This window comes from Bombyx mori, chromosome 18 (genome assembly GCF_030269925.1).
Source record: "Bombyx mori chromosome 18, ASM3026992v2".
Classification (NCBI taxonomy): Eukaryota; Metazoa; Arthropoda; class Insecta; order Lepidoptera; family Bombycidae; genus Bombyx; species Bombyx mori.
The window spans coordinates 2794249-2917106 of record NC_085124.1 but is presented as its reverse complement, the minus strand read 5'-3'; the positions used below and the strand labels follow the sequence as shown (position 1 = coordinate 2917106).

The following is a 122858-nucleotide window of genomic DNA, read 5'->3' as shown; positions in this document are numbered from 1 at the left end:
CGGTTACGTCATGCTTTTTTCAAAGTAAAATACGGATAATACAATTTCGCAAATCGACACAATATGACTTGTAAATTTTTACGTTCTTCATCAACGTACATACATGCATCGCGTATATTGGGATTTAGCCCGCAAGCGTGAGCATTAATTCGCATTAATTCGTTCCGGGTTGAAAATCGGTACTGTTTTTGTTATTATGCTTACGAATGGTCAATCAGTTAAAGTTGGCGGAATCTACTTTGTAATCAGAGTATTTTTTGTATAGCTGAGCGAACTTGGAGGAAAACTGTTGTAATATTATTACCAGAGCACAGAAGCACATTAGGAGGTTCAAGTTTCAAATGTATTGTATGACCATCTCCCTTCAAATAAATGACTGCTTCACGATTTTTCCGTGGTCGTATCGCCCGCAATGAAAACACTGGGCATCTTATTCCTTAGATCGCGACTAATTCATGTCTCTAAGCTCACTAATCATTTAACACTAGCACGAACGCGTCTGCCCACTAATGCAAAATATTCCCACTGAGTTTCTCGCTAGATCTTCTCAGTGGATCGCAATTGCGATCTGGTGGTAAGATTCTGCGAAGCACTGCCCTTACTAGGGCTAGTGTTAGCAAATTCTCTCAGATTGAGCCCGTGAGCTCACCTACCCACTCAGGCGTAGCTGGAATAGCCTCATAAGCTACCAGCGAATAGACAGGAAGATAACAAAAGCAAAATATCATTGCTCGGTTAATTTCACTCCATCGAACCATGGCACAGCTACATTTTACCGATCTTACAATATCTACAGCTCGATATAAATCTCCTAATGACACAAGATGATAGTGATGGGGTAAACACTGATTGCAGCAGCATTAGGGCTGCTATCAATTCGTTTAACATAGTTTTATTTGTTCATGTTGAACATTGATATCAAACGGCTAGTTACGATATCCATGTGTAACGCCTAAAATCGAAAAGTAGAGTTTGTAACCAAAATGTAATAAAGCATTTTCTTTTAAATAATAATAATTATAGTGTAAGCTTGATAATAATGTCCATTATTTCACACAATCGATAGTAGGTACGGAAATTATGCGTTACTGCCAATTATTGTACCCAAATTTTATGATTATCCATCTCTACCTCATCCATCCACCAATACCTCATTAGTTTAGGTCACTAATTCGTGGTACCTACGGCGTAGCTGATTGCTAACCTCGCAGTCTCCAATGGACCTGGAGTATTGTAGCTTAAAATATAGTTTTTCCCATTTAAGTGGAGTCATCTTAAAGCGATTGCCGATTGAGATCGTCACGAGTCCATCAACCATCCAGCCAAATATCCAATATATCCAAATATCTATTGGAAGTAGAAAATCTGACAAAGAATTCGCACTGACTTGTCGAATCTGTTATTATTTATCTCGCACGATACAGATCGCGGAGAGTTCTTTGAATTTAGACGTTTTTGTAATATTTCTTGGTAAACTCATTAAAAGCGGGTGGAAGGGGGTGTTAAATTGACTTCGTTATGGGAACCAATATACATAATATGTATAGTTCTCCTCCCTGTTATCAAAACATAAGCATTAGTCTTTTTGTATGTTCCATGGAAGAAATGTGGGAGTAAATGTCGGGCATATTTCCTGAGTTTCCTAACTATCTGTCGAGGATATTGTCATATTGTCATTTTCCTCGATTAGATAGTACGTTGCTGTTATTCAAGCAGATTAGATACTTCTACCTTTTTTTTTGGCCTGAGGTTTGAAGCTCTTTGGAAATTTCTACGCATAAGTGACGCGCGGTATGTGTTGGATTCGGTGGTTGAAGATATTAATCTTGACACTTTCACCGAATATTCTTTTTTTTACTGCTTAAGTGGGTGGACGTGCTCACGTCCCAACTGGTGTTAAGGGCTTACCGGAGCCCATAAATATCTACAACGTAAATGCCGCCACCTACCTTGAGATATGAGTTCTAAAGTCTCAGTATAGTTACGAAAGCTGCCCCAGTCTTCAAACCGAAACGCATTACTGCTTCACGGCAGAAATAGGCAGTCGAGGACTTCGGGAAACCTTGACGTAATTAAAACTATTTTTACGACTTAATCAGACGAACCGCCCTCACCGTCGTGCGCGACCACGAAAACTGTAAAAGAAATACTTAGCTACATCACGAATGATTTTCCCGATGGAGAAATAGCTTCGTGTAATGATAATTACGGTTTCATGTCAGAAATAGGCAGGGCGGTTGTACCTGCCCGTGCAGACTCACAAGACGTCCCACCACCAGTAATTACGAAAATTATAATTTTGAGAGTTTAATTTTTACTATACGATGTTAGTCCTTCACCCTGGTAGTCAATCGTGAGCATTTATTAAGTACGTATTTCATTAGAAAAATTTGGTACTTGCCAGCGGGATACGAACACCGGTGCATCGCTAGATACGAATGCACTTGATGTCTTATCCTTTAGGCCACGACGACTTCTAAAGTGACATCCACTTTACTGTCTCTACGAACATCAGTGGCGTTAATAAAAGAAAACAACAGTAATATTGTTTCACCGGCCCTAACGAATCCTCCGTGGGAAGTCAGACGTACCCAACTCCACAACATCAGAGTTTTCGTATTGTAACCGATTCACAAGGAACGAATTGCACAATATCTTGCGTTCCTCCATAACCATAAGTGTCGCACGATGCTGTCATTGTTTGGTATTTTAATAGATAATCTGAAGTATTTGAAAGTTTTGTTTGGATTACAGTGAAAGTTCAAGTTTGACTGACTCGGTGGTGCAGTAGACCACGGCCCTGACGAGAGGGTCGTGGATTCGATTCCCACATCGGGCAAACATTGTGTGATGAACAGGTTTGTTTGCTCTTTATCTGGGTGTTTATTAAGCTATAGCATAGCTTTTATCGCAGGCTTTGAACGCGGCGACCGAATCAAGAAATTCCGTAACGAAAATAAAACCTAACACCCCACTCCGCCTACCATGTAGTTCAACACATTCACACGTTGCGCTTGTGTAGCGTTTGTGAATAAGCGCGCTGCGTGACGTTACACTGCATCTGCATCATGAAAAGTCTGCCCATCTCTCTCTCTCGTGGTCTAGCTTATGAGTGTGAAGGGGACAGTTAATGTTTTGCTTTTGTTAATGTTTATAAATATAGCGTGGTCTTATTTTTTTATTGTTTTAATATTCTTGTTTAATTATAATTGCATTAGTTGATAAAAAATGCTATGCTATAGCCTTACCGCGGCAGTCCCCGAGTGCCACACGTGTTTTTTTTTATCTATAAGTATATGTTTAAACGTATATGAGTGTGTTTGTCAGTCACTGGTACCAATAACACAGGGAATCCTAAATTAGAGCTAGATGATCGTGCGTGATTTGTTCTCAGTTACTATTATTATTATTATTAGCAAGTCGCTGTTTGTTGGAAAGGTCTCCGTGGGATACTTAATGAGGCAGTTAAAATTACGAAATTCTTAAGTCATTACTGCTACTACTGGACAAGTGCCTCTACAAAAGTTCGCCTTAACGTTCGGTCCTATATCCATCGGATTTCCGCGGCCTTGAACAGATCTTACAGATATCATCATTTAAGGAGCAAGTTCACCATACCCGTCTAGAAGAATTTATCCTGCTTCTATATATTTATTAGATACGATTACATAATGTTGTGTTCCTTTGTTTGTTTGTCTTTTATGCGTTTGAAAATCTAATGGTGACAAGGCTTGGCACATTTATTTTTGGTGATTCAAGGAAGGTTTCTGTCATAATATCCTTAACTTACGATAGACGACGCGCGATTAGTCTCAACAATGACGAGTATTCAGATAATTACCAATAGTAAAATAAGAGAGAAATTTCAATATTAAGTAATGATTAACTACAAATTTTTCCAAGTCTTCTTAATTACTAGTGATTGAGTGATTACTGACAATGTGTAATTGCCAGTTCGTAGGGTAATTTTTATGTTACACGAGTATAAATTATTTGAGTTCCGATACACTAAGGTTTACGAAATTATCATAATACAAGTAAAAACTACGTGAATCGGAAGGTTAAATGAATTTATGAAGAGGCACGTTCGTTCGATAAAAAAAAAACCAATAGAACTAATGTTGTTTTGATAGTACTACAAAATAGTTTCGATAATTCTTTGTTTAATTTTTTTTTTATTGTTCAACAACATTCCATTGATTCGCCTATGATGCCGATAATATCGATCGCCTAGCTGGTCTAATCCTTTTTTTCTTTTTCTTTTTCGGGCTGGGGCCGAATTTCATACGAGGCGCCTAGTGGGCGCGCGAGGTATGTGGGACTTGACGATCTGCAGATGTTGGGAGCAGATCGCGGGCCCAAGAAATTTTAGGGCCCTATCGCACTAAACGACTCCCCTGCACTTTTACACCCGACGTCCGATCCCCGTCCGGGATCAGAACCCGGTCAGAGTAGGGGGGTTCCTGCGGTCAACACTACAACCAGACACGCGGCGCCATCCCGAGGACGCCCGACCGACGGGTCGTCGAGGCGATAGTCGTCGACCAGCGACGCCGGTCTCTGCGGTACGGTGGCCGCCCGGGCGATGCCGCTGGTGTTCCGGGATACCCTGCTGGGTCAGAACCAGCCTGCCGGGTCGGAACGCGATACACCGCCGCCCAGGTTGCTCTTCCACAGTATGCTTAGCGACGACAGCGACGACGATAATGCGGACTGCATCGTAGTTGATCGAGTTTTTTTTTTTTTTTTTATGATTGAAAGATTACTGGTGGCCCGGAGGCCTTTCCAGTTTCACCAGGACAGGTGGGCGAGCAAAGGCTCAGCCAAGAGGGGTGGGATTTGCTAACAACTGCCCGAGCGCCTCCGAAGGAGACCTAACAACTCAAGAGCAATTGTTTCGCGAATGAATCTACTACCGGATCGGAATCGCGACCCGCTGAGAAGATCCGGCGAGAAACTCAGCGGGCTGATTCATGGGTTAGGTTGCACGTCGACCTCTTTGTCGAGTTCGACGAGTACGGTTACCGGGGTCCCTAAGCCTGCCCCTAGTATTACAGCTGAAGGCATCTAATGCAAAGGTTATTGGATCCGATGGATCCGTAAGGACGTGTCTAGGGCGTCGACGGTGACTGGCTCCTGCATGATCAGGATTCGGGGAGTAGTCAGCGGCGGCAACGATAAGGCGATTATCATGACGCATAGCCTTATCGAAGTATCGTTCCGACGCTGACTTCATGTATTTCCGAATTGATTCGAGGCTCAGGTCGTCGTGTAGGTCAACGTTCCTCACGAACCACGGAGCCCCGACAGCTAACCTGCAAAAGCGGGATTGTAGGGATTGGAGGGTGTCTATGTGTGTGCGGGCCGCGTGAGCGAACACCACACTCGCGTAAGTCATGACGGGCCTTATGCAAGTTTTGTAAAGTGTCACCTTGTTCCGAAGGGACATTTTACTCCGCTTACAGATCATGGGGTAGAGTCTACCGAGAATAAACGCGGCACGGTCACGGACTGATTTTATATGCGGGCGGAATGTCATCGATGCATCCAGGGTAACGCCCAGGTACTTGACCTTCTTAGCCCAGGGTATGGGTTGTCTAAAGAGAGTAATCGGGGGTGTGAGATTCCTCCTCCTAATCCGGGAGGAAATCCGTGTGGAGCTTCCCCTCTGAAATAGCACCGCAGTACTTTTCGCTGGGTTGATGTCTATGCGCCATTTTCGGAACCACTGTCCTAGGGCTAGGGCTGCGCTCTGAAGCTTCTTCGCGATTAGGGACTTGTTTCTACTGGAATAGTAAACAGTCGTGTCGTCGGCGAATAAAGCTAAATGGGTCGGCGGCGACCGGGGAATATCGTTGACGAATAAGCTAAATAGGAGGGGTGAGAGGACAGAGCCTTGCGGGACTCCAGCTGTGAGAGGTCGTGGGGAGGAGCGGGTTCCCTCGACTCGATATCGAAAAGAGCGGTTCGACAAGAAGTCCCGTATGATGAGCACGAGACTATCCGGCACGCCCATGTTGAATAGTTTGAAAATCAAACCATTGTGCCAGACTTTGTCGAACGCTTTTGCGACGTCGAAGAAGAGAGCACCCGTGTATAACGGTTTTGGTCGATTAAGCCCCACAAGAATGTGCTCCGTGAGGCGGTGCACCTGTTGAACGCATGAGTGATTTGTACGGAATCCGAATTGTTCATCGATGAGAATGCCCTTGGATGAGACGAAGTCTCTGAGGCGTTTGTAGAGCAGACGCTCATACAGTTTGCCTAGAGACATGAGGAGGCTAATCGGGCGGTAGCTCGTCGGATGATTTTTTGGTTTACCGGGTTTATGTATGCCGATAACGTCCGCTTCTTTCCACACCGCAGGAAAGATACAGTTCGCCATAGCGGCATTGAAAATAGATGCCAACATCACGATGAGTTGGACGGGTAGAAGTTTAATAACGCGGTTAGATATACCGTCGGAACCGGGAGCCTTGCGAGGACGTAGGTCTTTGATCAAGTCTTTAACTTCCATCGGGGTGACGGGTGGTAACGCATCCGAGGGTGGCAAGGAGGCTCTGCGTTCTACCTCACTGTCTACTAATTCTACATGAACAGGGTCCACGGATTGAGTGCTGGGCGTGCACTGGGTTTGCAATGTATCGGCCAGCAGCTCTGCTTTTTCGTCATCATCGAACGCCGCGAGTCGGCCTGAGGGGCCTACGAGGGGGGGCATAGTTACTACCGTATCCGATTTGAGAGTACGAGCTAAGCGGTAGTAAGACCTTTGGGAGGGCGCGAGTCTTTCTAAGAAATCAGACCATCTGGCATCTCGGACTTCGGCGATGCGAGACTTTACGTCGCGTTGTAGGGCACGCATTCGAATACGATTATCCACGGTAGGATACCTATCGTAGGCGCGGATCGAGGTGTTCTTAGCTCTAAGGAGTTCCCTAATATCGTCGGGCAATTTGAAGCGGTGAAGGAAGTCCTCCGCTACAACTTGCTTCGATGACCTATCTAATGTCGAGGTGATGTGTGACGTTAAGATGTCTATGGCTTCAGCGGTATCCTGAGGAGACGGGGTAGAGTCCGGGCTCAACGGGAGCGATGGTAGATCAGATTCAGTCAAGCTGATGCCCAGCGTGTGCCAATCCACCACAGTCCTCGTGACGGGAACGGAATCGGGAGCGCGACCGAGCTTCATAACGACGGGACGATGGTCTGAATCTAACTCTGAAACTACTTCGATCGAGTGTAAGCGCAGAGTTACGTTTTTTAATAACGCTATGTCGAGTATATCCGGGCGATGCGCGATATTTAGCGGGTAGTGAGTCGGGGTTAGCGGAGCGACGATATCGAAGGCGAGATCATCGACTAACGCGTCAAGCCGCCTGCCATTCGGGGTTGTGGTGTGTGAGTTCCACCTGACGTGTTTACAATTTAGGTCGCCTGCCAGAATGACAGAGCTTCCCATGCCGAGCAGCGCCTCGATATCACTGCTTAGAACGATCTTATCCGGTGGAAGATAAACGGACGCGATAACGATCGGCGCGTGTCCAGTCAGTGAGATTCGGCATACTGATGCTTCGATGTTAGAAAGCGCGGGGGGGTCGAGTGGGACGCAGTGCAGGGCTCGTCTATAGTAAATGACGGTACCACCACCACGAGCAGTGAGCCTGTCGTTCCTAACCATGTTATAGTTCGCGATTTTAGGGTCGCGGCGCGCGGGCTTAAGCAGGGTCTCCTGCACCAAAAAGATGTCAATTTGATGGTCACGCAAAAAATCACAAACCTGATCACGTTGATTTGCGAGACCGTAAGCGTTAAAAAATCCTATCGTTACGGATAGGGGCTTTATTCTACTTATGTACGCCATTGATTACCGGCGGAGCGAGGGGAGGACGTACGTATTTAACGACGCGTATACGTCAGCGTATTCTTGCACAACGGCGATGAAGTGTTGTGCAGTGGAGGCGGCGCGAATGGCGTCACCCAAAGCATTAACACGCTCAAAGTTGATCGACTGAAAAAAGTCGATCGCTAGAGCGAGATTGTCGGACGCGGTCGGAGTGCTGGTCGCGGGGGAAGAACGAATCACGGGGGAGGGACGTATCGCGGGGACAGGACGAATCGCGGGGGAGGGAGCTACAGCCGTGTTCGTGTACGGCAACGGTTTAGCCCAGGCCGAGCCGCTGGGCACCGGCGCCGGCACGAAGGCAGGCTTAGCCTTCGGCACAGAGGGTGCCGTGGCTTTGATGTCAGGGCCGGAAGCTCGGAGGCGGTTTTGACGCGCGACGCGGCGATTTATTTTAGGGGCTCGAGGGCATCCACGGTAATTCGCGGGGTGACCCTGTGTTCGGCACAGGACGCAGCTAGGTGGTTCCGTCGCGGTTTTTTGATCGCGAGTGCAAAGAGTCGTGGCGTGATCGTCCAAACACTTGACGCATCGAGGGCGCGCGTGACAATTACGGGAAGAATGCCCGTACAACTGACAATTGTGGCACTGGCTCGGAGTGCCTTTTTTATGAGGGGTTTCCACGGTGATTCCGGAAAGCCTACAGACAGTTCGGACGTTAAAGATTTTCTTACCCTCGGGGGTAGACTGGAGGGCGACGAGAACCATATTGTATGGCTCCCTCCCGCGTCCTGTGTGCATGCGGTGCACGGAGTTTACGGGTAGGCCTTGTTCGAGTAGGTCGGCCTTTACGAGCTCGGCATCTAACTCCTTGGGGATGCCACGTATGACTGCACGGAGCTCACGCTCCTCCTGGAGCGTATACGTATGATAACTTATACACTCCTTTCGGAGGTAGCTTGAGAGGGCCCTATGGTCGTCGGGTGTTGCTACTTTTATCTGTATCCCGTTCGCGAGGTTACGGGCACTGACAAAATTTATGTTTTTGGCCTTAAGGGCCAGGGAGATACGGTCCCAAGCAGCCTTCTCTTGAAGAATCAACGGAGGAGGGGCCTGAATTCTCGTTTGTGCCACCGGGTGCGGCGACGGCGTGGCACGGGGACAGGGAGCGACGGGGGTCGGAGGGCGGGGGCGCGACGCGTTCGCGGCTTTGCTTATTTTAGCGGCCGCGGAAGCTCGGGACTCCGCGGCGCGCTTCTTACCCTTTTGCACGAGAGTGAATCCATCTGTTAATGAGGCGGGAACGAGGTCAACCTCCATATCCGAGTCAGAGTCGGAGGACGAGGAGGAAGGCGCGGGAGCGGCGGACGCGACGGAGGCCGCAGACGATCGCTGAGGTAAAACGGAAGCTGCCGCGGTAGACCCGGGAGTTTTTCGCGACAGTATGGGGGACACGGGTGTGCTGGGCGCGACGGAGGCTGCGGTGTACGGCGCGGGAGTTTTGCGCGCGCTTGCAGGGGACGCGGGAACGGCAGGCGTGACGGAAACGGCGGGCGCGGCGGGCACGGCAGAACAGTTCACGGCGCGTTTAGCTTTGTAAGCTAAAAATTCTGATTCGAGGGCCGGGTATTTCTCGCTTAAGAATTCCGCGAGCAGTGTGTTGGTTGGAGAAAACTCCATTTCTTCGGACTGCCCAGGGGGGGCTGCCCCGGGACTTAAACACGCGCTCGCCTTGCGGCGAGGCCCCTGCGTCGGTAACACTAAATTGGCCGAAGCGATTCTAGGAATTTTAGAAATTTTAGTGAATAGAATAAATAGAATAGAATTAGAGTGAATAGAACCACTGCACAGTTTCCGGGCGGCAATGCCTTGTAATTAGGCGCAGGTACAAATTCCGAGAAACACTTGGGCCACAGATGTGCCACGAACAATGATCTATTATCACCGGTAGTCACTTCCGACAAAACACTTGGACGCCAGATGTGCCACGAACCGAGGTCGGGCAATCGAACGAACAATGAGCACGTCCACGCGCGTCGGTAGCTCAAATCGCACTACCAGTTGATCGAGTGCTAGGTCAACCTCAACTACGGGATTCGAGTTCGATTCTGAATCAAGGCAATTTTTTTTTAAGGATATCTGATTTTATATCTTTGGATGCTCATGTTCTTATCACGTATGTGCTTACAGCACCCGTGACACAGGACAAAAGAGCCTCGTGAGTAGCTTAGATATTGAACGTGGAGATATTTATCCTGACTTTTTCACTAACCTAGAGAAGGTCGGCTAGGGAAGGCAAATAAACCGAATGTTCTTATTAAGCTCGACTCAACAAATGTTCACGATTGACTTCCACGGTGAAGGAATAACATCGTGTAATAAAAATCAAACCCGCAAAATTAAAATTTGTGTAATCACTGGTGGTAGGACCTCTTGGGAGTCCGCACGGGTAGGTACCACCACCCCGCCTATTTTCACCGTGAAGCAGTAATGGGTTTCGGTTCGAAGGGTGGGGTAGCCGTTGTAACTATTCTGAGACCTTAGAACTTATATCTCGAGGTGGGTGGCGCATTTACGTTGTAGATGTCTATGGGCTCCAGTAACCACTTAACATCAGGTGGGCTGTGAGCTCGTCCATCCATCTAAGCAATAAAAAAAAAATACTAATACTGAAGTGTTGAAGCTGGTTCCGAGACTCGTAATCACCCAATATCTCTCAGAGTGGGCGGTGGCTTTCATGATGGTGCGCCAGATCAATCCCTTAGCTTCAGGAGAACTTGAGCTCATCTATCGATGTCAGCAACGAACAACAGGTCAGTACTCTACGAGATTTCCTTCTCCTTGCATCGCTTTCCTCATTACCGAGAGACGCAACTTCCCCGCTGCATCATTTTCTCACGTACGATTTTCCTCCATCTGCTGCGACCCTTGGCTTCGTGAAGGGCATCGTGGAGTTTGAAGTTCAGATAACTAGTATTAATCACGCAAAATCAGCTTACGCCAAACTTCATTGCGTGATACAAAGCTTGGAGCACATGCAATTAAAAAATACACATGTTACATTAGGCATGTTCCACATTATCCGTATGCCCTCTGATCGTGCTTATTTAGGATAATGTACAAGTATAATGACGTTGGGTTTAAATAATTCGTGTAATTATCGAATAGAACTCATTACGCATTTTGTTCAGGAAAAAAATATCGGTACACAATAAACTGTATAAATCTATCTAATATATATATATAAAAATGAATTGCTGTTCGTTAGTCTCGCTAAAACTCGAGAACGGCTGGACCGATTTAGCTAATTTTGATCTTAAATTATTTGTGGAAGTCCAGAGAAGGTTTAAAAGGTAGATAAATATGAAAATGCTCGGAATGAAATACAAAAATAACAATTTTGTTTTTCCTTTGATGTGTCCCCCGTGGGACGGATTTCTTTTGTTTGTTTTATGTTTATGTTATACATTATCGATTGAGGCACTACCAATTCTGCCGGGTCAGCTAGTAAATAAATAAATAAATAATCTACGCATTTTACCTGTGAAATTTTATTTATGTACGGACACAAACAATTTTATTACAATACAAAATCTTAGGTTTCTTCGTTCTCGTAATCAAAGGTTCCCGTATTCAACCAGGAGACTTGCTTAAATCTTTCTGAGTAGGCCATACTATTTTCTTTGTTACGGCGAAAAAAAACTAAGCTTTTTTAACAATATTTATACTCGACATTTATACATTTCGCAGTCAACTTGGATTACCGTAAAATGAGGGGAATCGGGACGCGTTTTAAGTTCGACATTGATTTTTATCAAATTTTTTTGTAGTTAAAGTAATAAAACGGAGATCGTAATGGTTCCAGAGGCTTCAATTTTTATATACGATGCGTTATCATACATAGTTCATTACAAAATAAATATAAAAACTGAAAAAAACCAGCTTGACCCGATTCACCTTGGCTTTGGGGTAAATCAGGCTCCGTATGGGGACAATAGTTTTTCAATAGGGCTGGCACTATTTAGTTGTTAGATAGATATCTAACTTTAGTTAATTAACTTTGTAATATCCTCAATGAGTTACAAAACTTTGATGACTAAATTAAACTATTTAATATTCTTAAACACTAAATAAAAGTAATTTTCAGCTCAACAAAGTTAAATCTAACAACTCGACAAAAGTATTGTGACATCCCAGATTTGTCCCTATTCTAACTCTAGTCTCTGTTCCCCCAATCTACTGTATCCTATTGCCTATCTGCATCGATATCACGGGCTACTATTTCGAATCGCTGTCTGAGGATTAAAATAGTAAGGCTACAAAGGATTCTTGAAAAAACACTTCATTATGGATCCTCCTGACTCATTAGCGGTGCTTTTAGGTACCACAAGCACCGGTCACCGTCCTCGTTGAACCCGTCGCTTGCGACGAAGGGCTCGAGGAGAAGCTGAAATAGCCTCTCAAGGCTATCGACATAGGTGGGAAAATAATAATCTTGAAAGACGCCTCTGTTTAAAGATCGAAGCCACGGTTCCAGTCTCCCATATTCAGAACATATGAAGTTTTTTAAACTGTCGCCTTTAAGAAGGAGGACATTTTGCTTTTGCATTACTTCGCTTGCAGATTATGGGGTATTTGTTGTTTAAAAAAACGCTGTAGTTACATTACTTGAACTTAAATTAAATTAAACCTTAAATACAAATAGCCGAAGAGTTCGATTCCCGATGCTCAGACGACCTCGTGCCGATGCGCTACGTATTGCACTTCGGAATTTTGTTCTAACAACCTAACAACGCTATACACCAGGAACAGTAGATACACGTTTAAACCTGAAAACGATAATGAATTGCTGAATGTTGTTATAGACTATTCTAGAAATAATATGACAACGCAAACAAAATTCTTTAGTGACAAGACTCATAGACTCTTTTACTGGTGGCAGGACCTCTTGTGAGTCCGCGCGGGTACGTACCGCCGCCCTGCCTATTTCTGCCGTGAAGCAGTAATGCGTTTCGGTTTGAAGAGAGGGGCAGCCGTTGTAACTAAACTGAGATCTTAGAACTTATATCTCAAGGTAGGTGGCGAAATTTACGTTGTAGATGTCTATGGACTCCGGTAACCACTTAACATCAGGTGGACCGTGAGCTTGTCCACCCCGCAGAGCAATAAAAAAAATACCGAATAAAATATTTAACATTCTTAAAGACCACGCAACAATACGCTGCATCTGTTAATCCGCAAAGCTTACTCGATCCCTTACACTTTTTAAAAACCTCACACGCAAACATTGATTTTACTTTACCTAAAAAGAAGAAGTAAATCGTATTCTCGACGTATTCTCTGTAATCGAAGTACACCAGGTCCACCAGCAGCGTAACAAGCTGGAAAACTATCCCAAAATACAAGTACGCCTTTAATAAACTTTTCTTTTTCTGTGAACGAAAAAAATACAGACAAATAGATCACACACATATTAAAAGTGGCATTAAACACACACAAGTGAAAAATTCATAAGTCTTCGTGTCGTGTGAATATTAGATCTGTGGCCTGGAGTTACTATACCCCGTCTATTAACATTGGTTTCGTAAAAGGCGTTTAACGGATTATAAGGGAAAATTTGCAGCAGTGTTCTCTGAGTATTATGTCAGCATAAGACATACTGACATTTTCTTTTGGTTGGACGTGAGTACGAACGTATGTAAAAGACTGTTGGAAACTACCCGAAAACAAAAAGTAGGTACATGTTTGAAGTCAGTCCTTGTGTAGTGCATGCAGACTTTTGGCTCTGAATTGCGGTAGTCACTTGTTATTGGTTAGACTATCAATACTATATAAAAAAACGCAATTGTAAGTTAAAACATGTAAGTTATGGCACGCTTTCACGAATGTTATTTGATCCAGTGAGGATTCGACGTCAGGTACCAAAGAAGGCCACTCAGCGTGTGGACTATAGACTATCTAATAAAATGCTTTTCAGGATATTATCAAAATAACCCTTCTACTCATATCTGATCATAAAATATTTATAACTACTGATACCATGCACCCCACGGTTTTTTTACAATAAAATCATTTTTTCTTACACTATTTTTAATTCAAATTTATTATTTTTATTATTTATTATTATTATTTTTCTATTTTTTAGTTGGATTTTCTATAAAAGCGTATTTTGTTAGTTTTTTTTAAACTATTAATTATTTTTCATTTTCTAGTTGAATTTCAAGTTTTTCAATTTTTTAATACTGAATTGTTATCGGTCCTTTTTAAGTATACCGAATTTCTAGTTAATCCGACGTTTTGAAGGGGGTCAAAATCATGTTCAAAGATTCCGTTACATACTAACATACATATACGTCTGAAGCTAATAATAAAAAGCGTATTAAAAATATTTTATGTCAACAACAATAATCAGGTACCTTATGAGCTCCAATCAATAACAATACGGTCATTACAACATCTACAATTATGAAGGTGATGGTCAAAGGCAGGTGAACCAGGGGATCGATGTGGCTTGTATCCAACGTCTTGTCAACGCCGACCTGCTCCACCAAAAGGATCACCAGTAATGGCAGAGAGAGCAGAGACAGTGCCTGAAACACGGTTTTTCAAGGTAATTCCAATTGTTTTCATGTTATTTTAAATGAGAGTCATGTTTCTAATTGAGAAACCAATGCCATAGTGCCGCTAGGACGACAAATTCAAGGATTTTGACAGTAAGGTAGGCCTAATAGCTCAATGGCTCAGGAGCGCATTAATGAATAGAACCAAATCGGGATTACAACCCGACCGGAATTACAAGATCCAGCTTTTTTTTATTGCTTAGGTGGGTGGACGAGCTCACAGTCCACCTGGTGTTAAGTGGTACATAGACATCTACAACGTAAATGCGCCACCCACCTTGAGATATAAGCCCTAAAGTCTCAGTATAGTTACAACGGCTGCCCCACCCTTCAAACCGAAATGCATTACTGCTTCACGGCAGAAATAAGCGAGGTAGTGGTATCTACCCGCGCAGACTCACAAGAAGTCCTACCAGCAGTCAATTAATTAATTAATAACGTCCTTCGTGTAATATAAACCTTTTTAATACGAATATTTTAAAGCTACTATGGCAAACGAATACACACCGCACTTATTGGCGTGTGCCATGTCGTCATTGGCATGACTATCAAACAATGACAGGGAATAAGATATATCACTACATATCAATAATGTCACTTGATAACTGTTAGAAGATCTAATGATTATTTTAAGTTTGAGCATTGTAGAATGTGGACGAGCGCAAGGCTTATGTAGTCTTAAAGGATTATCAGAGTCTAATTGGTAATTTTATTGATATTTTATTTTTATCATAAAATTAACTTCAACCTGGAACGTATGAATCTTTTGAACATGTTTTTACAATTGAATCGGTTCGAACTGTGGTACAATATTGAAGATTTTAAAGAGATCGAGAAGTTGTGTCAAAATGAATGGCTTAAATATCGTTGTTGTCGCAAATCGTGAGGATTACCTCCCAAAATTATGTATATCACAATACTTTGTTAGAAAGCAATAAAAAATTAACAACTTTCATATAATTGAATCCTTAAGTAACTGATCTATTTAATACTGAAATTAGAACGTTGCTATGAAACAATACGAATGAAAGTATACACACCAAATTAACATATCCAAATATGGTTATTCCCCTGCGTATTGGCACGCAGAAACAGCACTTTCTAACTATCGGCACTCGACAATTTGTCTGTTGAAACTTCATTTTTCCACTTGTACTTTTTAACCTCGAGTTGTTATTGTATGCAAACAGTTGAAATCGTGTGAACGAAATGAGCCCACAATAAAAGTCTGAGGCGTTTATAGGATATTTCCTGTCCACACACAACGTTCATTAAGCCTAATAGAATACACGCAAGTGAAATGAGCAGACTTCTACGTTTGAGAATAATTTTAGCCGATTTCATAAAAGGGGAGCATTAAATAAGTTTTTTTTTTTTCTAAATAAAAAAAAAGTAACAAAACATTATTTGGTAACACTTTATTAAGGAAATGTACAATTTTAATTATCTTAAAATATTTCATTTCGATTACGGATTCGTATCTACCCAGGCCACAGGATGGAAAGTGACTTCCGATACGTGGTTGACGTAACTCATCCGCCCTTCCTGATAACGATTTTTGGATAGTTCATTATGTATCAGCAGCGTGAGATACAACTGCATGACTAGAAAGAGAAAAACGAAATTTTTTGCATTCCTTCGTTATTGAAATCTGCCTTTCATATCGATTTGTCTTTTTTTTTTTACCAAATAATCGTTAGCAGCCTACAAAGATATTCCAACCACGAACTAGGAAGAAGAGTTTTGACGCTGTCATTAGATAATTACATATCGAGTCTGAATGGAGGTCGTTGTGAACATCTACATTCCTCACATACCACGGTGCAGAAACGGGATGGGATTCTTATCGAACCCGTTAATTTACTCGGCGAGTAAATTAATCAACAGACACAGCCCACTAATTTTATGGCCAATCTTCTCAGTGAGTCGCGTTTCCGATCCGGTGGTAGATTTTGCTAAGCACATGCTCTTGCTAGGGTTAGTGTTAGTAACCACATCAGGCTTGAGCCCCGTGAGCCCATCTACTTGTTAAGGTTACACTGAAATGGTCTCTCACAACCTTTAGTTTAGGTAGGAAAAAAGAAAAGAAAAAAAAGGGAAAAAAAAAGAAAAAGAAAGAGTTTACATATATGCGGGCCGCTTGAGCGAACACTACACTTGCATAGGTCATGATGGAACGTATGCAAGTTTTGTAGAGTGTCAACTTGTTACGAAGGGACAATTTACTTCGCTTGGGGATTATAGAGTATTTGTTTTTTAAGGGTTGTTAAAGAGGACGCTTTGCGCTCTTATATATCATCGGAGAAACTGGTGATTCCAGTCCAGAGTGTGTCCAGAGTGAGTCGGAAAACCGAACACTTTTAACCTTCTCTGAGCGATTTCTCAGTAGCCTACAAAATCTTACAACTTAAGCTCAGTAGCCCGATAGGTCTCCGTCTAGGGTATTTTAGATTTAGTTGACAACACCTGTTGAAAACAACGGTATTATCGCCTTTAGTCTGTCGGGGCTCTTATCTTATAAATATCGTCTCTTTGGTTATGAAATACAAACATATTTAGAGTGTGGTTCGACTTCCAGATCGCCATAAAAATCCAGAGTAAATTACTTACCCAAGCCAATGAAAGCCAAGCACACATCAATGGGATCGAACCTGGTGTATTCGTAGTCTTGTCTCACAACCAATAGAACTACAAAAGCAGCTAAAGTTGTTGTTATACTATAATAATAGTAGATTCGCATTAAATACGGTCTCTTCTGCAATTAAAATACAAATTAAACTAGAATAAAAAATAATCGCCCAAGTCGATATCAAGATTTCAAACCCAGTTTAGAACAATTTATAAGTTTGAAGACAATATGAATTTGAATTTAAAACACATTAAACAATCAAAGATAATGGTGAATTCTGGTAATTATATCTATTGGGTTCGTTACTGTTGACTGACATACTGTTTTTTTTTATTTCAAAATCAGAGGGTTTGGTTAGACAGAATAACTTAGTAGCAAAATAGTTTGTTTTTGTAGCAAATAAAATAAACAGTTTACTATCAGAAAAAATATTCAATGTAGTAGAAGACAAAATAATCAGTTTAGTATCAGAAGAAGTAGTTAGTTTAATAGTTGATAAAATAATCAGTTTAGTATCAGAAGAACTAGTTAGTGTAATAGCTGATAAAGTAATCAGTTTGGTATTAGAATAAATAGTAAAGTAGCAGATAAAGTAATCAGTTAAGTATCAGAAGAACTAGTTAGTGTAATAGTTGATCCTATAATCAGTTTGGTATCAGAATAAATAGTTCGTCAAGTACCAGATAAAATAATCAGTTGTATCAAAGAAAAAAAACAGTGGAATAGCAGAAATAAATTTAGATAATCTTGTAATCTACTCTACAATACCACGAGATTGAGGATCGATTTCAGATCGGTCAGTTTCTTTGTTGAATATACATATTATTTGGTATTCGAGGTAAATTCTAGATAAATGGTCAAGCCAAAACAGTTAAGTGCGATTCTTTCTCTTTTTTAGTCAACAAATCTGTTTGTTTGGTAACTTTTAAGAAGTCATACATTTACTAAAGGAAAAAAATTGGACATAGTTTCTTTTCCAAAGTTTAAAAAACAATATAGATAATGCTATACAGAAAATAGATCTATTCAATGGATGATTACGGTCTAATTTCGATCATGCGAACGATAATTTATTTAAATTAACTTACCGCGTGGGCTCCTATCACTAATATGATATTAAAAACGACTTCTAGAGTGTAAATGACGATGGTGAACCATACGTGAGTATACATTCCAGTCCCCCTGAACATCATAGGAATATCAGTGAGAAGGTCCGAAATCTTATTAGTACGAACCAACCAATGCGATTCAACTCCTAGTATCAGTAAAGAAAACGTCTGGAAATAATAGTGCTTGTGTTACGATAAGGCGCTTGTTGTATTTTACGTTTAGCTACATTAGTCAAGCTCAAGAAAGTTCAATGAAAGATTTTGTTTGTGATCAGCAATCGATATAATCTTAAAGATTTGAAATTTCGATTAATAAATATATTGTTAATCCACTACTCGAGGTAAATATATTATTATTGTTAATCCACTCCCAATCGATAACTAAAGCTTCTAGTTTTAAGACTAAAGTTTGTTTTTAATCATGGTGATCCAGAGCAGACATTAGGCCAAAGTATTAAAAATCTAAAAGCGTTGTTGGTCGTTTACACACTTTCTTTTTTTTTATTGCCTAGATGGGTGGACGAGCTCACAGCCCACCTGATGTTAAGTGGTTACTAGAATCCATAGACATCTACAACGTAAATGCGCCAACCACCTCGAGATATAAGTTCTAAGGTCTCAATATAGTTACAACGGCTACCCCACCCTTCGAACCGAAACGCATTACTGCTACGCATTACGCAATAACATCGTGTAATAAAAATCAAACGCGCAAAATTATAATTTGCGTAATCTCTGGTGGTAGGACCTCTTGGGAGTCCACACGGGTAGGTCCCACCACCCCGCCTATTTCTGCCGTGAAGCAGTAATGCGTTTCGGTTTGAAGGGTGGGGCAGCAATTGTATCTCAAGGTTTATTAGGTATCAAGGCGCATTTATGTCATAGATGTCTATGTGCTCCATTAACCACTTAATACCTGATGTGCTGTGAGCTCGTCCACCCAACTAAGCAATAAATAAAAAATGTACTATGGTAATCTATTAACGTCAAGCAGTGGGCTCATGTTCTCAACAGATCTCAAGAACTCGATGAGCTAGCAGCCAAGCAAGGGCTTGGTTTTTTATCAACTAGCGTCTTAGTACGCCAGCACTCTGTATTGTGGTTCTGTCATCTGATGTATTCAATCCTAAAGTTTAATGATACATTAAGAATTAGATACATTAAGAAGGACTAACGCCCGGTTCCAATATCCAAAAAACGAATCGTTTTATATTACGATCCGTTACAATATCTACGAATCGTAGGACAAAATAGTTCCTATAAAAACGACTCGTTTTTAAAATTACTGATGACTTGCTACTAACGGATGGGAGGGCTAACATAACGGTTCGTACTGCGTTTTGTATGGAGACTGTTGTCTGTAGTGTTCCTATATTATTTTAGAAATGTCAGTGAGCTGTCACAACTACGACGCGTAGAGCATTTTTTAACCTACCGATTTTGTTCGGTTGTGCTTTGGAATTTTTGTGTTTGTGTTTTTTCTTTTAAAATGTCGAGTTCAGAAAGTGATAACGAAGTTTTAATGTTACTGAATTCAAGCGACGATTCAAGTGATGATACGCGAAGTAATAGAGTGTATAAAACAAGAATCAATTATTATTCAGAGCTCGATAATCAGGAGTTTCAACTAAGATTTCGGCTCGACAAGCAGTCTGTGCAATTACTGTTAGGTGAAATTTATCCTTTTTTAAAGGTAAAAGGAACCAGGCTCGTATTTTTAATGCCAGCCGTTAATTGGTATTTTATGAAGTAGTTAACTATTTAACAAGTGATTACATGAAAATAGTATTTACTAGTTTATTTTAATTCTAGGAATCATGGAATATCTCCCTTACATTACAATTTATCAGTTTTTTTTGGTATTTTGGCGCGGTCCGGCCGACATCTGGCGTTTCCTTTGTCTCTTCATGGCGTTTTGTTCACTTTACAGTTAAAACTAAAGTAACTGTTTTTAAATTGTGAATGTTCAAATAAAATTACATATGTGATGAATTACAATTAATTTATATTATTTTAAAATATTTATGTAAAAATACTAATAAAAACTTATGTATTTTGAAAAGAGTTTTATTTCTAAAGGATCTTTGTAACACAATCATTTGCATTACCGAAACGCAGAGGGATTCGTTAGTAAGCAGCGCGCCGACGGATGCTCGTAGGTAACGCGGCAAGTAAAATAGTTGTGGAACGCTAATATACGGCTACGTATTGGTAGCATGATTACGATTAGTTGTTATAATACAATGACGATTCGTTATTTTTTGGAACCGGGCCTAAATAGATTTTTGAAAGACACTCACCATATTTAAATAACCAAACACAATGATACCGTAACGCAGAGGTATGCAGAAAAAACATCTCCTGCATTGGGGTAATTCTAAACGCATTTCAAACACTATGGGAGACCTTTTTTTTTAATTATAGCAAAAATATTACAGTGTCATATACAAACGCGAATACAGGTTAGGTGTATAGCTAATATGTGTAGTTGTAACCGACTGAGATGATTCCAATTATCTTATTTACGGACCTGCGGACTAGGAAACAGGAATGTGTCATCTCCTCTTTTACTAGAAACATTCTTTGTTCGAAGTCAGAAACTTTTGTGGTTTCCCTTAGTATATTTTACGTTAAAATAGAATTTAATTACGTCTCGTGTGCTCGCATGGGTAGGTAACACCTGTCTTTTTCTATCGTGAAACAGCAATGCGTTTCAGTTTGAAGGGCGAGGCAGCCGTTGATCTGTAAAAACTGAGACTTAAGACTCATGTTTATGATTCTATTTATTCTAATTCACAGGATTCTAATGTTGTAAATTAAAAAAGATGCGAGGTGTCGTGGGACACCGGATAGGAACGAAGTTCCTTATTATAAAAATATTAATTTTAATTTCTATTCGAGGTGTAAAGAAAATATAACTGGAGGCTTCGCAACAACCCACGCTCATTCCGTAACGTGCGAACTTATTGTGGTACACTTCATTCACGGTTGCTTGCATAAGAGTTAGTGTATTGCGCAAACGAACGCTCTGAGGTGATGGTCAATGAATGATAAAAAAAATTGTTATTTTTTGTACGTTATTACAAAGTTAATTCGTACACTGTGCATTACTAATAAAAATCTTACGTTACGGACGTTTTTTCCCAGTTACGGTACCCCTCCGCATCGTCCCATAACGAACTTCGTTCCAATATCATCTAGTATTAAGCGGTTGTGAAACGTAAACATGACAATGAAAATACCCACCTTGAGACATGGTCGATGTCACAATTAAAGTATAATAGGATAATTCCTACCCTTAAAAATGGAATGCATGACAGTTTAGGATCATACTAAGGCTGATTGGCTTTCACTATCCCTCGTTGCGCGCTAGCTACAAGTCCAGCTACTAATGCACTACCAAGTGAACGAACGGTTGGCTTTTTTTTTTCCTAAAGTAATAAACAGGAAGAAAGCTACCCTTGAAGCCGTACTTATTTTATTAATAATTCAAAAAGAAAAACCGATCTTTGACGAAATAAAATGAGAATATTGTTACGCGCTGGGGTTCGGGATAAATAAAAAATTCTACGGAATTATGTACAAGTTAACACTGTATTAGCACTTAGAACACTTAAAACACTCAACAAACACTTTAAAACTCTCAATTCGCTTCTTCCGCTTCACTTCAGGTGATCCGTTCGCTGTTTCGCTTCGAGTAGTTCCGATTATTAACAGACTGTGTGCCATCTCTGCAACGCTTTTATAGCCGATACCACATCCCTAGAATTATCGATAATATTCCACACATATCGAGTATTGTGTTTCCGCTATCTGACAATAGATGGCGTTGTGCTTCTAGAGCATTGCAGGTGCTACTAGATCCCTTCTATATTCGTTCGACTATTCAGCGACAGATGGCGTTACTCTTACCGGCGTAAAAATACCATCAATGTGGTTAAAGTGAATTAAATATGCATTGTTAAGGATAACTCGAATACTACTTATCATATTATCTGAATAAAATTTAAATGGGACAAACGAGAAACTTACATAAAAAAGTCTCAAGTCATTAAAAAATACAGTAGAATTGAGAAACATCTCTTTCTGCGATGGTTTATAATGCCACTACCCTTTCTATGTTTATTTTTCTCTCTCAAACGAATCTCAAAGAAAACAACACTATTATATTTTTTATAGTTTTATTTACAAAAACATGTTTATTTACACATTACGTACCTAATAATAGCATTACCTACTAGTCTTTGGTTTCTTTGACTTATTGATATCTTACATTTTAAATCAATAGTTCAACTAGAATCAGTAGTTTCTTCTTGCCCAAAGACTTGTTTTTTTAACGGAAACGGAACTATGGTCCCGACCTGAATTTAAGCGTTTATTTAAATCTAAAATAAAACACAAAAAGACGAATCTCTCAAGCGAAAAAAAAATTAACTTACGTACAATTAGTTTACCGCCACAAATTTTCTTGAAAATACTTTTGCTCTATATTATACTTTGATGGAACTACGACAACAAAGTTTCATGCTTTTTAGATAATGCCCGTCTACCACACTAGTGTTGGTTTCGAATCTACCGAAAATCCTTCGCCAGTGAAAGCCTACGGCATAAAAGACATCTAAATTTCCAAATTTACCTCCTCAGTCGCATATACTCTTCATTTATGAATCGGTCACTAAGTCAGGACAAGTAGACTGTGACTGGTATGAATTAGACGTCTCCCGTGGTTTCACTGGAGTTAAATTTGTTAAAAAATTAAACACGTGACAGGATAAACAGTTGCTTGTGTCAGCTTCAAGTTCAGGAACTATTACTCGATTTCTAGATCTGTTAGTACGCATATCAACGAACGAAGAATCATGATTAATAGTAGATTATCCCTCTTACCAGGGTCATGTCACTTAGCTGCCATGAAAGAAAGTTTTTTTTTTTATTGCTTAGATGGGTGGATGAGCTCACAGCCCACCTGGTGTTAAGTGGTCACTGGAGCCCATAGACATCTACAACGTAAATGTGCCATCCACCTCGAGATATAAGTTCACAGGTCTCAGTATAGTTACAGGGCTACCCCACCCTTCAAACCGAAACGCATTACTGCTTCACGACTGAAATAGACAGGGTGGTGGTACCTACCCGTGCGGACTCACAAGAGGTCCTACCACCAGTAAAAACTCTATTCTAAAAATTATATGTGCTATTCAATAAGGTATAATACAATATTGTGAAGTTTCAACCCTCCAGTGATTTTTGCGTGAAATAGTATCCAACTTATACATCTGTCCCCAAAAAAAATCGCATTTATAATGTTATTTAAGATAATATAATAATAGATTTCATTTAATTACAAAGCGAAAACTAAATTCGAATTTCATTATCTTATCTTTCATGAAAATGAAAATCGAAAAATACCTTAAGAGAGCAAGCAATTTTTTTTTGTCAAAGTTAAATTTACAATTGTTTTGGTACTTCTAAAATTACTTATTAAATAAAGAGTTCTTTCAATAATCAGATCAAATTTACGAAATTTACCAAATTTACCATGAAAATTACAAACTGAGTGAATTTAAAAATAATTTGACTCGACTATTTCACTCACACATTTATCATTTGATCTTGTGAATATTTTAATCCGATTATTGAAGAAAGTCTGTTTCACAATCGCCATAATTATTACTTTCATTTACAACATTTGCAGAATGTTTATTTGTCCCATGCCCAGTGAGATCTTCAGTATTAGTTTTACAATGACTTAAAAACGCATCTGCTTTTTCAGGTTTCCTCTCTAAATATAGGTACTTATTTGGTTTTTGGCCTATTCTATAATTCTGTGAGCGAACCTAAAGATCATTTATTACCGTAACTAATGTAGCTTTAGGTACAACAAAAGATATTTCAAAAATTCTGCATTGAGCCAACGGCATTTTCTTGATAAGCTTACATATTATGTATATACAAGTTCAGAACAATAACATTCGAACCGTCGGTCTGCCGAGCAATTTCACCTGCTCGGTTGAAGTTTTAGCATTGTTATTGAACTCCTAACTAATACCAAATTCCCTGTCATAACACTACCAAAGTTTATAGATTTGTACCAAGTTATTCTATTCTATTCTATTCTATTCTATTCTATTCTATTCTATCAGCCCATGGATGTCCACTGCTGGACATAGGCCTCCCCCAAGCCTCGCCACAAAGACCGGTACCAAGTTATAGATAGTTGAAAATAAGATACAACTCGACTTAATCACAATTTGTTAATCACAGTTGGCCGTAGGAACTAAAAGCCATACCACGGTTTTACTATAGCACGGTAATCATTACATTTAGTAACCTTTGGACCTGACTCTTAAATTACAGGACTTCCTATATGAATCCAGTCCATGTAACTGAAGATACAAAGTCCAAGCTTGAAATAAAAATAAAAATGACGATAGCGAAATTAATTAATAATCTTAAAATTAACAAGACTTATACTGTATTTGGTTCCACGGTAGTGTTGTTGTAAATTCCATTTGATTCGATCTTCGCTTCTCCGGTGACGATCTGATGAAGAGGATTGTCGTAGAGATGAGGGCCATCCATTTCGAGTTTCTTGATGAGACTCCTCACATGAAGGATCAAGTATATTTGTATGACTGTAAAATGTTTTTAAATTAGGATCGGAAAATAAAGTAAACAAATATAAACACTACAGTTAAAGCCAGCGAATATCTCGTCGTATCTTCTGAGTGGATCGCGATTCCGATATGGTGATAGATTCAGCAAAATACTGCACTTGTTAAGGCTAGTTTTTAGTTAGAAGCAGTTTGACAGTTCAACATTTACTCTTCCATCATAACTGAGACAGACTGAGGTCGAAATATCAACAGAAAACCGGATAAATTCAACTTTTATTTTAATTTTATAACAATGTGTAGAAACTTAATTCCGTTTGACGTCATTTGAGGCCAAACAAAAAACGAGCTAATCATGTAACAAACGATAGTGTATGGCCATATCCAATATCATACGTTGTGATTTGTGATTAACTTGACGTAACAAAATGATTTTTTTTGCATAGATTGGCCATCGCGATCACCGTACATTTGGTGATAAGAAGCTACCAAGCCCCATAGACATAACAACGTGAATGCCTCTACCCTCCTTGAGAGATGAGGTCGAAAACGCTACATGTAAATTTACAAGTAGTTTGAAATTCGCATAATTTTAACATCGAGAAAAATCTACCAGAAACCCAGGATTATGTATTTTCCGATGCTTCCAAACTGTATACAACCAGCATGTATAGAACTAGAACGGGTCTACATTACAGAGTCCCACTATAAAAAACCGTTCAGTACTGAGCACAATTTCCGCCCACACGGGTTTTTTCATTCACATCGTCGCTAAACGAATTATAATCCTTCGTTGTTGAGGTAATATGATTCATATTTCAAAACAGTCAAAGTTAATTCTAGCTAAGCTAAACTGTATTCAATAATAAACGTGTCGCGCGTCTAACCTGTATGCGTAACTGCTTCACGGCAGAAATAGGCAGACCTACCTAGCTTGACTTTCAATTCGCCCCGCAACCAGCTAGGACTACTCGAATATTTTACTGGTGGTAGGACCTCTTGGGAGTCCGCACGGGCAGGTACCACCGCCCTGCCTATTTCTGCCGTGAAGCAGTAATGCGTTTCGGTTTGAAGGGTGGGGCAGCCGTTGTAACTATACCTGAGACCTTAGAACTTATATCTCAAGGTGGGTGGCGCATTTACGTCGTAGATGTCTATGGGCTCCAGTAACCACTTAACACCAGGTGGGCTGTGAGCTCGTCCACCCATCTAGCAATAAAAAAAAATATATATATGTACATGTCAAATTCGGGCTATGAGTACAATTGATTAACGAGACACAAAAGGTGTAAACGTCCAGGTTCTTCTACCTACTATATATGTCTATGGTTCTACCCCACCTAGAGATTGTTTTCTAGGTGGGGTAGAATGAAATTAAAGTGGCAATCACACTGAGCTCCCTTTTACTAATTTTTTTTTAAGGGAGTTTATGACCTGGTTACTAAGAGTCATGTCTTACTTTAATTTATTTATTCTTATTTCTATGAAAAATGAGTGAAATGAAATGAGATGAAATGAAGATAATTAATTTGAGACATTAATCAACTGGGATGAAATTAAATGAAATGAGATTAGATGATATGGGATGAAATGTAATCTCAGTAAAATGGTGGTCATTTACTGAGATTTTTACAGTGGACTTTTTGGAGGATCTCAAGAAGTTACGTCACAGATACTGAACACTTAATAAACCACCGTTATTACACATTTAAACCTGAAGAAATACCAAATAGACAAAATAAAACAATTCACACGACTTCACTCTTCGGGTTCCCGCCAAAAAGTCCTTTCTTACTAGTATGACCGTAGTTAACCTAAAATCTGTATTGTAAGCCGTGTGCAATTATAGAACTCTATCAGGAACATTAATTTCGGACCCCTGCATCGAGCCCACAACGAGTGGCCACAAGCATGCTATAATCAGCAGCTGCTTCAAATACACTGTGATTTCACATCTAAAAACTTTAGTACTCAAAATTTGTGATCGAACGGAACATCAATGAATTTCGTATGTGTACTTACACAGTCCGCTGGCGCTGAAAAGGCACACTTCGATGATAAATCCAAACGAACGATACGATGTGAATTCCAGTATCTGTATGAGTATCGCCGCAACAGTTGTCGTCACCGTGAAATAGTAGAACCATTTCATGTACGAGATTATTCTCTGAAAGTAAATCATTCAATTTTAAATGGCGGACAGAATCTAGCATGTCCATTGAAGTCTTTTTATTTTTATTTTTGTATTGCTTAGATGGGTGGACGAGGACACAGGCCACCTGGTGTTAAGTTTTTATTTTTATTTTTTATTGCATATATGGATGGACGAGCTCACAGCCTAACTGGTGTTAAGTGGTTACTGGAGCCCATAGACATCTACGTAAATGCGCCACCCACCTTGAAATATAAGTTCTAAGGTCTCAAGTATAGTTACAACGGCTGCCCCACCCTTCAAACCGAAACGCATTACTGCTTCACGGCAGAAATAGGCAGGTTGGTGGTACCTATCCGCGCGGACTCACAAGTCGTCGTGGCCTTAAGGATAAGACGCCCGGTGCATTCGTATCGAGCGATGCGACTTCTTGCAATCAGTCAGCTAGACTATGAGCAGATGTGTTGAGAGCTGTTAGGCGGTCAGAGCAAAATCTCCATCGAGACTGCTCCACTCTGTCAACCGTGTATATTAGGATTTGTCGCCTTTTAAATTCAAATTCAAATTCAAAATCATTTATTTCAACTTGGATGTCATCAAAAACACACTTGTTGAATGTCAAAATGTAAAAGAAAATGTTAACTCTACCACCGGTTCCAAAAAAAGCCACAGTCCTGAGAAGAACCGGCGAAACAAACTCAGCGGGCTTTTTTTTTTTTTGTATTTTCTCAACTATTTTCTTTTTTTTTTTTAAAACAACAAAATATATTTACAGTATACAAAAAAACAAGTCAAAAAAATACAATTCAAATAAATAATAATAATAATGAAAAATGAAAAGGCCAGGAGCGAACGCCTCATTCCCACGTAGTGCCATCTAGTAAAAAATCCTTAACTTTATAATATGCCTTGTTGCACAAACGTTCCTTGACAGTTTTCTTAAATCTATGAACAGGTAGTAGTTGAACGTTTTGTGGGATCTTGTTGAAAAGCTGTACACCCAGCCCCCTGAAAGAGTTGCTTATTTTCTTAATTTGAGCCGCCGGCAACGCAAGCCTATGTTTGTTCTTAGTGTTCACATTATGCAAATCGCAGACGCTGGGGAATTCTACAATGTTTTTACGCACGTACAATAAATTTTCAAAAATGTATTGGGACGCTAAAGTTAGAATTTTGATTTCCTTAAACTTGTCCCTCAAGGATTCCCTCGGGTGCATATTATAAATTTTAAAATTAAGCCTATTTATTAGGTCCGGTGTGGTTAGTTGCGTGGTAAGCTTATCAGGATGCATTTCTAGCCTTTTTCCATTGAAGTCGTCGTGGCCTAAAGGATAAGACGTCCGGTGCATTCGTGTCGAGCGATGTATCGGTGTTCGAATCCCGCAGGCGGGTACCAATTTTTCTAGTGAAATAGGCACTCAACAAATGTTCACGATTGACTTCCACGGTGAAGGAATATAGTGTAATAAAAATGCCAAATCCAAAAAAATATTATTTGCGTAATTACTGGTGTTAGGACCTCTTGTCAGTCCGGACTGGTAGGTACCACCACCCTGCCTATTTCTGCCGTGAAGCAGTAATGCGTTTCGGCTTGAAGTGTGGGGCAGCCGTTGTAACAAGTTGAGACCTCTTAGAACTCATATCTCAAGGTGGGTGGCGGCATTTACATTGTAGATGTCTAGGGGCATCGGTAACGAGGGACCTCTCCTTGCGGGCTGTCATTGCCCGCATGCTAGAGGACGAGAGTTCGTGGGAGGCCATGGCCAGATTTTGCGACCTGGTCATGGCGTTCCGCGAGGCTGAGGAGCGCGAAAGGGAGTGGGATCCCTCTTCGGCTCCTCAGCGAAGAAGGTGGGGTGGGCGACGCGGGCACGATGCTCCCGTTAATCTCCCGTAGGGACTGTTGGGTACTGGGTGCGGGGGCGCCCGGTGCTCTGCTGTCGGTTCCGTGGTGAGGCGGCGCAAGGTGGCTCCTATGCGCCACTCACGGTGTGTCTCCCGAGACGACGTCCTACGGGATCTTCCCGGGGATGGGATCCCGTCCTATTGTCAGGACGGGTACCGGCGACGGCGAGCCTGCGGCGCGCATTGTGCGGTACCGTAGGTTTCGTGGAGTCGGAGTGGTGAAGCTCGATGGGGTTTAGGCGGTAGTCGGTTTTGCGGGGCGGGTCCTGCGTGGTAGACGCCGCTCAGCGCCTCGCGCGCCTTTCTCAAGGCGTAGTCTCCCGGTAGGAATTGGAAGAAAAGGAGGACTTTGGTCTTCCTCTTCTCCCCCTTCTTCTCTGGAGGCGCCGGAGTCCGACATAACCCGGTCTATTACCCCTCTCGACCGGGTATCCGCAAATAGATTCCTCAGCGTTAAAAAAAAAAAAGGGGCATCGGTAACCATTTAACATCACTTGGACCGTGAGCTAATACAACCATCTAAACAATAAGCTACATGTCTCAAAGTCGGTGGCGATATTCAATTAAGTTCGTCCACTCGTCTGTGCAATAAAAAACAAATATAGACAGAATGTTTATATTACATGTTGAGTTCAGGGTCCATTCGCGATTTGCGTCATGTTAATACCGTTATCAATATCTGTAATACAATACGCATTGCTGTTTGTTTACGTGAAACAGTAATCAACAGGGGCGTGGAATAACACTACACGTATAATAAATGAATTGAAAATTTGAAATGAAACAGTGCAATGTTTTTTGGCGTGAATTAATTTCTTAATCTCTAGCACGTTCCTAATTGGATACTTTTTTCCTCGAATTATCTTTTAATCGACTTAAAATAAAAATGTATTGAATTGAACTGTATTTTTTTGTGTATTATCGATTTTTTTTTAGGGTGGGGATTTTTGTAATTTTTTCTCATAATATGAAAGATGTGCTTCTGATGTGGGCCCATTTAAATTCTATCAAGATCTGACCAGTGGTTTTTGAGTATTTCCTTTTCACATCTTAAAATCTGTTAACGGTCAGCATATCTTATCTTATCTTATATCTTTAAATGAGCAATACTTGTATATAAATATATATATATATAATCTGAATCTCGAAAACGGCTTCAACGATTTTCATAAAAATTAGTATACGGGAGATTTCGTGGGCGATAAATCGATGTAGCTACGATTTATTTTCAGAAAATGTCGTTTTATTTGTGTTTTCAATAATCAACTTTATCGATAATTTTGTTTTTTTTCTTTAAATAACCAGTTCATATTTTTTTATTATTCTGTCGGTAAGATCGAAAAATATTATTCATATTTCATCATTTTATCAATATGTATTTCGTATTTAAATATAATTTCTAAAAAACACAATATTTAAATAAAAATCCTCATTCTCCAGGTCATTAACTAGTTTATTATTGAAACTGGGAAGTTCGGGAAGTCGATTCTTGTAGATTACAAACATACATGAACTATGTTTTTTTTTAATTGTCAATTAAAAATAATTTTGACAACCTATCAGTCGGAAAACAGTTCGCTCGAATTATTGTAAACATTTGAGATATCGAATGAACGTTGATGTGTTTAACCCAAAGATCAACGCCCTATCAAATTATGAACAGCGATAAGACTCGAATTTTTTCGGAAGTGATTTTGGGGACAGTCCATAACTGTCTTAATGCTCCTGATAATATTGGTAATGTTTGTAAACAACGATCGGATAGTCAGAAAGCAGAAAAATAATATAAGTTTTTATGATAAGACCACAATTTTGTAAATATTAAACTATTTTTGTTAGTTTGTCTTAAGTAAACCGCATGAATTTGGAAATAGGGACTATAATTTTTTGGTACAGTTTTTAAATAAATTATATGCTAAAATTGGACACATAGATTCTAAATATGAATGTTGTAGGATTGTTATTTGCGTATGTTTCTCGATCACCCAAAAATGCTTGAATTAATTTGGATGAATTCCGCACAAACATAGTTTGTAACCCGAATTAATATATACGTTTTATTATAATGGTATCGACAATGAAAAAAAGGATTTTTTTAAATTGGAAAAATACTAGAGCTACAATTTGAACTGGTAAAAGCGCGGGAGATTTTTACGTTTTGAAATATTTATATCATAATTTACGTCTCTAGTCTCTATAATTAATTATTTAATTAATTAGCCGGGCCCAAATAAGGCTTCAGCCGCCTCGAAGAACTATATCTCTTCCAAAAGCACTGCCGAAGGACGCGGAAGGACGGGAGCCCCCACCATGTGTATTTTCCCAAGAAAGCCTCACGAAGCCACGACCATCAGCATTGAGGATTATCGACGCAAGGAGGAGAGTTTTTGTAGTCAAACATCTTATAAGTTTGGGTCGGCGTTAATATAAATTACTAACCTTATGGGCACCATAAATCAGAAAAGATGTTAGTATAATTTCTAGGCAGTAGAGTGCGATGCTCAGCTCCGTGGGTACGCCGGTCGTGATGCCGTGATACACGGAGAAGACGTTTTTTTGATAATGAACACCGTAGCTGTGCAAGCCAACCAGGAAGGCGCTGAAAAACTGCGAAAAGAAAGCCATTTGTTATTTTTTTTTCCTATCTATGCTGATAGCCTTGAGAAGCTATTTCAGCTTCGCCCTAACGTTTGTAGGTGAGCTCACGGGGCTCAAACCGGAGATTTACCAACACTGACCCTAGCAAGAGCAGTGCTTCGCAGAATCTACCACCGGATCGGAAACGCGACCCACTGAGAAGATCCGGCGAGAAACTCATTGGACTGTGTTTGTGGGTTAATTCGCTCGTCGAGCCCTTCGTCGCAAGCGACGGGTTCGACGAGGACGGTGACCGGTGCTTGTGGTGCCTAAAAGCACCGTTAATAGATCGGAAGGATCCGTAATGACGTGCTTTGGGCGACGTCGACGGTTTACCATTCGGTCTACTGGGTCGGGTATGTAGTTTCCAGCGGCTACGATGAGAGGGTTCTCATGTCGTGTCGCCTTCTCAAAATGGCGCAGCGATGCCGACTGTAGATACTTTTGTTATTAACTACGAAACCAAAGATAAAAAAATTGTTACCAAAAAAAAAAAGAATCTAATATTTAAAAAAAAATCGGTTGTCTGTAAAGTCGGCTTACTGACGATAGTTGAACGTGACAACGTCATAAGAAAATACACCTCAGAGCGAGGTAACGCCGTATGAGTCATGTTTTTTCGTGCGTGCAGCCGGCTCCATCGAATTATAAGACGCTGTCACGTCAAAAATAAGACATGCCCGCTGAGTTTCTTGCCAATTCTTCTCAGGACGGAGGCTAGTTTTTGTGAATTGGCGGTAGTTCTTTTTGACGTTCAACAAGTGTGTACTTTCATTTATGTCGAATAAAAAAGACAGATTTGTCCGCTCCTTACATCCCATCGTCAGTCTTCAGACTGCTTTGACAATTGCAAAAATGCTATATTATAGCTAACTCATTCAAACTAAAATTCGTGGTGAAAACCTATTCAAACAACATTGTTTATAATAATATATCATGTTATACAGTAAGCAAGTATTTCTGTCATGAAGCAGTAATGCGTTTCGGTTTGAATGGTGGGGCAGCCGTTGTACTGTAAAAACTGTCTTACTTAAACTATCTAACATGGCTTAAGATGGGTTGCGGATTTACGTTGTTGATGTCTATAGGCTCCAGTGATCACTTAAGACCAGGTGGGTCGTGAGCTCGTCCTCCCATCTAAGCAACAATAAAATGAAAAAAATACGCACGTTAGAATTTTGAACCAAATAAAAACATTACAAATTGGGATTACCAAGTAATGTATTGTTACACATTAAATAAGTCAAAAAAAATTATACCACCTATTGTATTTCAAACCCTACCTATAGTCACAGCACTAGTAACATGTACCAGCACTAGTAACATTGTAACCTTATGCACGAAATTTCAAATCACACACAAAGATTAATAAATGTAGGGTGCTTAGTTATTTCAATTCATTATAGTTGTTTACATAATAAATTTATGGAAATCATTAGTATGTTATATTTACAATACGTCGCACATAAATCTGCATTATCTCAATTATAAAATTATCAGAGACGTTCTTTGAGACTTGTAAATATTTACAAAAAACTATTTGTACCTATGTGCGTTTCGCCTTCAACTTTGAATCATTGATTTTCAGTTTTCGTCTATTTAATTATGTGTTCGTGCAGTTAGTTATTGAAGACATTTAAAAAAAAAATCATTAGAAACAATATAATATTTTCTATGGTTTTCGTGAATTTTGGAAATAATTAAAACAATTTTTACGGTTTTATGTTTCGTTACGAATTTTCCGTAGACAAAATTCTCCATTAAACACCCCGCCAATCCCCGTAGATTGAAATTCGTGCAGAACTAGCCAAATCGTAAACGGCTTTCCGCGTTTTCAGTTAACAATGTTGATTCACCCGCCCTTGAAACATTAATGGGAGTTTACCGTACTTTACGAAGTCATTTTGTCAATGGAGCCAGGAAAACATTAATTTGCAGCAAAAATAGACTTAGCGCGTTAGTTCACACGCAGACTAATAATCGAGACAGTGGATCGTTGATTTTAGCGGCCAGATGAATTAACTGCTCATCTTGAAGCGGATTTACAGAAACCCTAATTTATTATCGTCGTAACAACAGACTTTACGAATCCAGAAATTGGCTATACGTGACCGATAGTAGCGACGATCTAACAGTCGATGCTAATTTTTTTTTTTTTTTTTATTGCTTAGATGAGTGGACGAGCTCACAGCCCACCTGGTGTTAAGTGGTTACTGGAGCCCATAGACATCCACAACGTAAATGCGCCACCCACCTTGAGATACAAGTTCTAAGGTCTCAAGTATAGTTACAACGGCTGCCCCACCCTTCAAACCGAAACGCATTACTGCTTCACGGCAGAAATAGGCAGGGTGGTGGTACCCACCCGCACGGACTCACAAGAGGTCCTACCACCAGTAAATAAGACGCAGCATTAATTACCAAAGATAAATGTCGCGTATTAAGCGAAATATCGTTTAAACCGAATAGTCTTTGACCCCTCAATATGATAAACGATATTATTACTATGTTAGCATGCTTAGATAGAGATAATCCTATCATCACATTTCCATCATCTTTATACCGAATTTCGATTACCACCGCGTTTGTCCAGAGCGCGATTTCAGTTGGTCTTGAACTACCGTGACCTGCCTTTCTTGAAGGCTTGTAATGGGAGATTTGCTTTGCTGGAGATCCTTGGCGATGCCCTCTCTAGTGGTAAGCGACATTACCGACGTGCGATTAGGCCGTGAGCACGTACTCCACACCAATAAAATACTTCGCTAAGTTTTCTTTCTTAAAATACCGAATTACTGGCACATAGACTAGAGCTAAGACCTTCGGCACTACATCAAAAGGTTCACGTTTGCTTAGCTTCCAATTCACGAGGTGGGTTGTCAAATCAACTGCATAACATTCAACAAACAAACATTTTATTTTTTATTTTTTTATATATTGTCCGTGTAGGCAGACGAGCATACGGCCCAGCTGATGATGAGTGGTTACCGTTGCCCATGGAGTTCAGCAATGCCAGGAACGGAGCCAAGCCCCTACCTACCGTTAAGTACTCTCCACAAGCTTCGTTTGAAGAAAGATATATCATAGCGCTTGGGAAACACCGCGAAGAGGAGCTTATTCTAAAGCCGGATGGTACGTGGCAAAAAAATATCTCTGGAAACGCACTGTGGATGAACGCAGTGGCTCCAGGTAGTATGGATGAACTCTATTCCAGTGGCGGGCAGTGAGATGCTAAAAACGAGATGATGATATCATCTCAAACAATTCCTCAGAGCACTCCCCAAATTCGTCCTAGAACGCCCGCATCATCCTAATTATATCACCATCATTGCAAATGATGTACATAGCCATCATTCTCGTAAAATGACAAAAATAAAATTGATCCTCTCACCAGATTGATATATCCGAATACTAACACGCCTTTCCTAAGAGGCATGCAGAAACAGCACCTTCCGAATTCTGGTAGATCGCAATACATTGTCACTGTGTTTTCTATTAAACTTAAAAAAATTTAGAGCGCAATACGCGTATCGTCCGGCAAGCGGATGAAGACTGACAAAATTGTACTAAATACATGACCATTTATTCAATGGACGGCGTTGTGACGCGTCGCAATGGGAAATTATCGGGAATGTTATTGTATTACGGATTTTGAAGAATCCCTTGTATTGTTTTTTTGCGTAGGTAATTGATGGGCGGACGCATGACTAGATAGTGGTTTGCGAGATAAACAGAATGTTGTTTCCGTTTTGCAAAAACAAAAAAAGGCTGCGTGTACTTATGTACGCGCGTAATAAGTTATACTTTATTTTTATTAAATTTATTTCTTTTTTTATATATATATTAAATAATTAATAATAAATATTTAACGTTAATAATTTCATAATATTTAGTATGAATTATATTAAATAATAATTTAGTCATTTATATTACTAAAAAATGAATACTAATAACCCTTTTTTTTACGAGTGTACATGCGCGAAAGTTCACCTGCGGCTATATTCAGACTCGCCAAATTACGTCGGTCGTATTGTAATGAGCGATTTAGTGGGCAACTTCATTCTGTTAATTCTGTGTCACGGTGCGCGCGCGTCGTAAAATTTCACTCTCATCAATTTTTCATAACGCGCTTAAAGAAGTATAACTTCAAAAACACACAAAAAAAAAAGAATCAACATCGTGGATTTAAAGTCAATAACAATTTGAATGCAAAATCCGTTAAATAATCGTATTTTTTTAATATGATATTTCGTATCGCTGGGAACAGGAGAATAATAATTTTATCCAATCTTTCTGTCTGTTTGTTTGTTATCTATCACAGTCACTTTATTCAGAAGCTTTTTCGGAAATATCTGTTACCACATTTAAGAAGAGAATTCGATGTCGTTATAAAGTTTCTTCTGAACTAAGTTTTGTTGTGAGTTCTTAAAATCGGAAGTGGAAGAAGTGAATCGGGGATATATTGATCACAATAATTATACTATTTTAAAATATGAAATGTCACAATTGAAAAGGTGGAATTATTTTAACTTATGATATTCGCAGTTATAACTGCTTACACGCAATGTACTTTAAAATAAAAGCTAAGTCCCTGGTTTTGTGGATACCATTGCCTGCAGTGAATACGTACCTTCAGGCGAGCGACTTGTTCACCTGTGATCGAAAGTAATAAAGAAATATAACAGAGTATGCTTAGTCCAGGTTTTGACGTTCTCGATAGCGTAAAAGTTAACTCAAGTTTGTATGGAGTTGGAATAGCGCCCCTAGCGGGAAACGTAGGCCAACGTTCCCTCTTGACCGGGTATCCGTAAATGGATTCCCCAGCGTTAAAAAAAAAATGGCGTGCGTACAAAGTACACATGTCAGAAGTGAAACTTTTTTGGCGAGATAATTTATAAGTCTTGCAATAAATTTATACAAATCTAAAACTTGAGATTTCCGAGACTTGGAGGAAGGGAAAAAGGAAGATATGTTCCTGCCAAAAGTCTGTCAAATGTCAATCTCAAGCCTCAGTGTTGATAGTCACATTATGTTTAAATTTCTAAATTGTAAATGACTAATATTTTGCCAATTGAATTGACTAATTTAATTTCATGCTATTTGATTAATGTTCCAAATTCTTTTCATTTCATTTCAATTCCTATTAACATTTTTCACAATAAAATTATAAAATATTAGGCTGTATGGTATGATACATTTGCCTTTCCAGTTGGAAAAATACAACAACTACTACTGCTGACATTTGACAAGTACTTAACTTCAATAGTAGTTTGATGTCACTTTCGATGCATACCTGCGTGACGTTCTGTAAAAATTGTACCCCCATGCGCCTAAAGAAGTTTCACTTCAAAAAGGCAAACGTTCCAACTCCATACAAATCCGAGTTAACTTTTACGCTATCGAGAACGTTAAAAAACTAGCACTAGCACATAGTTATCCTTGATACAGCGCGTATTATGAGGAGGTATTTTCAATAAAAACTTTTTAAATATATTTAAATATTAATAATTCAAAATAGTAATAATATATTTTTTTTCTTTTTCAGTTTTAGAGTTTTATTCGTTCATCGTGATTTACTGTTACTAACAATTATTTACTGGGTTATGAAAGTTACGTGTGCATCAAAATTAAAATACCTAATGTATCATGTGAAGTGTATAAGTGTGGTACAAGTCGTTTGAACTCACCCTACCACTCTGCCGTCAAGTAACTTTCCAGTTTAATCTTTGTAATTTCTTTGAAGAATCCATAATTTTATTGACACTTTAACGATTGTTTATTAAAACTAAAGTTGATCACGTAAACTTCTTTATCAGTTCAATTTAAAATTTGTATAATCACGTCATTGTTTACAATCATTTGTACGCGGAAAGATACATAAGTAAACAAAAGTATCGATGGAAATTATCCCGTAAAATTTTTGACATATAAAATATTGAGATAATAAAAATTCTCGGTAATTGCTTATCAGTGGAGTGTGCATTTACAATAACAACGTTAGCCGCGTGAAAACAAAAAGTGCCTTAGTTTTAGTTGCTACTATTAAATCGATTGAAAGGGAGATATCGCGTACGGTCATCTGCTCTCGAACTATGATTCCCTGTAATATGAAACCACCCAGCAGCGGCTTGGCTCTGCCCCTGGCATTGCTGAAGTCCACGGGCGACGGTAACCACTCACCATCAGGTGGGCCGTATGCTCGTCTGCCTACAAGGGCAATAAAAAAAAACCATAGACTTAAAACCCACTGAGTTTCTCGCCGGATCTACTCAGTGGGTCGTCATTCCGATCCGGTGGTAGATTCAGCGAAGCACTGCTCTTTCTAGGGTTAGCAAACATTCTCAGGTTGAGACCGTGAACTCGCCTACCCTACATGCGAATAGGTATGTGAAATAAAAAAGGGGAACCACGAAGGACATACATAAATACTTATATAGTATCTAAATTATATGAGTACTTGTGTTGTCCTTTGTACCTATCATTGAATTGACATTTATCATGTAACATAGTGTTCGTTTACCGATATTCTGAATCACTCTGTTGGTCCAAATGATCAAATAAATAAATGCGTAATTATGTATACTAGAGGTCCACAGTAGTCGAAATTCGACTATAATTAATTGGAATTGTAAGTTTGTACACATACTATAATCATAAATTTCGCCAAGGCTACACTATAAAGAAATATTAATAAAGACAAACAATATTTAATCTATTCTCAATTTGACCACAAACGTCAAGAACAAAAGTTTTACAATAAATAGTATGCATGCGCGTGTGCGTCAAATACATGGTAGTGTGTGTAATGTTTTCTTTATTGATTTAATGTATCTTTTATGCATTATTTAAAAAAAATATTAGCATTGTGCACTTCTTCTCTATATTCTCTATAAGTGTGGAAAATTTCATACTCCGTCGTCCGCGCAATTTTCGTAAAAAGGGATATAAAGTTTTTGCTTCACGTATTAATATATAGATAGATAATAAATACCTAGCTACAGAGCGAAAAAACCTACTAGTCACACGATGTTTGCCCGAAATAGGAATCAAACACATTACTGCTGGCGCTATCTATTACACCACAGAATCAATTGCTCTGTTCATATTATTTAAATGGCTTGCAAAATGTTTTTAATGAATAGTTAAAGCGAAATGGAAATTCTGACAAGTTTGACCGCTGCTTCTCGGCTGATCGATTTATTTAGACTTTCAATACGCATTCATGTGTATTTTTTTTATACAAATTAAACTATGTACATACATCACATAATATAGTATATAGTAGTGTTAGAAGCCTTATTTTATGTACTAATAAAAAAATAACTTTGATTAGAGATCTCGCTGTTCCATAGTACACGAACTGGTGGTAGAACCTCTTGTGAGTCCGCGCGCTGTTTATTTCTGCCGTGAAGCAGTAATGCGTTTCGGTTTGAAGGGTGAGGCAGCCGTTGTAACTATACTTGAGACGTTAGAACTTATATCTCAAGGTGGGTGGCGCATTTACATCGTAGATGTCTATGGGCTCCAGTAACCACTTAACACCAGGTGGGCTGTGAGCTCGTCCACTCATCTAAGCAATAAAAATAAAGTACAGTCAACAAAAATAAACATAAAAATTGAAATGTAGTCGACGCGATGATTAGTTCATTTCTCAACTCCTGGGGCTCTAGTAGGTACGCTCTCCTGGTTCCACGAGTTATGGGCCACACGTTCAAGGTCTTAATGCTAAACATTTTCGGGTTTCTGCCAACCATCATGAGCTTGAAGTCCCAGTTGTGTTGTATTAACGGCTGTAATAAACCTCAAATGAGAACACAAGAACATTCGCAGCAGAAATAAAGATACCTATTTTTGTGTAATTTGCCCTTGTATCTTTTATTGCCAGTCATTATCACCCACCGAGGCCTGTTTTCCAGGAAAGCGACAAGTTCAATGCCTAGGTCAACTGTGAGACAAGACAGACCCAACGTCATCATATGTAAACATATCGACGCTTGAAAGGCAAACGCGACTAAGCGACAATGCGTGAACTTTACAGTAGACTAATTTAAAGTTGAAATTAATTTAAAATATACCTGAGAAATACCTGAAAAAAATTCTATTTTAACGAATCTAGCTGTAGGATTGAGATGATTTTAATAGACCTAGAAATATATTATATTTTTTTCGCATCGAATACGGTTATTGCCTATCATTTATGTACAAAGCAGTTATTGTCGCTTAGTCACGTTTGCCTTTCAAGCGTCGATATAATAATATATTATAGTGACATTTCATGATTATTTACGACTGTAATTCATATATTTGTAGGCAGCCAAATCAATACGGCCAATAAACAGAATCACATAATATAGAGATTGACAAAATTTGAAGCGCTTGTTACTTATTAGCTCAATTTAATTTTAGGATAGCTGAAGAAACTCACGACTCGCTTGGAGGTAAGCGGTTACTAAAGCCAATTTGCAACACGAGCTGCAATTCTCAGCTTATATTGTAGAACGATTCGTTGACGTCGCCAAAACACGTCATTACGGATCCTCCCGATCCATTAACGGTGCTTTTAGGTACCACAAGCACCGGTCACCGTCCTCGCCGAACATGTCGCTTGCGACGAAGGGCTCGACGAGCGAATTAACTCATAGACACAGCCCGCTGAGTTTCTCGCCGGATCTTCTCAGTGGGTCGCGTTTCCGATCTGGTGGTAGATTCTGCGAAGCACTGCTCTTGCTAGGGCCAATGTTAGCAGCACTCCGGTTTGAGTCCCGTGAGCTCACCTACATGTTAGGGCGAAGCCGAAATAGCCTCTCAAGGCTATCAGCATAGGTAGGAAAGAAAAAAAAAGGACTATTGGTCAACCCTTCAATCTGGAACGCATGTCTGGTTCACGGCGGAAATAGGCGAAGCAGTAGTGCCTATCTGTGCAAATTATACCTTACCACCAGCGCTACCAAATGTAAGTTTCAGTAATAAGTGACTAAATCGTGAACCAATCTTGAGGTTGAGCCAACTTCTTCGAACTTTATCGCGCTCATTTTTTTATTATTATTTATTGCATTAAGCCCGCCGAACGAGAGCATGGACACCTCAAACACCATTAAAGACCTTTCATAGAGGGTATCTTTATTGAAACAATGCTTTTCTATATAGTTAGTGTCTTTTATTTTATATCTCAATCAATCTTTATAAAAGTGCTTTACGTGTAATTTTTCTTCCTCCCTCTTTTTTGACAGTGTCATCTATTATAATTTTTTTCTTTTTCGAAATCACAATTTCATCACAATAGGTTGAAGTCTTTCTACCTATTGTGATGAAATTGACACCGGTTTTATTGTAATTTAACCATTTAAACACACGATGGCTTGACGCGGAAATATAGGTTCCCCGCGCACTAGGCATATTTGGGGAAATGTTTGAGCAGCTGGTTCTAACACCCAATCGACGCCAATTTATGATCTTTTCGTCGAGCGATTTGGACTTTATCTCATAAAAAACGCAAAGCAAAGAAAATACACTGGATTCATCCTCTTTTTCTAGAACGGCATTCAAAAGGATTATTCTTTAACTATTTTAGAGATGTTCATACATATCCAGACCGGTTTTTTTTAATACAAGAGATTGTACAAGCAAGCTCTGTCATATAACTAACATTTGGCAAAACGAATATGTTGCTGCTACAGCAAGTGCGCGGGGAGTCATATTTGGTGGTATCTACACTCTTTCGCAGCGTTTCCCGTTAAGACATGCACTTGTTCAAACGAGGTATGACCAGATTTCTCGATGACAGACACTAGACTGGCTTGACTGCAGTGCTTACAGAGTTTTTTGTTGTTAGCTCACTATTAAGTATCCTCGCCTGATGTAAAAACAGAAATTAAAATTGAATGCAAAGATTAATTGCATGTAATGTGAAAGAAATATGTGGGTCCACACGAGTCTGTATCACCACCCTGCTATTTCAGTTTGAAGTTCAGTCGTTGTATTGTAAAAACTGAGATCTTAGAACTCAGCTCAAGGTTGGGTAGGCACAATTATGCTGTAGATGTTTATGGGCTTCGGTACCTTAATACCAGATGAGCTCGTCCACCCATCTAAGCAATTCATCAAACAAAAAAAAGTTGAACATTGTTTTCTTTTCAGTTGGCAAAATTTCCATTAGCCAACGCCGCTTCTTCCCTTCTCGAATTCTGTCATGTTTGACATAAGATTAAATTAAGTTTCAGATTTTCAGAAGAAAATTTTGTGTGCGAAAAATAATTTTTTTTTTTCAACAACTTTTACATTTTATCAATGCTCAATGATTACTAATTGTATTAGGGCAAGATGCAAGTTATTTTGCCCACCATTGAGAAATTCCTACTGCTGTATTCGTTACGATGTGGATCAATAATCGTGCTGCTGTGGACTTCAGTGAGTGAAAAGTGCCTGAGAAACCTTACCACCAATATAGACCTGCTTCTGAATTGCTTATCAGTTCACTGTCATCAGACGCCTGCAGCTTTAGCACTGACGAACTCGTCAAAGAGTTCAACGTGTAACCTAACCCATGCATCGACCCGCTGAATTTCTCGCCGGATCTTTTTTTTATTGCTTAGATGGGTGGACCCACCGCCTACCTGGTGTTAAGTGGTTACTGGAGCCCATAGACATCTAGAATGTAAATGCGCCACCCACCTTGAGATATAAGTTCTAAGGTCTCAAGTATAGTAACAACGGTTGCCCCACCCTTCAAACCGAAACGCATTACTGCTTCACGGCAGAAATAGCCAGGGCGGTGGTACCTATCCAGTGGCAGGGTTTCGAGTCCTATCCAGTAGCTGATACATTCGCAAAGCAGCTACCCTGGAGCGTTAGGTCTCCTTCGGAGGCGCTTGAACTGCTGTTATCCAATCCCATCCCGTTCATATGTCCTCCGGGCTCAAGTAATCCCTTCCACCTAAAAAAATAACCTTATCAATTTTTTACAAAAAATCCGGAATTTCACAAAAATCCTAGGACCTTTAAGGGCTCGCTGTGTACCTTAAAATCTACGGAATTCACAAACATATTACACTACAGTTATAATTTCTAAGCTCACAAGAAAAATATTCACGTTCGCGCCATTTTAGCTTTCATCGCCCCCCACTTTGTGGGGAGGGTTGTTGGAATCTAAAGTTCCTACACTATTCGGTCATTTTGATGGTCTTTTGATTGAACTCGGTGAGGGATGTAAGATAATTTAGATATCCCTTGAATCACCCGACTGTCAACGTATATTATATACTTTTTAACAAACCTACTTAAAAAAGAAAGAGGTTCTCAACTCGACTGTATTTATTTTTGTGTTTTATCTCATAAATTTTTTCGACATCAACCGATTTCAATGGTTCTTTTTGTGTTTGAAAGCGGTTGCTTGAGTTTTTTTTGATAGTGCATATTATTTATTTAATTGACATTAACCACAAAGACGATATTCTCGATTCATATAATCAAAGTCAGTTTTCGTCTTTTAATAATATCTTGCGTTTTTACTGTGAAGCAGTAGTAAGCGCCCACTGAGTTTCTCGCCGGATCTTCTCAGTGGGTCGCGTTTCCGATCCGGCGGTAGATTCTGCGAAGTACGGCTCTTGCTAGGGTCAGTGTTAACAACACTCCGCTTTGAGCCCCGTGAGATCACCTACACACATTAGGGTAAAGCTGAAATAGTCTCTCAAGGCTATCAGAATAGGTAGGAAAAAAAGTTGTAAATAGCCAATAGTAGTCAATAGTAGCCAACAGTAGCCAATAGTAGCCAAAAGCAGGTAAATGTATCGAAAAAAAAAACCTTTAAAAATACTTTTCAGTTGCGTTCGTTCCTGTGTCTAGTTTTCTTCATCATTGCTTTATTAGAGGTGTTTGCCCTCCGTCATTTCCCGTTTGGGGCTTTACTGGTGGACACGTCTTCGAAGAAGCTAAAGCCGATTAATGAAGAAAACATTTACTACGTGTACGCCGCTTACATCAGCTTACTGGTTTCCGAGTCGTTTCTGTTCTTTCATCTTATTTACGTGGCTGTGGGTCTGTACACTGTGAGTTGATTTTGATATTAACAAATAAAAGCAATATGTGTATTTTTTCTTTGAAGCAGGCTAAGTCCAAATTAATCAATACATTGATGGGGGAACAAACATCCGTACCTCTTCAAAAATTGGAATGCTTTTTATTCTTAATTTTACTGCGTAGTAGGATGAACGCGCTCACAGATAATCTGGTTTAAAGTGGCTACCGGAATCCATAGACGTCTTTTTTTTTCTAATGATAGTCTTGAAAGGCTATTTCAGCGTAACCTTAACTAGTAGGTGAGCTCACGAGGCTCAAACCTGACGACGTTGCTAACACGAACCCTAGCAAGAGCCGTGCTTTGCAGAATCTACCACCGGATCGGAAACGCGACCCACTGAGAAGATCCGGCGAGAAACTCAGTGGGCTGTGTCTGAGGGATAGACGTCAAAACGTGTACGCCACCATCAACCCTGAGACAGGAAACCGAATTCTTAATTGTATTACTACCTACGTGATGATTGTCAGTCCTTCTAGAAGTGATTTTTTTCCCTAGCTAATCGTCTTAGCCCAATCGTCGTAGCCCAAGGGGCTATTTCAACTTCACGCGGACTGGAGAAGTGTGTACGAAGTAGCATACAGCTCTAACAAGGACCCGAAGTGCGTACGTACGAAGTAGTGTATGGCTCTAATAGGCACCGGATTGGTAGTGTTTCGTGCGACAGAGACAACGCTCTACGAAGCCGAAATTAGCCGATTGGGTCTTTCCAACGGTCGATGTGCAATATTTGTCGTCGGGTACTGTACGTTTTATACGATTGGTCTTGAGTGGTCTTCGTCCGTTATAATATAATTAATGTACACAGATTTCGAACCAACGGCAGCAAAAGCTGTTACTGTATTTGGTGGAATAATAATAATAATGTATTTCAGGAGAAATCTCGCCTATTTGAACCGTATCTAATATGTCGTTTTGTAACGTGGCTATTTGAGACGATATTTCTCTTCACCCTGTGCCTGATTCACAAGCTTCTCATAGGATGGTATCTGGCCATGTTGTTCTTCGTAGGTAATGTATATTTTTGTTTTGGAGGTAGCTATTCATTCAGTTCAACTTTGAGTCCAGGTACATTATGCGTCATAGCCGGCTAAAACCGAAATGCCACTGCTCACCTTGAGATACAATTATAAGCTTTAATTAAATGGGAATAAGGATTTAACTCGTAAAAACTCGTAAAAAAAGTGTTATTAGCATTCATTTTTTAGTAATATAAATGACAAAATTATTATTTAATATAATTCATACTAAATATTATTAAATTATTAACGTTAAATATTTATTATTAATTATTTAATATTTAAAAAAAAAGAATAAATTTAAGAAAAATAAAGTATAACTTCTTACACGCGTACATAAGTACACGCACCCTTATTTTTATTGTATAGGTGGGTGGACGAGCTCAGGGCCCACCAGGTGTTAAGCGGTTACCGGAGCCCATAAACATTTACGACGTAAATGCTGCCAACTACCTTGAGATATAAGTTCTAAAGGTATCAGTATAGTTACAACGGCTGCCCCACCCTTCAAACCGAAACGCATTACTGCTTCACTGCAGAAATAGGCTGGGTGGTGGTACCTACCCGTGCGGACACACAAGAGGTCCTACCACCAGTGACAATCTATTTTTATATAGTGTTCTTTCTAATTGTACATTTAATTTATATTTTTTTAATATATTCTAATATTAATAATTAAAAATAATAATTTGTATTTTTTTCTTTTTCAGTTTTAGAGTTTTATTCGTTCATCGTGATTTACAGCTACTACAACTATTTACTGGGTTACGAAAGTTTCGTGTGCAACAAAATTCAGATACCTAATGTGTCATGTGAATTGTAAAATTGTATTGCTAAATGACTTAAATGATTTTAATTGTGTTGAAAGTAAAGGGTACGGTCATGAAATATGCGTTTTAGTATCGAAGACACTGTACTTGCAAAAATTCATTAGAATATTTTTAAGCTATTGCATAACTTTTATAGCGGGCTTTGAGCGCGGCGACCGAATCAAGAAATTCGGTAACGAAAATAAAACCTAACACTCCGCCTACCATGTAGCTCGCGTTCAATACGTTCCCATGTCGTGCTTGTGTAGTGTTTGTGAATAAGCGCGCGGCGTGACGACGTCGCACTGCATGTGCATCATGAACAGTCTGTCCATCTCTCTCTCGCGCTGTCTAGTTTATGAGTGTGAAGGGGACAATTAATGTTTTGCTTTTGTGTTTACAAATATAGCGTGGTCTTATTTTATTATTGTTTTAATATTAAATTATTATTTTTTAATTATAATAATTGCATAAGTTGATAAAAAATGCTATGCAATAGCTTTACCGCGACAGTCCCCGAGTGCTAAACGTGTTTTTATTGAAAATTAAACGATAGTTAGCACTATAAAAAAAAAAATGTGTGCGTGTACTAGTGTACACACGTAAGAAGTGAAACTTGTTTATGGCCTTATTTTTCGAAAAATGATCTACATGCAACTTTCTAGAAATTGGTTAAATAAAGTTAAATTAGATAAAGTTTAAACAAAAGGATTTTATTATCATAGACATGAATACAAATAATACAATTATTTCACTTTACCTTTTTGCTACTAAGATTATTACAGCATTTTAATAATACATCTCTTTGATATCATAATACCCTGGTACTTTTCTTCCTATAAATTAATAATAATAGCACGGTCCACGTGGTGTTAAATGGGGTTCCTGAGGTTCGTGAAGTTTGACCCACCTTGAGACATGAGGTCGATTTCTCAAATCCGAAACCATGCTTCAGAACATACCGCCGTTAATTATTAATAAATCTCTTTGCTATCATAATACCCTGGTACTTTTCTTCCTATTATTTTACGTAATAACAGTAATAAATAGCACGGTCCACGTGATATTATTAAGTGGGCTCCCTGAGATTATTGGAATTACAAAATGATTTCCGTAATCCACCTGGAGACATGAGGTCAATTTCTCAAATCGGAATCCATACTTCAGAACATACAGCCGTTAATTAATAAAGAAGGCTGTACGTCAGAGTAAAGTTATAATAATACATCTCTTTGATATCATAATACCCTGGTACTTTTCTTCCTATTATTTTACGTAATAACAATAATAGCACGGTCCACGTGATATTAAGTGGGTTACCTGGGATTATTGCAATTACAAAATGTATTCCGTGACCCACCTTGAGACATGAGGTCGGTTTCTCAAATGCGCATCCATACTTCAGAACATACAGCCGTTAATTAAAAGATGGCGCGTAACGGAAAAAAGTGACGCGTAACCGAAAAATGTGACGGTAAATTTTTTTCCAACGCCGATAAGGAAGTTTCACTTCAAAAATATTTCGATAAACATTTGTCCCGGTCTCGTCGAACTCTTCGAATTCGAGCTAGAGTATTGAGACAGGCCACTGAGTTTTTCGCCAAATCTTCTCGGTGGGTCGCTGTTCCGATCCGGCGATAGATTTATTAATTTATTTTATGATTGATGCATTACTGTTGGCCCGAAGGCCTTTCCAGTTTCACCAGGACAGGTGGGCGAGCAAATGCTCAACCAGGAGGGGTGGGATTTGCTAACAGCTGCCCGAGCGCCTCCAAAGAAGACCTAACAACCTCAAGAGCAACTAGCTGCTTCGCGAATGAATCTACTACGTCTAATGCAAGAGTTATTGGATCTGTTTCATTCGCAAGGACGTGTCTAGGGCGTCGACGGTGACTGGCTTCTGCATGATCAGGATTAGGGGAGTAGTCAGCGGCAGCAATGATAAAGTGATTATCATGACGCATTTCCTTATCGAAGTACCGTTCCGACGCTGATTTCAAATGTTTTCGGAGGTAGATTACTAGTGCTAGGGCTATTAAGGTGGTGCCATAGTAGCAAGTGGAAAGATATAAAAAACAGCACCACCACAGACTACCACACTTCACTCTTTTTGAAACTGCTATATTCGTATAATTTCCATTTCCTACACTAGTGTTATTTCGGTGAGTCTTCGAACAATAACTTGCTATTTATAGATGGACACTTTTTCAACTTGTCCTCTATACAAGATGGCGCTCCTTACCTCTACCCTTTACATACGTAAAATACATTCGTCGCGTTTTACAGCACCTAGCACGAGATGACTATCTGGCCCATATTATTCTATCCATCGTAGAACGTATGGCGGTTGGGGCCGAACAGTTCATGGGTGGCGACCGCGTACCAGAAAACGTAGCGTGGGTTAGGGAGGATCGATATTAGACAAACATCCATTTTGACATCGATTTAAAATTATCGAAGTACGATAAACATCGATAGCAAAACATCGATGTTTTTGGTGGGAAATAAAACTGTCTATTTTATTTATTATACGTGCTTATTAATTAAAACTACGTTTTACGGATTATAAGCAGTGTTTAATTATTAGACTTGACTCGGACATCACATGTCACAATTTACATTTTCTTAATTTCACATACATAAAATATATGTACTACGGCGTACTTCGATTACGTTAATCAGTGTCATCTAGTTTAAAATAGTTGTACTACTTATGGACTTACTAGCTAGAAAGTACATCCACCCTTAGATATTTTATTCTCTTTGACACATCGATGTTATCGAAACCAAAATATCGATATTAAAACTATGTTAAAACATCGATGTTTTCTAGCTAATAATCGATGTAGGAACATTGAAGTTTTCCAGGTAAACATCGATGTTTATTCAATATCGATGAATATCGATCATCCCTAGCGTGGGTAGGCTTCCCATAAGATGGACAGACGATCTATTGAGGTTCGCGGGGATTCGCTGGATGCAGAAAGTGTAAGACCGATCTTTGTCGCGAGGCTTGGTGGAAGCCATGTCCAGCAGTGGACGTCTGTTGGCTGATGAAATAGAATATAACAGAATATTACGTAATATATACGCTACAGGCTGACGGGCATCGTCAAAGACAAATTAATCTCTCATCTGAGGAATCACGACCGTCATCAGTAATAAGGAAGACAACGCGAGGAATAATACATGATAAATAAAACCCACACGGCCTTCTGTTCACAAGCTAAAATTCCCTGTACTATGAGAACTCTGTAATGAATGCAGTGAGCAATATTATTTGAAATGTGTTTTTACGATAATCAAATAGTCGATGCTTGTCCCTGATTGGTTCGAATTATCACCTCGTATCAGATACACGATAAAGTAGTCTTAACGCGGTCAGCTTGATTCACTTTAACTAAGTTCACATTTAGTGTTTCCAAAAAGCACACCCATTTAAATAAGATTACAAATTTGTGAACGCTTCTAAAAAAAAAATTGTGTTCAAAAAAGTTAAAGATGGTGTTCCACTTGCCGAGATTCACGAAATGCTGCTGTTGTATACCCTTGAGGATTGGATCGTTATTAATCGGATATCTTTCGATTGTATGTATACAATGTTAATGTATAACAAAACTTAATTTTTATTTTTATATGAAACCTTGATGATGTTGTCGTTCCGTTATTTACTATCGCAAAGTAATTTTATTAAATTAATTGCTTCCTATTTTTTCTTTTTATTATTATTATTCGATCTGTTTTCTCGGCGAAGCCGGTAATTGCATGTCAGCACGGTCGCAAGTCAAGTGCTAACTGCTTGTGTGTTGGGTGATGGTGTGCTATCTTCAACCTGCATAAACTTCCTCACGATTCGGCAGGTGTTTAAAATAGTGGCTTTTTGGAGGGTTATGATAAGGAGGGACTTTGTTTGAGTTTGACTAATTTAAGGCTATGAAGATGGTAAGGAATGACTCCTGTTGTGGAAAGAGCTACAGTTACTATATTATTATTATTTATGTTATTATTATTAGTTATTGGTCTGTGGGCTGTAAGAATAGAAAAAATATTGGATATTTCGAAGTTACTTCAAACGTCTCAAAAGGACTATGTCAAAAGGATTCAGTATGTGTATTTTTTTCTGTACGCGACCTCAAAAAGTCTAAGGCGTCCCCAATCATATCAACGTAGGAAAAAATAGGTAAAATTTTTCGAAGAGCACGATACCATACTGATTAGTGTCTCATCAATGACTAAGAAGTTCATAATAATATTAGGCGTGGTCATAAATCATCGATCTTTGTGGTTTGTTTATATATTTATTTGTCGACTAATCTATCAAATAAACTTTCTAGCAATATACAAACGTTCATTTTGACTTTTTTCATATGTGTAATTGAGGCTAAAACCCTTTTTGTATCGGCTTCATGCTTTCTTAAAGACGTTCATTAATAATGACCAAAACTTAAACCCATTTCAAGCCCGCAGGACATACCGACTGCAGTTTTTCAGTCACAAGTGTAAATAAAATCTATGGTCACAATCATAATAACTTACAAATTAACAGGTATTGCTATTAGAAAGGAATAATTGGAGCCATTTTACACAGATAATTTAATCTTTCACAGATAATCTCTTGTGTAGCACTAGCTTCAATTTCCTGGTTGATCTACCGAGTGGCTTCGTTTGTGGAGAATAATAAGGATAGCCCAAGCACGGAGCACACACAAGAAGAGTTGGAGCACCACGCGCTTTCTCTATACCTATCATTTTCTTACTCTATACTTGTCTTTATCTACTATTTAATAATAAGCATTATTTTGCTTTATGGGGCTCACTTGGTAAGTTTTTATTTACGTAAACTAAAAATATTATTTTGCAAAACTGAGTATAAATTCTTGACCGTTTACTAATTATTTTGGACCTTTAATCGAATGACAATGAGGATTTAGTAGCGACATATAAAATTATATTTTGTTAAAACTAATAAGCTATGTCAAAAAAAATGTACACTGCCTAATTTTCAAACATTTCATTTTAATTGAGTTCATTCAAATTCCATTTCAATTAGTTTATTCTATTTGCGTCATTTGTTTAAATAATACGAGTTTGTTTTTAAATTATTAAATTATTACGATAAGTATTTGTCATCGTTTTCTTAGAACTCGTCGTGTTCGACCAAGGAATTAACCTATTGACACAGTCTCCTGAGTTTCTCGTTGAATCTCAGTGGGTTGCGATTCCGATCCGGTGGTAGATTCAGCGAAGCACTAGGCACTATTGCTAGGACCCGTGATAAAAAAAATCTCAGGTAGAGCTCACGAGACTCACGGGGAGAGAATTCGTCCGCCCTTAGTTGGATTAGCCCCATAAGCTACCAAAGATTATGTAGAGGAAATATTATTTCGTTTTTATTTTCAACTGAATTAAGTTTTTAGACTTTTTTTGTTTTTTTTTTCCAGAAAAATCCTAAATATCTTCGAATTTACTTTAAAGCTGCGTTATATTTACTAGTATTGGCTGCTGCTATGGTTGTAGTGTCGTGTGTGTTTTTGGGCTTCATAGCAGCTATACTGTTGCTAATTTGGAGTTGTAAGTATTCCAACTAACGTAGGTAATAAGTACTTTGACGGCTATTGACTTTTTTTTTTAACTTACTGTCATAGGTATGTTATCGAACCTATTTATCTTTTGCTTTTTGATCTGCATTGCCTATTGAAAATTTTCCTTTACGATTCACGATTGACTTCCACGGTAAAGGAATAACATCGTGTAATAGAAATCAAACCCGCAAAATTATAATTTGCGTAATTACTGGTGGTAGGACCTTTTGTGAGTCCGCACGGGTAGGTACCACCGCCCTGCCTATTTCAGCCGTGAAGCAGTAATGCGTTTCGGTTTGAAGGGTAGGGCAGCCGTTGTAACTATACTGAGATCTTAGAACTTATATCTCAAGGTGGGTGGCGCATTTACGTTGTAGATGTCTATGGGCTCCAGTAACTACTTAACACCAGGTGGGCTGTGAGCTCGTCTACACATCTAAGCAAAAAAAAAAAAAAAATTGACTGTGTGGTCTTAAATAGCACCATTCCATCTCTTCTCGTGACTAATCGGCGGGAATTGCCGGAGAATGACCGCAGCTTTCTATGAGGTTCTATGGGGTTTCGACCTCATGTTTCTAGATGCATGGTGGAATCACAATCAATGTCAATGGATTCTGGTAATCATTTAACAACATGTAGGCCATAACTTAATTAAACAATTTACGTAGCAAAAATAAAAACACGTTATGAAATCCCAAATAAACAATAAAAAATAATTGAAAAAAGTCAATAGTTATAACAATGACTGTCTGCAATGAAACATCACAAAACTGCGGCCATTTTAATTTAGCTCGCTTTTTTTTTTCTTCACAGTTTTTTTGTTTATCTGTACGATTGTTGTGAAAAGTACAGCATTGGAATTGGAGGAAGAGAACAAGCCAAAGACTTATGAAATGCAGAGTTTATATATCACGGGAAGAATACCCTCTGCCTACAGTTAAAATGCACTTTTTACTTAAAACTTTTTGAGGCCTCGGGAGACCAGAAGGCCGGTACGTATTTTGCACAAAGAATTAGCATTGCTATCCAGCGTGGAAATGCTGCCAGCCTTCTGGGAACTCTGCCAACCGGCGGTGAGCTAACGCAGATTTTCTATTTATAAGTAGCTTTACCTAAATAATTATTATTTTTATTCATTTATTAGGTTGTTTGTATATACATTTTTCTTAAATAAATGATTATTAATGCCCACTTATGTAGGTATATTATGTAAGTTAAGATAAAATAATGTTTTTATAAATTGTGTCATTTAATTTAATTATTGTATTATTTTCTAGTATAATATACGCTTTAAAAAGATCGGATTCGATTTTTTTTGTATTACTACTGTATATCGAAATGTTATTTTACATAACTTTATTCAAAAAAGCGATGTTATTATACTGGTGGTTGGTGTGGCTATATGAAGGTGAACCCACTGCAGTTAGCAACATCCTCTATTCCTTTTCAGAAAAGTAGTTACGCGCTGCAGTTTCAAGGATGGGATATCAGAATCTGTTACACATGTGTACATCATAATTATTCATTTAATTTGATATTAGCTGTAGTATTATTTCTAGAAAATAATCCCGAACAGCGCCCCTAGCGGCAAACATAGGCAAACGTTCCAACGCCATACTTTGAGATAACTTTTACGCTATCGAAAACGTTAAAAAACTTGCACTAAGCACACTGAGACTTTTTCTGTTCGGGATTATTTTCTTTAAATATTTCTTAAAACAACACTAAAGCTAATATCAAATTAAATGAATAAATATGATGTACTAAGCACACAGTTTTTGGTAGATCTGATGTCCAAAGGTGACTGCCAACATCTACGTATGTCGATATAAAAATGTTTTTTAATATACCATAAATATTTTTTGTAGATTACATTTCTCATTTTAACTATAAATAATCTTAAACATTGTGCGCATGAAATAAAAATGGATGAACATAGTAACTGGCGAAGCCATTTGTCTGTGTTTTTGAAATAAATGCAAAAATAGACTATTATCAGTTAGTGATAATTTAGATTTGGATCTTTAAGTTAGATTTTAATTGGTTTAATAACGGACCAAACAGAAAAGTGCTTTGCTTGACAGAAACTTGACAAGAAAAGAAATATTTGACAGAAACACAAAACCCACATCTTTCAAAGTCAAATTGACAAAAAACATCTTTTTTTACGTGATTTTATGACTTGCTAACTAAGACCTTTAGGTCAAGTCTTATTTAATTTATATTCTTATTTTTATGAAAAATGATAATATGGAGTGAAATGAAATGAAGATGATTAATTTGAGACATTAATCAACTGAGAAGAAATTAAATGAAATGAGATGAGATGATATGGGATGAAATATAATCTCAGTAAAATGGTAGTAATTTACTGAGAGTTTTTCACTGGACTTTCTGTAGAATCCCGAGAACATCTTTCAAAGTCAAATTGACAAAAAAATATTAAGGGATTTTACGACCTGGTAACTAAGACCTTTAAGTCATGTCTTATTTTATTTTATATTCTTATTTTTTTGAAAAATGATAATATGAGTCGACTATTATCAAAGCAGGCAATGTGACTTTTGGACAAATATTGGTAAATCAGAAAAACGAATTATTGACTTTGTATTCCATTGGCAGTCACAAAACTCTTCTGAATGACATCTTAGATAAATAACAGGTTAAGTATTAACCTTTATTTAATGCAGGTTTTGAACCGTATTCTTTGAAGGAGACGATTATATTCAAATCAATCTGTATTGACATATCAATAACATTTTTTTGTCCAAATGCACAGATTGCCACCTTTGATAATAGACGACTCATATGGAGTGAAATTAAAAGAAATGAAGATGATTAATTTAAGACATTAATCAACTGGGATGCAATTAAATTAAATGAGATGATATCGGATGAAATATAATCTCAGTAAAATAGTGGTCGTTTACTGAGCTTTTTCAGTGGACTTTTTGAGGATCCCGAGAAGTTACGTCCAGCGGCTTTGCTTCATTTTCTCATATTTGTGTACTTTCACAGATATTAAACAGTTAATAAACCACCGTTATTACACATTTAAACCTGAAGAAACACTAAATAGACAAAATAAAACCAATCACACAAATTCACTCCTCGCGCTCCCGCCAAAAGTCCAAGAGTTTTGTGAATCGTTGTCATAGATAACACACATATTTATGTTACGTGGTAACTATTAAAATAATCTGTGTATTTAAGAATCGGTGCAAATTTTGATAATCACCGTATTTCTTGATGCCCTTTTCTTACGTTGAAAATTTTGCAAAATATTGTAAATAAAATAATAAATGGAATTGTTTATTATATGAACAATACAGAATGTCGAATAAACACGGACACACGTCTAATACTACAGTACAAAATCAGGTTCGTTAGCGTCTTAGAAAACATGATAAGTTCGCTATTTTTATTTCGTTTTCCTCCGTTTTTAATATTTAATTAACACAGATCCCATATCACACACTCAATTTTTTATATCCTAAATTCATAATTTCAGCTAATACGATGGATAAACGATACTGGAATGGCGGAAGGAAACAAAAAAGCAGGCTTATTGAGAAAAGTCATAGAAGTTCTGCTACATCAAGGCTCGCAAATGATTCCAGTATACATGGAGAATATACTAAGCTACATCAGCGATAAAAATACAGACGTAAAGAAGCAGGTCGCGTATTTTGTTGAAGAGTTGAGGTGATTATCAAATACCATGCTTCACAATTAAACAACTATAATGATTAACAGCTTGAATTAGTACTGCTGTTCTCACATCTGTAATTTTAAAACTATTTTCCAAACATAACTTTTCTCTGTTTCAAAAGGAGGCTTAATAAAAATAATAAACAAATCCTAACCAACCAATGTTGATAGATGTGAAAAGGAAACTATACAGATTGATATGGTCATGGATTTATATTGTCCATTCATTGGAGCTCTTAGTATTTTACTATGACTGAACAAGGGATTTTTTCATGACATTTAAAAACCTAAAGTATAAAGAAAAAAGTTACAGTGCAAGTTATACTCTTTGCTGTCGAAAGCAATGAGAGCATAATATGGTCTTAGTTTAACACCAACAAAACATTTCTACAATATTACAGTAAAAGTCACCCTGAACTTCTTCCCAAGATTGTCGCTCAGTTGCGTCTCCTACTCCTTGACCCAGTCATTGCGGTGCAGAAGAGGGCCATCCAAGCAGCCAGTATACTGTACCGTAATACGTTAATGTGGATCTGTAAAGGTGACGCTGAAGTATCGGAAATGAAACATGTATGGGAACATTTAACTGAATTAAAGGTAATCATAGTTGTAAGTTTATTATTTATTAAGTCTCTTCTATATCGTTCCCTCACTACTGAGGATCGCAACCACATGCGACGTACTTCCAATGTGCTCTATCATGGGTGGCATGGACTGCATGGTACAGACTACCACAAAGTGCTTCTCTTACTAGATCTGACCATCTGGTTGGTGTTCTGCGCACGGCGCGCTTGCCCTCTATGCGACCCGTAATTATGAGCATATCTAATTCATGTCTGGGAGACCGCATGATGTGTCTGAAGAAGCTCATAACACGTTCCCAGCAGTTTATTGTGTATGTGGCAGCAATTCAATGAGAATAGCCACATGAAGTCTGTAGGGGATGTAGATAGGAGGAGGTGTTAAGGATTAAACACAAGCAGATTTCGCTGAAAGCAAAGCAGCACTTGAGCGTGGTGTGCATGCAGGCTTGGCGCATGTGGTTACTATAATAATTATTATTGAATTGATGAAGTCGTCGTGGCTTAAAGGATAAAGACGTCTGGTGCATTTGTGTTGAGTGATGCACGGGTGTTCGAATCCCAGGCGGGTACCAATTTTTCTAATGAAAACTACTCAACATTCAGTTCAGATAAATCTGATCATAAAGTACTGAACTAAGTTTTTTTTTTTATATTTCTGAATAGTAATACTACATGCTTGATTTACTGTCAGCAGTCCTTCACTTCCCTGGACTACATTGTTTGTAATTTAATTTGTATGTAAGAAATCTGATTAGGTCTTAAAAATCAAGTTCAATTTTATATATTTCAAACACAATATTTTTATTTGTACATATTGTGTAATTTGTTTGTTTAAAAGTACAATATATCCTATACATTATAATAAGTCATGGAAATGTCACAGTGTTAAATTATACAAAACATTTTACAGTTGATGGTTTTAAACATGATCGACAGTGAGAATGAAGGTATCAGAACGCATTCCATTAAGTTCCTGGAAGAGGTTGTGCTCCGGCAAAGTCCCGGTGACATTGTTGATGCTGAATCCAGCTTGGATAGTCTACCATCAGATGTTCCTTTTATCAATAGAAAAGCTCTCGAAGAGGAATCTGAGTGAGTATCTTTTAAATGTTTATTATGGTAATAAATAGTTTATTGGAAATTTCAAGACTGTCTAAGGACTGGCAGTAATAAGCACTGCTATGCTGCTGTAAATCATGAAATACTCTCCTTAAAACTTATTCGGTAGGAAGATGTGTAACTTCATCATGTTGAACAAAGTGAAAAATAATAAAAACTGTTTATTCTTATCATTATATACCTCTAGAATTGTAAATTGGCCTCCAGATCATCAGTCAAAACATAATTTTCAAATGAGTATTAAGCTATTTGTACATACGCAAAGTTAATGTGCTCTTATGGATAAAACAAGTGGTGTACTCAATGTACCAATGTCTATGTTGAAATCCCACAGTTAGAGACCATTTTTTAAGTGAGATAAGTATACAACGGCCGTCTGGTGTAGTGGTAAGTGACATGGTCACTACACAAGGGGGTCGCGGGTTCGAATCCCGCCAAGGGGAGATATTTGTATGATAAATATAAATGTCTTTTCCAGGGTTATGGATGTATATTAAATATATGTATGTGTATAATAAAAATCTTACATTTATTTCCGTTATCTGGTACCTGTAACACAAGTTCTTTACGAACTTATCACGGGACCAGTTAACGTGGCGTGATTGTTAGTAAATATTTATTAAATTACAATTTATATTTATTAAAAAAAAAAAAAAAAACACAGTGCTCACTAATTACTGCCATGGTGAAGGAAACATTGTGTTTAAAATATAAACTCCGTAATTTGCTTAATTCAGAGTAGTAAGGCGTTTTGTTAGTCCCTACAGGTATATTACATGTATATTTTTTGTGGCAAAACAGTCTCAAGTTCTATTAAGCGAGATAGCCATCATACGATACCATTGAGTCCCACATTTTGACCTCATATCTTAAGGTGGGTCATCAGCATTTTGTTGACCACGGGACCGCCCCTACTCTGACCGGGTTCTGACCCCGGGCGGTAAGAGTGCAGGGGAGTCGTTTAGTGCGGTAGGGCTCATCAGCATTCAAATTATGTCTATAATGACACCAGATTAGGTGTGAGATTGTTTACCATTCAATAGCTACTTTTTATTGCAGACCCAAAAATATTAAATAAAAAATTATAATGTTAGCTTAATTTTATTTTATAAACCTTATTTTTCAGCCATATCTTCAAACTACTGGTCAAATTTCATAATTCACAGCACATATCAAGTGTAAACCTGATGGCTTGTATGACAACGCTATGTTCTTTAGCAAAATTCCGTCCTAAATACTTGCCCCGAGTCATACAAGCACTAGGCGATCTTCACACGACACTACCTCCAACTCTATCGCAGTCTCAAGTCAATTCAGTCAGGAAACATCTCAAAATGCAGATATTGAATTTAATAAAACAATCAACTTCTAATGAGATGATGCCGCAGTTGACACAATTGCTAATTGATATCGGAATGACAGCACAAGAGATTAATAAGGCGGTACCGAAAGAGAAAAGAAACAAACGCTTAGGGGAAATTAGGAATGGGGATACACCATCTAAACGGTTCAGAATCGATTCACCTCAAAGTAATAGTCAAGGTAGCGACAGTAACAGCCGTAGTGAATTCATGTATGACGATGACAGCCAGTCAAGCATCACGAAGCCTTCGGCAACAGAAGACAGTATCCTCGAAGGCTTAAATTCTGTGGACAATGTTGTTAATCTTGTCATGAAAACATTGCAGAATTGTCTACCAGATAACATGCCGCCCTCGTTCACAAATGATTACAAGCCAATACCTAACTCTGGTAGCAAAGTACAAAAGAAGAACTTGGCTAAAATGTTGATGAGCTTAATAAGAGGTGAATCAGAAAATACACAAATAGTTACACAATCAATGGAGGTAGATACACAACCTAACCAGACAGTATTACAACAGAGCTTATCCGATATAGCTGCGAAAATACCGTTAATAAGGGAAGATGATGAGAAAACTACCCTCAAAAATGCTGTAGCTAAATTACAAGAGTCAACAAAAGACAGGCAGATAGAGAGTGCGGTTTCTAAACTAATGGAAGAAACGAGACAGGAACATTTGAAGGAGGAAGAGAGGAAAGCAAAGGAGAAAGAGAAACCGGTTCCTCCACCTACTCCGACGGTGCCTAAACTGAAACAGAAAGTGAAGCTATTGAAACTACAGGAAATAACACGGCCCATCCCAAAAGAAATAAAGCAAAAGTTGATACTGCAGGCCGTTGAGAGGATTTTAAATGCGGAAAAAGACGCCGCTATCGGTGGAGCCGAACAGATCCGGGCCAAATTCATCACGATATTCGCTTCGAGTTACACGCCGGAAACGCGCGATCTAGTACTGAATTACATTTTAGACAATCCCGCCGAGCGCATCAACCTCGCTTTGAAGTGGTTATATGAAGAATACGCATTCATGCAGGGCTTTAACCGACATCCGGTGACCCTACAACCGAAACTGCACGAGAAGCACGATCAAAACTACAACCAGTTGCTCTGTGCTCTGGTCACCCAGATATCCGAGAGAGGCGACCCTGTCATGGAAGGATGCAAAGATGTTTTACTAAGGAAGATATATTTGGAGAGTCCGGTGATCACGGACGAGGCCCTGGATTATTTGAAGCACTTGGTCACTGAAGATCAGGTGGCTCTGCTGGCTTTGGAGTTGCTAGAGGAATTGTGTTTGATGAGACCACCTCGGGCACACAAATATGTGACATCGTTGGTCTGTCATGTTTGTAAGTAACTTATTAACTTACTAATATTTATTACTTCCGGGAAGGAGACCAACCTGGACAAGGTGGAGTTGGCTTTCTCGTCAATAAAGTCCTCACGGGCAACATTGTAGAGGTATCCAGTGTGTCGACACGGGTAGCGTACCTCATAATTAAGCTCACCGAAAGGTACTCCCTTAAGGTGGTGCAAGTATACGCACCGACTTCGTCATACTCGGATGACGATGTGGAGTTTGTGTACGACGATATCACCAGGGCTCTGCACAATACCACAAAAGCCCACTTCAATGTTGTCATGGGAGATTTTAACGCTAAAGTTGGAGTACAGACTTGCGACGAATCGGTGCTAGGATCCTTCGGTTATGGATGTAGGAACCACAGGGGGCAAATGCTAGTCAACTTCCTTCAGCGCGAGAGGCTCTTTCTAATGAACTCGTTCTTTGAAAAGAAGCCACAAAGAAAGTGGACTTGGCTAAGCCCCGACACTGTGACGAAAAACGAGATAGACTTTATTATGACGGACAAGAAACATATATTCAGGGATGTCTCTGTGATCAGCAGGTTCAATACCGGTAGTGATCACCGACTTGTCAGAGGCACACTGAATATGGACTTCAAGTTAGAACGCAGCCGTCTAATAAAGTCTACGCTTCGACCCAGCCTACATCACATGGCTGTAGATCCGGAGCAATTCCAGCTAGATCTCCACAACCGATTCGCTGCCTTGGAAACCACCACAGACGTAGACGAGGCCTTAGATGGCGTGGTGAGGACACTGAGACAAGAGGGACAGAGATTGTGTCCAAAGGGTCGTACAGGCAGAAAATCAAAATTATCATCCGAGACTCTCCGGTTAATGGAAGAAAGGCGAGAAAACACACAGGCCACACAATCAGAGAAGATGGCTCTTAGTAAGAAAATCAGGACGCTGATACGACGCGATCTCCGACGGTACAATACTCAGCGGATCAATGACGCAATTGAGCAAAACCGAGGAGCCAAGGTGTTCGTGCAGCGTCTTGGTAGAAGCCACCTTACAAAACTGACCACAAGGGATGGCCAAATTCTCGCCTCCAAACCGGAGATTCTCAAGGAAATTGAGGACTTCTACGGACGTCTCTATATTTCCAAAACCACCAAGTCTGCCTCTGACCCAGCAGATGTCCGAGCCACACTATCTCGCCACTACACCGACGAGCTGCCACAGATTAGTGTGGACGAGATCGGGATGGCTCTTGAAAATCTTAAAAACGGAAAAGCCCCGGGCGAGGATGGTGTTACTTCTGAGCTCTTGAAAGCAGGAGGTCTTCCTGTTATTATGGAGCTCCAGAAGCTCTTTAACACTGTCCTCTTTACCGGTAGAACTCCAAAGGCGTGGAGCAGGAGCATAGTTGTCCTTTTCTTTAAAAAAGGAGATAAAACACTTTTAAAGAATTATCGCCCCATCTCGCTCCTGAGCCACGTCTACAAATTGTTTTCGAGAGTCATAACGAATCGTCTCGCTCAGAGACTTGACGACTTCCAGCCTCCGGAGCAGGCAGGATTCCGAAGAGGATTTGGTACCGTGGACCACATTCACACAGTTCGGCAGATTATACAGAAGACTGAAGAGTATAATCTGCCACTATGTCTGGCGTTTGTGGACTACGAGAAAGCCTTTGACTCGATCGAGACCTGGGCTGTTCTGGAATCCTTGCAGCGGTGTCAAGCTGACTGGCGATACATCGATGCAATAAGATGCCTGTACGATGCCGCTACAATGACCGTCCAAGTACAGAAAGAGCAGACGAGACCAATCCAGTTGCGCAGAGGTGTAAGACAGGGGGATATTATATCCCCGAAACTGTTTACAAACGCACTGGAGGACGTCTTCAAGACTCTGGACTGGAACAGACGCGGCATTAACATAAACGGCGAGTACATCTCACATCTTCGCTTTGCCGATGATATCGTCATCATGGCGGAATCGCTGCAGGACCTACAAGAAATGGTGCACAGCCTTAATACTGCATCCCAACGGGTTGGCCTCGGAATGAACTTGGATAAAACCAAGGTAATGTTTAACGGAAACGTCATTCCGAGACCAATCGATGTGGATGGTACACCTCTCGAAGTTGTTCAAGAGTATGTCTACCTAGGACAGACCCTACAACTAGGTAGAAACAACTTTGAGAAGGAGGTGACCAGAAGGATTCAGTTGGGCTGGGCAGCGTTCGGGAAGCTTCGTCAGGTCTTTTCGTCGCCCATACCACAATGTCTGAAGACAAAGGTCTATAATCAGTGCGTCCTACCCGTGCTTACCTACGGAGCCGAAACGTGGACACTGACTGTGCGACTAGTCCACCAACTAAAAGTTACTCAGCGAGCTATGGAGCGAGCTATGCTCGGTTTGTCATTGCGAGACCGAATACGCAATGAGGTCATTCGGGCAAAGACCAAAGTGATCGACATAGCTCGCAGAGTTAGTAAGCTGAAGTGGCAGTGGGCTGGTCACATAAGTCGCAGAACCGATAACCGTTGGGGTAGACGTGTTCTGGAGTGGAGACCGCGAACCGGCAAACGTAGTGTAGGACGCCCTCCTGCTAGATGGAGCGACGACCTACGCAAGGCAGCTGGCAGTAACTGGATGCGTAGAACCGAAGATCGGGTTCAGTGGCGAGCTTTGGGGGAGGCCTATGTCCAGCAGTGGACTGCCGCAGGCTGATGATGATGAATATTTATTTTATAGGTAAAAGAATTCATTTTTTATAAAAGTTCAAATGTATTTGCATAATTTATTCGTCTATTTGTTCACACATGTGACTAATAGGCTGATTTTTTGGGAATTTTTCTTATTTAAAAAGCACTATCATTTATCTACTAAGATGAAAGAAGCCCTACATATATAACAATATAATACAATTCTCCACAAATCTGAGGTCCCTAAATTAAATCCATTTTGTGTGTGCATAGGATCAACCTTTTTTTCATTTACTCAAAAACAAAGGTTGTGCTATTCATTCCTGTCAAGACAAAAGTTAAAACAGATCTGCGATGAGAAAAGGCTGTTTCAATATTGTTCCTAAACAATAATCATAAAGGTCAGCTGTCTTCTATCGACATCTGGTACGAGTGCGGCTATGTATACCTTTTAGAAGAAAAAATATATATTTATATATTAAAAATTTTTTGTTCAGAAAATTCGCCAAACATAGCTTTGTGACTGATAACGTAATATAGTCTTGATGTTCAAAATTTTAAATTGATTACTTCTGTAAGAATAATAAATTAAAACAATATATGTTTTTGCTGTGGGTACGACGACATAGCCCATACAGTGTTACTAGGATTCAAGCTAAGCCCGCTTTCTCGCCGGATCTTCTCAGCGGGTCGCGATTCCGATTCTGTAGTAGATTCATTCGTGAAGCAGCTGCTCTTGAGTTGTTAGGTCTCCTTCGGAGGCACTCGGGCAGCTGTTAGCAAATCCCACCCCTCCTGACTGAGCCCTTGCTCGTCCACCTGTCCTAGTGAAGCTGGAAAGGTCTCCGGACAACCAGTAATCCTAGGATTCAAGCTACATTTTCCAGTAATGAATTCCAATATAAATCAAAAATTTTTTCAGTGAGCGAAAATGAGGAAATCCGCGATATAGCTTTGAAAGCTACCATCAAAGTTTACAAACGTGGCTCAGAAGCTGTTAAGAAAGTCATCGAGAAACACGCTCTCCTGTACTTAGGGTTCATATCGTTGAATCATCCGCCCCCTGAACTTTCAAGCACCAGAACTAGGATCATGTGGAATGAGAATTTACATAAGCTGTGCTTGAATTTAGTTGTGGCGCTCTTCCCAGAAAAAGAAGGTAATGTTTGGATTAATAGTAAGAGCGATTACTCCTTGTAAAAAGTGGTCTTTTGTACATTTTTTTCTTGTATACAATTAAACAAGCTCACGTTTTGCTCTGTGACTGCCGGAACCCATAAACGCATCTCATTAATACAAATAAGACTAATGTTGTTTTATTAGCCTGAATTTTTATATCACATAACTTGTAGTTAAGCGCTTACTCCGAAGTTCATTAATATTGAAGTGGCTCGTTGTACTAAGCCTTTAGCCACTTGCATCTTACTGTTTTTCATTTATGGTACTAAAAAGTCCACTGAAAAAGTCTGAGTAAATGACAACCATTTTACCGAGATATTTCATCCCATATCATCTCATCTCGTTTCATGCCATATTTCATTTCTGCATTAGTCAGCTTCATTTCATTTCATAATATCATTTTTCATATAAAAAAAAAATATATTTAAAAGATTAGTTTTCATAAAATAAGACTTGACCTAAAGGTGTTAGTTACCAGGTCAATAAATCCGTTAAAAAAAAACTTCTTGCAACGTCACCGTACCAACACTAGCTCGCTCCTGTCTGCAATCTCTGCCACTTGAACGTGTGTTTTAGGACTACTGATGGAAATAGCAAGGATATACGGCAGCTCCGGTGCAGAGGCGAAGCGCGTTGTACTGCGAACCATCGAGGGTCCGATCCGGGCGATGGTGTCCAAGGACCTGCCCGACAACGAGTTCGACGAGGACGACGCCACGCTGCGCCCCGCCTTCAGGGAACTGCTCGAGAACTGTCCCCGAGGAGCAGAGACTCTGCTCACCAGACTAGTGCATATACTGACCGAGAAAGGTAACTAATGTTAGTGCTTTTAGGTACCACAAGCACCGGTCACCGTGCTCGTCGAACCCGTCGCTTGCGACGAAGGGCTCGACGAGCGAATTAACTCATATATATGTCGCAGGCAATTTGTATGATTCTGCCGTTTGCAAACGGCGTCGTCATTATAAAAACGCTCGCCGTTATGTAAAATGCCGAAGGCAAAATGATAACTCGTTCAATTGTTATAATTTCGACACTGGTTGTAGTTTTAGGGTGACCATAATAAAATGTAGTTTATAATAATCAGACTTTATTTCCGCAATCAAGTACTAATGAAGATTTCAAGTAAGACTAAATGATGTGCTTTGATTCTCTTGAAGTATTTGCCTAGTTAAAATATTTAAATAACAAAACAAAATTTAAATGACAATAATAAAACTTCTAAGGATAATATGACACTTTCAAATAAAAACAAACAGGTCATTTATGTAAAATCATATTTTGTAGTCTGAAGTATTCATCATTCTTAGAAGATATTTCCCTAAATTAGTAACTGAAGATTATTTAAAAAATAAACGTTTCTTGATTTATTTTTAAATAAAAAGTAACAATAAAAATGTATATTACTTATTTGCGCATGTCCCATTTCATGACTAAAAAACACCAAGGCATTATAATATTTAAGTTACAAAGCAGATAAATTGACATAACGATACGAATAAATCGATCGCTTTTCTCTCAATAGTAAATCTACCCTTCATTTGATACTGAATTTTGTCTCGACCACCGTGTCCGTAACTTCTATGAATCTCTAACAATACATCGTAATAATCTTCTAACGGTATTACACGAACGGTTGGACTGCCAAGGCTATTCCTTTTTAAATAAGGTAGTCCAATTCACTGATGCTCATAACCTCGTATTTTTTTGACCTGTAGGAGTCCTCCGGGAACCAGATTCTGTGGCCACCTTAGCATTTTTTAGGTGCCGGATAACCTCAAAAATTTTACTATTTGTCCAAAGCTTTTTTACAGCTTCCGTTTGAGAATTGTATAATTTTTTTAATTCACTATAATATAAAGCTTTAAAATCAGAATTATTTTCTAAAATGTCTTCTCCACACGAAATATTTGCAGTTTTCAGTTATTTTTTGAGACACAAAATGACGCCATTGTTATTGTTTTGATCAACAGTGGCGCGCGTGGTAAAAAAATGAACTAAATACTTCAATTTGCCGCGGCATTATGAAAACGGTGTTTGAATTGTCGATGTTATGTTGTGGCATATTATAAAGTGACACGGCAATATACATTTTGCCTTCGGCATTTTACATAACGGCGAGCGTTTTTATAATGACGACGCCGTTTGTAAACGGCGGAATCATACAAATTGCCTGCGACATATACACACAGCCCACTGAGTTTCTCGCCGGATCTTCTCAGTGGGTCGCGATTTCGATTCGGTGGTAGATTCAACCACTGCTCTTGCTAGGGTTATTGTTAGCAAATTCTCTCAGGTTGAACACGTGAACTCACCTACCCGTCCGCGCGAAACTAGAATAGCCACTTAGACTACCAGCTAATAGGTATGAAGGAAAATTTACTATTATATGACATTGACCATATACAGCGATCACATGTAGTGTTTAGCTTGATGTATAAAAAAGTTTTAATTACTAGACCTTGTTTCGTGATGGAAATTTTATCAGTGGGTTGTTTTGGGAAAGGTATTTGTCACTATGCCCTCAAAATCCGACAGATGACCAGCGCGAAAAGTGTTAGCATTTGTTACATTTATTACATACGTTTGGTGAAACACAAACGAGCGTCACCAAACTTTGATAGCCAATTTAATAAAAAAAAATCAGTTTATTTTATTTGTTTAATATTTATTTTTTATGTTTCCAGTGCCTCCAACAGCCGAACTAGTGTCGAAAGTACGAGACATATACGCCACCAGAGTGTCCGACGTTAGATTCTTGATCCCCGTGCTCACCGGACTGTCAAAGAGAGAGGTAAATCGTGACCATTCATTTAAAACCACTCCGGAAAAAACAATACGCTTCAGCATTTAAATTTAACGCAAAGTTAACGTAAAATTTATATAGAGATGATATAATATTACGCGCTAGGGTTCGGGATAAATAAAATTCCACCAAAGTACAACTAAAAACTGTATTCAACACTTAAAGCACTTAAAACATTCAACAAACACTTTAAAACTCTCAGTTCGCTTGTTCCGCTTCGCTTCAGGTGATCCGTTCGCTGTTTCGCTTCGAGTAGTTCCGATTATTAACTGCCTGTGTGCCATCTCTGCAACGCTTTTATAGCCGATAGATGATACCACATCCCTAGAATTTCGAGAATATTCCACACATCTCTAATAGTAGTTTCCGATGTCTGTCGATAGATGGCGTTGTACTTCTCGAGCGTTCTAAGCGCTACTAGATCCTTCGATATTCGTTCGACTATTCGGCGATAGATGGCCTTACTCTTACCGGCGTAACAATAATAACAATAACATATTAGTATTTATTTTTGAATCGTTAACTCAATGTCAAGAAGAATAATTCTTTCAGCGGCCGGACAATCGCTGAGTCGCACAAAATGAGACGCACATTGGATATCTGTGTTTTAATTTCAAATTTAACATTACAAATCGTAATCTTTGTAAATGTATGTACTATATGAGTCGTCTATTATCAAAGGTGGCAATCTGTGCATTTGGACAAAAAAATCTTATTGATATGTCCATACAGATTGATTTGAATATAATCGTCTCCTTCAAAGAATACGGTTCAAAACCTGCGTTAAATAAAGGTTAATACTTAACCTGTTATTTATCTAAGATGTCGATCAGAAGAGTTTTGTGACTGCCAATGGAATACAAAGTCAATAATTCGTTTTTCTGATTTACCAATAATTGTCCAAAAGTCACATTGCCGGCTTTGATAATAGTCGACTCATATGTAGATATTTATTGGAACAGCTTGACACCTCAATGTCCTTATATAAATGCAATTATATTGTATAAATACATAATATAACAACATATTTTAATAGAAATCCTCAATTGAGTCTTCGATATCGCCACGGCATTCACGCCATGCCTACAGGCCACTTAACACCAAATGGGCCGTTAATTCATCCGGATACGCAATAATAATAAAAATAATCTAGATTGGTATAGGAACTGATGTTCGACAACCAATGAGGTATGAGGTAAAATTCTTAGAATACGTCAAAATTAAAAACGGTCCCCTATAATAATTGCAATTACATGTTAAAAATTGATTCCTTAAATGCCAAGGTTTAATCGAAACGGTAATATGTAAATGAATTATTTCAGATCGTGGCAGCCCTACCGAAACTAATCAAGCTCAACCCTGCCGTCGTGAAGGAGGTGTTCAACAAGCTGTTGGGAATCAACGGCACGTACGACGAGCAGTCGCCCGGTAGGTGGCGCCACCGACGCGGGTCTGAGAGAGAGAGAGAAAGAGAGAGCATACTTTATTGCTCACCAAAACACTATTAACATTAGACAGTCAACAAGCAGATACGTTTGTACAATAGGCGGTCTTATCGCTAATAGCAATTCAGACATCTGTCTTCTTTTTTTGTTATTTCGTTGATTGGTGGACGTGCTCACGTCCCACCTGATGTTAAGTGGTTACTGGAGCCCATAGACATCTACGACGTAAATGCCGCCACCCACCTTGACGTATGACTTCTAAGGTCTCAGTATAGTTACAACGGCTGCTCCAGCCTTCAAACCGACACGCATTACTGCTTCACGGCAGAAACAGACAGGGTGGTGGTATCTAACCGTGCGGACTCACAAGAGGTCCTACCACCAGTAATTACGCAATTAATTTTGCTGGTTTTATTTTTGTTACCATATGTTATTATTCATTCACCCTAGAAGTCAATCGTGAACATTTCTCAAGTACATATTTCATTAAAAAAAATGGTACCCGCCTGCGGGATTCGAACACCGGTGCATCGTTAATTACGAATGCACTCGACGTCTTATCCTTTAGGCCACGACGACTTCTATGATAACTACCGCTAGTTTTGGTAGATCTTTAGCCATCGATTGATGTTCATTTGGACCATTAAACACTTAGTGTAATGTCCTTACACTGATTCCACACCGGGTTCAATTTTGTAGTATCGACTCTGCTCAATACTTAAAGTTTCATTCCACACACATCATGAGACCGCTGCTCTACTCCAGCCTCATTTACAATGAATTTCCCTGCTATTTAACCCTCTGAGGTTCAGAGTACTTACACACGTATTGGACACTAGCTTTTACCCGCGACTTCGTCCGCGTGGAATAGTTCACAAATAATGCTTTATTTTAGAACAAATTTGGTCAGCATAAAAAACGTTATAGTGAGCCAACCTTAACATATTATAGACATATGCTGTCGCGGACTTTGTTTTAGAACTTTTAAAGGGGAACAATTTTGTCATACATTATTTTAGCGAAACTTTAACCGTTTCTGCAGCGCACGCAGCGGAAGCTCCCAAAAGGGGAAAAACCCCGATTTTGAAACGTTCTTTATTGGTGCTCCGCTTGTATTGGTCTTAGCGTGATGCTATATAGTCTATAGCCTTCCTCAACAGATGGGCTATCTAACACTGAAATAATTTTTCAAATCGGACCAGTAGTTCCTGAGATTAACGCGTTCAAACAAACAAACTCTTCAGCTTTATAATATTAGTATTGGACATACAATCTTACATTAAATTAGTCTTAGGACCGCAAAAGTTTAAGGTAGTACTTCTTCCAACTTAAATACTAAGCGGAACGATAAAATTAAAACAGGCACACAAAATTTCTCTATCACCTATTGATTTTATATGTATTACTTAAAAAAATATATGATTGTTTTCAGACATAGCAATCAGTAAGTATAGTATTAATGTTTATTATAATAGGTGATTGGTTACAGAAGAGAATAAACATATTAAATAATAATAATATAACGTGAATGTCGCTTTGTAATCGGTTCAAATACATTACAGATTATAATGAAAACATTTTAAGATACTATACTATAATATACTATACTATAATATACTATACTATAATATACTATACTATAATATACTATAAGATACACAATTACTTTGATAATTGTTCTGATATTACTTTTCTAGATGTCGATACCCCAAGGAAAACAAAAATTACATTAGAATAAATACGATTTAAAAATAAACAAACACATCCGACCTTATGCTTCTAACGTCGAGCAACAAGCAAAATATCTTTTGATTTCTTCTGAACCAGAAGTTCGCACGTAACTAGATCCCTTTAAACTATTAAAGATACACAATCGATCATATACCCTAAAATAGAAATATTGGTTCTTCTGCTTAGTTCATTCGCCCTTAACTAGATGGCGTTAGTAGTAACATTTGTTTTTTTCGGGCTATTTTCTAGTCCCGCTATTATTATTTTTTATTTATTGCTTAAATCGGTGGATGAACTCGGAGCCCACCTAGCGTTAAATGATTATTAGAGCCCATAGACATTTACAACGTAAATGCGCCACCCACCTTGAGATATAAGTTCTAAGGTCTCAAGTATAGTTAGAACGGCTGCCCCGCCCTTGCAAACTGTAACGCATTACTGCTTCACGGCAGAAATAGGCGGGGTGGTGATACCTACCCGTGCGGACTCAAAAGGTTCTACCACCAAGTCAAGATATGGCTCTGGCGGTCACCGGGTTCGCTTGTAACCATACACGTGTTGTTCCAGTGTCACCAGCGGAACTGCTGCTAGAGCTGCACCTCATCGACCCTGAGAAGGCGGACCTGAAGTACATCATAAAGGCGACGGCTCTGTGCTTCGCCGAGAAAAACATTTACACGCAAGACGTAAGTCTGGTTTGTTTTACGATGCAATTACTTATTTCGCTGATAACCGATTTTCGACCGTAATCACTAATGCTTCAAGATTTAAATTGTTTCTTCATACACAATTCTACCTTTGTTTTTTTTTTTGCTTAGATGGGTGGACGAGCTCACGGCCCACCTGGTGTTAAGCGGTTACTGGAACCCATAGACATCTACGACGTAAATGCGCCACCCACCTTGAGATATAAGTTCTAACGTCTCAGTATAGTTACAACGGCTGCCCCACCCTTCAAGCCGGAACGCATTACTGCTTCACGGCAGGAATAGGCAGGGCGGTGGTACCTACTCGTGCGGACTCACAAGAGGTCCTACCACCAGTAAATTGACAATTCGGAAAAAACTGGTCATTACCAAATATTCGTTATTGATGACTATGAACTCTTTTGTCTTTCTAAACGGTACTAAATTTACAGACATTTAACTAAATTTAAATCTATTACACATGGTTCGGTGAATAAAAAACAACATGTTTCTTTTAAAAGGTAAGTATTTGACGTTGATGACGTCATGAATGGTTCATATACAGTGGTATTCGTTGCCACGAATTTAATATCTTTCACACTGAAAGTAAGGCTTCATTTTAAAAATGCAATTAATCATCAATGATTTACAGGTCCTGGCAGCAGTATTGCAGAGGCTGGTCGAGGAGCCGAAGATCCCTGTTCTGATGATGCGGACCGTGCTGCAGAGCCTCACCCTGTACCCCGCCCTCAGTCCGCTCGTCATGAACATCCTGCAGCTGCTAATTGAAAAGGAGGTCTGTCCAATAGCTCACGGAAGTTCATCACTTTACACCGCCCGGTCTGAGCTCGATTGGTTTAACTCAGCGGTCGGGGAACTTTTTTAATTATTACCCCAAAATATTTTTGTGTAATTTGATGTTACCCCATGGCGAAGATCAAAACAAAAAAAGAAATCACTTCTTTTTGATATGAAACATCTATACGCTAGCCGCACGTAAAACCGATTTCCGGCGTGGCGACGCGTCGCCATGTGCAATCGGTTGTGCGATTCTCTCCCACTCGATCCGGCGTTAAGCCATCTCACTCGCTACACTGAGCTCGGATACCTATAGTGTATACTCCGTAGTGTATACAGTGTTGTTTACTACAGTACACATAACCTGTGTTTTACTTGAAAACAAATTATTTTTTCCTAATATTTTATTTTATCATTATGAAATATTTAGTTTCCATCACAATCTGTTCATTTCTGCATATTATTTTTACAAAATAATGTCGATGTTTCACATCTGCCAGGCGTCCCGTGACGGCTCTCATTTTTTTTTCAACGTCTTTCATATTATAGCCCACGTGATAATTTTGAAAAAATATATTATTATTTCGTTTCGTTTCATTTTGTTTCATCGAGTTTGAAATCACATCGATTCTAAAAAAGTTTCACTTCAATATATACTTTTACTCACAAAAGTTTCATTTTAACCCCCCAAAATTTCATTTTACCCCATTTTTTTTTTTTTTTTTTTTTTATTGCTTAGATGGATGGACGAGCTCACAGCCCACCTGATGTTAAGTGGTTACTGGAGCCCATAGACATCTACAACGTAAATGCGCCACCCACCTCGAGATATAAGTTCTAAGGTCTCAGTATAGTTACGACGGCTACCCCACCCTTCGAACCGAAACGCATTACTGCTTCACGGCGGAAATAGGCGGGGTGGTGGTACCTACCCGTGCGGACTCCCAAGAGGTCCTACCACCAGTGATTACGCAAATTATAATTTTGCGGGTTTGATTTTTATTACACGATGTTATTCCTTCACCGTGGAAGTCAATCGTGAACATTTGTTGAGTACGTATTTCATTAGAAAAATTGGTACCCGCCTGCGGGATTCGAACACCTATCCTTTAGGCCACGACGACTTAAAATTGACCACCACCATTTGGGGTAATTTACCCCGGTTCCCCGACCGCTGGCTTAACTCATTGAACCTCAATAGATAGTTTAACCACCCACCGATTCGTATGTGATCTGTTATTTGTTGTTTGTATTCGCGGGATATTTTCACTCGGAATATGTAAAAGTCAAACAACACTATTTGAATAATATCTATAATGTACGGTGTGCTTAGTGCGAGTTTTTTAACGTTCTCGATAGCGTAAAAGTTAACCCAATTTCGTGTGCAGCTGGAACAGCGCCCCTAGTCCGATTTGTGCATTAGCCAGCGTCAAGTAATGAGATTTTTTTATAATTCGACGTTTTAATTAATTACAGTTTATGAATAATAAAAAAAGAAGGAAACTAATCGCGACATAAAAAAAAAAGATATGATTTTATTTATTTTGTTTTTATTGCCTTTGTAGACAGACGAGCATGCGGCCCACCTGATGTTGGGTGGTTACCGTCGCATATGGACTTCAGCGATGCTAGGAGCAGAGCCAAGCCGCCGCCTACCGACTTTCGTTCAGTATTCACATGGCGTTGCAACCGTCGACTGTTGGCTTGCAGGCGTGGCTGAACAAGGTGGCGTGGGAGGGCTGGATCAAGAGCTGCGAGCGGCTGATGCCGGCATCGTTCGGTCTGCTGACGTCCCTGCCGGCGGCGGCGCTGGGCGGGCTGCACAAGGCGCCGGGGCTGCTGGGCGGCCTGCGCGCGCACGTGGCCGCCCTGCCGCCGGAGCGCCGCGCCGCGCTGCCGCCGCACGTCGCCGCGCTGTGCCACCAGGTACCCGGTCCACTCCCGCTCGCTCACTCTTGCGGGGGGCGGACGAGCTCGCGGTCAATAGACACACGGCCCATAGACACAGGGCCCATAAACACACGACCTATAGACACACGACCCATAGACACACGGTCCACAGACACACGGCCCATAGACATCTACAAAGTAAATGCGCCACCCACCGTGAGATATGAGTTCTAAGGTCTCGGCATAGTTACAACGGCTGCCCTGGCCTACAAACCGAAACGCGTTTTGGTTTGAAGATCGGGGCAGCTGTTGTACTGTATAAACTTAAACCACTTAACACCAAGTGGGCTGTGAGCTCGTCCACCCATCTAAGCAATACAAAAAAAAACGCATTACTGCTTCGCGGCAAATAAGCAGGGTGGTGGTACCTAACCGTGCGGACTCACAAGAAGTCCTACCACCAGTAAAGATGTTTAATGTAGTTTGAGAATCAAATCGAAACTAAGAGTCATTCAAAAACAATATAAAACTTAATACATTGATAAGTTTAAATTCGATAAAACAAAAATGCATTTTGTAAAAAAACATTCTAGTCCGTCTCTACGCCAGATAGCGCTGTGCCAAAAATGTTTAGTGCGTATTTCACATTGCCCTAATAAGCAGACGAGCGTACGATTCACCTGATGTGGAGTGATTACCGTCGCCCATGGACTTTAGCAATGCCAGGGGCACAACCAAGCCGTTGCCTACCGTTAAGTACTCTCCACAAGCCTCGTTTGAAGAAGGACATGTCATAGCGCTCCAGTAAAGGGGACCACGTATTTATTATACATAACTGCAACCGTGAGCTGATGAAATATGATATTTTCCATACAGACAGACACCCAATATCCAGCGTCGCAAGTCACAATGAGCCAGCCTAACCTGATCCCCGAACAGAACCCAATCGAGCCCCTACCCCCAGGAATGGAGTAATAAATAATTAAATAGCCAATTTGTAAATCCAGCCTAGTAATATCTTACCGCTAGTGTCTTCGTAACATATTGGATTTATCATGTTATTTGATTTGAATATATCGAAAGCTATATGTCGTCGTTGCAATTTAAAATCTATCTGACATTGTGGGCCAAAATGATTTTTTCATATATTGTGAAAATTATTTTGAATGCCTATAATATATACTCAGCAAAAACTCTCATGTACATATCTCAATGTGTATTTCACTTTATTACGCGTCAATCTTAAAAAATCCTAAATGTTGGTTTGAATTTTGTTGTAGATCAAAGTATCCTATGTGCAAATATAATATTTGTTTTTTTTTTTTCAGAAGGTAGTTTTATTAGATTTTATCGAAAGCTACATTTATACACATAGGAGATTTCAAATTGGCAACGACGATGTGCTAATTGTACTTAGAAATTATTGGACCAAAGTGTACGAAGCATTCTGAGTTGGTCAGAATCAAGTGTTCCGTGAAAATTTAACCTACTAGTACTCATTCAAAGATTTTATAAGCTCTACAGCAAGCAATGCTTTTTCTAGAAGTGTTGACAATGTAATTGCTGCTCATAATGCTAACATTACAGTACTAGTGTCAGAATTTACAAGCAAAAATATAATTATGTATATTTAAAGCTAGATTTTTTACATTTGTACAGTTGAAAATCTTAAATTAATAAACGTGGTACTACCGTGGTGAACATGCTAAGCGACGGCACTGTACAAATCACAATTAAAGTTTTCCAGGCCACCCATTGTAAATGAAATATTGTAGTATTGTATGTAATCAGTGTGTTTAGTGTGAGTTTTTTAACGTTCTCGATAGCGTGAAAGTTAACTTATATTTGTATGGAGTTGGAACAGCGCCCCTAGCGGCAAACGCAGGCAAACATTCCAACTCCATACAAATTTGAGTTAACTTTTACGCTATCGAGAACGTTAAAAAACTCGCCCTAAAGCCCACAGCATATAGGATATATTTTTAACCGGTCAAAAAACCTTGTCCTCTCAAGTTCCACTCCTACCACTCACAATTCGGAGATCCTCCAAATATGTACGACTGGTTTTTTTTTTTTGAAATAAATATATATGGAATTTTTCTAGAAAATAGAAAGTTTGTAAATATATTTTTATGAGTATCACTTGTAATTCGGCGACATATGTGAATTGAGTATGTTAAGTTTTAAAAATAAAATATTTGAGGTTATATTGATATTTTTGTTTACTTTTTGGAATTCAATTTTTTTCTATTATCGCCTATCTGCCCACGGTTGATGTATTAAAACCAAGTGATCTCTGAACTGATCTATTAAAATAAAGAAAAACAGGATAAATCAAAACAAGTTTATTGTTGGAGTTATTTATTTTAGTACAATCCTTAAAAACTATTCAGGTTAATTTAAAGCTTCCTATCCTGGGTGAAATCGCTTCTAGTATATTCTCCACGCTGTATGGTGTGTCTGAAACAATATATTCCGAATAGTAGGTAATAACCAAGCCAATTTGAAAGCGAATGTGTCACAAACTGCAAAATATCCATATAGCCGCTATTTTACTTCGAGACTGTCTTATAAATTAAATTTGGCAAAAACAGCAAGAGCATACAGCCAAATATTTAACGGTGTTAAAGTTCATAGTGAATCAGAGAGGAATGAAATGGAGTTGCCTTTATGTATGAGATAAAATATTATAAACCAAATATGTTAGAATGAGACTTCTCATTATTTACCCTAACTTTTTTGAAGAACCTGGGAAGCCACATCTAGCTATTTTGGATCATTATTCTAGGCTTCCTCTGAAGAACCTGGGAAGCCACATCTAGCTATTTTGGATCATTATTCTAGGCTTCCTCACTTACACACACAGATGTTAAATGAAATAAGCCACCGTGAACGTTTAAATCTAAAGAAACTCTAAGCTAAGTAAATGACAATTCATTTTCCGTTCCCACCACAACTACTGATCTTTTTTTTTTTTGAAGTTATACTTCTTTAGGCGCGTTATGAAAAATTGATGAGAGTGAAATTTTACGATGCGTGCGCACCGTGACATAAAATTAACAGAATGAAGTTGCCCACTAAATCGCTCATTACAATATGACCGACGTAACTTGGCGAGTCTGAATATAGCCGCAGGTGAACTTTACGAACCGTACCGAGAATTACCGAATTTATACGATGTCAAGAAAAAGGATGTCCAATATGCGTGTTTGAGGATGTTGTTTGCTCGATTTTTTTTCAAATTGATTAAAATTTAAATAACAAAAAAAAGAAATAAATTTAATAAAAATATAATTTCTTACGCGCGTACATAAGTATACGCACCTTTTTTTTTGTCAACAAAAATGACTGTAATTGGGCATCAGGACATATACATCGTATGATCTAAGGTACGTACCGACTTGTAGCCATTCCACGTCGCGGTACCCGTGTTCCTTCCTCGCTTCCACGATGGTCTCGTGCAATGCGTGAATGACTACCACAGCCAAAACCAACGCCGGTTCACCGGTTGCTGAAATAATCACATACATTACATGTCGCTTATACATTTATTGGTTGTGCCCAGAGAATCCAGGAGTAATGGATACGAAACGAAACATATAAAACGGTCAGAAGATCTTAACACGTTGATCGCCACATGAAAAATCGCACACACATCGACCTCTAGAGACTAGAGACTATAATCTAAGAAGAACACTTATAGAAAAAAATATTTAAAAAAAATTAAATAAAAAGAATAATCAAAACAAGCAACTAATTAATAATTGTTTAATCAGCTCTTAATAGATACCGGACTGTTAGTATTTCGTGCGAAAGGGACAGTGCTCTACAAAACCGAAATTAGAGGAATGTCTCTTTTTAAAGGTTGATGTGCATTATGTCTTGCCCGGTACTTTAACTTCATACAGGCCGCGGTGCTCACCGGTGAGCCTTATCTTACTGAATCGTTCAGGCCATAAGGGTCACCCGTGAGCCACGTGACCTTAGAACCCATGTAAACGCTTCCTATATGCCTTTTTTTTTTTTTTTTTCCTACCTAAGCTGATAGCCCTAGCGGCTATGTCAGCGTAACCCTAACTTTAGTAGGTGAGCTCACGGGGCTCAAACCTGACGATGTTGCTAACACGAACCCTAGCAAGAGCGGTGCTTCGCAGAATCTACCACCGGATCGGAAACGCGACCCACTGAGAAGATCCGGCGAGAAACTCAGTGGGCTGTGTCTGAGAGTTAATTTACTCGTCGAGCCCTTCGTCGCAAGCGACGGGTTCGACGAGAACGGTGACCGACAGAAAGACTGCAGCTATCAAACAAAACGCGCGTAGGAAAGCGAGCCGCATGGTCCTTTAACCGAACTGAACGGCGCGCTTTTCAAATCCAATACAATCATGTAGCTTTTATCAAGGCCTTTTAAAATATTAAATATTAGACCGGTAAAAGTCGCAAATTTTTATCTTCCATGCAAATTATAGAATTTTATAAATTTTAGAATTTTAGATTTCCTGATTATGGCTTGGCCCGAATGATATTTCATTCCCGATCCTGCGGACAGAATCGAAAGCAGTCGACGTCGCCCAAAACACGTCATTTCAGATCCTCCCGATCCACTAACGGTGCTTTTAGGTACCTCAAGCACCGATCTCCGTTCTCGTCGAACCCGTCGCTTGCGACGAAGGGTTCGGTGACTAAATTAACTCACAGACACAGTCCACTGAGTCTCTCGCCGGATCTTCTCAGTGGGTCGCGTTTCCGATCCGGTGGTAGATTCTACGAAGCACGGCTCTTGCTAGGGTTCGTGTTAGCAACGTCGTCAGGCGTAAGCTCCGTGAGCTCACCTACTAGTGAAGGTTACGCTGAAATAGCCTCTCAAGGCTATCAGCTTAGGTAGGACAAAAAAAAGTGATTTATAGTACGCTAGGCCCACCGGTGGATCGAGAAGTTCAATGTGTTAATTCCAAAAACCTGTCCGACAATAATAAGTACTCACCTTTTGACCTCAAAACTCCAGCAGGGTTAGGGGCGTTTCTCCTGAACGAAACCCTGAAGTCAACTGGGATATCCTTAGCACCCGGGGGCTTGTACGTCCACGTCCTGTCAGTAAGAAGTCTCCCTGTCTTATCATAGACCAGTCTTTCTGTTGTCCACAAACCGAGACCCATCACAAACGCTCCTTCAATCTGCCGAAGAACGAAAAATTTTTTGGAGTTTCTTAAATCTAGTTAATAACGGCATTTTTTTCCTCTATCTATTCGCAAGTAGGTAGCCTAAAGAGCTATTCCAGATACGCCCGGACGCGTAAGTGAGCTCACGGGCTCAAGCTGAGAGAATTTGCTAACACTAGCCCTAGCAAGAGCAGTGCTTTACAGAATCTACCACCGGATCGGAATCGTGACCCTCTAAGCAGATCCGACGAGAAACTCAGTGGGCAGTTACGGTTAAGCACTGTGGTAATTTAAGTTCCAGTGTGGTAATTTAGGTTCAGTAAACAATTCGTTTCTAATTAAACAGAGACACTAATTTAATACCGTAGCGTTTCCAGGCAAATTATATCCGGTCAGAGATCAGACAAAGCCGTACGGTTGATACGATCACACATACACAACAAGCGCGCACACAAATACGCACACATACGTACATACGTACACTCGCACACGCATAACATTCTACTTAAATGATAACACCTAATGTTCTCTCAACATTAGTCAACGAGTTTTCCTCACGACTCAACCTTACCTAATCTAACTCGAGAAGGAGGGAGCCTGGAGATCAGTAATGCAGGTCTTTGAACCTAGTACAGACTTCAGACCTTTCAAAGGCCAACAAAATAAATTATGAGGCTAATCTTTATTTCTACTATACCTTTAAGAGAGAAATAAATAAATATTATTAGTTATATATTATACTAGCTGTGTCCCGCGATTTTACCCGCGGTTATTGTCGTACCGTGGGTGACGCCGCGGGGCGAAGTTAGTCTATAAAAGTAGCCTAAATTACTCCTTATATCATCAGCTACCTATCAATGAGAGACCTGTCAAAATCGGTCCAGCCGTTCCAGAGATTAGCCGGAACAAACGGACAGACAGACAAAATAAAAAATAAAAGTTATTTTGTACATACTGTGTAAAGTGTGTAACATACCTACGCATTTAGTAAAAAGTGGTTATTTTATTACAACAAACAGAAACTCCAATTTTATTTATTTGTATAGATAATCACAAATCAATATCATGAAATCAATTATACCTGTCCCACGTCGATGTCAGGACTAATACTGACTCCGGTATCTTCCAACAGATCGACCCTTGTGAGGATGTGGTTTCCGGTCAGCACGTCTAGTTCCACTTCAGCTATGCAGACTCCGTACACGTCATAGCCCACTAGATTGTCATTGGGTGACGTCATATAAGACGCTTGGAGGTTGACGCCTATAAACAATTAGCGGTGCTCATCTCGGTGTGCGTATGATAAAGATGTATACATGTTTCGTAAAGAAATTCTAGAGGATAATGTGTATTGTTACAATTGTGACAATAGATGGCGTTGTACTTCTCGAGCGTTCTAGATGCTACTAGATACTTCGATATTCGTTCGACTACGGCGATAGATGGCGTTACTCTTACCGGCGTAACAATATTTTCAATTCGGAACGTATATAAAGGTAATCTCATTTCACAATAAAAACATAGGTACTGTTTTGGATTGGTGAATTTAAGATACTATAATCACGTCCAAGCTATACAAAAGCATGCTGGGCATGCTGTTGGTACTCTCTGGAACATCCTGAGATTTTTTAATAGATGCCTTATTTCTTATCGTATCAACTTCTTCGCACTACGGTGTTTCATGAGCACTATGACATGCCCTTCTTCAAACTAGGTTTGCAGAAAGTACTCAGCGGCTTGGCTATGCCCCCGACATTTCTGATGTTTTTATTTTATTTTATTTTTATTGCTTATATGGGTGCACGAGCTCACAGCCCACCTGGTGTTAAGTGGTTACTGGAGCCCATAGACATTTACAACGTAAATGCGCCACCCACCTTGAGATATAAGTTGTAAGGTCTCAGTATAGTCACTACGGCTGCCCCAACCTTCAGGCCGAAACGCATTACTGCTTCACGGCAGAAATAGGCGGGGTGGTGGTACCTACCCGTGCAGACTCACACGAGGTCCTACCACCAGTAAGCATGCACGTCCATGGGCGACGGTAACCGCTAACGTTGGGCCGTAGGCTCGTACCTACAAAAGAAAAAAACATGCTATGTTTAAAGTATTCTGCATGAGTCTCGATAAATAGGTTTAAAGGATTAGATGTTTGATCAGGAATGAAGGATTACTGGTGACTCGAAGGTCAACGTTGCCGTGAAGGCATTATAAAATCAAAACGCTATTTTTATCAATTTTACCTTTATCATAAGCAGCCTTAATAGTTTCCTCCCAAGTGGGTTCATTCAAATTCTTCTTAGCATCTTGTAGCCTGCTCAGCAGCTCCTCACAAGCCTTCACAGTAGCATAGGCCACGCAATCACTAGTAATGCTTCCGTTGCTAGCCATAGAATTTGGTGAGATGAAACTGTTGCTGCCCCTAACTGTGACCTTAGCTAGGGGTATTTTTAAGCTATATGCGCAAACTTGAGCGACTTTCGTGTTGATACCCTGACCCATCTCGATACCCCCGTGGGATATGGCCACAGTACCGTCTGCGTGGTATATTGATATCGTAACGGGGAAGTTGTAGGAGTAGCCTGCGGTATAAAAATGGGTTTTTTAAATGTCTTTATTTGCACAAGCATTAGACATCCCATGCTTTCCGAGTGAGTTGGTCATTGAGAATAATATGACCGGATATTCATGTTAGATGCGCGATTGACTTACCGCTACTACATTCCCTTAACATATTCGTGTTGCCAGTTATATCTCCTTAATAGTTTTCCTGTCTCTAATAGTGAATTACGGAATTAGCGAAGTACTGTTAGTGCGAATGGATGTGATGGTACTTCTGCGCCTACACACCAGAACAATCATGTACGGCAACTTAGCAGCAGTAGTGCGTCCGATTTGTAGCGTGGGACATCTTAATTTTGACTATTGGGACTTGGACCTGGTGTCTCAAGGCGGGTGACGGCATTCACGCGATAATGTCTACTTCATTAACCATTCAGCATCAGATGAGTCGAGAGCTTGTTAGCGCTTATGTTGCATAGGTGCGAGATTTTTTTAAAATAATTGGATGAAGTAATCTTTATCATATTTATAAATGCAGAAGTCTTTGAAGTCGTCGTGGCCTAAAGGATAAGGCGTCCGATATGTATCTAGTAGCTATGTAACAATGTTAGAATCCCGCAGGCGGGGTCCAAATTTTCCAAAAAAAATAAAAATTACGTTCAAATCTTCTGTAATTATACCACGAATCACAAAAGAGGGCGTTTCATGTACCAGTTTTACAAGTACAATTTTTTTTTTGTAAATTATCCGTCTCGTAGATTATATCGCACCCCGCTGGTCCCAAATAGAAAAACCATTGATATTCTGCGAAGGACTAAGATTTTACATTTCACCATCTATCGACTCATTTGAAGAGATCGCATCATAGGATAAGACTGATAAGTAAGTAGTCTGTTCTGAGATCATTAAGCTTTACAAACTTTTACATTATTGGGGTCTCCAATAAGGCCGGTTTTGTTACCTATAGGATAAGACATGATGGATAGCTTCAAGGCCTTTTTTCGCCACGCGTTCTCCTCATTGAACTTTTTGATTTGGACCATTCTGTCATCGAACTCCACTTCACGCTTAAAACCCGTGATCATATCCTTGATGGCTTCGTGTTTCTGTGCCAAGTTGGAGATTCGGACTTCGGAAGGATCTTTGCCGGTGACTTGCGCTATTCGTTCCATTAAATGTTCTAAGATGGCTGTGGCTTCCGTTGTCCCTGGAAGATACAAGGATTTAGCATCGCCTTTTTAAATAAAGGTGGGTGGCGCATTTACGTTGTAGATGTCTATGGGCTCCAGTAACCACTTATAGCCAGGTGCTGTGAGCTCCATCCATCTAAGCAATAAAAGAAAAAAGAAAAAGAACCTTAGTTAATGTCCATATTTGCTGCCATCATTACGATGGCATTATTCAAATATAGCTCTGCAAGATCTCTGATCCACTTCCAAGCCTCGAAGTCTTTTGCGTTCTGTAGCCGATTTAAAAGGACCTAAATAATGTTTATGTTTATGTGTATGTATGTATTTATGCATGTATGTGTACATATATATATATTTCACTAGATTGGTACACCGCGCGTAATTCGTTTCCAAATGATTCTTGTTCGCCTGATGGTTGTCTGGAAGAGATCGCTCTTAGCGTTAAGACCGCCAATTGCACTTTTTTGTATTTAATGTATCGCACTGTTTATTTGGTGTACAATAAAGAATACTCTCTCTCTATCTCTTTCTCTCTCTCTCTCTCTCTCTCTAAATAATACTGACCGGGAGCTCTGCACCAGGTGTTGCTATGCTTATCCGTCAAGACACTATATCCGTTGATGTTCCAAGTGTCAGTCGCGTACAGATTGGTCAGTATCGAGGCTACATCCGGGGCGGAAGTGTCGTTGTAAGCGTACCCGCAGTCCACGTAGTATTCGATGTTCGCGTATTGAACAACGCCCTCGTCGTTCACGCCGACCTGGACAACGGTTAGCCGCTTAAACTACGTAGCGAACTTGACGAACGGGTAAGTAGGTGTTTCATGGATGTTTCTCATCGGAACTTGCATGAAGAAGAATGCCTGAAACTCATATCTCAAGCGGCAGTCACGTTGTAAGTGTCTTTTTTTATTTTTTTATTTGCCAGATGGGTGGACGAGCTCACAGCCCACCTGGTGTTAAGTGGTTACTGGAGCCCATAGACATCTACGACGTAAATGCGCCACCCACCTTGAGATATAAGTTCTAAGGTCTCAAGTATAGTTACAACTGCTGCCCCACCCTTCAAACCGAAATGCATTACTGCTTCACGGCAGAAATAACTATGGGCTTCCGTAACTAATTAACACCAGGTGGGCCCTGAACTGGTTCACCGATTTAAGCAATAAAAAAAACAATGTTTGCGAGTCAAAAAAATGAAGTGTATTATTATCTATGCAGTCACATAAATAGATGCAGTGTAATCCATATTAATACGTGAAGCAAAAATTTTGTATAGAGAATGTAAGGAGTGCAGAATGTTAATATTTTTTTTAAGTTATGCATAAAAAATACATTAAATCAATAAAATAAAACATTACACACACTCCCATATATTTGACACACACACGTATAATAATATACTCTTTGTTTGTTGTCAAACTTTTGTTATTGTTTATAGTCTGTGCTCAAATTGAGAATAGATTAAAATTGTTTGTCTTTAATATTATTTGTCTAAGGTGTAGTCTTGGCGAAATCTGTGATTATTGAAGTATAATAGTCTTTGACAATAGAACTATGTATATATACCACTAGTAAATAAATAAAACACCTGTGGCACTCGGAGACTGCCGCGGTAAAACTATTGCATAGCATTTTATATCAGCTTAAGCAATTATAATTAGACAATAATAATTTAATATGAAAACAATAATAAAATAAGACCACGCTATATTTATAAACATTAACAAAAACAAAACATTAACTGTCCCTTCACACTCATACGCTAGACGGCGCGAGAGAGAGATGGACAGACTTTTCATGATACGCATGCAGTGCGACGTCACGCTGCGCGCTTATCCACAAACGCTACAAAAGCGCAACGTGTGAATGTGTTGAACTCGAGCTACATGGTAGGCGGGGTGGGGGGTGTTAGGTTTTATTTTCGTTACGGAATTTTTTGATTCGGTCGCCGTGCTCAAAGCGCGCGATAAAAGCTGTGAAATAGCTTGAATGCAGTAGTATACCCCGAGGCCCGTCCCGCACCCCCTTTAGGGGACGCGACGACCCGATAGTATAGTTAATAGTATAAATGCAGTAGTACCTCGTAACGCGCGTCGCATTGCGAACGCTTCCCGATCGCGGCCATGTTGTCGCCGAGCGGCATCACGAGCGAGGCGGCGCGGTGCGTGCGGCTGGCGACCACCGCGCATGCGCACGCCGCCAGCGCCGCGCGAGACGCCTTGCCCCCGAACGCGCCGCCCACGCGGGGCACCGACACCTCCACCCTGCACACCCGGACGACGTCACCACGTCACGTCACGACCTCTGTGTGCTTACTGCGAGCTTTTTAACGTTCCCGATCGCGTAGTAGTTAACTAAAATTTGTATGGAGTTTGAATGGTTGCCTACATTTGCCGCTAGGGGCGCTGTTCCAACTCCATACAAATTTGAGTTAACTCTTTGAGTAAGCTCGCACTACGCACACTGGTCTTAGTTAGTTAGTTAAGTTTAACCTGACTCTTTTAATTATCGTGTTATTAATGAATTCAACACAAGACATTTAAGAGAAACCTCAATTACGCTTACGACATTTTCAAAATAAGCTTGCGTATATACAACAACATCCGGACCGTCGGTCTACCGAGCAATCTCACCCGCTCAGTGGTAGATCTTTCGTTTGTCGTTATTTCCACAAATTTATTTTTCCCTACCTATTCGCTGATATATTCGCCTAAGGGATTATTCCAATTACGCCCGGACGGCTAGGTCAGTTCACGGACTCAACCTGAGAGAATTTGCTACACTAGCCCTAGCAAAAGCAGTGCTTCGCTGAATCTATCATTGATCGGAATCGCGACCAAGTGAGAAGATCCGGCGAGACACTTAGTGGATTAATAAAAGCGTGTTAATAGAGCAATACCCACCTGTTTTCATCAATGCCGAGTGTCTGGGCCACCGCAACGTGGACTATGTCCATCCACTGGGTGGAGGAGCGCACGGCCACCCCGCGCGACGTGACGGCGACGGTACAGGACTGAGTCTCCATCGTGTAGTGGTACTGGGACGGCATCGAGAAACTACCCTTTATAACGTGTCGGGTATCCGAGCCTTTGCTGGTCGCTTTGATTGCTACCTCCTGCCGAACCTGAGGGTTGTATCGTTATATTATTTATATGAATGTCGGTACAGATATGTGACTGCTTCATTGATGTCTAATGTCTCATGTGGGTGGTCGCATCGAAGTCCTGATGTCCAAGGACTCCGATTAGCTTAACAGCGGTTAGGCCATAAGTTCGTCTAGGAATTTATTGGTACCAAAATAATCTGTACATGTCATTAATGTAAAACTAAACATTTTGTGGTCGAAACATGTCGCTTATTGAGTACGTCAATAGACAGTCTTTTTTAATTTTTTTATTGCTTAGATGTCTGGACGAGCTCACAGCCCACCTGGTGTTAAGTGGTTACTGGAGCCCATAGACATCTACAACGTAAATGCGCCACCCACCTTGAGATATAAGTTCTTAGGTCTCAGTATACAACGGCTGCCCCACCCTTCAAACCGAAACGCATTACTGATTCACAGCAGAAATAGGCAGGGTGGTGGTACCTACCCGTGCGGACTCATAAGAGGTCCTACTACCAGTAAAAGTCTACACGAAAGCTAAAAACATTACAACAAAATACAGTTTACAAATTATATCAATAGATGGCGCTGTTATCAAAAAACTCAAAATATTAGATACCCTTTGCTCCTTATCAGCAGCTACTAATGCTTCTTGAATAGACAACACAGGAACCGCATTAGATTTCTTGTACTTCACACGAACTAAATTAGCAGCAGTGAGCACTAGTCTGTGTGTCGTCGCGGCTATGAGAGCGACGGGCTGCCCGTAGTAAGAGATTTTCTTCGAAGCCAGGATCTCTTCAGCGAAGTCTTGCCACGGCACGTCTGACGGTGTGAAGACGTTCTTGCCGGGTATGTCTTTGGCGGTGTAGAATCCGACCACGCCTTGGAGTTTCTGTGCGATGACATCTTGGTAATTATTAATACGAAGTTACAATAAATATTTATTAATATCAAACGTAAAGTAAAAAATAAAGTGAAGTAAGCTTAAGGGATGAGCGATCTGCCAAATAATAATTAAAAAATAAAAATATGTACTTATAATTACTAGATTTGATTTTGGTTCAAGATGGTCTGAACACGAATTCAATCAAAAACAAATCTCAAAAACAAAAAACAGATTAAAGGTACCCACGCACGTCCTTACAGTCGTTGAGTAATTAAGACGGGAAATCGTAAAAAACAAACAAACAAACCCACTTTCGTCTGTCACTGTCAGGAATTGAAAATATGTATATAGTACTAGGTGAGTCCCACGATTTTAATCGCGGTTATTGTCATACCGCGGGTGAGGCCGCGGGGCGAAGCTAGTCTAAAAAAAGCCTAAGTTACTTCTTATATCATCAGCTACCTATCAGTAAAAGTCCCATCAAAATCGGTCCATCCGTTCCAGAGATTAGCCGGAACAAACAGACAGAGAGACAGAAAAAATTGTAAAAAATGTTATTTTTGTGTATGTACCGTATATACAAATATTCATATGCATGTAGTAAAAAGCGGTTATTTCAATATTACAAACAGACACTCTAATTTTATTTATATGTATAGATTATACCTAATATACATGAGTGTATATTACAATATGTAAAAATATTATTATTATTCGTGATTGTCAGCGTTTCTCAAATTGTGTTTTTACTTTTTGTACTCATTTAAAAAAAATGAACTTACCAACGCCTCGGATTCGTCGAAGCCTTCAATCTCGCCAAGGCACACGTCGGATAACACGAAGGCGACATGGACAGTCCTTGGCCCCGTGTACACGTCACACGCATACTTCACCTCACCGGAGCACTGAAATGTAACAAACAACACCGCACTGTTGAACTATGTTTTTGTATCGTTGTTTCTGTGTGCTTAGTGCGAGTTTCTTAACGTTCTCGATAGCGTAAAAGTTAAGCCAATTTTGTATGCAATTGGAACAGCGCCCCTAGCGGCAAACGTACGCAAACGATCCCACTCCATACAAATATGAGCTAACTTTTACGCTATCGAGAACGTTAAAAAACTCGCACTAAGCACACTGAACGAAAATTCGTCTAGAGTTTAAGTTCAAAATCGATTCTGATATAATCGCAACTTTTTATTATAGTAGGGAGTTTCTCGCCGGATCTCTGTAGGTCGTGATTCCGATCCGGTAGTAGATTCTGTGAAGCACGGCTCTTGTTAGGACTAGTGTTGGCATCTCTCAGTTTGAGTCCATGAGCTCAGTTACCCATCCGATCGTAGCTGGAATAGCCCCTTAGGCTACCAGGAAATAGGTAGAAAAAATACAAGTTTAAACATGAATAAACAATTAATTAACACAACAAAATAATTCACACGATTATGCTCCTTTCTTCCTCGTCGAAGAGTCCTGAAATTGAGTCGTTTGTTTACGCAATAAAGGCTAAATTCACCTGTGTCAGAGCCTCCAGTTTCGGCACTGGCTCGTTAAGCGGCCATAAAGATTTATCTGTTTCGAACGTCTGCTCTCCCCTCGATACGAGCCGCTTCAGCGTGGTCCCGCCTGACGCGTACCGAGGATTCACCGCAGGAGCTAACGAGAGAATGGCCTGAAATCACCGTTATAAATTAATAATCAATTGATCCCAACTGAATTAAAGTCCTATATTTTGTTACATGGTTAAATTAAGTGTATTGACATAATAAACAGTAGTGCTTTTCAGGATATTATCAAAATAACCCCTCTACTCATATCTGAGTCGACTATTATCAAAGGCGGCAATCTGACTTTTGGACAATGATTGGTAAATCAGAAAAACGAATTATTGACTTTGTATTCCATTGGCAGTCACAAAACTCTTCGGAACGACATCTTAGATAAATAACAGGTTAACTATTAACCTTTATTTAATGCAGGTTTTGAACCGTATTCTTTGAAGGAGACGATTATATTCAAATAAATCTGTATTGACATATCAATAAAAATTTTTTGTCCAAATGTACAGATTGCCGCCTTTGATAATAGACGACTCATCTGTTCATAAAATATTTATAACTACTGATACCATGCACGCCATTATATAAAGCGTGTTTTTTAGTTTTTTTAAACTTTTTTTTTTTATTATTGCTTGTATAGGTGGACAAGCTCACAGCCCACCTGGTGTTAAGTGGTTACTGGAGCCCATAGACATTTATTTTTAATTTTTTTGTTACATTTGCTATAAAAGCGTATTTTTAAAACTATTAAGTACTTTAACATCAATTCCTGCCTTATCGACTATAGATAAAAATTATATAAATTGGCAAAAATCTTATTTTGCAAATTGAATAATGGAATAATCTTATCAAATTAGTGTATTGTAATCGGTCCTCGATAAATCTACAAAGTTTGAATGAAATCTGGCCGTTAAAGTGGATCAAAATCGCGTCTAAAGGAGTCACTTACAAACATACAAGCATACAAACATACATACAAGTGAAGCTAATATAAAGCGTGTAAAAATTCGACAACTTTATTTGTCTTTTAAAATATTATATAATACGAGTATGTGAAGTCGGAAGTCGGTGCAACAGTTCATTATCGTGAGTAAACAATGCCGGTATTTTATTTATTATTATCGCGTATATGTATATTGTATATAATATACATAGTTTATAACACTGACACTATCACGATTTGAAATATGTGAACAGTAGACATGTGTAAGTAATGCGAGTGATATTACTCGGGTAATATTACTCTACGATGTAATGCAACATCACACATTACGCGAAGGAAACAAACATCACACTATCACCCAACATGTTTCTTTCTTTGTCGTGTAATGTTGCTTAATACACGAACGGAACCGAGCGAGCGAGACAGACCGATCGACGCAATATAAATGAGCAAGCGACACGGAATTATTCCTAGTGATTTTGAACCGTATGTCCTGGCCGCTAGGTACATTTTTATACCTATGGTACGTCTGAATTTTAATATAGGTATTTGTGTTTATATTTTTCATGCGGCCAGCCGGTAGCTCCCCGCAAGTACTTACTTAATTTTTTATTCGCAACTTTTGTAAAATCGCTAGTCGCTCGTAATTGTTTAGTAATATTTCATATTAATTTTTGTGTTTGATTTGAATTACTTAAGCACTTGTTTGAAGATAGTTTCATTATTTGTTTTAATGCGTGTTTAATAAGTGAAAGAAATAACGCCGTCTAAATGAAAGTACAGAGTCCTCCTTGGATGCACTTTGAGGATATCGCGCCGAAACAATGCATCTACTGCTCTCGTATATTAACATTATTGTCGAGCTCAATTTGCAGTCTAAGTCGCCATATGAAATCCGTTCATCCCACAATAAATTATATTAAGTAAAAAATAAAATTATTATATTATTAAGTAAGTCAATCTCTGTCAAGTAATATAACAGTGTATTACAATACAAAGTTCATACTTTGTATTGTAATACACTACTGTAATGTCACACCCGAATCATTACCTAAGTGATGTGTATCAACACATCACTTAAGTAATGATTCGGGTGTATAGATACAATGTATTCGTCGTCACAGTATCTATTGAACGCACCGAGTAATGTTAAGAGTGATGTGTAATGTTTTCGAGTAATATCACCTGTCTGTAAAAGTGATGTCATATCACATTACATTGGCAAGTGATGTTTTGCGCAAGTCTAGTGAACAGTCATGACTATCTTACGTTTCAAAGAAATCTGAGGGCCGATCCCGGCGGCACTGCAATGCCGGGCCGACCCGTGACGAGAGTGGAGCGAGCCCCGAACATCTCGTCGTTTTACAAAAATCAGTTTAATATACTGGTCCCTCAATGAGGGAACTTTCAGATATTAAGCTGAAAAGAACAGATACTACACTTTGATCTTAGCCAAAAGGCCGAGAAGCGATGCCGAAACTAGACAAGGCGAGGAAGGTCACTCGAATAAGACGCATCTCGTCATCGCGATTCAGTTTTTGTGGTTCAAATGCACAGCGCCATCTGTTAGAATTTTCATTTGCGTTGCTTATTCGTCAAGTGCCATCTACCGTGGACTTAAGAAATTGCTTTTAATCTATGAAAATAAATTAAATATAGTTAATTTTTTTATACCCCGGCCGAAAGAGGACAATGCTTATAGAGCATATTTATGCCCGACTAGAATAAAAAAAATCATATTACTCTGAATTTTTCACCTCTCCACGATCAACCCCTATTTTTATTTGTAAATTATAAACTTTCATTTTTTTGGCAAGATTTTCATATTATATACATAAAATTTCGTCTGTGCGTGTTTGTCACTTGAATCCTCCTAAGCGGCTGGACCGATTTTAATGAAATTTTTTGTGTACCTTCAGGTGGATTCCAGAATGGTTTAGATCAGGGGTTCCAAAACTTATTTTGTCTACTGCCCACTTTGTGAATAAATTATTTTTTAGCGTCCCCATCTTTTCACCTACTGAAAAACCACTAAAGCGAGAGCACAGTCGGTGTGTAAGAGTCCTCCCAGATGAAATTACAAATCGCCTTCCAAGCCTCAACATAACGCCCCCATTTTTTTCTGGGTCTCTTACGGCCCCCTTTTAGGCCTGCAGCGCCCACAAGGGGGCGTTATCGCCCACTTTGGGAAAGGCTGGTTTAGATTTACAAATCCGCCCGGCAGATGGCGTTGCAGTCGGTATATAGGTTATTTATCTTTCCTAGAAATAATTTATATTGCAAAGCAACGTTTGCCGGGCCAGCTAGTATGAATATAATAGCAGTTTTAAACAAAGCGAAGAGTACTGGGTTGAAAAATTCTATAATTTTTGTAACTTGTATAGTTAAAAAATATGCGGTGCTTAAAATTTCAACTATTCATTTTGATTATTATTTACGTAGTGTTTCTCTACGCCTTCATTTAGTTTCCTACTCTAATAATATATTAAGGCGTTGTTTTTAAAAACTTTCCACTTGCTATTGTGGCGCTACCTTAATTGGCTCCTTTTCGGCGGACACTTTTTGTTACACTGATATGGGGCTCCTTCTCCTTATTACTTCCATAATTTTGACGGGTTACAAATGAAATGTCATATGAACTGCCTTTTTTTATTGCTCAGATGGGTGGACGAGCTCACAGCCCACCTGGTGTTTAATGGTTACTGGAGCCCATAGACATCTACAACGTAAATGCGCCATCCACCTTGAGATACAAGTTATAAGGTCTCAAGTATAGTTACAACGGCTACCCCGCCCTTCAAACAGAAACGCATTACTGCTTTACGGCAGAAATAAGCAGGGTGGTGGTACCTACCCTTGCGGACTCCCAAGAGGTCCTACCACCAGTAAATTCTAATCTAAATCACCACTAACTAATTAATTCACCAGGTCTATTCTCTCATGCAAGCAATAGTCAAAAACAAAACTAATCCAATTATAATACGTCACATTACTAACCTTATAAAATAAGCCTAGCGCTAGGTGCTTCCTACAGGACGGTGACGGTTCTGGAGGCAAATCAACAGGAATTATTTCCTTTTCCAGTATCTCGAGTGCCTTCGACAAGGTCTCGTCCTTAAACAACTCCAGACCGATTAAGCTGTTCTCCGTTTGAGTGGCGTGAACGAATGAAGGGCTTATGTTTCCGTATATTATGTTCGAACCAGCGACCTTTTTCTCCTGGTCCAGTTTGAACAAGAAACCGGCGTTGACGATGGCGTGTGCGTTCTGGGCTCGCGGCATTATCTGTTAAATATATTGCGCATTTGTTGTTACAATAAATAAATGAAAAAGAATTGAAATGTAAACTGTAGAGGTGACTTTTGTGCCACAGTTCGTAAGTTTTCTTTTGGAAATTTATCGAGGAAGCTAAAGCTAAATATATAAAAGCGGATTGGTGTTGGTGTAAGTTGCGTATAGGCTGGACCGATTTCAGGAATCTTCAGACTGTAATTGCTGATTACAACTGGTAGCTGACAGCTTGTCCCTCGTGAAGCCCACTGAGGTTCTCGTCAGATCTTCTCCTTGTAGGCAGACGAAGCCCACCTAATGGTGAGTGGTTACCGTCGTCCATGGACTTCAGCAATGCCAAGCCGTTGCCTACCATTAAGTACTCTCCACAAGCCTCGTTTGAAGAAGGACATGTCATAGCGCTCGGGAAACACCGTGGAGGGGAACTAATTCCAAAGCCGGATGGTACGTGGCAAAGAAACGACCACGAGTATGATAGTATTGTCGTTGTTTCCGATATAAATAATACCGCGTACCTTGTATGTCCTTAAGAGGTTATTCGCTGATAAAGGAGGCAGCTTAACATCGCCTATGAGATTATTTTTGAGATCCATTTTCAGGAACTGCGACATGCTCACATCAGAAATCTTCATATCGCTTTTTACTGAAACGATTTTAGATGATTACATATTATTTATTATACGTACTATATACATAAGTGTTAAGAAATTATTGCGCTTAAAAAAACATTGAAGAGTATTTGTTTTAATTGTCTGAAAACATATTATGCATTTCTGAAATCCAGAAAAAAATTATCCAGAAAAAAAAATCCAGAAATAAATTGAAATAGTTGCTAACATTATTATACATAATTAATGCTTTTGTAAGTTCATATTTTGTAAAAGAAGCGACACAGGATTGCATGGGTGCGATGACCCTGCGCGTCATTTGACTTAAATTTTGTGTTACATTGCGTAATTTTAATTAGAAAATAATTTGTCTTTTATTTAAAAATGTATCCCGGTAAATCTCTTGACCGGAGCAACGCAGGTTAAGGTTTTTAAAATAACCTGCCTATTTCTGCCGTGAAGCAGTAATGCGTTTTAGTTTGAAGGGTTGGGCAGCCGTTGTAACTATACTGAGACTTTAGAACTCTTATTACAAGGTGAGTGGCGGCATTTACGTTGTAAATGTCTATGGGCTCAGGTGGGCTGTGAGATCAACCACCCAATAAAGCAATAAGAAAACTACTTTATTTTCTTTGTCTCATGATTTTACGTACTAATAGATATACAGTCACCCTTGCCCAGTTGGGCAGGGAGATCATGCCCGGACAAAGGGATTATCCCCGAGGGTCGTTCCATGCCCACGTAAGGGGGTACGACGACTCGTAGCTAATCGACTTATAGTTTATGTACCAAAGACTGACACAAGTAACTCTCCATTGCGGAAAGCTAAAATGTGCTGCATTCTTTCTTGATTAAAAATCGCTTGGAAAATCTAGTTTTAGATGGATCTTCCTTAAGAAATTTATAAAAAGATCTGCTTATCTATAAACAGGAATCTTAGAAGATGCAATTATAATAAATAAGTATAGAGATATACGACAAAGGGAAGATCTTCCACAGAGCGGGTTATATTGCTCGGTAGACCGACGGTCCAGATGTTTTTTTTTTATTTTTTTTTATTTTTATGATTGAACGATTACTGGTGGCCCGGAGGCCTTTCCAGTTTCACCAGGACAGGTGGGCGAGCAAAGGCTCAGCCAGGAAGGGTGGGATTTGCTAACAGCTGACCGAGCGCCTCCGAAGGAGACCTAACAACTCAAGAGTAGCTGCTTCGCGAATGAATCTACTACCGGATCGGAATCGCGACCCGCTGAGAAGATCCGGCGAGAAACTCAGCGAGCTGATTCATGGGTTAGGTTGCACGGCGAACTCTTTGTCGAGTTCGACGAGTACGGTTACCGAGGTCCCTAAGCCTGCTTCTAGAGCTGAAGGCGTCTAGTGCAAAGGTTATTGGATCTGATGGATCCGTAAGGACGTGTCTAGGGCGTCGACGGTGACTGGCTCCTGCATGATCAGGATTCGGGGAGTAGTCAGCGGCGGCTACGATAAGGCGATTATCATGACGCATAGCCTTATCGAAGTATCGTTCCGACGCTGACTTCATGTATTTCCGAATTGATTCGAGGCCCAGGTCGTCGTGTAGGTCAACGTTCCTCACGAACCACGGAGCCCCGACAGCTAACCTGCAAAAGCGGGATTGTAGGGATTGGAGGGTGTCTATGTGTGTGCGGGCCGCGTGAGCGAACACCACACTCGCGTAAGTCACGACGGGCCTTATGCAAGTTTTGTAAAGTGTCACCTTGTTCCGAAGGGACATTTTACTCCGCTTACAGATCATGGGGTAGAGTCTACCGAGAATAAACGCGGCACGGTCACGGACTGATTTTATATGCGGGCGGAATGTCATCGATGCATCCAGGGTAACGCCCAGGTACTTCACCTTCCTGGCCCAGGGTATGGATTGACTAAAGAGAGTAATCGGGGGTGTCAGATTCCTCCTCCTAATACGGGAGGAAATCCGTGTGGAGCTTCCCCTCTGAAATAACACCGCAGTACTTTTCGCTGGGTTGATGTCTATGCGCCATTTTCGGAACCACTGTCCTAGGGCTAGGGCTGCGCTCTGAAGCTTCTTCGCGATTAGGGACTTGTTTCTACTGGAATAGTAAACAGTCGTGTCGTCGGCGAATAAAGCTAAATGGGTCGGCGGCGACCGGGGAATATCGTTAACGAATAAGCTAAATAGGAGGGGTGAAAGGACAGAGCCTTGCGGGACTCCAGCTGTGAGAGGTCGTGGGGAGGAGCGGGTTCCCTCGACTCGATATCGAAAAGAGCGGTTCGACAAGAAGTCCCGTATGATGAGCACGAGACTATCCGGCACACCCATGTTGAATAGTTTGAAAATCAAACCGTTGTGCCAGACTTTGTCGAACGCTTTTGCGACGTCGAAGAAGAGAGCTCCCGTGTATAACGGTTTTGGTCGATTAAGCCCCACAAGAATGTGCTCCGTGAGGCGGTGCACCTGTTGAACGCATGAGTGATTTGTACGGAATCCGAATTGTTCATCGATGAGAATGCCCTTGGATGAGACGAAGTCTCTGAGGCGTTTGTAGAGCAGACGCTCATACAGTTTGCCTAGAGACATGAGGAGGCTAATCGGGCGGTAGCTCGTCGGATGATTTTTTGGTTTACCGGGTTTATGTATGCCGATAACGTCCGCTTCTTTCCACACCGCGGGAAAGATACAGTTCGCCATAGCGGCATTGAAAATAGATGCCAACATCACGATGAGTTGGACGGGTAGAAGTTTAATAACGCGGTTGGATATACCGTCGGAACCGGGAGCCTTGCGAGGACGTAGGTCTTTGATCAAGTCTTTAACTTCCATCGGGGTGACGGGTGGTAACGCATCCGAGGGTGGCAAGGAGACTCTGCCTTCTACCTCACTGTCTACTAATTCTACATGAACAGGGTCCACGGATTGAGTGCTGGGCGTGCACTGGGTTTGCAATGTATCGGCCAGCAACTCTGCTTTTTCGTCATCATCAAACGCCGCCAGTCGGCCTGAGGGGCCTACGAGGGGGGGCATAGTTACTACCGTATCCGATTTGAGAGTACGAGCTAAGCGGTAGTAAGACCTTTGGGAGGGCGCGAGTCCTTCTAAGAAATCAGACCATCTGGCATCTCGGACTTCGGCGATGCGAGACTTTACGTCGCGTTGTAGGACACGCATTCGAATACGATTTTCCGCGGTAGGATACCTGTCGTAGGCGCGTATCGAGGCGTTCTTAGCTCTAAGGAGTTCCCTAATATCATCGGACAATTTGAAGCGGTGAAGGAAGTCCTCCGCTACAACTTGTTTCGATGATCTATCTAATGTTGAGGTGATGTGTGACGTTAAGATGTCTATGGCTTCAGCGGTATCCTGAGGAGACGGGGTAGAGTCCGGGTTAAACGGGAGGGATGGTGGATCAGATTCAGCCAGGCTGATGCCCAGCGTGTGCCAATCCACCACTGTCCTCGTGACGGGAACGGAGTCGGGAGCGCGACCGAGCTTCATAACGACGGGACGGTGGTCTGAATCTAACTCTGAAACTACTTCGATCGAGTGTAAGCTCAGAGTTACGTTTTTTAATAATGCTATGTCGAGTATATCCGGGCGATGCGCGATATTTAGCGGGTAGTGAGTCGGTGTTAGCGGAGCGACGATATCGAAGGCGAAATCATCGACTAACGCGTCAAGCCGCCTGCCATTCGGGGTTGTGGTGTGTGAGTTCCACCTGATGTGTTTACAATTTAGGTCGCCCGCCAGAATGACAGAGCTCCCCATGCCGAGCAGCGCCTCGATATCACTGCTTAGAACGATCTTATCCGGTGGAATATAAACGGACGCGATAACGATCGGCGCGTGTCCCGTCAGTGAGATTCGGCACACTGATGCTTCGATATTAGCGAGCGCGGGAGGATCGAGCGGGACGCAATGCAGGGCTCTTCTATAGTAAATGACGGTACCACCACCACGAGCAGAGAGCCTGTCGTTCCTGACCATGTTATAGTTCGCGATTTTAGGGTCACGGCGCGCGGGCTTAAGTAGGGTCTCCTGCACTAAAAAGATATCAATTTGATGGTCACGCAAAAATTCAGAAACCTGATCACGTTGATTTGCGTGACCGTAAGCGTTAAAAAATCCTATCGTTACGGATAGGGGCTTTATTCTACTTATATACGCCATTGATTACCGGCGGAGTGAGGGGAGGACGTACGTATTTAATGACGCGTATACGTCGGCGTATTCTTGCACAACGGCGATAAAGTGTTGTGCAGTGGAGGCAGCGCGAATGGCGTCGCCCAAAGCGTTAACGCGCTCAAAGTTGATCGACTGAAAGAAGTCGATCGCTAAAGCGAGATTGTCGGACGCGGGCGGAGGGCAAGTCGCGGGAGAGGGACGAGTTGCGGGGGCGGGACGAATCGCGGAGGAGGGAGTTGTAACCGTGTTCGTGTACGGCAGCGGTTTCGCCCAAGCCGAGACACTGGGCACCGGCGCCGGAACGAACGCTGGCTTAGCCTGCGACACAGAGGGTGCCGAGGCTTTGATGTCTGGGCCGGAAGCTCGGAGGCGGTTTTGGCGGGCGACGCGGCGATTTATTTTCGGGGCTCGGGGGCATCCGCGGTAATTTGCGGGGTGACCCTGTGTACGACACAGGACGCAGCTAGGCGGTTCCGTCGCGGTTTTTTGATCGCGAGTGCAGAGGGCCGTGGCGTGATCTCCTAAACACTTGACGCATCGGGGGCGCGCGTGACAGTTACGGGAAGAATGCCCGTATAATTGGCAGTTATGGCACTGGCTAGGTGTGCCTTTCTTGTGTGGGGTTTCGACGGCGATTCCGGAAAGGCTACAGACCGTTCGGATGTTGAATATTTGCTTACCCTCGGGGGTAGGCTGGAGGGCGACGAGAACCATGTTATATGGCTCCCTTCCGCGACCTGTGTGCATGCGGTGTACGGAGTTAACCGGTAGGCCTTGTTCGAGAAGGTCGGCCTTGACTAACTCGGCATCCAACTCTTTAGGGATGCCACGTATGACGGCACGGAGTTCGCGCTCCTCCTGGAGCGTATACGTGTGGAAACTTATACGCTCCTTACGGAGGTAAGAAGAGAGGGCCCTATGGTCGTCGGGTGTTCGAACCTTAATTTGAATGCCGTTCGCGAGGTTACGGGCATTCGTGAAGTTGATATTTTTGGCCTTAAGGGCCAGGGAAACTCGATCCCAAGCTGCCTTCTCTTGGAGGATTACCGGGGGAGGGGTCTGGGTTTTATTTTGTGCCACCGGACGCGGCGACGGAGTGGCACGGGCTGGAGGCGCAACGGGAGTCTGAGGGCGGGGGCGCGACGCGTTCGCGGCTTTGCTAATTTTAGCGGCCGCGGGAGCTCGAGACTCCGCGGCACGCTTCTTACCCTTTTGTACCAGGGTGAATCCATCCGTCGATGAGGCGGGAGCGAGGTCGACCTCCATCTCCGAGTCAGAGTCGGAGGACGAGGAGGCGGGCGCAGGTGACCTACGAGCAGGTGTTTTGGAGGGCACGACGGAGGCTGCGGATGATCGCGCTGCTGGAACGGTGGCCACGGCGGACGACGCAGCAGTTTTACTCGCCAGTATAGGCGACGCGGGAACGGCAGGCACGACGGAGGCTGCGGTGCTCGATGCAGAAGCTTTGCACGCAGGTACAGGCGACGCAGGAGCAGCGAGCTCGGCGGAGTCCACGGCGGAGTGATCGGCCTTGAAGGCCAGAAACTCTGAGGCGAGCTGTGGGTGGCGAAGTCGGAGGAATTCCGCGAATACAGCGTCCATGATCGCTGAGTGCCCAGGTGGGGCGGCCCCGGGTCTTGAAAACACTCGCCTTGCGGCGAGGCCCCAACTTCTCGGACCTGAGCGGTTCTATTGAACACAGGTGGCGATGCGGCACGATTACTACAGGACAAAGAAAAAACACAACAAAACGGAAATAACAAAAAGAAACAGAACAATTGAACACTTCCAGGAAAACAGTTTGTCGGCAGATGTACCACGAACACAGAAACAACAAAAGGAAACAAAACAAATAAAAACTTCCAGAAAGAGCACTTAGTCGGCAGATGTACCACGAACACAGGCCGCGCGAACAATGGCCGGGCTAACAAAAGCCGGGCGAACAAAGACCGGGCGATCGAGTGGTCGATGAGCACGTCCGCACGTGACGGGTGCTTCTATCGGAATGGTCCAGATGTTGTTGTTCGGAACTTGTATATATGCAAACTTATCTTGAAAATGTCGTAAGCGAGATTCAGGCATCTGTCAAATATTTTGTGTTCTGTGATGGCTACCGCCACAATAAGTACATATTGGAGTAAAATGCCTAAAAGTATATAGAGGTTGATTTGACGTCTGAAAAAAAGGAGCTTACTTATTCCGACAGTCGCTCCAATCGTTTCCAGCAGTAAGAAAATATCTGAAGGGAATTCATTGTGCTTGTTCTTCAAAGCCAAGTTCCCACCAAGAGTGCCGATCTGTAAAGGTAAATTGAAAGAATATAAGCATTTATCCATTCTTAAGTGAGCTGTACCTACTTCAGACGAACATCAATTTACATAGTTATCTAAGCTAGAGCTAAGTAAAATTGTATTCGATAAATTATTTTTTTATAGTTCAACTTGTTTTTACAGCTGCAGCGCGCAATGTAATAAAAATCATTTTTTTTTTTTAAAAAATTATTGCTTAGATGGGTGGAAGAGCTCACAGTCCACCTGGTGTTAAGTGGTTACTGGAGCTCATAGACATCTATACCACCCACCTTGAGATATAAGTTCTAAGGTCACAGTATAGTTACAACGGCTGCCTCACCCTTCAAACGAAACGAATTACTGCTTCACGGCAGAAACAGGCAGGGTGGTGGTACCTACCCGTGCGGGCTCACAAGTCGACCTACCTCCAGTAAGCACCAGTGTTTTGTTCATTAAAGAAACTCATCAATTATCCACTCACATTTCGTACAGGCACGTGTGCGACTAAATCCACATGCTCACGGAGCTGCAGCAAGTATTTGTACTCCTCGTTCGTAGACCACCTTTCAAAGACATCCATGGTTTCGGTCAAGCTCAGGCCGGCTCCCAGATTCAAGTTCTCGTCTGAATGCGCGTCCTTCAGTCGGTCTATCGACGATATGTCTATGTAGATCTTTGGCTCCGTTTTTATTGGATAAACTCCTGGAATAGCATTTGTTTTATCAACGTTGTTAGGCAAACGAAATGTTAGACCGGTACGAATAACGCCATCTGATGTCAAATAATGAAAACGGATATCGAAACGACTAGTACTATCGGGAATGTTCTGGAAAATTATAGAGATGTCGTATGGACTATAAAAGACTTGCAAAGACGACGCGATGGTTAGTAATTAGTTACGTTCGACACGAAAAAGCGAATGGATCACTTTTTTTATGATTGTGGTTTTACTGGTGGCCCGGAGGCCTTTCCAGTTTCACAAGGACAGGTCGCGAGCAAGGGCTCAACCAGAGCAAGGGCACAGCCAGAGCAAAGGCTCAGCCAACGAATGGATCACCTGAAGCAAACCGAAAGAGGTAAATTGTGATATTAAGTACCTTAAGTGACCTTAAGCGTCGTGATAATTAAATTGAGTTTTAATTTGTGCTTCGGTGAAACTGTTTATTTATCCAAAGCCGCAGTGCGTGACTGAAATAGTGAATAGAATGAAACGGTTTCCGGAGCCTCGAGACATGAGATCTAGTTTAGAATCGTATTAGAAAAACAAGAATTAAACCTACTTTTGAAATGCCTTGCTCAATCGTATTCACAATGCCCGGACCATCAATAAATAATTGGCCAAAGTTTATTTTCCTGTTTCAGTTTTACTACACGATACTATTCTTTTGTAGAATCAATTTATGAACACCCTGTATACGTATTTATTTAAAGGAGTCATGTGAATAAGTACATAAGTTTCTGCCTCAACGCTACTCGCATCGTTCAACACGTGTACAGCGGCGGTCTTGTTGATTAGGCCCCCGAGGCTGATCTTGTACTACGCTTGTACAGCACCATGTCGTGTCCTTATGTCATAACGGTAATCACGCACGATCGCACCACTCCTATATCAAGGATGAACGCACAAATTTCCCCACGAAACAGAAATATGCTCTAGCAAGCCTTAAGCTTAGGATTACCTTGCCCCGTGTTTCCGGCGACCAGTCTGTAATTATTACTTCCTTCACGCCTCAGAATCTGTAAGAGAATGCTGTTTATCTTATTTATCGCGTCTCGCTCGTACACACAGTTCATTGACATTGTCAATGCGTTCCTCCTCGTTCAGTCGTGATCATCGCGTCTGAGGGTCGTGACCACTTCCATCCATGAGTTTCATCCTTCCGATGCTGTACCAACTCGCCTTGTCTCTGGCTAGGTACTCTGTATTGCATTCACTCTCCTATATATTTCTCCTATTATACCAACGCATTTATCTTTACCCTTCCACTTTGCCAGTTATCATTACGTATGTCATTATGTTTGTTGTAATCTATGATAATTTTATAATACTGATTTATATTAGTCTATGGCTACTTGTTTAAATATGTCTGTCATGGTTCCTTCTGTCTCTTTCCGTGAATATAATTGTCTAAGAACACTACTGGTCTCCTTTTACTGAAAACCTCAACAATGTTAGAATATAATTAATTAGAAAACGATCGTCAAATGGTTAAGATCGTTATTGTACTTTTCTCCTTTGTTCATCCGTAGCACAGCAAAAAAATATCCTACTGTGCTTTGGACTGTCGTTTTTGTATTAGAAGGTTAACTAAGTTTAACTTTTTTACATATTGTGTTTTTGGTTTCTGGTGGTTTAATTGGTTCTGGACCAATGGATTTGTTTACTTAAAATAATTTCTTTCTTTTTCCTTCCATTGCAAACGAAACATAATCAGTTTTAGTACTCACATTAAATATATCTTGCACGGTAAAAGCTTTGTACCAGCGACCTCCCGCGACGCTTAGCTCAAGCAACGATTGAAACGGTCTCTCTATGAAGCACCATTCATCCGATATACTGCACTTTCGTTTACAACTATTCATGCATTTCTTTATGTGTAAATCTTCTAAGTCCTGGGAAAGAAACGCCAATTTTATTGCATCAATACACTCCTAGCTGTCTAGATAGAAATAAGCCTAGCGGTGGTACGTAGTCGGTATATTTTTTTAAATTAAGGATACCGGTGGCCCCGCAGCTTTTCCAGTTTCACCAGGAAGCGTGGGTACCAGAGACTGACATACATGTTTACATACGATTAAATATAAACATATATCGATAATGAACATCCAGAGATAAACCAACAACTCAAGAGCAACAGAGTTAGTAGATACTCGCGATGTTTGTTTGTATTGAATAGGCTCCGAAACTACTGAGACGATTTGAAAAATTCTTTCACTGTTTGGTAACTACACTATTCCCGAGTGACATAAGCTATATTTAAAAAAAAATAGGTATCCTTACTAAAACTCCAATAATGTAACCCAAGGTGTAATAAAAATACCTAAAAGACCCGAGCGCAGCCGGAGTGGGCCGCTTTTATAAATTATGCAGGATTCGTAATCACCTGTAATTTTGAACTAGGCTCCGTGTCGTTGGCGAAGCTTTTGAATGCGTCCAAAATCGGTCTGTATCCGGTACACCGACATATGTTGCTGCCAAATGAATTCTCGACTTGCTGAGTGGTTAAGCTTTTCTGTGAACTCTTGTACAAGCTGAGGGAAGAAAATAAAGCTGAAAGAATTTGCTTGTGCGTCAAACCAGAAAATCGTATAAGGGTCATACACAAATAGAGAATAAAAAAGTGCAGCAAAAAAATATCTCAGAATCAGTGTGAAACAAACTATTTATTATTTAGCTATTGATTATCAATCTTTTAATCACTGTAACCGAGATCAATATGTCTTATTTTTGGCATAATCGCAATTTTTATATTTTTGCGGACCACAGAAGAGACGATTTAGTCTACAAGAGAGATGAAAAGCTGTGATGCAGCGTAAGCTAAAATATATTAAGACAACATAATCAAAGACATGTAGCCACTGATATAAACGAATACCGAAACACAAATAAAATGTCAAAATAATCACATTAATTGGAAAATAATAAATAAAATAATAATATCTACAAAAAGGAAAATCCCTTCGGTGGACTTATGAAACAAAGCAAAATTTCGAATGATAATAATTTTACAGCCATGGTATATTACTCTTATATAATTCTTTAAATAGCTAATTAATTTTAATATGCAATTTAATGAAATTGAAGGACTTTGATTATTTCAAAATATTTCCAGAGAACTATCAGAATCGTCTGAATCAGCATGAACTAAAACGAAGCAAGATATGGACCAACCCACGACCCAAGGGTTGAACCCCCTGAACGAAATCAATAAAAATAAAAAAAATGTTTTCGTTTCCTCTATTTACATTGATTAGATTTATAATTTTTTTTATTGCGAATATAAAATGTACTAAAAAGTTTGAGGCTCTAACTAAGAATATCAAATGTTGCCAAAATCAAACCTCTTCTAACCAACTTTAAAAAAGGAGTAGGCCCTCGGTTCAACTATTTTTCTACTTACTACTTTCTCTACTTAGACCTACTAAGGTATGTTTCTTACACATTTTCTGTGGACATAGTCTTTTCGGTGGACATCGGGACCACAGGAAAGATGTCCACAGAAAAGATGTATCATAAAAACTCTTGCGTAAAGAAATTAACTTTAAGGTTAGAAATCAAGCAACATGCTTTTCATTTACTTGTACTAAATGCTCATATAAAAACAATAAATATACATTTTTATAGATAATATTTACATGTCTATAATTGGAACAGGAAAGAACACTTGATCTTTTACGTTTATGTGTGTTTTGGAATAAAAAATATATTTTCACTCGCACTGGAATCGAAACAACAAAATATCAAACGCCGGAATGGCCACTATTTAGTGATGCCAACAGTTAAAAAAAAAAACTTAATGCGGTCGAATAAATTAAAATTTGATGTCGTTTTATCGCGTCCACAGAAAAGACTCCATTTCATGTAACCATATGTTTATTGGATTTATTGTATACAGATAGTAACGATATATTTTTGTTATTCTCAATATTATCATCTTTATTATATTGTTTGTGTTACAAGTAAATAATTTTAATATATAGGGTACTTTAAGTATTTTTAAACATGGCTCAAACATTATACCTTCGTCTTGTAACAGTCCACAGGAAGAGATTTTTTGATGTTTAACGCCATCAAAATGAATTTATGAAATGTAATATTTTACAAGATACGATTAAAATGAGTAGTAATATAGTACCTTTACGATTTAAATACTTTCAAATATTCGCCAATTTGCTCTTTTAGATGATACATTGCTATAACACTTTTTTTACCCTTTTTGTGTATGACCTATAAATAAATTGCTAACATTTCTACATGGATACCAAACACAGATAACAGGGGGTTATCTGTGATACCAAGTTTCAAGTCAATCGGATGCACGGTTCAGTAGTTATAAGGGAACATCCGTAAAAACCACTGTAGATTTATATATTAGTATAGATGGTAATCCTAGTGGGGGAGAAAATTGGTCTAAGTAAATCAGGCGTCTAGAATTTCGAGAGAATTACTTTGAAAGATTACGACACATAAACAGAAAGAGATCAAGCTAAGAAATGAGTATAACAAAACGGAACAACCAGATGTAGGGATATCGGAGTCTACCGCAACGCAAAATATTATTATTACAACTTTAGCTTTACACAGAAAATATCAACGATCATCAGGCCTCACGAACGAAGCTGTTTACATTCTTGTTTGGAATTTTATACATTAAATTTGAGAAAAAAAAACGGGTCGCTTAGATCGCTCTTGGGTCTACGGAGAGAGTTCGGTTCTCTCTGTATTTCGTACCGTATGTTCCATGGGCCATAAATAGCACTTTGAGAAATTGTTCCAGATGATCCTTCCATATCCTTTATACCATCACCCCCCCCCCTCACCATCACCAGAGCAGAGTTCATCCATACTATCTGGACCCGCGCACATCAACAGTGCGTTTCGAGGGATCTTTTTTGCCACATACCAAATCTGGTTAAGAAAGCGGTTGGTGGTAGTCTATACCATGCGGCCCATGCCACCCACGACCGAACACTATGGAGGAGAGTCACATGTGATTCTCAGCAATTAGGGAACGATGAAGAAGAAGACCATTCCACTCTGGAATGAAGGCCCTTCCGGGGTATTTCCTGAGCGATGACATGTCCCATTTCAAACGTGGTTTCCGAAGATCCCACAGCATTAGGCAGCGCCATAGCTGTGCTCTTGGCATTGCAGATGGCCAGAAGTGACAATAACCGCCATCACCATAACACGGGTCGTGCGCTCGTCTTCCAACAGACGCAAAAGAAGCTTTCAAGTAATGCTGTGCGTTTAGGACCTGACCTGTACATATTCATGACCCATCCCGGCGTGCAGTATCCGCATTGAGTCCCGTTGAACATCGCCAGGCGCTCCTGTATGGCGTGGTAGCCGTCTCTTCGATTGCCCACGCCTTCCACGGTCGTTATGTTCCATTCGTGACAGGAGAGGATGTGAACGAGACACTGAAATTATTTTTCAAGGAGAATGAATAACATCGTGTAATAAAAATTACACGTTTTTTTTATTGTTTAGGTGGGTGGACGAGCTCACAGCCCACCTGATGCTAAGTGGTTACTGGAGCCCATAGACATCTACAACTTAAATGCGCCACCCACCTTGAGATATAAGTTCTAAGGTCTCAGTATAGTTACAACGGCTGCCCCACCCTTCAAACCGAAACGCATTAGGTACTGCTTCGCGGCAGAAACAGGCAGGGCGGTGGTACTTACCCGTGCGGACTCACAAGAGGTCCTACCACCAGTCATTACGAAAATTATAATTTTGCGGGTTTGATTTTTATTACACAATGTTATTCCTTCACCATAGAAGTCATTCGTGAACATTTGTGAAGTACGTATTTCATTAGAAAAATTGGTACCCGCCGGACGGATTCATTGGCGTGAACTCATTCTGTCGTTTAAGCAATCAATAATTAAAGCAATAATACTTTACCGTCGCGCGTTAGTTACTACAGTTATCATATCATAATAACGAGTTTCTAGCTGGTAGAAGCCTATGTTCTCTTCCCCTACACCGCCTATACAAATCCCAAAATTCTACATATTTTAGCAAATGGGGGGACGTGCGTCGATATAAATTATTTCGTGTGCCTCAATAACGAATGTTTCTTTTTTCAATACTAAGTTGGCCAAATTGGCTTTATTTGTACTATTTTAATATAATTAATTGATCCTGTTCTAAACGTTTGATTTATGGCAAACATTTGCTATTGACCTTCGATCGTAATATTATAAATCCTTATAACGTTACGCACAATGACCATAAGCAGGTTTGCGAGATCAACGCATAAAAAGTGGATACAAAAAAATATTCTAACTAGATAAACCGGTAATCTGTTTCATTTATTACGCTGCTTTAATGCATATTTATTCTACTAAGTCGATCTATTAAAAATAATATAACTAGTTTAAAAAAAAAAAAAAAAAGTTTTTTTATTTTTTTATTGCTTAGCTGTGTGGACGAGCTCACAGCCCACCTGATGTTAAGTGGTTACTGGAGCCCATAGACATCTACAACGTAAATGCGCCACACACCTTGAGATATAGTTCTAATGTCTCAGTATAGTCACAACGGCTGCCCCACCCTTCAAACCGAAACGCATTACTGCTTCACGGCAGAAATAGGCGGGGCGGTGGTACCTACCCGTGCGGACTCACAAGAGGTCCTACCACCAGTAAAGTTGCGTTATTGCTTAATTAAACAAACAAATTATTGTTAAATACAATTTATCTAATAGTTTTTCGAGTGGTTTATGGGCTATAGCAATGTTTTTAAATGCTGTTGACAGTGTAAGACTTTTTATCAGTGACATGCAAACCAGCTTCAATTGCCGCTACTAGACACTCTGAAAGCTTTCGTGCTTTTTTTAAATTGATGGGTGAACAGTTTCATGCCTTTTTCCCTTATCCATCTATCTGGTAGCCTAGGCCTAGTTACGTCCGAGCAGGTAGGTGAGCTCACGGGCTCAACGTGAGAGAAGTGGCTAACACTGGCCCTAGTAATAGCAGTGCGCAGTATTAGCAGTGCTTCGTAAAATCTACCACGGGATCGAGATCGCGACGCACTGAGAAGATCCGACGAGAAATTCAGTGGGATGTGTCTTAGCGACTTTCATGCCTCATCTTGTATTACGTATTTACAATTTCAATATCGTCGCCCTTATGACTGACTTCGTCACAGAAATAGGCAGGTATTATCAACCACGTTGTTAGATTAAGACAGCAATATTGGGAAAGTGATCGTCTGCAAGAATTGAACGAGAAGGACCTCATAATTTCAGTGGGGGCAGACTCAGAGAGTGGATACGGACGCAATTCAAATTATAGACGTTAGTGATTAAATGCAATTAATGTGGCTAATTTCACCCAAATCATTCCCGATCCTGCGGCAGAATGAAAAGCAGTCGACGTCGCCCAAAACAAGTCATCTCGGATCCTCCCGATCCACTAACGATGCTTTTAGGTACTTCAAGCACCGGTCACCGTTCTCGTCGAAACCGTCGCTTGCGACGAAGGGCTCGACGAGTAAACTAACTCTCAGACACAGCCCACTGAGTTTCTCGCCGGATTTTCTCAGTGGGTCGCGTTTCCGATCCGGTGGTAGATTCTGCGAAGCACGGCTCTTGCTAGGGTTCGTGTTAGCATCGTCGTCAGGTTTGAGCCCCGTGAGCTCACCTACTAGCCACGGTTACGCTGGAATAGCCGCTCCAGGCTACCAGCTTAGTTAGGAAAAAAAAAAAACACCCAAATACCTACAGTTTTTATTATTATCTATCTATCTATACATATAAAAATGAATTGCTGTTCGTTTTCGAGAACAGCTGAACCGATTTGGCTAATTTTGGTCTTGAATTATTTGCGTTAGTCCAGAGAAGGCTTAAAAGGTAGATAAATATGAAAATGTTCGGAATTAATTAAAAATAACAATTTTGTTTTTCCTTTAATGTGTCCCCCGTCGGACATGTTCCTTTGGTTTGTTTTAAGTTTATTTTATACAAAAGTTTAGGTATTTTATTTATCGACTGAGTCACTACGAAGTCTGCCGGGTCAGCTAGTAATTAATAAAAAAATATTTAAATAAAGTTTTTTTTTGCTGATGCTACCATTCGGGTGACGCCATATTACCAGCGGCAAACGGCGGTGATTCTTCTTTATTAGAAAGCTGACGCTTCCCGTGTAAACCCATTTCAATATCTTCCAGTTCTGATAATGGTATCCATGAGGAAACCATGTAAGTCTTAAATTTGCATTAAGTACGTGCGCGACAAATAGATGCATTACTCAATATCACGCCAACCGATTTCGATGATTATTGTTTTTAGTGTATATTAATTTGTTTTGGAATTACTATTTTTTCGAAGTCGGTTTTTTGTTAAAGCATGTCTGTTTACAATAATTTTTTAACAGCCCACTGATGTTTTTTTTTTATTGCTTAGATGGGTGGACGAGCTCACAGCCCACCTGGTGTTAAGTGGTTACTGGAGCCCATAGACATCCACAACGCAAATGCGCCACCCACCTTGAGATACAAGTTCTAAGGTCTCAAGTATAGTTACAACGGCTGCCCAACCCTTCAAACCGAAACGCATTACTGCTTCACGGCAGAAATAGGCAGGTACCCACCTGCGCGGACTCACAAGAGGTCCTACCACCAGTAAATGTCTACTGCTGACCGCGGAACTCACCCAAGCTTCGCCACTGTAACCGATCCCACGCAGCCTGCATCCAGCTTATATGTGAATCACCTACTAGATATTACGAGAGCCCGTCACTAGATTGCATTAATCGCTAACTTAGTCTTACAGTTATTTAAAATGACGAGAAAATAAATAAACGATGACGCTGTGAACGATGTTGTCCCACGGAGCGGAATGTGGATTTTAATGGAACCAGCAATAAAGATAACATGTCTTAACATTCACTCGGCGTATCCTTATGACATTTAAACAGATATAAATGCATTGAATTAGAATTATTGAAATTTCCAGCTCATTTCTAGCTAGGGATAGCGTTTACGGTGCGGTTTGTATTATATTTTTTTTGTTTTTTTTTTCCTACCTATGCTTGATAGCCTTGAGAGACTATTTCAGCTTCACCCTAACATGTAGTTGAGCTCACGGGGCTCAAACAGGAAATGTTGCTACCACTAGCCCTAGCAAGAGCAGTGCTTCGCAGAACTACCAGCGGATCGGAAACGCGACCCACTGAGAAGATCCAGCGAGAAACTCAGTGGGCTGTGTCTGAGGGTTAACTCGCTCATCGAGCCCTTAGTCGCAAGCGACGGGTTCGACGAGGACGGTGACCGGTGCTTGTGGTACCTAAAAGCACCGTTAATGGATCGAAAGGATCCGTAATGACGTGTTTTGGCCGACATCGACTATTTACCATTCGGTCTACAGGATAGGGTATGTAATTCTGGTTTCTATAACCGTCCATCATAACTTCACTGTATAACAGTCACTTAAGCTACACGAACTAACTACGTTATCTATAGGTACTATCGGCAATTTTGTGTGTGCAAATAAAAAGTGAAATACGTCAGATAAGAACCAAGGTTATTTCTTTTTATAAATGAAATCTCTTTCAGCTGAGAGCGCAAGAAGAGTTGTAAGTGTTAAGAACGTTTAAAACCATTAATGAAATTTAATTATGAATGTCTTTTTAATACAGCAAAAATGCGAACATCTCAGGTTTGAAGTCGTCGTGGCCTAAAGGATAAGACGTCCGTTGCGTTCGTATCTTGCGATGCAACGGTGGTTGAATCCCGCAGGCTGGTATCAATTTTTCTAATGAAATACGTATTTGGCAAATGTTCACGATTGATTTCCACGGTGAAGGAATGAAGCAGTAATGCTTGGTTAATGGTTTGAAGGGTAGAGCAGCCGTTGTAACTATACTGAGACCTTAGAACTTATATCTCAAGGTAGGTGGCGCATTTACGTTATAGATGTCTATGGGTTTCATTAACCACTAAACACCAGGTGGGCTGTGAGCTCGCCCACCCATCTAAGCAATAAAAAGAAAGATTGTTTACGTTAGTAATTTAAAAAGAAACTTACAGAATTTACAGCGAGAGTTTCCTCCTTTTTGGTGGTGGGATGTGTCCGCTGAACAGAGACCACGCATGCCCCACAGCCGCCCTCGTGGCACATCGCCTTCGTACCATGAAGTTGGAGGTGATGCCTGATGTAGTCATTCAGTGACGTCACTGGGCTGACGTCTGCGCCCGCTAGAACGCAAGAAAGGTTTTACAGAAGGAGCACCATCATAAATATAGTAAGTAATTAGGTATTATTGTTTTTTATTTTTATTTCTTGATACGTATACATAATTAAAATATGTACTTTTGTTGTTTAATCTCGTATTCATCGTTTACATTTTATTATTTCCGAAGTTTTGAATGATTTAGATGATGAATTATTAATTTTATATTGATGACCAGCTGACCCGGAAAACTTCGTAGTGCCTCAATCGTTAAATAAAACACCTAAACTTTTGTATAAAATAAACTTAAAACAAACAAAAGGTATCCGTCCGACGGGGGACACATCAAAGGGAAAACAAAATTGTTATTTTTATTTAATTCCGAGCATTTTCATATTTATCTATCTTTCAAACCTTCCCTGGATTTCCACAAATAATTCAAGACCAAAATTAGCCAAATGATTCAAATTACAATGAATTTTCATCAGATAACTGTGGCTTGTAGAGTACACATAACGGTAGTCAACGGCTTAACTCTGCCCCTGGCATTGCTGAAGTCCATGAGCGACGGTCACCAATCACCATCAGGTGGGCCGTATACTCGTCTGCTCACAGAGGCAATAAAAAGAAGATATTAATTTTAGTAATTAATGATTCAGTTGTCATATTATATTATTTATTTACGTCAATTCATTGCTATAGTTTAAACAAATACCAAATCTGTACATTTAAAAAAAGAATACGTAACTACGAAATAAGATTAAAATAAATATAATACAATAGATAAATAATAAAAAAAGAGAAAAGAATCATTACCTAAAACGCTGACGCCTATTTAATTATCAAGTTCAAAAGTGATCACTGACCGAAAATACATATTAGGACTATTTGTTTTTTTTTTGTTTTGTAACTCCAAAGCGTTTCTAAACCTTTGAAGATATTTTATGATAAAAAAAAGATTACGAAATGGTGTCTGCGTGTACCGAATGGAAAACTACTATTTTTTGTCGGTCTGTTTGTTTGTATATTTCTTCATTCGGACATGAAGCAAGAATTACTGAGCCGATTTTAATAAATGTTTACCGTAAATAATTTTATCAACAAAATTAAAAGCTGCCGGCCGCGAAAATGACACTTTGTAATCGATTTTGTAAGCCGGAGATAAGTTACAATAAGACCAGATTCCGTTTCGAGTTATTGGTAATTATTTATACCAAGACTATCTTGCGTATGTAGTATAGTATCTAGTATCTTATATAATATATATTTATGAGTTCCTTTTTTGACAGACTTCAAAAAAGGAGGAGGTTCTCAATTCGACTGTATTTTTTATTCAATTCAATTCAATTCAAACTCATAACTTTTGACTGGGTGAATTGATTTTGATGATACTTTTTTTATTAGAAGGCTGAGGCTTCCCGTGTGGTCCCCTGTAGTCCAGTTCTGTTAATGGTATCCATGAGAAAACCATATAAGTCTTAAGTTTGCATTAAGTACGTGCGCGACAAATAGATGAATAACTCAATAACCTAATATCACGCCAACCGATTTCGATGATTATTGTTTTTAGTGTATATTAATTTGTTTTGGAATATCTTTATTTTTCTATTTGAAGTCGGTTTTTGTTAAAGCATGTCTATTTACAATTATTGGCGAAAAACTTTAACGAACCCCGAAAAATCCTTATAAAATTCGGCTAGATATAACTGGAGCATTTTAGAATGAAACTATGTACCAATCAAATAGAGCAAGAGCCCGCGACAGCCAGACCTTCGTTATTTATAAAAGCTGAAAGTTTCTCTGTGTATATCTCCACCACAGGTAAGAACGTCCCCCGACTATAGAGTTCCGATTGTGGTTACTTGGGCAGGTAACAGGCAGTAAAGGTATATAAAATAGTACCTTAAATTCGTTAAAGTATAAAGTTTTTTTTTTTATTAATTACTCCAGAATATCTTTAGAAATCACGATATCTATTGCCGGACACTTTTTACAGTTGCTACCCCCTGCCGGACACCCCTAAACTTTAATAAATTTTAATTATACTTTCGTTATACTATAAAAGCTGAATTTTATATATGTTACTTAGGGACTTATAAAAATATGTTACCCCAATAGCCAGACAGTTTTAATGGTTCTTACATCTTGCCGGACACATTGAGAGCCCGCTGTGCGAGCGCGAGGTAGCAACTGTTCATGCGGGTGTGAGTGAGATAGAGCGCTTAGTCTATTGTGATCTTTTAAGATATCCAATAAAAAATATTTTTATTACGTTCATAGCAATGTTATAGAAAGTAAAATTTTTTATTTTAATATTATAAAGTACAAACAAAATATTATTACATGTCAAAGAAAAATATTTAATCGTTCTTATAATTTTCCTCATTGTCGTCGATATTTTCGTTATCTTCATCGTCGCTACTACAGTTACTCTAGTCTATTGTCACCAATATCAAATACCTTATCCATCAGTTTCTGAAAAAAATTAAGAAAAAGTATACAATTTGAATAATTAAAAAATTATGTGCAATAATTTGTCATAATAATTACATACCTGATTGAGTTTTGAGCGAATCTCCAACATAACTTGGTATTTGTCATCTTTCAATACCCTGCCATTATTATCCGGGTTGATATGAGGTTGGATTTTTTAGATGAGCACTATTCCAAATTTTATATATATAATTTGATCACAAAAATTGCTGCAATAGCTCGCTTTTACAAGTTGGTAGATTGCTAACGTAAAAAATTCGCAATTTCTTTAGGTCAAAAGCTTCGTTTACATCAGAGACTGTATACGAGTCGATGAATATTTGAAGTCGAGCAGCATCAACACCAATTACATTACGGACATTGTAAACATTGCATATAAATCTGAATGATATTATAGATGTTTTGTTGTTGATCTAAATTTTCAATTGATTCGCTGTTACGGAAATTCTTGAAAGCTTCCTGGTACTTTGGATATATTTTAATGTTTTATATGGTTTTAATTTTCCTTTCCTGAAGAATGCACGATAAATCCCAGAAATGACAGCTGATGTGCAGTAAAAGATCACAATAGACTAACTCTGTCTCACTCACACCCGCATGAACAGTTGCTACCTCGCGCTCGCACAGCGGGCTCTCAATGTGTCCGGCAAGATGTAAGAACCATTAAAACTGTCTGGCTATTGGGGTAACATATTTTTATAAGTCCCTAAGTAACATATATAAAAATTCAGCTTTTATAGTTTAACGAAAGTATAATTAAAATTTATTAAAGTTTAGGGGTGTCCGGCAGGGGGTAGCAACTGTAAAAAGTGTCCGGCAATGGATATCGTGATTTCTAAAGATATTCTGGAGTAATTAATAAAAAAAAATAACTTTATACTTTAACGAATTTAAGGTACTATTTTATATACCTTTACTGCCTGTTACCTGCCCAAGTAACCACAATCGGAACTCTATAGTCGGGGGACGTTCTTACCTGTGGTGGAGACATACCTACACAGAGAAACTTTCAGCTTTTATAAAATAACGAAGGTCTGGCTGTCGCGGGCTCTTGGGCTAAAACGCAATTAGAACTTATAATTAATCTATATATAAGTATATAAAAATGAATTGCTGTTCGTTAGTCGCTAAAACTCGAGAAAAGCTGGACCGATTTAGCTAATTTTGGTCTTGAATTACTTGTGGAAGTCCAGAGAAGGTTTAATGTAGATAAATATGAAAATTCTCGGAATTAAATAAAAATAACAATTTTGTTTTTCCTTTGAAGTGTCCCCCGTGAGACGGATTCCTTTTGTTTGGTGTAAGTTTATTTTATACAAAAGTTTAGATCTTTTATTTATCGATTGAGGCACTACGAAGTCTACCGGGTCAGCTAGTAAATATATAAAAATGAATTGCTGCTCGTTAGTCTCGCTAAAACTCGAGAACGGCTGGACCGATTTGGGTAATTTTGATCTTGAATTATTTGTGGAAGTCCAGAGAAGATTTAAAATGTAGATAAATATGAAAATTCTCGGAATTAAATAAAAATAACAATTTTGTTTTTCTTTTGATGTCCCCCCCGTCGGACGGAATCCTTTTGTTTGGTTTAAGCTTATTTTATACAAAAATTTAGGTATTTTATTTATCGATTGAGGCACTACGAAGTCTACCAGGTCAGCTAGTAAATAATAAATAACTTATAATTATATAAAAGCAGGGAGTCGTTTAAATTAGTCGTGGCTATGAATATTAGAGTTAGCACATTCGTATCGGGCAATGCGATCATGCCGCTGTGACAATTTCTCTAATGAAATAGGTACGTTCTTGCAACATGCTCGCGAATGAATTCCACGGCGAAGGAATAACAACGGGTGTTGAAAATCAATTTGCGCAATTACCGAAATTGATATGCGTATGCTACCCCAAACGAGTAGGTTCCGCCTTGCTACCTATATCTAAGCAACCGAATTTGCTACTGATCATAAGTAGGTAATAAATGAAACGTAACGTTGAAATTTTTGAAATCGTCGTGGCCTAAGGGATAAGGCGTCCGGTGAATTCGTAATTAACGATGCACAAGTGTTCGAATCCCGCCGGCAGGTACCAATTTTTCTAATGAAATACTTACTTAACAAATCGTGTAATAAAAATCAAAACCAGCAAATTTCTAATTTGCGTAATTACTGGTAGTAGGATGTCTTGTGAGTCCGCAAAGGTAGGTACCACCGCCCTGCCCATTTCGGCCGTGAAGCAGTAATGCGTTTCGGTTTGAAGGGCGGGGTAGCCGTTGTACTGTTACAAGTGAGACCTTAGAACTCGTGTCTCAAGGTGGGTGGCGGCATTTACATTGTAGATGTCTATGGGCCCCGGTAAACATTTAACACCAGGTGGGCCGTGAGCTTGTCCACCAACATAAGCACTTAAAAAATATATATACAGTCAAACCTGGATAAGCGAGAACTGGATAAGTGAGAAAACTCTATAAGTGAGAGTAATAGCCAGGACCCGTCATTTTAAGCTCCCAAAACCTCTATTAGCGAGAAACAGAAACCTGTGTAAGAGAGAGTCATTTTTCCCTCATGGACCTCCGTAAGTGAGAGTGCTACTTATCTATACCTCTATAAGCGACAGTCGAGCTTTATTTATTTATATTATTTAGGAGGAACAAATGACAAAACAAATTACAAATTTAACATCTGCTATTTTATGACTCATTCTTAACTTTCGTGGAACTAAATAAAATTGTTATTTTATCGCATTCTTTTCGACTGGACACGTGTGCCTGTGTACCGTCCTGTTTGTCGGCCTTACTCAGTTTATCGTTAATCAATTGCGAAGGAAAGTTCTGTTCTGCATCATGTCAAAACGGAAAATTAAAGTACTGTCATTAAGTGATAAACTTAAAATAGTGAATGCGTTTGAATCCGGAAAGTCGCGAAATGAAATTCAGAGGGAGCATTAGCGAGAAACTCGGGTTAGTGAGAAACCTCTATAAGCGAGAATGAGATTGTGCCCCCTTGAACTCTCGCTTATCCAGGTTTGACTGTATTTACAACCAATTACACCAAATGAAGAGCTCAAGATCTAAATGAAATTGACCTCCGGAGTAAACTCACACTGCGTTGTTATTATTAGCTCAATTTCAAAAAGTAACAAGACTGATACTCACTCAGTTAAGTTAAGATATGTATTTACCAGAAATTGTTACGTTAAATGCTACTTACAATTCCTAAGGAAATTAGCATTAAAATAATATTATGTTTTGTTAGTACACGGAAAATTTTACATAATACGCGTAATAATTCTTTGACTATTTGACTGATTCGATGGTGCAATAGTTAGCGCTTCCGACTATTGTGCTGAGGGTCGTGGGTTCGATTCCCACATCGGGCAAAGATTCGTGTGATGAGCAGGTTTATTTGCTCTTTGTCTAAGTGTTTATTATCTATAAACATATATAAGTATGTATATTTGTCAGTCTCCGGTACCCATAACACAAGGGATCCTAAATTAGGGCCAGATGCAATCAAAGCCCAGATGCCTTCAAGCATAGGCCTACTACGCGACAGAACTATGTAAAATGGCGTTTACGGGTACATGCTCATAAAACGACCGGTCACCGTCCTCGCCGAACCTGTCGCTTGCGACGAAGCGCTCGGCGAGTAAATTAAGCCACAAACACAGCCCACTGAGTTTCTCGCTCACTGATCTTCTGAGTGGGTCGCGTTTCCGATCCGGTGGTAAATACTGCGAAGCACTGCTTTTGCTGTGGCCAGTGTTACACGTCAAGGCGAAGCTGAAATAGCCTCTCAAGGCTATCAGCATAGGAAGGAAAAAAATTAGAATGATCCAAGACCAACAAAATATCGAAATTCAACTTAGGGAAAGTACCCAGGCAAAAATTGAAAAAAAAAAATTGGTTCATACTCGTCTTTACTCAGCGCCACCAACTGTGAGTTTCCAAAGCGCTAAACACTGCGCGCTATATTCGAATATAGGTCGAAAAAATACGAGATTTCTGTCACTAAAATCGACTACGTGACAAAAACCTGAGCCACCCCCCCGCTCCTGTTACTGACCGTAGTATTTTAAAGACTCCGCTCCCCCCCCCCCCCCCTAAACGGGTCACGTAGTATGGGTACGTTCCCTTAGTCTTAGTCCAGTATAATTATTAAGACTGACAGACGCAGCGACAATTTAATTATATTCTCGATGTTTTTAGAAATGATCGCCTCGCATACAAAATATGTTCCGACGTCTCCTACTAATCTGTACTATCGACAAATAAACAAACAACCAATTTAAAGTTTCCCGAAACTCCCACATTAAATAAGCCATCGCGCGTAGTAAGTGAGTAACTAGTATTTACGTAAATTACGTACATATCTTAATACGTAGGCTAAATACGTAATGTTAACAATAAGCATTTATAAAAACGTAACTATGAATAATGGTGTTTATTTAATTCGGGGTGCTTAGAATTCATTGCTTAAATTCATGATTGTTTTGAAAGAAAAAGACATCATAAATTTTAAATTTATTGACAAAATTGTACCGCTGTGTCTGTCACGTAAAAATATAATTACGTTTTTATTCTTTACATGCGTGATTGTAAATTATATAACAACAAAAAAGAAAACATTGAATTGTATGTACTTAATCAACAATCGATAATTTCTTTGTTTGCTGACGAATCAATAAATCACTTACACAAACTGTATTGTTCTCCATTGATGGTGAAATTAATTTTATCCATATTTAAAAATCAAAGCGTGTTTTTCACAAACAAGAGTATTGACCGTACGTCCACTCACCGCCACCGATCCTAGTAAACTAAAAGATAAATAAATAAAACTAGATGATTTGTAAGCAAAACAGCGTTCACATTGTACTCAAGAACGATTATATTTATTTTGGGTTGGCCGTATCTTAAAAGTACTGCTATAAGTAACGAAACAAAACTCATTTATTATTTATTTATTGTTATTAAACCTTCTTTTCAAAAACTTTTTAAATGGAACTTATTACAAAAAAGTCTTTGGAAAAGAAGTTTTTAACGATAATCTTACTAAAAAGAGTTGTAAATAAAAATTTAAATATCAACCATAATTTTTTTAATAGCTTTGAGTTTTACTTGAGACCTTAGAACTTGTATCTCAAGGTGGGTGGCGCATTTACGTTGTGGATGTCTATGGGCTCCAGTAAACACTTAACACCAGGTGGGCTGTGAGCTCGTCCACCCATCTAAGCAATAAAAAAAAAAATTGTTTATCATTATTAGAGCAATTACTAATTAGACATACACTGATAACTTTGATATGTTAGTGTTCATGTTCCCTGAGAACGGATTTGACAAATAAAATCTACAATTTTTTTGGCATAACTAAAATCTGTGATGGTCCGAAATGTTGAGCTATTGCTTTCTAATGCTCCGGTTAGAACGAGACGGAAGATAATTTTATGCTTTTAGTACAAAATGTATGTGCACTGTGTATACATGATGCAGAAATCTTGTGGTATTATTGTCGTTGTACCAATTATTATTGACCTTGCTTACACAAACCAGTTGTTATTGTATCACCAAAGTTAATAGGTTGTTTACGTGCTCTGTGTTAATGTTGTTTAATTATTTCATGGAATTATAAACGTGAATAGCGAATGTCGTTTACAATGATTTGAGGCTTAGCACTCGACTAGCTTTTGCCCGCGACTTCGTCCGCGTGGCACGGTCCGGTTACTTTGGCATAACGCTAAACCCACTGAGTTTCTCGCCGGATCTTCTCAGTGGGTCGCGTTTCCGATCCGGTAATAGATTCTGCGAAGCACTGCTATTGCTAGGGGTCAGTGTTAGCAACTCTCCGGTTGAGCCCCGTGAGCTCAGGTGAAGCTGAAATAGCCTCTCAAGGCTATCAGCAAAGGTAGGGAAAAAAAAAAATTACGCTAAATTTTACCCGCCTCTTCATTTACGTAGAAAGTGAAAATATTTTTGAATAATAGAATGCTAAGGAGTTATTTAAGGTACCAAAATCACGCTTTTTAACCGACTTCAAAAGAGGAAGTTATCAATTCGACCATCATTTTTTATATATGTATGGTCACCGATTTCTCGAGAGTGCTTGAACCAATTCTGATGATTCTTTTTTTTTTTGTTTGTTCGAAAGGGACTTCCCGAACAGCCCTGTTCTGGAGAAATCCAGGAAAATCTATATTTGAAGTGATTTGGGTGTTTCAATGTTGTAATGAATAACGTATTTATTTGGATAGGGATTAATTGCATCTTTATAAAAACACCTTCACAAATAATGCATTATTTTAGAACAAATTTGTTTAACATAAAAAACGTTATAGTGAGCCAACCTTAATATATATAGACATATGCTGTCGCTGACTTTTTTTAGATCTTTTAAAGGGGAACAATTCTCTCATACATTACTTTAGCGAAGCTTTAACCGTTTCCGCAGCGCATGCAGTGGAAGCTCTCAAAAGGGATTAAAACCCCGATTTTGAAACATTATTTATTGGTGCTTCACCTGCATTGGTCTTAGCGTGATGTTATATAGCCTATAGCCTTCTTCGATAAATGGGCTATATAACACTGAAAGAATTTTTAAAATCGGACCAGTAGTTCGTGAGATTAGCGCGTTCAAACAAACAAACTCTTCAGCTTTATAATATTAGTATAGATAATCTGCGGAAAGTTTTTCAATAATGTTATATTAACTAATTTTACAGTACCCGCAAAATTAGTGTCTTCGAAGTTGGTGTTGGGCGCACCTGGGTAATCTAAGTACAGGTCACATTCCTATAACACGGTAGATGCGTTCCTACAAAGTTCCGTGGCCTAAAGGATAAGACGTCCGGTGCATTCGTATCGAGCGATGAAACGGTGTTCGAATACCACAGGCGGGTACCAATTTTTCTAATGAAATACGTACTTAACAAATGTTCACGACTGACTTCCACGATTATAATTTGCGTAATTACTGGTGGTAGGACCTCTTGTCAGTTCGCACGGGAAGGTACCACCACCCCGCCTATTTCTGCCGTGAAACAGTAATGCGTTTCGGTTTGAAGGGTGAGGCAGCCGTTGTAAGTATAGTACTGTGACCTTAGGACTTATATCTCAAGGTGGGTGGCGCATTTACGTTGTAGATGACTATGGCTCCAGTTACCACTAAATACCAGGTGGGCTGTGAGCTCGTCCACCCATCCAATCAATAAAAATAAAAAAAATGATGAGACTAGAAGCCAAAAAAAGGAAACTATTTTTTTCTGAATGAAACATCTTAAATATGCATATCCGTTTTTTTTATCTACTAAATACATAAAAACAAGCAGTAAAATTTCGGTTATTTCCATACATATATTGCGGGTTCATAGTGCTTATTGTAATAATCTAAATAATTTTAAACAAAAATCTCGTTATCGCGTTGTAAAAGTACACAGTGTTTTATGAAGGTTACAAGGAATTTTTCTTTTCGCGTTAGAATGGAACCGTGTTGTAAAATACCGTGTTATAGGAGGATCACCTGTATATTTAAATCAAGTGCTTAATAAGTTACATTGTGAGCGCGGCTTTACGTTGTTTTGTGACCTTGTTTGTATTTGACCCACGCGCCCAAGCATTCCCGCATGGGTAAACGAACGTCCGTCAATTCTACGAGATGGTCGGACCAAATACGATATTCTCTGAACGTCAACTTCAACAATGTCCTTAATGAAGCCAAGGATCGCAGCAGATGGAGGGAAATCGTACGGGAGAAACGGATGCAGCGGGGGAGTCACGACGCTCAGTAATGAGGAAAATGACGCGAGGAGGAGGACTAATAAGCCGCTGTCAAACGGGAAGTTTTTTTTCTCGTTTGAAGAAGTTTTTGTTATTGTACAGACCTGTGTGAGAGCTCCACCGCATGGTGTTAATTGGGTATCTGAGCCTAGAAATAATATACGTCTCAATTGCATGACTGCTTCAAACAGGAACACGTCACTGCTTCGCGGCAGATATAGGCAGAGCGGTAGTCCCAATCCGTTAGTCGGCTCTCGGAAGAAATGTCCAGCAACTGCACGTCACAGAAATGAAGATGCTGCGGTGGGTGTGTGGCGTTACGCGATTAGATCGCATTCGTAACGACTACATCCGCGGCAGCGTTGGAGTTCGCGACGTAGCAAAAAACTGCAGCAAAGTCGTCCCCGATGTTACGGCCCACAGCAAGGCCGCAAGAGCAGTGTTTTGCAGAATCTACCACCGGATCGGAAACGCGACCCACTGAGAAAATCCAGCGAGAAACTCAGTGGGCTGTGACTATAGGTTAATTTACTCGTCGAGCCCTTCGTCACAAGCGACGGGTTCGGCGAGGACGCTGAGCGGTGCTTGAGGTACCTAAAAGCACCGTTAATGGATTGGGAGGATCCGTAACGACGTGTAGATTCTGCGAAGCTCTTACTAGGGCTAATGTTAACAAGGTCCTCAGGTTAGAGCCCCGTGAGCTCACCTACTCGCCCGGTTACGCTGGCATAACCCTGTAGGTTTTCAGCTTAGGTATGGAAAAAAAAACAGATTTGATTGAATTTGATAAATCTTTTTTTATTTTTTTTATTTGACGCTTCCCGTGTTGTTCCATTAAAATTTTATTAGGATCTCATTTTATTTGGTCAGTCATTTTTGAGTTATTAATAATGCACGTTTAATTGTCTCCAGTTACATACATTGATGATAATCTCATTACGTTTTTCGAATTTACGAATTTCTTCATCGGTTCTCATTCTCTTTTTTTCTATTGCTTACATGGGTGGACGAGCTCACAGCCCACCTGGTTTTAAGTGGTTACTGGAACCCATAGACATCTACAACGCAAATAAGCCACCCACTTTGAGATATAAGTTCTAAGGTCTCAAGTATAGTTACAACGGCTGCTCCACTCTTCAAACCGAAACGCATTTCTGCTTCACGACAGAAATAGGCGGGGTGGTGGTACCTACCCGCGCGGACTCAAGAGGTCCTACCACCAGTAATAGTTTTATATTATTTCAATTCACTACCGCGCTTATTACTTCCGACGTTTTGTATTTTTCGCAGTGTCCGTGGTCGCGGACGACTCGCGAAAGCAATACAATACACAAAAACCAAACTCGACGGCATATGAATAAATTAGCAACAAAACACTGTAATTTATTCGGCCGTGAAAACTTATATTAAACTTACCTCGACGAATCGAGATCTTTCCGTCACAATATCTCTGAGATGCCGTAGCGATTTGAGACTTTGGTCACGTGACGCGTACAGTCCAGAATAGAATAAGTAGAAGAAGTAATTTTTTTTATTCTTATTTTATTGCCGTATAGGCAGACGAGCGTACGTCCCATGGTGGTGAGTGGTTACCGAGCTCATGTACGTCAGCAATGTCAGTGACAGAGTCAAGCCGCTGCCTACCTAATGCTAGTATAGTATACGGATATCCTTGTGTTAACGTATTTTGCCACGATCCTTATGGTTTTTTATTACTTAGACGGGTGGACCCACAAGACGTGAAGTGATTTTTTTTTCTCCCTATCTATGCTTTTTTTTATTGCTTAGTTGGGTGGACGAGCTCGCAGCCCACCTGGTTTTAAGTGGTTACTGGTGCCCATAGACATCTGCAACGTAGACGCGCCACCCACCTTGAGATACAAATTCTAAAGTCTCAGTATAGTTACAACGGCTGCCCCACCCTTCAAACCGAAATCCATTACTGCTTCACGGCAGAAATAGGCAGGGCGGTGGTACCTATCCGCGCGGACTCACAAGTGGTCCTACTACCAGTAATTACGCAAATTATAATTTTGCGGGTTTGATTTTTATTACACGATGTTATTCCTTCACCGTGGAAGTCAATCGTGAACATTTGTTGAGTACGTATTTCATTAGAAAAATTGGTACCCGCCTGCCTGGGATTCGAACACCGTTGCATCGCTTCAACACGAATGCACAGGAAGTCTTATCCTTTAGGCCACGACGACTTCAATGATAGCTGATAGCCTTAAGAGGCTATTTCAGCTTCTCTTCTTGAGTTTCTCGCCGGATCTTCTTAGTTGGTCGCGTTTCCAACCGATGGTAAATTTTGCGAAACACTGTTCTTGTTAGGGCTAGTCTTAACAAATTCGTCAGGCTGAGCCCCGTGAGCTCGTCTGTTAGTTTGGCAAATCTAGCATAGCCCCTTGAGGTTACTACGATGGGTAGGTAAATAATAAAATCAGGTAAAAACAGCTTTTTTATTATTTTTTAAGACAACCCTCCTAGATGAGAGGACGAAGAACTCGCTTGTGTGAGCCCAATGTAGGTATGTTATGAAGAGTACTGAGGCAGAAGGAAAGAGTGCTTGGTAAGTGCAATGGGAATGTATAGCAGATCTATCATTAGCTATGTTAGTATATTATAGCTATATGTATGGGATGCTCACGCGGTTTGCACCCATATTTCCCTGCAAATTTTATTAAATAAACAAAATGCATCGTCAGCATCTATTAAAGGCTGTTCGCGAGTCTTATCAACAAATACTTACATTTCCGATCCTGTGGACCGAATGGTAACGAGTTGAGGTCGCCCAAAACACGTCATTTCGAATCCTCCTGATCCATTAACGGTGCTTTTAGGTACCTCAATCATCGGTCATCGTTCTCGTCGAAGCCGTCGCTTGCGACGAAAGGCTCGACAAGTTAATTAACCCACAGACACAGCCCACTGAGTTTCTCGCCGGATCTTTACAGTGGGTCGCGCTTTTTTTTTTGTTCCCTAGATGTGTGGACGAGCTCACAGCCCACTTGGTATTAAGTGGTTACTGGAACCCATAGACATCTACAACGTAAATGCGCCACACACCTTGAGATATAAGTTCTAAGATCTCAGTATAGTTACAACGGCTGCCCCACCCTTCAAACCGAAACGCATTACTGTTTCACGGCAGAAATAGGCGAGGCGGTGGTACCTACCCGTGCGGACCCACAAGAGGTCCTACCACCAGTAATTACGCAAATTATAATTTTTGCCGGTTTGATTTTTATTACACGACGTTATTCCTCACCGTTTCCGATCCGGTGGGAGATTCTGCGAAGCACTGCTCTTGCTATGGTTAGTGTTAGCAACGTCCTCAGTTTTGAGCCCCCTGCGCTCACCTTCTTGTTAGGGTTACGCTGAAATGGCCTTTCGAGACCATAAGCTTTGGTAGAAAAAAAAAATAAAAAAAAGTAGCCTATGTTCATCAGGGACAATGTCGGCTTCTAATGGAAAAAGAATTTTTCAAATCGGTCGAAACAAACAAACAAACAAATCTTTCCTCTTTATAATATTAGTATAGATATAGATAATACCACTACGAAAATAAAATTATTTAAACTAGTTCTGC

The 122858-nt window shown here is 39.8% G+C and overlaps 6 protein-coding genes, 1 long non-coding RNA gene and 1 other non-coding gene across 11 annotated transcripts; 4 read left to right on the top strand and 4 right to left on the bottom strand.

Annotated features, from left to right (window-relative positions):
- Positions 1-11375: 11375 nt before the first annotated feature.
- Positions 11376-20805, bottom strand: LOC101744945 (uncharacterized). Its single transcript, XM_004928097.5, has 7 exons — positions 20499-20805; positions 18178-18366; positions 17071-17215; positions 15501-16064; positions 14257-14430; positions 13143-13272; positions 11376-12669 (listed from the first exon to the last, which is right to left on the bottom strand). The coding sequence occupies exons 4-7, from the start codon at positions 15600-15602 to the stop codon at positions 12569-12571; spliced, it is 507 nt and encodes a 168-aa protein (XP_004928154.1). The 5' UTR covers positions 15603-16064; positions 17071-17215; positions 18178-18366; positions 20499-20805; the 3' UTR covers positions 11376-12568.
- On the top strand, positions 19375-20260 carry LOC134200545 (uncharacterized). The gene is made up of 2 exons (XR_009975509.1): positions 19375-19891; positions 20011-20260. It is a non-coding gene; the product is annotated as an uncharacterized LOC134200545 (long non-coding RNA).
- A 1562-nt stretch (positions 20806-22367) lies between the features above and the next one.
- LOC101744658 (uncharacterized) lies at positions 22368-35137 on the bottom strand. 3 transcript variants are annotated; one of them, XR_009975506.1, is made up of 5 exons: positions 34895-35137; positions 31309-31476; positions 26835-26979; positions 24054-24833; positions 22368-23959 (listed from the first exon to the last, which is right to left on the bottom strand). XR_009975506.1 is itself a non-coding variant. In XM_004928095.5 (4 exons), exons 1-4 carry the CDS (start codon positions 34979-34981, stop codon positions 24667-24669), a joined length of 567 nt encoding a protein of 188 aa, XP_004928152.1. In that variant the 5' UTR covers positions 34982-35137; the 3' UTR covers positions 22368-24666. The 3 variants fall into 3 exon arrangements, 1 of the variants encoding a protein (XP_004928152.1); XR_009975505.1 differs by having other exon boundaries at positions 22368-23980; positions 24078-24833; XM_004928095.5 differs by having other exon boundaries at positions 22368-24833.
- Positions 35138-41697: 6560 nt separating this feature from the next.
- LOC101744512 (uncharacterized) lies at positions 41698-45483 on the top strand. Its single transcript, XM_004928094.5, has 4 exons — positions 41698-41910; positions 43323-43547; positions 44452-44587; positions 45306-45483. Exons 1-4 carry the CDS (start codon positions 41824-41826, stop codon positions 45416-45418), a joined length of 561 nt encoding a protein of 186 aa, XP_004928151.2. The 5' UTR covers positions 41698-41823; the 3' UTR covers positions 45419-45483.
- Positions 45484-48328: 2845 nt separating this feature from the next.
- Positions 48329-52206, top strand: LOC101739461 (uncharacterized). 2 transcript variants are annotated; one of them, XM_062673585.1, is made up of 5 exons: positions 48329-48992; positions 50012-50224; positions 50846-50975; positions 51800-51946; positions 52158-52206. In XM_062673585.1, exons 1-4 carry the CDS (start codon positions 48906-48908, stop codon positions 51925-51927), a joined length of 558 nt encoding a protein of 185 aa, XP_062529569.1. In that variant the 5' UTR covers positions 48329-48905; the 3' UTR covers positions 51928-51946; positions 52158-52206. The 2 variants fall into 2 exon arrangements, with proteins under 2 accessions (XP_062529569.1, XP_004928377.2); XM_004928320.5 differs by lacking the exon at positions 52158-52206 and having other exon boundaries at positions 51800-52125.
- Positions 52207-54140: 1934 nt separating this feature from the next.
- Positions 54141-74536, top strand: LOC101739316 (symplekin). The gene is made up of 13 exons (XM_038017156.2): positions 54141-54367; positions 54498-54691; positions 55099-55294; positions 56192-56373; positions 57527-59112; positions 62711-62947; positions 63544-63777; positions 65655-65761; positions 67096-67201; positions 69517-69635; positions 70288-70431; positions 72144-72359; positions 73200-74536. The coding sequence occupies exons 1-13, from the start codon at positions 54320-54322 to the stop codon at positions 73296-73298; spliced, it is 3468 nt and encodes a 1155-aa protein (XP_037873084.1). The 5' UTR covers positions 54141-54319; the 3' UTR covers positions 73299-74536.
- A 137-nt stretch (positions 74537-74673) lies between these two features.
- Positions 74674-116349, bottom strand: LOC101739179 (uncharacterized). Its single transcript, XM_038017155.2, has 22 exons — positions 116191-116349; positions 108861-109030; positions 104084-104244; positions 101205-101352; positions 100549-100713; positions 99780-99837; positions 98582-98802; positions 98004-98106; positions 91534-91661; positions 90725-91012; positions 86742-86897; positions 86014-86136; positions 84962-85237; positions 84140-84360; positions 83317-83500; positions 81799-81994; positions 81006-81251; positions 79726-80064; positions 78564-78745; positions 77308-77497; positions 75721-75834; positions 74674-74783 (listed from the first exon to the last, which is right to left on the bottom strand). Exons 1-22 carry the CDS (start codon positions 116234-116236, stop codon positions 74713-74715), a joined length of 3786 nt encoding a protein of 1261 aa, XP_037873083.1. The 5' UTR covers positions 116237-116349; the 3' UTR covers positions 74674-74712.
- LOC119629930 (U2 spliceosomal RNA) lies at positions 89007-89199 on the bottom strand. The gene has a single exon (XR_005245779.1). It is a non-coding gene; the product is annotated as a U2 spliceosomal RNA (small nuclear RNA).
- Positions 116350-122858: the final 6509 nt, after the last annotated feature.

What these genes read in the sequence shown, in the direction of transcription:
- LOC101739316 (XM_038017156.2), top strand. Translation starts at nt 54,320, where the DNA reads ATGTCGAATAAACACGGACACACGTCTAATACTACAGTACAAAATCAG. An exon ending in AACATTTAACTGAATTAAAG is followed by an intron (nt 55,295 to 56,191) that starts GTAATCATAGTT and finishes AACATTTTACAG; the next exon opens with TTGATGGTTTTAAACATGAT. An exon ending in GCATATACTGACCGAGAAAG is followed by an intron (nt 63,778 to 65,654) that starts GTAACTAATGTT and finishes TTATGTTTCCAG; the next exon opens with TGCCTCCAACAGCCGAACTA.
- LOC101744512 (XM_004928094.5), top strand. Translation starts at nt 41,824, where the DNA reads ATGCAAGTTATTTTGCCCACCATTGAGAAATTCCTACTGCTGTATTCG. An exon ending in TCGTGCTGCTGTGGACTTCA is followed by an intron (nt 41,911 to 43,322) that starts GTGAGTGAAAAG and finishes AATACTTTTCAG; the next exon opens with TTGCGTTCGTTCCTGTGTCT. An exon ending in TGGCTGTGGGTCTGTACACT is followed by an intron (nt 43,548 to 44,451) that starts GTGAGTTGATTT and finishes AATGTATTTCAG; the next exon opens with GAGAAATCTCGCCTATTTGA.
- LOC101739179 (XM_038017155.2), bottom strand. Translation starts at nt 116,236, where the DNA reads ATGGATAAAATTAATTTCACCATCAATGGAGAACAATACAGTTTGT. An exon ending in CGCTAGGCTTATTTTATAAG is followed by an intron (nt 86,898 to 90,724) that starts GTTAGTAATGTG and finishes CGGTGATTTCAG; the next exon opens with GCCATTCTCTCGTTAGCTCC. An exon ending in CACCTGGTGCAGAGCTCCCG is followed by an intron (nt 81,252 to 81,798) that starts GTCAGTATTATT and finishes TGTATCTTCCAG; the next exon opens with GGACAACGGAAGCCACAGCC.
- LOC101739461 (XM_062673585.1), top strand. Translation starts at nt 48,906, where the DNA reads ATGGTGTTCCACTTGCCGAGATTCACGAAATGCTGCTGTTGTATACCC. An exon ending in TGCTTTATGGGGCTCACTTG is followed by an intron (nt 50,225 to 50,845) that starts GTAAGTTTTTAT and finishes TTTTTTTTCCAG; the next exon opens with AAAAATCCTAAATATCTTCG. An exon ending in ACTGTTGCTAATTTGGAGTT is followed by an intron (nt 50,976 to 51,799) that starts GTAAGTATTCCA and finishes TTTTCTTCACAG; the next exon opens with TTTTTTTGTTTATCTGTACG.
- LOC101744658 (XM_004928095.5), bottom strand. Translation starts at nt 34,981, where the DNA reads ATGTATTGCGATCTACCAGAATTCGGAAGGTGCTGTTTCTGCATGCCT. An exon ending in TGATTTATGGTGCCCATAAG is followed by an intron (nt 26,980 to 31,308) that starts GTTAGTAATTTA and finishes ATTTACTTTCAG; the next exon opens with AGAATAATCTCGTACATGAA. An exon ending in TTTCAGCGCCAGCGGACTGT is followed by an intron (nt 24,834 to 26,834) that starts GTAAGTACACAT and finishes AACATTTTACAG; the next exon opens with TCATACAAATATACTTGATC.
- LOC101744945 (XM_004928097.5), bottom strand. Translation starts at nt 15,602, where the DNA reads ATGAAGTTTCAACAGACAAATTGTCGAGTGCCGATAGTTAGAAAGTGC. An exon ending in TATTTGGATATGTTAATTTG is followed by an intron (nt 14,431 to 15,500) that starts GTGTGTATACTT and finishes ACCGTGTTTCAG; the next exon opens with GCACTGTCTCTGCTCTCTCT. An exon ending in GATTTACTTCTTCTTTTTAG is followed by an intron (nt 12,670 to 13,142) that starts GTAAAGTAAAAT and finishes TATCGTTTTCAG; the next exon opens with GTTTAAACGTGTATCTACTG.